This window comes from Pleurodeles waltl, chromosome 4_1 (assembly GCF_031143425.1).
Source record: "Pleurodeles waltl isolate 20211129_DDA chromosome 4_1, aPleWal1.hap1.20221129, whole genome shotgun sequence".
Taxonomy (NCBI): domain Eukaryota; kingdom Metazoa; phylum Chordata; class Amphibia; order Caudata; family Salamandridae; genus Pleurodeles; species Pleurodeles waltl.
Window position 1 is genome coordinate 788,778,892 of NC_090442.1, and position 144,179 is coordinate 788,923,070.

Sequence of the window (144,179 nt, forward strand, 5' to 3'; positions counted from 1 at the left end):
CTCCCTCACAATTTACTGGAAGGAGTTATCCAATGGGACTCCTCCAACTGAAAAATCACTCCCAGAGTCTGCACCATTGTCCTGTCCCTCAGATGCTGTCTCAGTATCTGCTGTCTACGTCTCTGATCCTATGTCAGAGCTGTCCTCTATAACCAGAGTGACGTCAGCAGCAGTCATCCATCAAGATGCCATCTCTGCTATTGGCTAAACTGTTGCTCTAAAACACTAGCCTACATAGACAGTCACAAAATTGCTGGTGTGTGTGTGTGATACGTGCAACAGTAGAGGCCACCTTACCTGCGCTTCTTCCCTCAATCAGCACGTTCTTTCAAGATATTCAAACACCTTGTCACATACTATTCGTCACAGTCTTTAGAACCTCCTGCGCCCAGTCCAACAATCATTACTGGTGCTCCGACTCCCATGTCCTCCTCCTCGGATTCCCTCATTACCACCCAGCAAACGTGCTCTTCATCTCTCCATAGCCACCCGCACATACATTTCATTTGTATTATAGCGCAGGTAGTGGCTGACTTTACTAACGTACTCAGCTATTTACTTAAAATACAGATTTGCTCTTTGCAGTAGTCATATAAACCTTCTGCGCTTCTTTATGACACTAAAACTGCCACTAGCCAAAAGTCTGATCTTTTTGTAGCAGAAACATAATCACAAGACTTACTTGATTTCTTTATTGCTGCCTAAAAGCTACAGTTGAAATGCGTCAGTTGAAGTATGTGCACTGCTTTGAAGACGCAAGCTGCAACTGCAAGACAACTGGTGGCAAATATATATATATACATAATAATATATATATATATATATATATATATATATATATATATATATATATATATATATATATATAAAATATATATATAGATAACTTTTATATGTGGGTCTGGTTTTCCTGAGGGCCGATTGCAGCCCCCAGGGAAACCACACTTATATCAAACCAAGGCCCTTTCAGGGTTAGAGTGATGCATAAATTATGCAAAAAAACAAAGCAGAAGTCTGGGAAGTTGCCAATTTTAGGTGGAGAGCTGCTCTAGTACGGAACACTCTGCAACACCAGCGACACTCTAGATTTGCTCACCTCAAATGTCTGCTTATCTAGCAAATTTTTTAAGCATAGGATCAGCACAGTGCTATCATCGCCGAGCTAGATAGTGACAAAGTCTTTTGCCATTTGTACAGCCAAAACTTTAAGCATAGGATTGACACAGTGTCATCCTCGCTGAGCTGTAAAATGACAAAAGCCATTTACCACTCCAGGCAGAGTATTACAGCTTTGGACTGGTCTAATACCGTCCAAGCCAACCTGGAATGAGTAAAGCAACCCCTGACACGTGTTTCGCTCTCATTAGAGCTCACCAGAGGAGTATAGCTTTGTCCAGACACAAGGGACCACCGAGTATAAATCAAACCAAGGCCCTTTCAGGGTTAGAGTGACGCATAAATTATGCAAAAAAACAAAGGAGAACTCTGGGAAGTTGGCAATTTTAGGTGGAGAGCTGCTCTAGTAAGGAACACTCTGCAACACCAGCGACACTCTAGATTTGCTCACCTCAAATGTCTGCTTATCTAGCAAAGTTTTTAAGCATAGGATCAGCACAGTGCTATCCTCGCTGAGCTAGATAGTGACAAAGTCTTTTGCCATTTGGCCCCCAGGGAAACCCTACAACTACTAAAAAAAATTGCCCTCACAGGGGGTCGCCCTGCCTATCGGCGACCCCCTGTCAATTTCTTTTTTTTTTTTTTTTAATTAGCCCCGGGGATGGTGCGATCGCGCCCCCCCCAGGGGGCCCCAACACCAAAATTAAAAAATATGGCCCCACAGGGGGTCGCCCTGCCTACGGGCGACCCCCAGTCAACTTCCTTATTTTCTTTTTAAAAAAATTAGCCCATGGGGGTGCCACGATCACGCGCGATTGTGCCCCCCAGGGGGCTTCAACATTGATTTTTAAAAATATGGCCCCCGGGGGGGCGCCCGTTTTCCTAGGGGGGCCGACCCCCCAAGTGAAATCCCTGGCTTCTAGTGGCATTTCCTAGCCCCCGATCGCAGCTGTGCTGCGATCGGGGGCCAGGAAACGAGTTCAGGAAGGCCTCGTATGAAAGGGGAGAGTCTCCGCTTTCATATGAGGCCTTCCCGAACGTGGGGAAGGCCGTTTGGTGCCGTTTTCCCCATTGGGGAAAACAACAATGTGACGTCACGCGCCTCACGGCGCGCTGGCTTCACAAAGGGGCGGGGTGGGGCACGAAAGCTATTCCGTGTCTCCCAGGGCTAAAAAAAAGAAAATCCTCCCCGGTATCGGCCACTGGTCGTGACCAGCACCAGGGCTGACGCCCGCACCAAAGGGGCTAAAAGACATCCATATTTTGATTGTTGATCCTTTTCTATATACAGTTGTCCCTCTAAACAACTTTCTGCATCAAGAGACCGGCCTCCCGCTACACAGACCAACTGTTACTAGGCTGAGCCCCTTGAACATATAGCTTTCTGCCTGAGTAAAGTTGAGCCTGAAGACTCTGTCCCCCACCACAGTTATCATGTGATGGCAGGCCAATTGTCTTTTAGATGTTATATCTGTATGATATAAATAAATAGGTAGCATGTGTATCCTGTGATAGGTTTGAGACACTTTAAAAAATGTTCAGTAACTCATGGTATCGGAAGGGAAATTAAGTGAGGGTGTTTCTACTATGCTATGTAGTTTTTTTGTCTCTGATTCTCACTTTATTTTACATGTACTTATTAGAGCAATAAATATAGTTCATACACATGCTACAGAAGATACAGGCCTATGGGGGCGTCATTCCGACCCCGGCGGTCAAGGACCGCCGGGGCCGGGGTCGGCGGGAGCACCGCCAACAGGCTGGCGGTGCTCCACAGGGTATTCTGACCGCGGCGGTTCAGCCGCGGCCAGAAAGGGAAAACCGGCGGTCTCCCGCCGGTTTTCCGCTGCCCTGTAGAATCCTCCATGGCGGCTCAGCTTGCTGCGCCGCCATGGGGATTCTGACCCCCATACCGCCATCCTGTTCCTGGCGGCTTCGGCCGCCAGGAACAGGATGGCGGTATTGGGTGTCGTGGGGCCCCTGGGGGCCCCTGCAGTGCCCATGCCAGTGCCCATGCCAATGGCATGGGCACTTCAGGGGCCCCCGTAAGAGGGCCCCACCCTGAATTTCAGTGTCTGCTCAGCAGACACTGAAATTCGCGACGGGTGCTACTGCACCCGTCGCACATCCTCCACTCCGCCGGCTCCATTCGGAGCCGGCATCCTCATGGAGGGGTGTTTCCCACTGGGCTGGCGGGCGGCCTGTTGGCGGTCGCCCGCCAGCCCAGTGGGAAACCCAGAATACCCGCGGCGGTCTTTTGACCACGCAGCGGTATTCTGGCGGTTCCCTCCAGGCGGGCGGCTACCGCCGCCCGCCGGGGTTAGAATGACCCCCAATATACTCAGTATATAGCTGTATCATATACTCAGTCTCAAACTAACAGACATAGAAGAACTGCATACAAAATGTTACAGAGACAAGCTCACACAAACAGATCAATGCACATAATATCTCACACAAACATCTAAAACTACTCCCACATATTCAGGCTCTCAGTTGTACACACACATACACACCCACATACATTCAGTCACAGACACACTAAACTTGCACACCTACATACACCTCTACTGACATTGTGTTGCAGGAACACACACACTTCGACCACACACACACAAACCCACACACTCAGTCACACATATACACAATACACAATTACACACTCTGCCACAGACACAGCCAGACACTCATGTACTCACATGTCCACAGGCATTCCACCATGCTCACTCCTGCACAAGACCTATATAAACTGGCCCTCAAACACTCAGTCAGACACATACACTCACACCCCCACACACTCACTGACTCACCCATATACACACATACAAAAACACACACACCTACACATTTACTCACATGTCCATAGACATCTAGTCACACTCACACACCACACACACACACAACTGGCTCCACACACCCAGTTTCTCATATACTCAGACACATACACACACATCCCCCACCCTCTCAGTCAGAAGCTTATACACACATACAGTGACACACTCCATCATACACACACTCCCAGATATACATGTAGCTAGTTGAACACAAACATTTAGTTGCAGTCACTCACAAAACTATACCCACACACCCTTACACACTTGGTCAGACACATATACACACACCCCCAAACACTCAGTCTCACATATATACACAAGCACAAACTCTGTGTAACAAACACACACACTCAGACACTCACAAACTCACATGTTCACAGACATTCACTCATACTTACACACACACACATGCAGAGGCAACTGGACCAAGACATACACACCCTCACATACTCAGTCAGACACATACACTGAAATCCCATAGACACTCAGTCATTCACCTCATATGCTCATATGCACAAACACACATTATGTCACACACACACACGGATATGCACATACTCACACATCCACAGACAAACACTTACATGCAAACACACACAGGCACAACTGGACCCACACACAACACTCTCATGCACTCAACACACTTACTCACACACATACACACATAATCAACCACACCCTATGACAGACACACATCCAGGCTTTAGCACACTAACACATAAAATACGTTTTTCTATCTTTGAACCAAAATAGGTGGTTCTAAAAAGGACCTTTTAGGGCAATTGTTTATTTTTTTGGTGTTGTTTTGTTTTAAAAACAAATCAATAAATGATCAAAAAATGATTTTTAACTTGGAAGATCTACATAGGAACATAAATAAAACAAAATTAACACATATGATAAGCTATATCTTTCATACAACCATCAACTGCTCTCTAATATTAATGTTTTTTTCCACACTGTGCAGTATGTAGCTATCTTCTATAACTGGGGAAAGGCAGTTGGTAGACTGACAGCAATGCTACTTGGTACAGGGTCTGCTGCACCCCAAGGTGGTTGTGTTGAAGAAGTGGAGGCCTCTGCTGCATCCCTCTCAAATTTGGTTCCTGCGAGCTGCCTGGGGTTTATGGGTCTTAGATGCTTCAGCATAATAGAGGTAGAGTGAGACTATTTCAGGCCAAACGACAGCAGTGTGGTGAGGTTGGTGACACACCCAAATGAGACATGAAGTGTGTGAAATTACTGAAAAAAAGGTGAACAGGTCTTTCAATCAATCAGAAGTGTTCTTTGAGTGTGTTTTAGAACTCACAACTAGTTCTCAGTGGCATCACAATGGATCCATGAATCCAAGAAACAGTGAGAAAACATGATTAAAACTGATAGTAAACATATGATAGTGTTGTTTTAAGTGTCTGACACTAAACCATTGGCCTCTCCACCCAGTAATATAGACTCTTATATAAGCAGCACAATTTTTCAAAAAACCATGCCATATTTGTGGAGCCATCATATCGCATGGAACTGGAAGTTTTGGACCACGGGGACTGCGTCGGGCAAGCATTTTAGAGCTATGTGACTGATCTGAAGAGCCAAAATAAAGCCCAAAAAAGTAAACACTTTGACTTTTGACTTTTTTTTTTACTGAATCTTGCAATGTAATTTTATTTCAATAATATAAAACTACTACTGTAATTTGCGCCTCCACCATGTGATTCTTATGACCTCACATATTGCACCACTCATGATGTGTTCATTGACCTCATTGACAACATCACTGATTACATGTCAAATGAAATGCACAGTGTTGTTATCAATTATGTAATTTCAGATGTTGCAATGATGTTACCCATGAGGTTATTGAGCATGTCATAGGTGATGTAATATCTGAGGTATTTTGCAGTGCATGGGTAGGGCACCCAACACCCAGCAACATGCACAACCCACCCCAACACACACTATGTCATGTAACAATATAAAAGGTATCATTTTAAGACAGATAGATCTACTGGCCTTGTCAAAGGCTCAAAATGCCAAGATAAATACGGAATGGAATATTCGTTTTATTAAGGGGTCAGCGCATCACATATACCCAGAAGACTTTATGGCTTTATCAAAAAGTCACCACTAAGAATAATCAAAAGTATATTTAAAAAGAAATTCACATTGCAATATTTAAAAATAGTCATTGTCTCAGGTTATTTTTACTAAAGTATTTTTTTGAAAAATCATTTAGTGCCTTTGAGTTATCTTTTAGCATCTTTTAGGCCACAAAGTGCATCCATAGAACCAGCCACAAGGGGTCCTTGCACTGAAGCTGAAGAGCATATAGCTCCAGCTTGAAGTCCTTTAAAAAATATGGTATCTCTTCTGGAGTCATGGATTCAATGACCCAGGACACTACCTGTGTCTTTCTTTTAATGCTGCTGTGGGGCTGCTGCTCTCCCTGTAGACCCTTACAGCATTTTAAAAAAATGATTGGTGTTGCTCCTGACTTTTCCAGGGGCACCACCAGGAAGAAAACAAAATAATTTAAAACTCACCTTGCCATAGCAGTGAGTAATAAAATGGGCTGCTCCTGATGCTCATTATTTTTTTTTTTTTTTTTTAGTTGTCACTTTTAGGTACCCCAGTGCTCACCAGGGGCAACCACACATTTTTTTACTATTTATAATTTAGGGGCTGAAGAGTAGTCCCAAGGCCCTCACAGCCCAAGCCGGCTCCCAAGCAACATCTATGCCAGCTGTCTGCAAGAACCAGTATTTTTTATTAAAAGTGAGTGCCCCTGTGCCCACCATGGGCACCCACATCAGGCTAAATAGTTGGAGGTCATGGGGGGAGCCCCAAGGCCCCATCAGGCCCTTCAGGCTCCCCACCAGAACTGATAAATGGTGCCTGTGAGAGACGCTTTAAAAAACATTAAAAGTGGGTGCCCCAGTAGGCACCCAGGGCACGCAGATGACCTGGATTCATTGGGGATTACAGGTTGGTGCCCAAGGCCTCTACCGGCTCACTAACGTTGCTGCAGCCTGGGCAGGAGCAGCATTTTTCTTTGCTCAAGACTAGGTGGAAGCAAAGTTGTGTTCCCCACCAGAGAGAATGAGGGCAGGGAATAAAGTTTCTATTCCCTGCCTGCACTCTCCCAGGTATGGAACACTAGTCTCCAGTACAATGGAGCTGTACTAGGCTGTAGGGATGGGATCCACCAAGCCAATCTATGGCTTGAGGAGAGGGTCCGCATATCCCCCCATCAAAATTAAAATCATGTCCCCAGGGGATGCGGTCCCCATAGGCTCTGTGAGGACAGGACAGGGGGCAGCTTGTCCCCTCTCCTAAATGTGATTAGTGACCTCATGGGCGGTGGTCCCCGGGGCCTAGTAAAGGCTCTGAGAGTGTGGTCACGGGCCCCTACCCCTCTTATTATATTTGTTGCCCCTGGGGATGAGGTCCTCAGGACCCAATTAAAGATCAGGGAGTGGGGTTATGCACATCTCTCCCCTTTTAATAAAATGTGGCCCACAGGGATGGAGTCCTCAGGGCCTGAAAATGCTTGAGGAGGGGATAGCCACACACCCGCTCCCAAATTAACATAAATTGACAACCTCCCTCGGACTCTGGCCCACCCTGGGTGGCTCTGTATGAAAAGAGGTGGGAGACCAATTTATTTTGACAAGAGCTACAGATCATCTGTTGACCATCAAAGCCGATAAAATACATTAAGTATTTGGTGCAGTATGATCCCTCTCAGATCCCAAACTCACCAGACCTAGGGGGGGCAGAGTATCCTTACCCAGCCCATTCCCCCCATGTATATATTTTTGTTATATTTAGGACAGGGCACTGAGTCCTCAAGTTCTAACATGGCTGCCATCACATCTTTGCTGATGTGGTTGCAGCCAATCAGATCTTTTCTGAAGATCTGTTGGCTCTGTGGGCCCTGTGTGATGTGAAATAAACATAAAGTTTGAGCTTTCATTTCTGTGAAACTACTGAGCGGGTTTAAATCATATCACAAAAGCCTGCTTTCTAGAAGAAAATCTAGCTTTCTGTCAAATTTGGTGTAATTGCTTTCAGCTATTTTCCCTGTAGCTGCCTCTAATTTTCCTATGGAAAACTTCATTGGAAAAAAGAATTTTGTAACAGCCCCATTTTCTTGGTCTCGGCATGATGGATCACCTCAAAACTTTTCAGGAAGGGGCTGAAGTGGGTGAAACATTTTTGGGAAACTTTTGTGAAGATTTGTCAAACAGCGCCAACATTATAAGCAAACCAAAACAAATGTTTCCTATGGCAATGTGGTCCTAACCGTAGTAAATACCACAATATGCGTGGTAATGATCCACGATGTAAAGCAATGTGTAATGAAGTGAAAAGGTAAATTTTTTTATCATGTCTGGTAAAAGCATGTGTGATAATGGCATGCATTTCAAAACCTGCCTGATTGTACAATATCCATTCACCTGGATGACTGTTCTGCCACTCTTAGGCCAAACCCAGGTGGTATAAATAAAGTTGCCTTCATTTGCTGAGTCCTAAAGAGCATATACTAAGACCAGAAGTTTAATGTGTATTCACAAGGGATAGTACACCACTGCTCATGGGATATCACGGTGACCTTATTAAAGTCAGTAGAAGAACACATCACTGATGGCACATCAGCTTATGCTCTGCTGCTCATGGTATATTACAATGACCTTAGTATAGCCAGTGGAAGAATACACCACTAACAGTCGGTTCACACTCAATGTGGTTTCAACTCCATACTTCATTCAACTCTAATATGGGAGGTTTCTACATGATTGCATGACTGTTTAATTTCACATATCTCCTAAGCACCTGCAGACTCACACTTGCCATGACATGGCGAGGACCATTTTCAGCCATACAAACAATACATAACAAGCATTGGCAGTGTCAATAAGTTGACTTATGAATGCACTATTAAGCCAACCTAAAAATCCATGTAGGTTAAAGACTGCCCTATTCGCAACTGTGCTGCTGCTAGAGAAAAACATCATAAATTGCCTAGGTATCAAGGGCACTTTAATAGCATTACAATGTCATGTGTATGCCCCTGGAAGTTCTACCTCAGGCAGCTGGATAAATAAATACAATAATCCCCGCTTTGCCAAAGGTAAGCACTTTTTTTGTGGAAGCAGACAACTTCTTCCCAAGCAGAACATTTACTCCTACCTCTCATCTTGTAGGTGGATCCAAAGCCCCTCTCATTGTTTGGCGAGAGCTGCGCTGTTGTTAGTGCGTCAGAGCCTTAATAAGAAAACTTACAAGGAGACGTGTTTAGGTCGACAAACCTTTCGACCGCGTTTGGAGACTTCCCAGTACGAAATATATTTTTAGCATCATCAATCAATAGATGAATAAACAATCAACAATGACAATCTCTAATCAATAAACAATCAATAAGAATCAATAATTGAACACACCATGACCTTTCAGTCATGAAAAACCACACCAGTTTAATTAAGTGTTAGGATATTTATTTCCCTATTTGTAACAATCTAATAGCATGTCGTTAATCTCAATAGCAATAAACACATCCCATCAACATTTTCCAACAACCTGTCGTCAACTAAGAAATAATCGATGCGTGAAGCATGGCTATATTTCTTATTAAAAAAGGAAAAGACTCTAGCCTCCCCTTCCTTCTTTCGCCAGATATCACACAAGCCATGATCTTTCATCATTCTCTTTAAAAAATGCTGTGATTTTGGCGTACCTAAGGATCTGCAGGAGTCGGTTCTGTCCAATCTCTTATCCAACATCACATTAAAAACTCCTGCCATAATGACCGAATCTGAAAATTCAATTAACTGAGAGAACACCTTCTTGAGAGGTTCGATATCATCACAATTCGGGCCATAGAATCCAACCAAAACCAGAACTGTCTCATCAACCTGTATTCTTGCTATGATCCAACGACCGGCTTGATCCGCCCTTATTTCAAGAATTTCTGGTCTAGCTTGGACCCCCTGTTTAACCAAAATAACTACTCCCCTTGTATGAAAATTATGGGTGCTGCAAAAACACATTTGTACCCATTTTTGGGTCTTAAATAACTCTTTACACTCATCTGCCGCCAAGTGAGTCTCTTGCAAAATTAGGATTTGAATCCTTTAAGTATTGTAACATTTTGTGGCGTCTCGATTAAGTCCTCAAACCATTAAGAATCCAAGAAAGAAATGTTATCGTAAGGCTCCCCTCCCCTGGCCTTTACCAATTCTAACCATCCCAAACGAACCCACCACCCCACCGCCTAGGTGAATGAGGAACTATTTCCCTGCTTAACCCAAAACACCAACCCCTTTGTATCCTTCTCTCCCTACTCCCTCCCATGGAGAACCCCCCCTCTATGTCAGCCACCATGGGCCTAATTTTTAGAGTGCCCTGCCTACCTGGGAGGCTCAAACTTACAAAAAATTGTTACAATTATTACACATGATCAGCCTGTTCCTTCTTTATAACATCTAACAATTTGTACGCCCTATCTATCTCCCTTATATTGTACATTTTGTTATTGTACATTATTCACAAGAATGCTGGAAATTTCAGCTACAGTTGGCGGACACTACAGACACAGAAGCCCCCTGCACTACGCCGTGCACTTGGAGTTCCCTAATCAATCCCAGGGACATGGGTTACAAGGCTATGCCCGATTGCTGCACACATGGATGTCACAGGGATTGTACGACGAAACAACGACTTCAAAAACAACTACTGCCTTAACAACGAGGTCGGAACACCGACCTCGTTGCTACTACTAATGATTTTACCACGAATGCCTTAACAGCGATATTTTGTTGTAAAGGCATTCCTGATAAAAGCATTAGTAATAGGCACCATTCACCCTACATCCCTCACCCCACCCCCTCCAACCCCACCCCAAAACCTAAAACCCCCTGACCCCCCTACCCAAAACAAAAAAACGCCCCAACCCCACCCCAAAACCTAAAACCCCCTGACCCCCACCCCCTCCCCAAAACCAAAAACGCGCCACCCCAAAACCTAAAACCCCCTAACACCCCACCCCCTCCCCAAAACCAAAAACACCCCACCCCCAACCCCACCCCAAAACCTAAAACCCCCCACCCCCTCCCCAACACCTAAACCCACCACTTACCTTCGCCAACTCCCTTCTTTGTACCTTAACCACGCATGTTCGTTGTTCAGAACATACGTAGTTAAGGCACAAAAAAAAGGAGTCGTGGTTAAAAAAAGCGTTGTTGCGCTTTCGTTAACCACAACTTTCGGAGAAAAAAAAGTCGGAAAAAAGGATGTTTCCCGTCACAGGAGCCTGACTAGGAGTAGTTGGCACTGTACACAGGTGGGGTGGGGTGCCACAGGGCCTGCCTTAAGAAGGGACCTTGCCTACTAAACTCGCCCTGGCCTAGGGGAACCCACAGCCCACCTCCCCCACCCAGACACCTCCAAGCAGGCTGAATCAGCAGAATGAGAGTGTACTCACCCCCTTGTGGCTGCTGTGGTGCCCTCAAGCGCCCATCCAACTCCGGGTACGCCACTGCCAGGATTCTGAACATCAGGGGGGTCATGGTGCGACGGGCACCCCTCCCACGTTGGGAGGCCATCCCCAGCTGGGCCTGCACCGTCTTCTTGCTCCAGCAGCGAATGTCCTCCCATCTTTTTCGGCAGTGGGTGCTCCGTCTGTGGTAGACCCCCAGGGTCCGGACTTCCTTGGTGATGGCACACCAAATGTCCTTCTTCTGGTGGGCGCTGACCTACAGGTATAGTACAGGGGAAAAGGAGAAGATGTTACCATCCGCACCATCACAGTCATTGGCCCGCATCCCTACCCTTGCCATGACGCACATGCACTCACCGTCGTTTCATGCATGCCTCATTCCCACCCCCCCATCTTTCATCCACCCCACTCCACACAGGCATTGCCCATACAGCATGTTCACAGTGTATTTACCTGTTTGTCTGGAGGACCGTAGAGTAGCGTGTACTAGGGGAGGACCTCATCCACTAGTTCCTCTAACTCCTCCGTTCTGAAGGCAGGGGCCCTTTCCCCAGACACACGAGCCATTGTCTGTTCCAGACTGAGGTCACAGCAGCACTTGCAGTGTAGGTCCTCTCCTGTCGAAGATCAGGTATCAAGAGATTGAACAGAGAGAAAATGGCAGTCACGTCCGCGGTGGTGCGTACCGTCACCGCCGGCGTACATCGTCATTGACTCGTGGGACCCATACGGTCCAATGTTAATCAATGCAGGATTGCGCTGCGGTCTTCGACCGCCTACTGCGACGGTGTACAATGCCAGCGCAGTTACCTCATATCCCCTTGTCCCACTTTACAGGTCAGGCAGCCGCCATATCAGGGGGCCATATGGCATTATTTTGGACTGCGTCACACATATCTAGGCCTTGCTTAAACACTAATACAGGCATATGTCGGATTGCTAACATTTTTCCCATTAAGCTGTGTTTATGGACACAGAGTTGGTTGACTCCCTGCTCGCTGTTCGACAATGGAGGAGCGGCACGTGATCATCACCTATAGACTTGATCGTACCACAATCCTGAAACTGGGTGCCTAGTTGGAGCCAGACCTGATGTCAGCTATCCGCCATCCCACAAGAATCCCCCCTCTAGTGCAGGTGCTCTCAGTACTCCATTTTCTGAGAAGTGGGCCTTTTCAAACAACAGTGTCCATAGCATCGGGGATGTCCCAGCCTATGTTCTTCAACGTGTTGTCCAGAGTGTTGTCTGCCCTGCTGAAACACATGCGCATCTACATCGTTTTTCCTCAGATGGAGGATTTGCCTACAGTGAAAGGTGATTTCTATGCCCTGGGACATATCCCCAACATCATAGGTGCCATTGATGGGACACATGTGGCCTTGGTCCCCCCGCAGGAGTGAACAGATGTACAGAAACTGGAAGAGTTACCATTCGATGAATGTGCAGATGATGTGTTTGGCAGACCAGTACATCTCCCATGTGAATGCCAAATTTCCTGGCTCAGTGCATGACGCTTATATTCTACGGAATAGCAGCATCCCTTATGTGATGGGTCAACTCCAGAGGCGCCATGTGTGGCTATTAGGTGAGGACATGGACCCAATACAGTGTGACTAGGTGTCTGGGGATGTCCCTATGAGTTAGTGTGTGTCCAACAGCTGTCCCTCGACATTTACAGGTGACTCTGGTTACCCCAACCTGTCATGGCTACTGACCCCAGTGAGGAATCCCAGGACAAGGGCAGAGGAACGGTACAATGAGGCCCATGGGCAAACTAGGAGGGTTATAGAGAGGACCTTCTGCCTCCTGAAGGCCAGGTTCCGGTGCCTCCATATGACAGGTGGCTCCCTATTCTACTCACCAAAGAAGGTGTGCCAGATCATCGTTGCCTGCTGTATGCTTCACAACTTGGCTTTGCGACAACAGGTGCCTTTTCTGCAGGAGGATGGTCCAGATGGAGGTGTTGTGGCAGCTGTGGAGCCTGTGGAGCCTGTGGACAGTGAAGACGAGGAAGCAGAGGAAGAATACATAGACAACAGGAACCTGCAATACTCCCAGTGAGACACAGGTACGAAGACAACACTGCCTGCTACATCTGCTTTCATTCTACTACCTCTCATCTGTCTGTCATTTTCACCCAGTGTATGGTCACTGAGTTGTCACTTTCCCTTACGATTTCACAGATGTGGGTCCCACTGTGTGACATCTGCTTTGTTTCCGCATAGACTAGAGCTGTGTGACATAGGTATGTTGACATTACATTTGATATAGCATTTTGCCACTGTTATTGCTAATACACATTTTCGAAAGCACAGACAGACTCCTGATTGTTTTGTGATTTAAGGGTGTTTATTTAAGTGCTCAATAGCGGAGGTGGTTGTAAAATGGTCAGAGTTGATGATAGTGGAATGTCCATGGCAGAGTCCAGTCTATTAGTCTCACAGGTGCATTGTCCAAAGGGGCATAGGAAGTGGAGCTAGGGCAGTTTAAGTATGGACAGGGTGACAAAGTGGGACAGAAGGATGACAATCAGGGTGGTTTCATTTCTTGGCGGGGGTCTTGGCATTGTCCTCTGTCTTTGTCCTGGATCTCAGGGACCGCTTGCGGGGTGGTTCTCCATCTGCAGGGGGTGGGGTGCTGGTGTGGTGGTCCTGTGGTGGTGCCTCCTGTCCACTAGCGCTGGCAGAGGTGGTGGGCAGTTCATCGTCCAGGCCCCTTGTTGTGCCACAGTGTCCCTCCTGGTGTTCATGAGTTCCTTCAGCACCCCTACAATGGTGCCCAGGGTGGAATTGATGGATTTGAGTTCCTCCCTGAAGCCCATATACTGTTCCTCCTGCAGCCACTGGGTCTCCTGAAACTTGGCCAGTACCGTTGCCATCATCTCCTGGGAATGGTGGTAGGCTCCCATGATGTTGGAGAGGGCCTCGTGGAGAGTGGGTTCCCTGGGCCTGTCCTCCCCTTGTCACACAGCAGCCCTCCCAGTTCCCCTGTGTTCCTGGGCCTCTGTTCCCTGAACTGTGTGCCCACTACTACTACCCCCAGGTCCCTGGTGTTGTTGGGGTGGTGGGTTAGCCTGGGTTCCCTGTAGTGGTGGACACACTGCTGATTGACGTGCCCTGGGGACAGAGGTATGGGCCCGCTGGGTGGGTGCTGTGCTGGTGTTTCCAGTGGGGGAAGCTCTGTAGTGGCCTGTGTCAGTGTGAGGGGAACCGACTGTCTCGAGGTCCCCGATGGGCCGGGCTGGTCATCTTGATCCAGTTGGACAGAGCTGCTGTCATCACTGTGGGCCTCTTCTGTGGGTGGAGTGGACATATCTGGACCCTCCTGTCCGGTGATGTTGGGTAGGGGTCCTGCAGGGGTGTAAAGGCATGATTATTGCATCTGTGTGTGCCATGGTGTGCAATGGGTGGGTGACCGTGTACCCCAGTGCTTGCATTCCTGTGTAGGACCTTGTGAGATAACTGTTTAGGGGGGTGTATGGGTATGTGCAGTCGCCATGCTTTGGTGATGGGTGTCCATGCTTTGGTGTTACATGCAGGGCTTGGGTTTGGGATGTGTGCTTTGTGATATTGGGACATACGTGAGGAGTTGGAGTGATGGGGTGAGGGCGAGGGTGGGGGTATGTGATTGCATGCAGGTGGGAGGGAGATGAAGTAGTTAAAGGTTTGACTTACAAGAGTCCATTCCTCCTGCTACTCCTGCGAGGCCCTCAGTATGCAGTATAGCCAAGACCTGCTGCTCCCATGTGGTGAGTTCTGGTGGAGGAGGCGGTTCAGAAGACTGGCGGCGCAGTCTTCTGAACCGCAAGGTGATGTCTTGAGACCACGGAACGCACCTTCCCCCGTAGGTCGTTCCACCTCTTCCTTATGTCATCCCGTGTTCTTGGGTGCTGTCCCACTGCGTTGACCCTGTCCACGATTCTTCGTCATAGCTCCATCTTCCTAGCTATGGTGGTGTGCTGCACCTGTGATCCGAATAGCTGTGGTTCTACCCGGATGATTTCCTCCACCATGACCCTGAGCTCCTCCTGAGAGAACATGGGGTGTCTTTGCTGTGCCATGGGGTGGTGTGGGTGATGTGTGGGGTGGTGTGTGTTGTGATGTGTGGGGTGATATTTAGAGGTGTGTTGTGTGAGGTGCTTGGATGTTGTGTGAGTGATGGTGTTGAGTGCCTGTGGATGCTAGTTTGTAGAGTCTCTCTCTGGCCTTCAGTCGCACTTGTTGACTTAAGGGTTTGTGGATGATATGGGTTTGTGTTTTATATTGTATTGTGTGTGTGGGAGTGGTGTGTGTATGTGTATCATGTGTGTATATTTGGAATTGGCCAATGTGGTAGTGTTTTGTAAATGTGAGTGTATTTTCAGCGCGGCGGTGTGTACCAGCAATGGAATACCGCGGTTGAAAGACCGCTGCGTGAATACGTGGGTTGTGATAGTGTCGGCGTATTCCTGTTGGCGTGACGGTGGAGGTTTTGTTATCGCCAGTTTATCACTGACCTTTGGTGTGGCGGACTTGTGTGGGTGTCTGGATTTTGGCAGATTCCGAGATGTGGGTCATAATGACCGTGGCGGAATTCCACAGCCGCGGCAGTGTGTTGGCTGTCTTCTGCACGGCGGCAAGCGGCTTTTACCGCCAATGTTGTAATGACCCCCTAAATCATGATTAGAATAGAAGTACTGAATATCCTCCTGGTTATAAAACCTTGTTAGTAACAAACTACAACTTATCCCATAGGTTAGTGGCAAGCTATAATAGGTAACCCCTTCTTTTACAGAAGTAGGAATCTGTGTACACACAAAGCAATCCTTCGCATCCATTGTCTCAACATACTCACTCAGCAAGCGATAGAAAACATTAGAGGAAAGTTCCCCCTTTGCATTAGTTCCCTCATGTAAGTATCTCTCATCCAGCTCGTACTAACTCTCCAAAGCAGTTAGTACGGTAGTAGTTTCAGGAACTGAAGCATTGTTAGTCCCACTCTTATCCATTAGTGTCATGCCCACAATCACAACCACAACTAAAATCACACAGGCAATACCTAAACCAACACCCAAGTATTTACAACGCCTACTCCCTCTATTCTCCTGCCTAGTATTGCCATGATCTGTAAAGAATCAGAAAGTGGAGGATGGTTATTTAAAACAACAACAACAGAGGATGGTTAACATTTTCTCCCGCAGCAAAGTCAAAACAAGCAAATCTTCCTTCAGCAATTATTTACAGCTTTCAGTCTCACTCCCAGGATCCCTTGTCAATTCAGGTTAGCAGCTTGTCAAAATTCGCTTTCAAAAGTCAATTCAGGTTCTCAAAGTCTCATCCGGTAAATTATCAGTCTCTTTTCTCTATCTCAATTCTAACTCAAATCTTTACACCAATTCAGTCTCGTCAGCCAGACTCAGGTGCCAAAATATTGACCTGGGACTTCTCGGTCAAAAGAAAACGCCAAAAACTGTTGCCATCAGATGTAGTCGCATACGCCCATTCAGGACCCGCGTACCTTCTATTTGCTACTCTCTTCCTTTTCAACTTGCAATCACCTTGCAGCTCTCCTTCACTTAGATCTTCTCTCCTTGTTGTGTCTACTTCTTCCTCTATGGCATCTGCGACAACCACTTCTCTCCTCTTTACTTGTAACTCTGGCCACTTGTCTACTTTCAGTATCTCTCTGGTCTTTGATCTCTCTGTTGGCAACCCTTCTTTCTCTCTTTGCTCTAAGGCGTTTTCACTTGATGGATCTGCAATCTGCTCAGGAGGAGTTTGGACACTTTGACTCTCTTCCACCTCAACTCCTTTGCCTTCTGGGTCTGTCAAGTGCTCTTGCTCATTGTCAGAATAGTCTGCTTCTGGGAGAGCCTCCTTCTGACTAGGCTCCTCTGCTACCTCAATTGAGATAGGCTCACCGTCACCCCTCTGGATCTCTTCTCCCTCGTCTCTTACTGGAGTGACGAAGCCGTCCTCAACGGGCTCTCCTTCTATCTCAGTTCCCCTTCGATCTCTCTCCGGCCCTGAGACTTCCTTGCCTGTTGTCGGTATTTTCAACAACTCAACTTCCTCATCAGTTGGACACGTCACCTTTTTCGTCCGACTGGCATGGATTAATTTGATGACCCAAATATTTCTCCTCTCTCTAACAATATTGCAGTTTCTTGGGGGACAACTTGTGCCCTATCTTCCCCAAGTGATTCAGGAAGACAATGGAATCGTACTTGCACTCGTCCCTTGTTCTGGATGCAATTAGCAAACCATCAATGTACTGCACTAGAGCCGATTGGAAAGGCAGCTCCAATGACTCCAAATTCTTCTTCAGTATCTGAGTGAATGTAGATGATGATTCTGAAAACCCTTGAGGAATTCGACACCAACTGTAGACTTTGTCCAGGAATTTAAAACAGAAGAGAAATTGGCTGTCCTCACGAAGAGGCACAGAAAAGAACGCCTGGGACAGATCAATTACTGTGAACCATTCTGCATCACGTGGAATCTGAAACATAATCACATCTGGATTTGGTACCACTGGACAACATTTCACCACTATGTCATTGATCTTTCTCAAATCTTGGACAATCCGAATTTTCCAACAAGGCTTTCTCAGTCCCATTATTGGTGAATTACATGGACTGCTCAGTACCTCCTTCAAGACTCCCTGTTTCACAAAATCTGCAATGATTTGCGCAACGTTTATAAGGACATCTTGCGCCATATGATACTGTGGTATCTAGGGGAATACAGCGTTAGGCTTCACACTGACTTTAACTAGCTCTACTCCTTTTATCAATCCTACTTCTTTCCCTGTCAAATCCCACACCTTTTCTTGAACTGTTCCCTGTAAGTCTGCTGGGAGATCAGCCACTGTGAACATCGGAAAGAAGTTTATCAGAGGATATTCCTCATCTGTGGTCTCAATTTCAGGTTCTGAAACCTGTTCCTCCCCTTCATCGTCACTGTTTGTCTGGACCTCAGTTTCCTCATTGGAACAGGTGATTGAACACCTCGTTTTGCACAATAAGTCTCCTCCCAGTAGGGATACGGGACTTGAATCGCAAACCACAAATCTGTGCAATCCTTGAAACGTGCCAAGCTCAACTTGAACCGGATCTGTGATCGGGTTAGTAAGGTGTTGGTTTGCTACTCCTACTACCTTAACTGTCTGTCCAGAAAGGGGCAGTTTTGGAACCTCTGCACTTCTGACTGTGGAGCGTGTAGCTCCTGTTTCAACCAAAAATGAAAGCTTGTGACCCATAACCTTCCCCTGCACATAGGGTCCTCTCTGATCTACCTCTATGGATGCTGCAAGCCTGCACTCCTCTCTGTCTGAACTCTCATCCGACCATTCATCGTTTATTCCATTCTCACCGCGCAATGGAAATTGCTGCACTGTGTTATTTTGACTCATTCGTTGACCTGCGACCTGTTGAGGAAGCATCACCTGTTGCTGTTCCATTGCGGCTAAAGGCACTAACATTTGCTGTCTAGGTGCCATGGGGACCTGCTGTTGCATTGGTTGTAACTGTATTGTCTGCATATGTAGCATCTGCACCTGCTGCGTAGATTGAAAACCTTGCATCTGATTCACATTATTCTGAAAATTTGGATTTGGACCTCTCAATCTCGGTCCTCTCACATTTTGAAATGAACTGACATCATTGCTTCGTTGAACAACACCTTCCTGCATCATCATTGGGCATTCCCGCTTCCAGTGGCCAACGACCCTGCAAGCATGACAAGGTAACAGTTTCTTCACTCCCTGTGCATCGTTTTAAACCACTACAGTGTTCAAGTCCGGACCGCGGTTCACAATACCTCCTCGACCTCAACCTCCCACCTGCACCTGAAACATCCCGTTTCCCTGTGGCTGCTGTACCATCGGCTGTAGAAAACCTCCCTGCATCCCTGTCTGTACTGCCTTAATTTGCATCACCATCGCTTTCTCCTTCAACTTTCTCTGCTTCAACTCTATCTCATCACTACAGTATTTTGCAGACTGCAACACCACATCAATCGGCTTCGCATGTCAGCAAATCAAATGATTCTTAATCACCTGTCAAATCTCAGGTCTCAACCCTTCCACGAATCTGAACACAAGGTGATTCATGTCCTTCACCTCAATAACCTCTGTGCCACTGTAATGTTTGAACGCTTTCAACAACCTCTCATAATAGGCATGTATCGACTCCTTGACTTCCTGAGCCGTTCGATCAATCCTCTGCCAATCAACGTTCTTAGGCAAAACTCTTGTTTTCAGAAACTCAATCACTTTATAATAATACTTCATCACATCATGGGACAGCGCACCTCTGTTTCTGTCCCTTGCTGGTTCCTCAGTCGGGCAATCTATACTTCTTTTTGCACTCAATCCACAAGTCACCTGGAACTATTATCTCCAAGAGAGTGTTCAGGTCTTCCCAAGGACACTTCACAAGCTTCACAAACCTGTCTGTCTGCTGATACCACTCTATTGGTTTCTCTCTCATCCTGGGGAAATCATTTGTGAATGACAGAATATCACCTCTAGTCCAAGGTACATGGACAAGAACTCATCCAGCAGTTTCTCTCATTGGTAACATCTTTACAGTGCTTGTATCCGGTAGTGTTTTAGCTGTCTGCTCTATGTGGTCGCTTTTCCTCTTGTCTCTTTTCTTTGCCCATCTGCCTTCCCACTTCTCTAATGCTCCCCAAACTTGTGCACTTTAGAGTATTTCTTTAAGGTGCGCTTTTATTCCAGTAGACCTCATGTGTTCAAAATCTTTTGGCTCAAAATCTAATCTGTAACTTCTCTTCAAATGTTTGGTATTCTCTAAGTCTATGCCGTACTTGTCTGTCAGGTTTGCCAACCTCTGGTGTACCTTACTCACTTCTCTAGTTATCTTTGGGCACAAGTACCTCAATTCTGCTTCTGTTTATGACTCTAGCCTGTTCACACCCATGCTCCCTTCAACGAGTTCACTTGTTTCCATACCCAACCTCACATGGTTAAAGTACTCTCCTCTTTCCGATCTCCCGGCTGCTACAGGAGCAGTCTGTTAAGTATTAAGCTTGTCTAACCAATCGGTCAGCTGCTATGTAGTCAAACCTTGCAACAAGATATTTCCAGTCTGTACTAAAGGTGTCTGTGGTACATTCGCATTCGAGATCTGCGGTGTCAGCAGCCTTAAACCGGACTGCCTCATGGTATCTGGAGGAGCCCCAATCGAACTGAAATCTAACAAGGATCTGGATCCTTCAAATGTCGGTTCCACTGAAATCATCCCTCTGGAGCTTTCTGCTAACCCTCCTCTTGTCGTATTTTGTGTCAATACCCCTTGATCACATCCACTAGGCTTCGCCTGCGCATACAATGGTACTGGTTGACCAACTGTAATAGGCAAAGATATGACATCTGGTGCCTGTCTGTTTCCCAAAACCTCATGGAAGACTAACTCCCATATTCTGGCTCATCACTGGTGACATGTCTGACTGCGGTCCTGTGACCGAAGTATACCTTGGGATCATTTGCGGCTGCACCTGGGGCAGTAAAAGTGGAGTTGGTTCAGTCTGAAGCAACTTTGGTCTCGAATATACTGACTCTGTCAGCACCATCAGATTGGTGGCGGTCTCTAGAATGGTTACGTCAGGGTAAATCCTCTGAACTTGTGGCAGTTGCAACTGAGGCTGCATCACCTGTGCGGTGGGCACACCAAAACTACTCTGCACCGGATCTTGTGTCGGGACAGGACTAACCTATGTCGGGTTCATTGTCGCCTTTTCTTGTATCGAACCTGTAGGACATGTACTGGTACTCAGGCCATTTTCGTCTGCCACATATGGTGGTGGACGATCATTCAGTAACTGAGTAAGGAGTTCATCATCGTCTGAGTCATCTATTCCTATTGAGGACTTTCTAGCTTCTGTGTCTCTGGAAGGACTTTTGTCAGTCTTACGGGTAGCTTTCCTCCCTTTGCCTTCACCCTCTTGGGCTATCGTTGGAAACAGCTTAACCCCGTCTAATGTCTCTCTTCTCCAAACTTTCTGTACACAATCTCATCTAGCCTCTGATAGTGTCTTTTCTGCTCTCCTCATTCTTTTCTCGAATTTCTTTTGCTGTTGCTGTCTTGCCATTAGCTCCCAAATTGCTAACTCCTCAAACTGTGCTAGCCTCTGAGGTGGCTTCAGATCATATAGCACCATCAGCAAATTCTCTAAGATCCTCAAATTGACCGTTTCATTTACAGGAAACGCCAAGCTCCCACTTTTCTCTGTCGCTTTGCACCATTGCTTTAGCCAAAGGCATGGCGCGACACCCTTTTCCTCCATCACAATATAAGCTGGTGTACCCTCTGGCGGTGTAACCTCCACTACACTCGCGTTAATGTATACATCTCCCCTCAAAGCGCTCTTTAAAGCCTTGAAAAATGTAATCTTTACATCTTTTATTTTGTTCTAAATCAAATTAGGAAGTGACTTTTATTCCCAGAATTCTCTTTGTCTACCTTCTCAACCAATTGCCTCTCACAGACGGCTGCCAATCCGTGCGCAACCCTTCTCATTAACCAACCTATCCCAGGGCGGCTCCAATGACGTCACACTCACACGTACTGAGCCTGACAAAGTCTTGCGGCTTGTCTTCCCACTCTCAATTCACACACAACTAATGCAATATATTGCGAGCACCACCCAATATAAAAACTCAAATTTGCCGGTTTACTACAGGAAGGGTAACACAATCGCTTCAGAACTTTACAGAGATTTCACTTAGCCTCGGCCGCTACTTTCTCCTTCACAGATCCCGCACTCGCAAGCAAAATTTAACCCGCAAATTCTACACTCCACTTGTCAATGGATTATTGCACTTTAGAACTCACCAAATCTCCATCGAAGTTTTCATTCACTCACTTTTGACTCAAACTCGACTCGTCGACTTCACTATCAACCTATTAAACCACACAATTTACAACATAAACCAAGTGTCTCATACACTTATCAATATACTCCGGAGTCTTAGACCACACAGGGTCCGTACATCATCAACAACCACGTGGACAATTTTTTTAGCACAAAGCACCACACTCACATGAAGTTCGCCGACTTCCCTACTCTCATACTCCTCCTAAAACAACATCATTTGGCCTAAAATCCTCACAAACCTCACAATTCACCTGCGATTTGCATAAGCTGTGCAAGCACAAAATCTACTTCATTCACACTATCACTAGATTGCCAAGAACATACTCAAACTCCCTTCAGCAAGCTCTGAGATTCCAGGAAAGTCATTTGGGACTTAGGGACACATCATCTCTCCAATTTGCATCATTAAAAAAGAAAACTCACAAAACCCAATTAATTCGGTACACCTTGCCTACCACCAAACCGCTTCACCTTGTACCATCTGTGCCAAGACCTCAAAGGGCCAAACTCATCAGTATCTACCAAAACTGTTGATCTTTCGTACTGGGGCCCCAAAGGGCCACACCATCCACACTGCTACCAAAAACTGTTTGCGCGTCAGAGCCTTAATAAGTAAACTTACAACGAGATGCATTTAGGTGGGCAAACCTTTGGACCGCGTTTGGAGACTTCCCAGTACGAAATACATTTTTAGCATCATCAATCAATAGATAAATAAACAATCAATAATGACAATCACTAATCAATAAACAATCAATAAGAATAAATAATTGAACACACTATGACCTTTCAGTCATGAATAACCACACCAGTTTAATTAAGTGTTAGGATATTTATTTCCCTATTTGTAACAATCTAATAGCAGTCTGTTAATTCAATAGCAATAAACGCATCAGAAAACACTATCAATTAACAATCAGAGCACAACTTAATCAATGCATGGAATTTAGTAATTCAGAATTTAAGCACATCATTAATATGAATCAATTTAGCAGAGTCTCATTAGTACATGAATCAACAAAGCAAGAACTGAGTCATTTGTCTATTTTGCATTAGATATTAGTGAACACCTTAACTAACCTCGAATTAGTATTAGCATGTTGGGCTTCATGCAAAACATTTTAGTGAACACGAATTTAGAAAACATCTATACTAAGGCCTCTATCAAAATAGCAGTTGGTACCTAGAAAGAAAAGGCAAACAAGACAATTACAATTTGCATCGGACAGTTACCAATCCAACAGATAAACAAACAGCATCAGTCTTCGTCCTCAGGACATCAGTTCATCAGCATCAGGCAAAGTTAGGACGGGGCAAAGTCTCAAGATAGCATAGCTAAGGAATGGATTACTTTCCTCAGATAGAAGAAAAGATAATATCAAGCAAAAGTGGGCAGAGGGTGGTTTGGGTGATAGGATGACTAGAAGGCTAAAGTATGGGCTTGGAGTGTCCGGAAGAATGGCAGAAATGGCAATGGCTGGAAGAAAGGAATGAATGCTGATTTCTTTTCTGGTCACGCGATTAAATCAAAACTGTCTAAATATTCCTTAATTCCTAACTGGATAAAGTTTCGTGCATCCGTGTCTCTGTCCAATAATCTTACAAACACCTTCCTCGAATTTTCCACAGTTCACAGTTCCCATGTCATGGATCGGTCCATTTTATTGACGCCTTCAGCGGCTGGAATGTCAGGTAGAAAATGTTACACTTTGCGCTCCAGTCAGTGTCTTCATTGTCTTCTCCTAGGAGAAAGAATTTACTACGGCTACACACACATAACTTCTGGAAAAGTACAGCTTCCTGGCCTTCAGTAAAAGCAGCACACTACACCTTAGAAAATACAGTTCAAATATGAGGCCAGGCAGCTAGGCCCAAGCCCTTGCTAAGTTAAAGCCTCTTGTTAATGAAGAAAAGTCTTAACATATACCCTTAATTATGATGTACTAATATAAATTCAAAACATATTGCATAATAATTCAGAATTAATAAGCCTTTACATTAGTCTACGTATACATTGGTAGCCACTCCCCGTGGGCACATTTCAAACATGTGCATTATTTTGTATGTTAACACATTTTCTATGCAGCTTTATCACACAATTTATTGCAAGCTTTTGTATTAATATTTCTTTAAAAACGTACACTCCAACACTGTCAAGCCAGACCATAAAAAATTCCACAAACGCCACAATGCGTCCATACTCTTTGCTAATTAACACACTAGTATTAACGCATAAGCATCCGATCCTTCGCTGTTCTTTGCATTTGCTGTGAATTAAGTGATGTTATCTGTCTCGTGCAAGGCGCGGTAAGAAGCAGGAAGATAGATGGGCGCAAAGTTCAACCTGCCACACTTGTCAGTTTCACTTTCAGACTACCCTTGAGAGGAGAACTATTCTTTTGTTTTATGCGCAGGAAGGAAGGGTCGCCTACACTGCGGTAATAGCAGAGCTACAGTCATCTGGATGTCGAAACTGTAGCTCTGGAAGGCCCTGCTGTTGAATTTTCTTACCTGCAGACACAAGGAAACATCGCACGTAGAGGTAACAGGAGAGATTTCCGCTTCTGACGGGTGGAGGGTGTTCAGCAATAGTGAGAGGTAAGGTTGTTTAAGCTCCGAGTGAACCGACCTCTTTCACCTCTTCTTGAACTAAATTCTTACATTTTCGTCCTTCTTTTAAACAGCTCCAAAGAAGTTCATATTTTGCAGACCTTGTTATATAAATGTATTCGGTAACTCTATTACCTACTGTTTATAGCCAATGCTTGCTCCATTTGGTAGCTTGTTATTGCAGCGTAACTCTGATGAGTTCTCTGTAAAGCGCCTTAATTATGGAACAAGAGAGTTAATAAAAGCAAGAAACAGCAGGTGAGCTGACCCCGAATGAATGTTTACGGTACTGCGTCTGCATTATCATATTGTCTTCAGTTCTGAAATCCACCTTTCCTAATGGCTGTGTGTACAGGATAGGGCGCAGGAGGAAGCTACCAAGGGCCACGTGTAAGTACCGTTTGCGACGAGAAAAAAAGCATTTTAGTATGTACAGACCCATTATTGCGATTCCCCATGGGACCCCTTCACCTTTGTGAATGCATGCAAATACAGTTTTTTAGAGCAGGCAGTGGTCACAGGGACCACTGCTTGCTCTGAAAAAATGAAAAGAAAACTTTTTATTTTAGTTTTTGAAATTCATTCCGTTTTCCTTTAAGGAAAATGGGCTGGATAAAAAAAAAAAAATACTGCTTTATTTAAAAGCAGTCACAGACATGGTGGCCACCATCAATGTGAGTGCCGCCATTCCCAATGGGGTCGCAAATTGCGACCTACCACAAGAATATTCATGAGGTAGGTCATTTGCGACCCCATTGCGAATCGCAAACAGTGTCATTGACACTGTTGTACACCAGGCTTTGCAACTCGCAAAGGGGGATAGATGGCCCCCTTCCTAATTGCGACACGAAAACCCTTTTTGTGACTCGGTAAATAGATTACCGAATCGCAAAAATGGGTCTGTACATACTAAAATGCTTTTTCCTTGTCGCAAAACAAAAGGTCGTACATCAGGGGCCACATGTACGAAGATCAGGTTTTGCGACTCGCAAATTGCAAGACTTAGCAACTCCCAGTTTGCGAGTCGCAAAACCTGATGTACAACAGAGGTAAGTACACTGATTGGGATTCCCAATAGGATCGTAAATGACATACCTCATAAATATTAATGAGGTAGGTCAAAAGTTTCGATCCCATTGGGAATGGGCGCACTCACAGGGATGGTGACCTGCTGAGGACAGCAGACCACCATGTTTGTGACTGGTTTTCAAATAAAGCAGTTTTCTTAAAATGCAGTTAAAGGAAAACGGGATGTACTTAAAAAAAAAAAAATAATAATATATATTTTCATTTTTTCAAAGCAGGCAGTGGTGCTCTGTAAAAATATATTCGCTACTATTCACAAAGGGAAAGGAGTAACTTAGGGACCCCTTCCCGTTTGCGAATGGGTTAACACCAATTTGAAATTGGTGTTAACTGTGATTGTTTTGCGACCGCATTCACGGTTGCAAAACAGTCATACATAACATTCAAATTCGGTATTTGGAAGGGACACCCTGAACATGCCCCTTCCTATTACATAAAACCTGGTAACAACTACTGAATCGCAACTTGGGCTTTGTACATCGCCCCCAAAAAAATTTGAGTCGCAAACCGGCCGATTCTATGAATCGGCCCATTTGTGACTAGTAAAATGCTTTGTGTATGTGGCCCCAAGACATTTAAGTGACTCGGTTTTATTAGTACATTAGTGGTTGAAGGTACTTTCCCTGCATGGATGAGTTACCTTCAACATACACCATCAACAAATGTGTTATAATTGGACAGGTCGGTAAAGGAGTAATATAAATCATATCAACTTCTTACAAAGTGATTAAAGCATATAACCACCTTTAAGGGGTTGGAGGAAAACCGGTACGTCCCAGAAGAAAAAAAACTAGGAAAGCAAGTAGCATGTTTTCAATAACTGGGGAGTTGAAGTTTCTGCACGGAAGGGTGAGTGAGTTTTCAACTCTGTGAGCTCAATGGGCTGTTTTTTATTGCCATTTCTCCTACACAGACCAATCTTAACCTACATCCTAACCAGGCCCGGGGACATTTAAATGAGTGGTCAATTGCTTCCTAGTGTCTGCCGGGATCTCCATTTTACTAATTTTGTATTGGGTGTGACTCACTGCACCAACAGTGAAGCATAGATTTCTTTACGGCTGAAATGCAGAGTCTTAAGCCTTCCTTCTCCTTCCTCAACCAAGCCAGCCTTGAACTTTGACAGTGTCTGTGCTCGTGTCTCTAATTACTGCCAATGCCAGTGTTGAAGTGTCTGTTAGTAATGACCAAGATGGGCCTCTACATGACGGCTCCAGTGTATGGGGTGTGTGACTGGTTCCCTTTTGTATTGACATTATTGGGATATATGTCTTTACCTGGAGACTGGTGAGAGACTTGGGCTTCTCCTAGTATTACCTCTGTGACTGGAGTTCCCACACTGGCCATCATTCAGAACCTTTGAGAATAAAGAAAGGGTTAGAGTTCCTTGAAGGTCTTTAGGCTCCATTAAGATAATTTTACTGTTCTTTCAGTGTATACCTTGAGTTCTGTGTGTGTTTATTTCAAGGTCTACCATCATCACTGCATCATCTTAGCAGGCAACCACTAGTAGCACATAAGCACTGGATAGACAAAGGTCTAAGATGCGCACTTCAGCTATTGGCTTTGCGAACCATGCCATTTTCCTACGTCCATACTTGCTTGCTTAGATTTAACATTTTTGGCAGTGTTTGTGGGGCACATAAGCCCTTGGGACCCCTCAAATTGCATGCTACGTGCTTCTCAGGAACACTATTAATAAGCCCCAAAAATGGAAAAGTTGATAACCTCCATTGACCGCCTTTGTAGAATATGTGGTTGGTGGGAGATGATTGTGGTTTTAGGGAAGCAAAGGAGTTCTTATGGGAGCTGTTTACCAGACTCTTTTTTTAGGGACTGTCTGGATGTGACTACACATAGTCCACAGTGGAGCAGCACACAGAAAGGCTTATCCTAAAGGCATTACTTCTCTCCTGGCTTGCACTGATGGTGCTGACAGCCTTACACAGATCGTCCCCTAGCCAGCCTAATGAGATCACAGATGCTGTCCAGAACCTCTAAGCCTGTGCTACCTTAGCACAAAACTGGAAATGTGCTGCAGAAGTAATGTTCTTAACTACTGTAGAATTGTGCAAACATCTGCTGAATCCTTTCAAGCCCATTACAAAGACTGAGGTGCAATGCTGAAAGATTGACTACTACAAAGATTAAGCGAGATTCTGTCTAGTAAGAACACTCCTCATCCTCACTGCATAGGCTTTTCTTCTTTTGGTTCTACTTTGATCCATGTATAGTGGTCTAGCATGCAGATAGTTAGCCAGACTGGGTCACTGATGCGGTCTGTTGTGACTGATGTGTGTACTTGGCCTTGCACCATTTTGTTCTTCCCTATTCCCAGGTCTCCGTACTTCACTAATGTCTATAACACATCCATGATCTCCGAGACACTGTCCTCCTACCTCGCAGGTAGCAAGTATTTGTCACTTGAATTGCTATTGCTTCTTTATGTTCTTTGTGGTATTTATACGATCATGAATATAATGGGTGACTTGCTACAAGGTACCCATTTTAAAGGGAGATTGCAGTAGTCCTTTGTTACAGGCAGTTATTGCCAATCACTGTTTACAAACTGTAACCATTTGCAGAGCCTGCCTCACCATATTGCCATTTCCATACTACATTGCATTGTCTTCATGTTTAAATTTTTCAGGAGTGGTCTGCTTCAGGTGTGTTTTGATCTTCACAAATATTAGAACTCTGTTCCAAGCTTTGGCAACATTAGTATTTCTCTAACCTCATCTAGATTTTTTAGCCGGCCCTGGTATTCATTACTGCATTGCTTTATCATTGAATATTGTTTTACATAGACTTCTAGCAAGCTAACATTTTGGATCCTAGCATTTATACACTATATTAGTGTAGATTAAAATATTTTTAAAGGGTTGTGTTATCACACAACTCTAGTTAGTCGTCGGCAACTGAGGAAACATTATTTAGTTACTGTTCCTAGATTCATCCTACATCACCGTCCCTGAGCTAGGTCTTGACTGCTCGTCCACATATAGAGAGAGATCCAAGAAGTCTTAGTGAGGTCAACATTCCGATGCATATCTGGTGTTTGGCACTGGCAGCTGGTGACATTTAAATATTATGGGGGCGCAATCCTTGGCTCAAATTCCAAAGAGCTTTTCCTTGAAGGGTTGTGTCACACTTTCTTGCACTATGTTTATTGTATCACTCTGATTCAGTCTGACTTGGTCTCATGAATTCATGCAGTCTCACTCATTCTTCTCTGGCCCACACTGTCTCACTCAGTGCCACTCATTGTCATTCATTCTGAATTACTGTCTTACTGTGGCTCAGTCTCACACACAGTCACACTCAGTTACCCTCACTGTCATTCTCCCTCACACGCTTACATTGATTCTCACACACACACTCATCCTTACTGTCACTCATTATCACTCAGTCCGACTCAGTCCTTCACTGACTCTCCCTCACTTCAGCCCACACACATTGTCACACAGACATGCTCACAGTGCTGGGATTTCACCATCCCTAAACAGTATCTCTGATTGCTGGCACAGGCACCTTCATGTACCTGTGTCAGCAATCAAACAATGTCCCTAGCTGCCTCAGTTTGTTGTTGGACCCGAAGCATGTCTGAATTATATTTTTATTATATAAAGAGTGAATGGACCACAAAACACAGAGGGTCTAGTGTAGCTGTGGAGCCCATAAAGGAGAAACTCCATTGGTCCAGGGACACCTATCCATCAAACCAAGCCATCCACTCAATCATCCATCCTTTCACTTATCCACCATTTTCATCCATCCATTCATCCATCAATTCAACCAGCCATCCATCCTTTCACTCATCCATCCACCCTCTCGCTCCCTCTATCCTTCCTTTCACTCCATCCATCCATCATCCTCCCTTTGGCTCATCTATTTATCCACCCTTTCACTCAGCCATCCATCCGTACACCCATCCATCCATCCATCCATCCACCCAGTTACCTTTTCACTTAACCATCCATCTTTTCACTCACTCATCCCTCTCTTCATCTATTCATCCATCCATCAATTCACTCTTTCACTCATCTATCCATTCTATCATTTCATCCAGACATCCATCGACCCTGCCTTTCATTCATCCACCCACTTTTTACTCATCCATCTTTACTTGCATCCTTTCACTCATCCATACTTTCACTCTATCCATCCATTCCGCGATCCATTTACCCTTCCACTCACCCATCCATCTTTTCACTCATTCTACCATCCTTCCATCCTTTATCCCATCATCCTATCCATCCATCCCTTTCACTCATACACTCCTTCTAGAACCCCACCCCACTTTAGCAGCGAAAGCGGGGGGGGTTGTCAACGATGCCTCTGATGCAGGCAGAAGCTTAACTGCACATTTACCTCTTAGCCCACTAGTGCAGCTGGTTACTTCTCTCCCTTGGGCCTATACGGTCATGATAAGGAGCACTCTATCTCTGACCTGCTCAGCTCTATAACAGTTTAGGTGAAACTAAAGTCATTTCGAACCATGTATTGCAGCCAGGAGAGCAACCCATTGCACCCTTCCTACATCCTACCCCTCTGTGATGACCAACATATTGTTGCCACCCACTCTCTCCTTGTCTCATTGCCCTACTCCACCCACAGCCATAGAAGTGGATTTCGTAACTCCTCCCAGGGCCACTGTTTTTGTGCCCCAAAAGCAACAGAATCAATTGCTTTATAATTGAACACTCCCTCTCCGATGATGTCACAGCTGTAGCTACTGCTTACAGGTTGAAGAAAACCTCACCCAGCTGCCACTTGCACAGTAGGGCATCTGCAAACTTCACTAGAGTTCACCCAAGAGATTCAGCACACTGTCTTGGAGCAGTGATTAATTTTCAGCTGTTCTGTGTTTATTTCCCTGTTCTTGCCTCTTCCCTCGAGGGTAGCAGTTCAACGCCCCTTTTACCCATTAACACTAGTCACCCTTGGTGTTTGGTGCACTGGCTGGCAAGGACCCTCAGTATTCTTCATGGACAGCTCAGTGACCCTTACATCTGTGTTCCCAGAGCCCGACCCTGACAAATGCCAAGGATGTTTTTACTGTCTGTACTTCTGACTGTATCTACTCCTTCTCTGTAGCAGTTATCCAAATAACACCCAGACATGAACATTGACATGTGAAATCTGTGAAAAATACCTATGGAAACATACACAAGCCCATGAACACAGCATTAAAGCTCTAACACTTGAAGTTCTGGCACTGAAAAGAAGACACTCAGACACAGGGCCAGCTTTAACGTGGTGTAACCATTGCCGATGTACTGGGCGCTGACCTTTGTGGGGGGTGGGAGGGGGTCACTGACCTGGGAGGTGGAGTGCTGTGTTTGCAATAACTAAAGATTTAAAAGCATCTGCTTCAGAGTTCTTCTTGCATCCAGCTTTCAGGAAGCAATTAAAAGTTATCAAGATAACTCTTGTGATTAATGTTCCTGCTAGAGAGAGAGATCTTTAGTCTAGTGGCAGTTTTGACTCGCCATAAAGTAGAAAAGAGGGTTAATATGCCTGTTGTAAAGAACAGATCTGTATTTTATGTGAAAGCTGAGTGGATTAGTAAAGCCAGACTTTACCAGTGCTTTAAACAAATGAAATGTATTTAAGAGAAGGGCTGTTGGACCTGGCCCTTTTTGCAGGGTCATCCCCAAACGTGTTGCCTCCTTCCTCCTATTTTTCCTGACCTGTTTTTGTTGGCTTTAGGATTCTGGGCACTTTACCACTGCTAACCAGTGCTAAAGTGCATATACTCTCTGTGTAAATTGTACTGTTGATTGGTTTATCCATGATTGGCCTATTTGATTTACTAGTAAGTCCCTAATAAAGTGAACTAGAAGTGCCAGGGCCTGTAAATCAAATGCTACTAGTGGGCCTGCATCACTGGTTGTGCAACCCACATAAGTAGCCTTGTAATCATGTCTCAGACCTGCCACTGCAGTGTCTGTGTGGGCCGTTTTAAACTGTAAATTCGACTTGGCAAGTGTACCCTCTTGCCAGGCATAACCTTTCACTTTTTCTACATTTAAGACACCCCTACGGTAGGCCATAGGTAGCCCCATGGGCAGGGTGCAGTGTATGGTTAAGGTAGGAAATATACTAATGTGTTTTATATGTCCTGACAGTGAAATACTGCCAAATTCAGTTTTTACCGTTGCAAGGCCTATCTCTCTCATAGGTTAACCTGGGGGCTGTCTTTAAACATGATTAAAGCATTGATTCCCTTTGGGAGCAGATAGACATGTGTAGTTTGGGACCTCTGAACTCACAATTTAAAAGTGCATCTTTTAGTAAACATGATTTTAAGATTGTGTGTTTGAAAATGCCACTTTTAGAAAGTGGGCATTTTCTTGCTTAAACCATTTTGTGACTCTGCCTGTTTGTGGATTCCCTGTCTGGGTTAGTTTGACAGTTGGGCTGTTTGCACCTCTCTCCAGACAGTGACACAAAGGGGGCTGGGGTGTAGCCTTCCTATTCTGATGAGCCATCTGTGGTAGGAGGGAGAGGAGGAGTGGTCACTCGCACCTGGAAGGGCTGTGCCTGCCCTCACACAATGCAATCTCCAACCCCCTGGTGTGTGTTTGAGGCCTTGCCTGGGGAAGGCAGGATTTCACAAACAAGTGATACTTTCCTTTGAAGTAAGCCTACTTTAAAGGCCAAAATGGGTATAAGAAGAGCACCCAAAACCACAGACTTTAGACACTTCATGGGGTAGGTACTGTGGGGGTCATTCTGACCCCGGCGGGGTCGGCGGGAGCACCGCCGACAGACCGGCGGTGCCCCGCAGAGCATTCTGACCGCGGCGGTTCGGCCGCGGTCAGATGCGGGAAACCGGCGGTCTCCCGCCGGTTTCCCGCTGCCCTGCAGAATCCTCCATGGCGGCGGAGCGCGCTCCGCCACCATGGGGATTCTGACACCCCCTACCGCCATCCTGTTCCTGGCGGGTCTCCCGCCAGGAACAGGATGGTGGTAGGGGGTGCCGCGGGGCCCCTGGGGGCCCCTGCAGTGCCCATGCCAATGGCATGGGCACTGCAGGGGCCCCCGTAAGAGGGCCCCACAAAGAATTTCAGTGTCTGCTATGCAGACACTGAAATACGCGACGGGTGCCACTGCACCCGTCGCACCCCTGCAACTCCGCCGGCTCCATTCGGAGCCGGCATCCTCGTTGCAGGGGCATTTCCGCTGGGCCGGCGGGCGCTCTTTTGATGAGCGCCCGCCGGGCCAGCGGAAATGTATGAATGGCCGCCGCGGTCTTTTGACCGCGGTGCGGTCATTTGTCGGCGGGACCTTGGCGGGTGGCCTCGGCCGCCCGCCAAGGTCTGAATCAGGCCCTGTATCTCACAGACACTTCTGAACACGAAACCTGCTGGTGAAGAATCCCTGAACCAGACCTGCCAAGAGGAACTGCCTGGCTGCCCAAAGGACTCACCTGGACTGCTTTTCTGAGAAGGACTGCTGCCTTGCTGTTTCCCTGCTGCCTTGCTGCTCTCTGGCAGTGCTGAGAAGTGCTCTCCAAGGGCTTGGATAGAGCTTGCCTCCTGTTCCTTGAAGTCTCAGGACCAAAAAGACTTCACTCCTGCAACTGGAGTCCTTGTGCGTCGAAAAGCATGCTAAAAACAACACACAGCCTGCATCACGGTGAGAAATTCACTGCACACTGAACCGGAACGACGCAGCCCGACTTCGCAATGAGAAGATCGACGCAGCACCAGCGTAGCGTAGCATCTGGAACTTTGATGCACGGCCCACTGGATTGACGCACAGCCGACCTGGAACGACGCAGCCCGGCTTCCAGAGAGAAATTGACGCAGCGCCTGCCTTGCAGGAGAAATTTCAACGCAACGCCCACTGGATCGACGCAGTGCTTGTGACTTCGCTCTGCAAGCCCAGGATTCCACACACCGTCCCCGGGACGCCAGAAAACCCCACAACCCGTAGAAGAACCAAGTCCGCGTGCCGGAAAATGACGCAAAGTCTTCCACGCATCGCCTACTCTGCGGACCCTTGCAGAGATTTTGAACGCAAACCAGGTACTTTGTGCTTGCAAGAGACATTTATTGTTTTTAAGGGACATTTATTGCTTTTTCAAAGACTTAAGAGACTTATATCACTTTTACAGTGATAGCTCAACATTTACTTATTGTATTTTAATCGTTTTGACCTGCATCTTATCAGATACATATTCTATATTTTTCTAAACACTGTGTGGTGTATTTATGTGGTGCTATACTGTGTTATTGCATGATCTATTTCACAAATACTTTACACATCAGCTTCTAAGTAAAGCCTGTCTGCTCAGTGCCAAGCTACCAGAGGGTGGGCACAGGATAATTTGGATTGTGTGTGACTTACCCTAACTAGAGTGAGGGTCCTTGCTTGGACAGGATGTAACCTGACTGCCAACCAAAGACCCCATTTCTAACAGGGGCTATGGAGAGATTAGGGGCACTTATGCCAGGTGGTAGTGAAGTAATCCAAGGAAGTGTCAAGGGGAGCAAAAAAGATTGTCACAACAGGTGCCACCAGTGCTAAATCTGGCCCTGCTCTATCACTGTGACATAATCCCTTAGACATGAAACTTAGACACTGGGCACTAACACTGAAACAATAACACTGGAATACTAACACTGTGGCTTTGACACTTTGATATGGACATTGGGGCAGGATACTATGGCAAGGACAATGGAAAGGACATTAACACTAGGAAATAGACATAGGTACATGGTCACATCTATGCAGTCACTGGGTCAGATACAGTAGGACACATATACTGATAAACCATTATGTGTGCATAGTCTCAGAAACATGGACCATAATTTATTAACACGAGAACAGGGACACAGACAATAGAACTCAGACACAAACCTTTGGATACAGATCAGGAAATATGGACAGTTCCATAGAGATGGATACTGGCACTGGGGCCCGTACAGGACAGAGAGAGGTCCCTCACAAGCACACACCACTCACACAACAGCCTTCAGAATGAATAGTCCACGCAAAAGGCAAATGTGCTTTCTTGATTCTGCACAAATTGTCTATATTAATTGAACCAATTCTGGGGATAGACTTTAAGTGCACACAAAAGGTAGCACTCTTACACAACAAGCCTGTAGCTAGAAGTATATTTTTAGGTGGGGGTATGACCCCCCAATAATGGACAACATTAAAGAAGGGCGCTTGGGGTCCATTCTCTCACTGAAATTGTAGGGAAACTGGTGCAGTATGCAAGATGATTTAGCATTTATTAGTGCTAATCATTTGAAGGAATAATTGAGTTTGATTTACAAAAAGAGGCATGTGTTAAAGCTCACCAATCATGCTTTTACACATCAACTTTAAATCCCATTGACTAGATGGATTTGAAGTTGGGGTATTGCAACGGTTGGATGGTTCAGTTACATTAGATCAAAAGCACCCGTAAAAACGTAGGCACGGCATTAGCATTCACCCATCATAGTTATAAGGAAGTTAAGATGCTGTACAAAAGGGGACTTCCTTCAGACAGTCACCAGCAAGGTACGTATCCATGGTAGAAGTTAGATGTTTGAGGGAGGCTTGGATGGGGCCAATTGCTGAGAGCACTAGTTCCAGCTCCAGTCGTGGGAGCCATAGTTGGCCAGGCAGCTGCCCTGTCCATAGGGTTTGCTAGTGAGTTATGAATTAACCATTTGCATATTGGATCATCAGCCCTTCCAAGTTTTCCAGGTCCATACCTGATGTGTTCCCCCAGTCCAGGTTTTGGCTTTGAACTGTGGGGCTGGTAGTCTTGCTTATTCCATTATAAAACAAAGCTACAAGTCCCAACATTTAAAGGGAAAAATCTGGGTTGAGCAGCACATTACACAAGGACTTGGGAAACCTGGCAGCTATGAATCATGCTCTGTGATGAGAAAACAATAAGGTGATGGATGGAATGCTTGAATTACTCTCAACCACTGGCAATTCAATCCCGATCCATTGTTTTTTAGCCCACCGTGCCACCTCAGTTTGTACCCAGCCATATGCAAATCAGTCTTGACCCCGCTGCTCATGAGAATGGTCCATCCTGAACTGCCAAGCCAGGTCCCCCCTGAACTGGAATACAAGCAACCTAGGACAGGTTTCACCCTATTTAGGGCTCTTCAACCAGGTATAGCTTGGTTCCAGCGGTACAGTGAACCTGGGGCCCATGTCTGGGCGTACGCTTAGAGCAGCTGATGTAAAACGAGCAAGATGATGGATGGAGTACTTGAATTAATCTCAGCTACTGGCAATCGCTTGGGCCGCATTCAAATCCATAATTTTTTTCCCACTATGCCACCTCAGTATGGACCCAGCCATATGAAAATCAGTCTTAATCCTGCTTCTCATGAGAGCAGTCCAGCCAGGCTGCCAGGCCAGGTGCTCCCTAAACCAGAACACAAGCAACCTAGGACCTGTCTGGGCTGCAGGCAGCCTCAAGGACTCCATTCCCAGTGGCTGAAATGTGGAAAAAGGGGAGGGGCCACACATCCCCCTCCCTGACTCGTTGTATGCTCCAAGGATCCCATCCCCTGAGGCCCATTTCTTATAAAGCCTCAATAGGCCATAGGGACCCCAGTCCTGGGGCCGCAAACACCAAAAAAGGAGAGGGAGGCCATCCAGCCCCCCTCTCTGAGCCTTAAACGGCACCAGGCACCCCATCCCTTGGGCCGGCTGAAATTCTCTGTCCCAGGGAGTCCATACCTGGGAAACATATGTTTGCTCCTGTCTGATGGGAGCGTTTTTAAATCTTCCGTCAAACTGGAGAAAACATGCCTTCCATATCTGCAGGACTGCAGGTAGGGAAGGCAAGTCTGCTCCTATACAAAGAGATGTAAACATGCTCCCGCCAGGTGGGAGCAGACTTGTGTTTCCCTGCCCGCAGGAGTGTGGACAGGAAGATAGACATTGCTCTCACCTCGAGGGACCAAGCAAAGACAGCTGCTTCCTCCGGGCAGGAGCAACGCTTGCTCCCATATATGAAGGGAGCCAGCTGATATCACAGGCTCCCTGGGGCTCAATCCATGGCCCCCAACTTGAAGTTTGTGGGTGCCTTCAGTGGACACCGGGGCACCCACTTGTGACCCTGAGGGATGGGGTCCCCACGGTCTATTAAGGCTCAAGGAGGCTGCGCGGACCCTTCCCCTATTTTATTGCTTTTTGCCCTGGAGGATGGGGCTCCTGGGGCCTCATAAGACTTTGGAAGGGGGGACTGCATGTCCCCCTTTCCTTAGAATTCATCCAGAGGAGATGGGGACTCCTTGGCTTATTAAGTCTTCGGGATGGGGTCTCCAAGGCCATAATATGCTTGGGAAGGGGTGCTGTGCAGCCCCCTCCCCTTAATTATTGTAATCAACCCATGGGGATGGGGACCCCAGGTGTTTTAAGGCTTCGGAGGGGGGCACCTGACCTGTCCCTTCTTATTAAAATATGTCCCTTGCGAATGGTGTACCCGGGGACTATTTGGGTTTGAGGAGGGGGGACACTAGCCCCCTCCCCAAATAGTAAGGCATTTGCCCCCAGGAATGGGGTCCCCATGACCTCTTAGGGCAAGGCCCCCCCCTCTTCTACAATTAAACTATGGTCCTGGGGGATGGGATCCCCACGGCCTCTTAAGGCTTGGGGTCAGGGGCAATGCACTCTCCTCCACTTTAATTAATATACGGCACAGGGGATGGTATCCCTGTGGCCAGGTATCCTCTCCCCTATCCTCTCCCCTACTGTGAAAATCCTTGGTCACGGGGATGGGGTCTCAGGGCCTCATAAGGCTCCAGGAGGGGGACATGACTTCATGATGTAATCATGTCTGCTATGCTCACTATTACAATAGTTATAACAGTAGCTCAGGATGATATTCATTGAACATAAGTAGCTCTTATTACAGAAAAGGTTGGAGACCCCTGGTTAAATAAACATATTTTATTAAGAAACTCTGGCAGGTGTCTGGGTCATTTTTCTTTTTTTTTGGGGGGGGGGGTGTGAGGGCAAACATTAATATTGGTTAGCCAAACCCTCAAATGCAACCCCATGACTACAGCCCTGTATGCGTGTGTGTTGTGTGACGTGGGTTACGTGATGACTTTAGCTCTCGTCCGGCAACTAAAGCTATCTGATATATATATGAAAATATTGAACTTACTGAATTGAAATATCTCAAGCTTGGAAGAGCTGTTGGTAGATGAAAATGGAGAAATATTGGGGTCTATTGATGTCAGATGTTTACAATAAATGTCGCTAGTCAGACCTGTATTTATAGTCATGTTTATGTGTTTCAAGAACTTGCACTTCCCTCAGAATATAGATCATGGAGACCTGCTCATCGTTCAGTGAAAGTTCTTGGGCCGTAGTGGAAGATGTACGTTTTGTCACAGAGATCTCCACCAACGAGACAGTGTCCTTTAAACATGACATGCAACTCTCGAACTCTAGATGAGCTCCCAACTTCTACAACATGACAAGTGTCTCAAATGTCTTATGAGCCAGCAATGAAGAGATTGTTCCAAACCATATGGTACCCTGCAATACAATGTCATGCATTTAAAAATGGTTTATTGTTAATAAAATCACCTGAATTTAGTTTGTTTGAGGAAATTGTGACAATGTTTTTCACTGCTTAAGAAAGAGTCAGAGATATTTAAATGGCATGCAAGTGTGAAAGAAGCCTCTGCAAACTTCTCAAAAGCTGACACTCAAATATGTGCTTGTCATTTTGCGCTCCAAATGATCCATAAATATTTCAGATTTATAGGATGTGGCAAAGGAACATTTTCTCTTCCATGCCCTGCAAGGGAGGTCACGTCACCTGAAGGCCCTGAACTCTTTTTATACAGGACCATACAGATATAGTAGAAAACCTCAATCATTTTACTATGTCTAGATATCTTAGATGCCACATTGTAGCAGATGGAGCTCAAAGTTACAAAAAGATAATACAAATAATATTACAGACGTACACACTGCCTTTCAATACAGTGCATAAACAAGCATTGGCAAAGCTGATTCGTCTGGTATGCATTTTGAGATTGATTCAGTGTATATTTGAGATGAAAAATACTGCCTCGTGCATGGCAATGCAAGAACACTATAGCCTGTGCAATGATGCACTAAACAGTCAACAGAACACTCCTCTGGTAGGAGCCAACACTCTTGGTGTGTATATTAAACAAAAATCTGATTACAGCATGTCTTGCAGACAGCTTTGCTGTTAAGCCAGGCCTGAAAAGATTTATTGCCCAACAGCGGGCTACCCCCTCCTGATGAGCTGGGAATAAATGTGCACTGTCTTGAATAGGGATACCCTCCCTTGCAGGCCTTCAATACTGAAAAACACACAATATTACTCTCCCACTGACCATTGCTAGAATGTCCATACAATTCAGAGCATTTGAGTTGATCTGAATCACCCACATTTTTGGCCAGTGAGTTTCTTGTCAAATAGTTTTGCCCCCACTTTATGAGAGAAGCAGGATGGATCAAGTACTCAGGCAGAACAACTCATTATGTTTATTGGGCCAGCCAACAATCTCCATGGGCATAGAGTGGTGTTAAAAAATCAAGTCTTAAGGAAAAGCCTTTTATTGTTACAAAGTGGGGTTCCATTAGCATTGACTGATAGATCACATAAATAAAAAATCATTAAATAATACATTTCATTAACATGGCACTGATTATGATGTCAGGTGGAGAGGAATACTGTAAGCAATTCCACTCTGTCTGTTTCTGATTGAGTTGGTTTTTCTAGCACTTGTTTTTTCTGATTGTTTGAAGGCCAGACCCCTTTTTTTTCAGACAGATTGGATGAAGCGTTGACTGCACCATCACCCAGGGCGCTTTCTCCATCTGGTAAAAGGAGGATATAATGCTCCACCTGCCAAAGCTAAACTTTCCTCTACTTTCTACACTCCCCTACTTTTCTTTCCACCAGACCCAGTGGCACCCCCATGCGCTCACCACTTGATCAGAGCATGGGTTAAATATATGTATTAAACCCCAAAGAATTGGAAGTTCTGTGTGGTTTTACAGCTTGAAAAACTGTCCTTACACAGTAATTCCCCAATCCCTGGGGTGTAGGTCATATTTGGAAGCATTTTATCAGAACCCTGTTATGAGAGCCAATGGGCAAGCAAGTGCTACTGGGACCAACAGTTGGGGTTGAGGTCATAGGGCCCGGCCTCCCGGCCTGCTATGGGTCCTGAGCAACTGGGCCAAATCTTCCTTCGGCACCTGACTGTCAGTAGTATTTTGGGTTGAGTATTCCAATCCTTCTCAGGGGGTGAGGGTGGGGGGGAGATACAGGTGTTGGGCAGTTACATTTCTGCTTTTATGAAAAAAGGACTATTTATATATGAACACAAAGTAGAATACGACATGCACAGACAATCCACACAATTCCCTGAGATCAGGGTTCTAGTGCATCTTAGGCAGTTCCCAGAGTCCCACTCCCTGCCAGTGCTAGCTGTAGCAGTTATTCCCCATTCACTATAGGGGACTTCAGTGTCATGCTCCATTAATAGTCCGAGTCTCAGGAGCTGCACTTCGACTATATGTTAAAGTAAAAAGTGTTCCAGTGGCGAAGTACTGTCTGGCAAGCATGTTCCCCGAAGGCCAACTTGCCCAAATCAGTCTTACCCACAGCAGCAGGCTATGAGCGACCAGAGCCCCTGAGTGTGCCCACTCTGTAGGCACTGGGGCTGCAGCAGCTGCCTCCATTTAGTTCTTTGCACGTGGACCAGGTGGGCTGTGCTCAGTGGTCCATGGGTTCCTCATACATGGTCTGCAGCTGTAGCAATCAGATGTGCCTTGTTGCTCCTCCAAGTTGAGCAAGTTGCTTGGCTCAACCTGCAATAAGTGGGGGATGCAATCGTCCTCCGTCATGGTGCCGACCCACTAGGGTCACCACAGTGGCCTCTCTCCTCTGATTATGATCCCAACCAGGTCACACTTCTTGCTTGGCCCCAGTGGCCCTCTTTGGTATTCAGGGACACTGTCCCTCCACTGCACAGGACTTCAAACCAAACAGCACATCAGATTTCTTAACAGTGTCTCCAACGACATACGGGGTTGCCAACTTACCACTGCACATGGGCTAAGCCCACTCAGCACGTCAGTTGCTTGGTGGCAGACTCTCCTGGCAGACAGGGGTGCTGGCCTATCATTGCACACAGATGATGACCAGATTGGTGCAGCAATGACCACGGCTAACTTCAGGGTGGCCATCCTCTGACATACAAAAAGTGCTGACTTTCTCCGCAATCGTACAATGACCCTATCGATGCAACAGCCATCTACTCACACCTCACTAAGAGGATCCATTCTCCAGGATTCCCCAGTAGACCTCGCTCCCTCCAAAGCTCTCCTGTTCCTTACAAGGCACACTGGTTTTGGCAAGCAGGTAGGTGCTGGTGCTCCAGCCGCCAGGGCACATGGTCTTGGATTCCCCTGATGATTTCCACTCACTCAGCAGAGAGACTAGCAGGCCTTGGCCCCCCAAAGCTGGTCACAGGCAGCGCTCGTGTAGAGCTTCTCCTCGCACAGCCTGACTGCTTCATTGTTGAGAATTTTTGGGGTCTCATGCTCCCTTCTTATAATCTATTTCCACACACCAAATGTGATTTAGAGTTTGAGGGCCTGATTTAGAGTTTGGCAGATGGGGTTACTCCATCACAAAGATGACAGACATCGTATCTGCCGTATTACGATCCCACTATATCCTATTAGATTCATAATAGAGCAGACAGGATATCTGTCATGTTTGTGATGGAGTGATGGATTAACCCAAAAGCCAAACTCTAAATAAGGCCCTAAGTCTTTGAGGTTTATGTTGGGGGGCACTCCTCTGCTCTGTTTTCCTCCTGAAAGCAGTCTGCTACAGCAGGAACAAATCCATGTCTGATAGCCCCACAACACAAGCCATGTGAGCAACCATAAGTTCACACCTGGATGTCAGCCACAGTGATATGTGTATCAAAAGATACGGCTTAGGGTCTCAACCCTACTCTTCTTGAATGTCCTAGAAGCCCCAGCTCCTTACTGAGATGTGCCTAGGCCCCTTTCTTGTGACCTCTCTCTGAATCAAAAAACACCTGTTTAAGTGTACTGGGGAACCTGGCTCTCCCTTCTCCATTGCGTCCCACCCAGCTTACATAAATGCAGCAATATACAGATTTGACTGGGGGATTCCTCTGCCACCTCTCCTCATGTTTCACCATGCAACCTAGCATCTCTAAAATGGAACCCAATGTCTGCCATGTATTGTCTCATTCACAGGCACACATACACCCAGCACATGCATACAACATACATGGACTGTACAACACTACATCCTTTATGTATTGTACCCTTCACAATCACAACTACACCCAGCACATGCACATAACATACATGCATTGTGCAGCACACCATCCTTCATGTATTGTTCCACTCACAGGCGCACATGGATATAACATATACACATAGACCTCTCCTCCTTCTGTTTGGAAAAATGCTGCTGACACTCCAAAGTTATTTGCAGCTCCACTTTATTTTAATGAAACTCCGCTGTAATGCATTTCTGAGGCTAAGGCAGCCTTGACTACACAAAGGAGCGTCATACTGTTATGTCACATTTAAAGTGCACACATCAGCATAGACATAAAAAACCTAATATAACATATCAGTAGTTTGTTGATTACATCTACCATACCACTACCTGCATGTGCATGAGTAGATTAATATTAAATCAAAACTCATAATAAAAATAACATTGTGAGTTCAGGCACCACAAGGGAGAAATACAATGGCATATGTAAAGATTTGACTGCTATGTGGCATGGCAGTGACTTAGGTTTACATCATAAATCATAGCTCCTATAGGCATTTACTCCCATAAGCAACCACTGTCTCAGCTTATCCATTACTATATATTATTGTCCCATGTAGAAAGCATTACTTATATACACTCACATAATACTTTCTGTGCTTTAAGTAAGAAATCAGGCCCAAGTGGAGCTATTATATTGTTGCCAACATATTGAAACTTACGACCTCCTCATATTATCATAAACAAAATATTATAAACAAATTCCAGGCCAGTATCTCATCTCAGGGAGTAACCACAGGTTTAAACAGTTCACTAAGCCCAAACTCAGATGCTCATGCATGTTATACATAACTCATCAAGTCCAAGACATGGATTGCATTGTACCATTTATAGCCACACCTAGAGGCTTTATGATGTAGTATTTTTGTGTTGTCTATTTCACAGTAGCCATAGAATTCATAACAAACTACAACTCCCATCATACCGCCTATCCCAGCAGGGAAATGAAACACCAAATTAGACTCTCCTTAATCCATAAGTAGATGCTTAGCTCATGATCTGGTCTCTTCTTGCTACTCTGTAGCCTAGAAACAGATTGAGGTGCGCATTATGACTTCAGTGGTCTTTTTAAGGTACGGTACTGCCGAAGCCACTGCAGCCAACATACCGCCAGTCCTGGGGGTATGCTGACTACCATATTTGGAGTTGTCCGTGGACTTCTGCCCATTTATGGGCAGAAGTTTGACTCCATCGGCCTGGTCAACTGAGTTGAAGAGGTGGTTGCATCACCAGCACTGCCACGCCAGCAAGACTCTGCCTGCCATATTACGAGCTGTAATACGGCTTGGCAGAGTCTTACTGGTGTGGTGGTGCTGGCGGTGCAAAACCACCAGGACCCATTGCCCCCCCGGATGACCTCTATGACGGAAAAGTTAAGTGATCGTCCGACGGGGGAGTCTGTGTGTGTGTTTGCGTGTGTGAGTGCATATGTGGTAGTTTGAATGCAGGGGGCGTCTGCGTGTGTCAGTGCGTGAGTGTGAGTATGCAGAGGGGGGTGTAGTTGAGTGCAAGTATGCGGAGGCTGGTGTAGTATGAGTGCGAGTATGCGGAGGGGGGTGTAGTATGAGTGCGAGTATGCAGAGGGGGAGAGGGGTGTATTATGAGTGCGATTAGGTGGAGGTGAAGGGGTGGAGTATGAGTGTGAGTATGCGAAGGGGGAGGTGGGTGTAATATGAGCACGAGTAAGCAGAGGGGGTGTAGTATGAGTGCGAGTATGCAGAGTGGGGTGTAGTATGAGTATGAGTGTGCGGAGGGGGTGGTGAATGTGTGCGTGTATGTGGAGGAGGCTATGAATGCATGCATGTATGCAATTGAATGTGAATGTCTGTGTGCGTGTGTGCGCGTGAATGGGGGTGTTCGTGTGCATGTGTGTGCATTTGCATGTGTGTGCCTGAGTGTGTGTAAGTGCGTGAATGCATGTTTCAGTGAGTGTCTCCGAGTGAATGGGGATGTATGTAGAAAGTGCGTGGGTGAGTGGGGTGCATGTTTGTAAGAGTGTGGTCATGCATGGGTGGATGTGTGCATGTGTGTGGACTTGTGGGGGTGTGTGCCGGCGACAGGAATGGGGAATTAAGAGCTATTTAAAATAAAACAAGTATTATTTTCCTGCGGAAGGAGCAGAGTTTTAATATGTACTAGTGGCCCATATGTGAGGTAGCTCTGAGTTAACCCACTCTGACTCCACCCTTCATGACTTCACCCTTTCTGTCTTTATGCCTTTCCTTCAATTTGTGGGTTCCCAAATTAACATTTCATGCATGTTGCAGCACTGAGTATGCTCTCATTCAAATGCTTAATTAGTATAAAAGTTAAAAAAAGGTTGCTATGTTAGGTTATCTGTATAAAGCCCGTGAGAGATGGGGTGACCTAAATAGGGAGCCGCTCTGTTCTTCCCAATAGAAGAGGGAGACTCTTCCTGTGACACCATCTCATACAGGATTTGTAATCTCAGCTCAACGCAATTTCCAGTTGCTTAGCTGAGAACTCAAATGCACCTGGTGCAGCAGTTACATGGCTGCTATCTTTTGTCACACTATAGATTTAAACATGCCCATATATTCATTTAAGTGCACTAATAATGCTTAACAGTTTATGTGTAAAGTGCTGTACTGAAAACCTATTTTGATGTGCATGCACTGTAGGTTAGCGAATAAAAGCCTGGTAGTAAAGCTCTTAAAGTATCATTATACATTTTTTTTTTTGAGATTTTCTGTTTCCTTATCATGTTAATTAACAGTTCGCATTGAAACGATATTAAGATTTTATTGTTAACCCTAAAGTGCCTCCTACGTATTGTGGCTCAATGCAGTTCTACGGAATACTGACGACTGTGATTTTAAAGTTAATTTCCTTTCTAAATGCATTGTAACATGAATCTCAAATATGGTTTATTAATGATAAGTTAATGAATTTGAGGGTAAATTATTTAAATTGGTTAATAAAATATGCTATTTATTTCTATTGCTTAGTTTAGCCATTGTAATTTCTTAGGACTATCACTTTGCAGAATTCTTGAGAAGATACCCTTTCACTTGCTAACATGTTTTTTTCAGGTTGCATTCACATGAAGTGTTAGTTTATGTTTCAGAAATGTTGTTCCCATCGCATAGTAGTGCCCTATTGTTTTATGTCTAGTGAGCATGAGAAGTTGTTCTTGGCTAAGGAGAATGGAGAAACTTAGGACATGCTATTTACAATTGTTGCGAAGTGCTATGAAAGTTTGTGGCTGTTGCAGATGTCCAACATGTGATGTCCCCTGATTGGATAATGGAATTGTATGATCCAAAATTGAGACCTTGTCAATGATGCAGAACAATTTATGGCTTTTAACTTACTGTTCCCATATGAACTTTCAGCAGTCTTTTCCAGACCCTGGAGCAAGCCTTTCTTTTTACCCTGTTTTAGTCCTTCAAGCATTGTCCCTACCCCATGGACACTTAGGTGGTCATTCTGACTTCAGTGGTCTTTTACACAGACTGCCAAAGCTGTGGGTGCCAGAAAACCGCCAGTGGTGATGGACTTCTGACCGCCATATTAAGAGTGCTGAAGCAGTTCCAAAGCTGTCACCACCATGCCACAAGGACTCCACCCACCGTATTATGAGCAGTAATACGGCGTGGCAGTGTCCTGATGGCAGGGTGCTGCCGGCTGTGAAAGTGCCTGTTCCCTTGAGGATGACCTCCTCGCCTAATAAGGTAAGTCGATCATCTGACAGGGCAGGGGAATGGGAGGGTGTTGTGCATGCATGTGTGAATGCATGTGTGTATGCATGTGTGTATGTGTGTGTGATTGTTGAAGTGAGTGCATGTTGGTATGTTTGTGTGAATGCGTGTCTGTAGGTGTGAGTGAATGCATGTATGTATGCGTGTTGTTGAATGCGTGTATGTATGCATGTTGGTGAATGAGTGTATGTATGCGTGTTGGTGAATGCATGTACGTATGCATGTTGGTGAATGCACATATGCGGGGTGGGGGTGCGTGTATGTGGGGATGGGGGTGCTGTGTTGAAAGGGGGGTTGGGGGCAGTCATCTGCCGGTGACTGGAAAATAATTTCCTGTTGCTGGCAGCATTTCCGGCAGGGTTTTCGTGGAGGGGCTACCGTCGCGGAAACCCTGCCGGACAGGTGACTCCTAATACCGCTGGTAGTCTTCAGTGGACAGCCGGCCCGGAGGTGCTGTCCTCCAGTCCGGCTTTCCTACCTCCCTGGCGGTACCAGCAGGGATGTGGCGGTTTGACAGAGGCCAAACGCCACACTCGGAATGTGCCGCTCTTCACTGCCGGCCCATCGGGGGTGAGACCGCCACCGTGGCCCTGGTGGTCTTAGGACTGCCAGGGTCGAAATTACCATCTTTGTCATTTTTCCCTTATGCTGATGACCAAAGACTCTGCTGAATCTCCTGCCCTTTGTCACTATTGCTAGTGACTTTTCTGCATGAATTATTTTCTTAGGCATATACTTGAATGCTATTAGTTTTTCCTTAAACCATCCTCTGTGCTGATTAGATTTAGGATTTTTCTGACCCCTTGAGAAGACTATAAACAGAGCTGCAAATGTTGACACTTTCCATATTTTACTTCCTTTTTACCAGTTCTAGTTAGTTTTCATTTGGCCCAGAAGTTAATCTTCCAAATTTTGTTTGTCCTATTTTTGCTTTTTAGTTTTTATCCTCACATTTAATTGCACAGCACATGTCAGCTAGTGACATTTCGGTAGGGATTTCCTAATGAATAACTAACCTGATGCATATAATCTGTTTCCATGTTGAATAGAGTTGCATGTATTCAGCAATCACCAAGTTGTATGGCTTTCGTTCTGTGTTGCCTGCATTAAGTGTTTAGTATGCTTAATGTTGATAAAGCTATGTTTCTTTCAACGTTTAGGTCACCGTTGTGAGAAAGTAGCCTCTTTCTAGCCTTGTTACCCCACTTTTGGCCTGTTTGTGAGTGTATGTCAGGGTGTTTTCACTGTCTCACTGGGATCCTGCCAGCCAGGGCCCAGTGCTCATAGTGAAAACCCTATGTTTTCAGTATGTTTGTTATGTGTCACTGGGACCCTGCTAGTCAGGACCCCAGTGTTCATAAGTTTGTGGCCTATATGTATGTGTTCCCTGTGTGATGCCTAACTGTCTCACTGAGGCTCTGCTAACCAGAACCTCAGTGGTTATGTTCTCTCTTTACAAAGTGTCACTAACAGGCTAGTGACCAATTTCACCAATTCACATTGGCATACTGGAACACCCTTATAATTCCCTAGTATATGGTACTGAGGTACCCAGGGTATTGGGGTTCCAGGAGATCCCCATGGGCTGCAGCATTTCTTTTGCCACCCATAGGGAGCTCTGACAATTCTTACACAGGCCTGCCATTGCAGCCTGAGTGAAATAACGTCCACGTTATTTCACAGCCATTTACCACTGCACTTAAGTAACTTATAAGTCACCTATATGTCTAACCTTAACCTGGTAAAGGTTGGGTGCTAAGTTACTTAGTGTGTGGGCACCCTGGCACTAGCCAAGGTGCCCCCACATTGTTCAGGGCAAATTCCCCAGACTTTGTGAGTGCGGGGACACCATTACACGCGTGCACTATACATTGGTCACTACCTATGTATAGCGTCACAATGGTAACTCCGAACATGGCCATGTAACATGTCTAAGATCATGGAATTGTACCTAGGTCTGTGCTAGAGACTCGGGGGATCATGGAATTGTCTCCCCAATGCCATGATCCCCCGAGTCTCTAGCACAGACCTAGGTACTGCCAAACTACCTTCTCCGGGGTTTCACTGCAGCTGCTGCCAACCCCTCAGACAGGTTTCTACCCTCCTGGGGTCCAGCCAGGCTTGGCCCAGGAAGGCAGAACAAAGGACTTCCTCAGAGAGAGGGTGTTACACTAGCCAAGGTGCCCCCACAATGATCAGGGCAAATTCCCCAGACTTTGTGAGTGCGGGGACACCATTACACGTGTGCACTATACATAGGTACCTACCTATGTATAGCGTCACAATGGTAACTCCGAATATGGCCATGTAACATGTCTAAGATCATGGAATTGTCACCCCAATGCCATTCTGGCATTGGGGAGACAATTCCATGATCCCCCGAGTCTCTAGCACAGACCCGGGTACTACCAAACTACCTTTCCCGGGGTTTCACTGGTGCTACTGCTGCCAACCCCTCAGACAGGTTTCTGCCCTCTTGGGGTCCAGCCAGGCTTGGCCCAGGAAGGCAGAACAAAGGACTTCCTCAGAGAGAGGGTGTTACACCCTCTACCTTTGGAAAAAGGTGTCAGGGCTGGGGAGGAGTAGCCTCCCCCAGCCTCTGGAAATGCTTTGATGGGCACAGATGGTGCCCATCTCTGCATAAGCCAGTCTACACCGGTTCAGGGATCCCCCATCCCTGCTCTGGTGCGAAACTGGACAAAGGAAAGGGGAGTGACCACTCCCCTGACCTGCACCTCCCCTGGGAGGTGCCCAGAGCTCCTCCAGTGTGCTCCAGACCTCTGCCATCTTGGAAACAGAGATGCTGCTGGCACACTGGAATGCTCTGAGTGGTCAGTGCCAGCAGGTGACGTCAGAGACTCCTTCTGATAGGCTCTTACCTGTGTTGCTAGCCTATCCTCCTTCCTAAGTAGCCAACCCTCCTTTTCTGGCTTTTTAGGGTCTCTGATTTGGGGACTTCTTTAGATAACGAATGCAAGAGCTCATCAGAGTTCCTCTGCATCTCTCTCTTCACCTTCTGCCAAGGAATCGACCGCTGACTGCTCTGGACGCCTGCAAAACTGCAACAAAGTAGCAAAGATGACTACTGCAACCTTGTATCGCTGATCCGGCCGCCTTCTCGACTATTTTCCTGGTGGTGCATGCTGTGGGGGTAGTCTGCCTCCTCTCTGCACTAGAAGCTCCAAAGAAATCTCCTGTGGGTCGACGGAATCTTCCCCCTGCAACCGCAGGCACCAAAAGACTGCATCACCGGTCCTCTGGGTCCCCTCTCAGCACGACGAGCGTGGCCCCTGGAACTTAGCAACTCTGTCCAAGTGACTCTCACAGTCCATTGACTCTTCAGTCCAAGTTTGGTGGAGGTAAGTCCTTGCCTCCCCACACTAGACTGCATTGCTGGGTACCGCGTGATTTGCAGCTGCTCCGGCTCCTGTGCACTCTTCCAGGATTTCCTTTGTGCACAGCCAAGCCTGGGTCCCCGACCATCTAACCTGCAGTGCACGACGTCCTGAGTTGACTTCCGGCGTCGTGGGACCTTCTTTTGTGACTTCGGTGAATCTGGTTCACTCTTCTTAGTAGTGCCTTTTCCAGCACTTCTGCGGGTGCTGTTTGCTTCTGAGTGGGCTCTTTGTCCTGCTGGACGCCCCCTCTGTCTCCTCACGCAATTGGCGACATCCTTGTCCCTCCTGGGCCACAGCAGCATCCAAAAACCCTAACCGCGACCCTTGCAGGTAGCAAGGCTTGCTTGCAGGCTTTCTGCACGGAAACACCTCTGTAAGCTTCTTCACGACGTGGGACATCCATCCTCCAAAGGGGAAGTTCCTAGTCCTCTTCGTTCTTGCAGAATCCACAGCTTCTACCATCCGGTGGCAGCATCTTTGCACCCACAGCTGGCATTTCCTGGATGCTTGTCCCAGGATGCTTGTTTCCGGTCCAGCGAGGACCTGGCTTGGCAGTTCGGTCTGGACTGTTCCCATGAGGAACAGGGTCAAGACTGATTTGCATATGGCTGGGTCCAAACTGGGGTGGCATGGTGAGCAAAAGAACGATGGATTAAACCCAGATCTATGACTGGGGGTGAGTGTTTGACAATGTTCAGCATTCCGTCCATCACTTGTTGTTTTTGCTTTGTCGCCCTAAGTGGGAAGGGTATGCCCAGACGTGGGTCCCGTGCTTCCCATGCCCCTGGACTCAAGCTAGCCTGGCTGATGAGAGGTGAAACCCCGAAACCGGTCCCAGGATGCTTGTTTCCGGGCCAGTGAGGACCTGGCTTGGCAGTTCGGTCTGGACTGTTCCCATGAGGAACAGGGTCAAGACTGATTTGCATATGGCTGGGTCCAAACTGGGGTGGCATGGTGAGCAAAAGAACGATGGATTAAACCCAGATCTATGACTGGGGGTGAGTGTTTGACAATGTTCAGCATTCCGTCCATCACTTGTTGTTTTTGCTTTGTTGCCCTAAGTGGGAAGGGTATACCCAGACGTGGGTCCCGTGCTTCCCATGCCACTGGATTCAAGCTAGCCTGGCTGATGAGGGGTGAAACCCCGAAACCGGTCCCAGGATGCTTGTTTCCGGTCCAGTGAGGACCTGGCTTGGCAGTTCGGTCTGTACTGTTCCCATGAGGAACAGGGTCAAGACTGATTTGCATATGGCTAGGTCCAAACTGGGGTGGCATGGTGAGCAAAAGAACGATAGATTAAACCCAGATCTATGACTGGGGGTGAGTGTTTGACAATGTTCAGCATTCCGTCCATCACTTGTTGTTTTTGCTTTGTCGCCCCAAGTGGGAATGGTATGCCCAGACATGGGTCCCATGCTTCCCATGCCACTGGATTCAAGCTAGCCTGGCTGATGAGGGTTGAAACCCCGAAACCGGTCCCAGGATGCTTGTTTCCGGTCCAGTGAGGACCTGGCTTGGCAGTTTGGTCTGGACTGTTCCCATGAGGAACAGGGTCAAGACTGATTTGCATATGGCTGGGTCCAAACTAGGGTGGCATGGTGAGCAAAAGAACGATGGATTAAACCCAGATCTATGACTGGGGGTGAGTGTCAATGTTCAGCATTCCGTCCATCCCTTGTTGTTTTTGCTTTGTCGCCCTAAGTGGGAAGGGTATGCCCAGACGTGGGTCCCGTGCTTCCCATGCCAGTGGATTCAAGCTAGCCTGGCTGATGAGGGGTGAAACCCCGAAACCGGTCCCAGGATACTTGTTTCCGGTCCAGTGAGGACCTGGCTTGGCAATTCGGTCTGAACTGTTCCCATGAGGAACAGGGTCAAGACTGATTTGCATATGGCTGGGTCCAAACTGGGGTGGCATGGTGAGCAAAAGAACAATGGATTAAACCCTGATCTATGACTGGTGGTGAGTGTTTGACAATGTTCAGCATTCCGTCCATCACTTGTTGTTTTTGCTGGCATTTCCTGGGCATCTGCCCACTCCCGACTTGAGTGTGACTCTTGGACTTGGTCCCCTTGTTCCACAGGTTCTCTTGTCAGGAAATCCATTGTTGTTGCATTGCTGGTGTTGGTCTTCCTTGCGGAATTCCCCTATCACGACTTCTGTGCTCTTTGGGGAACTTAGGTGCACTTTGCACCCACTTTTCAGGGTCTTGGGGTGGGCTATTTTTCTAACCCTCACTGTTGTCTTACAGTCCCAGCGACCCTCTACAAGCTCACATAGGTTTGGGGTCCATTCGTGGTTCGCATTCAACTTCTAGAGTATATGGTTTGTGTTGCCCCTATACCTATGTGCTCTCATTGCAATCTATTGTGACTGTACATTGCTTGCATTGCTTTCTATTGCTATTACTGCATAGTTTTGGTATTGTGTACATATATCTTGTGTATATTTTCTATCCTCATACTGAGGGTACTCACTGAGATACTTTTGGCATATTGTCATAAAAATAAAGTACCTTTATTTTTAGTATATGTGTGTATTGTGTTTTCTTATGATATTGTGCATATGACACAAGTGGTATAGTGGGAGCTTTGCATGTCTCCTAGTTCAGCCTAAGCTGCTCTGCTAAGCTACCCTTTTCTATCAGCCAAAGCTGCTAGACACCTCTTCTACACTAATAAGGGATATCTGGACCTGGTGCAGAGTGTAAGTACCCCTTGGTACCCACTACAAACCAGGCCAGCCTCCTACAACTGTATGGTGGTCTTGTATCTTTATAGTGTGTTTTTGAGAATTGTCCCCCACCCCGCCACTCACACATGCACACACCACACATATATGCAGACACATATGCACACATGTACACCCACATACGCAATACACCCCTGCATTCATAAACACACTCACACACCCCCTCCATACATACACAGTCACACCCCCATTCAAGCACACACCACACAACACCCACCCACCCCCTCCCCTGTCGGACGATCACCTTACCTGACTCAGTGAATGTCCGGGAGGGAACGGGTTCCATGGGGCCTGCTCCGCCGCCAGCGCCCCATCACCACAACACTGCCACGCCGAATACTGTCATGTAATTCGGTGGGTGGTGTTGTGATGACGTGGCGGTGACGGTGGAGCAACCTCCAGTATGGCTGCTGGAAGCTCACTGCCCAAATTATGGCAGAGAGGCGCCAGCAGTCATAATATGGTTGTCGGAAGACCACCACTACTGGCGGTCTTCGGTCTGGCAGGACTTTGGCGGTCTTCTCAGGGAACCGCTGAAGTCATAATGAGGGCCCTAGTTTCCCTTGTGTGATCACACTGGTCATACTGTAAATTGAGAGGTGTTTTGAAGTCCTGTGAATGCTAACTATCTCTTACTTCCAGATGTGCGAAAAGGTTGTTGACCTTGTTTACAACAGTTTTTTAGTGTAATATGCTCCAGCACACCTTTAAGTGTTTAACTGTTGTTTCTCAAATGTGATGGTATGACAGGACACCAGTGTGCAGCAGAGGGCTTTGTGTTTCAAGTTCATTCAGGAAGTAGCGTGAGGAGGATAGCTACATGCATTAAGAGCTAGCTATTAAGACATGCAATGAGCTGCAGGCCATGAGTTTAAATCTCAGCAATTACGTCTCAGCCTTCCTTACTGCTGAGGCTGATTATGTTTTTACCATAACAATTACACTTGTTGTTTACAACGCTTAGAAAAGGCAGAAGTATAGTATGAGAGGTTATAAAAGCAAGCTATTTGATAGGCTGCTGTTGCTCCCTAAACATTTTAAACATATCTTTTACAGTGATGAAGGGGCAAACTAACCATTACCTTTGGAATATCAACATGTTGCACAAAAAGACTATACCTGTGCTCCCCGCTAGTTTATGGCATCTTCCTTCTCTGCCATACTTATCCTTATTAGCATCAGAAATCATTACACATCAGTGCTGGAGCTAACACACCTTCTCCCCCTTCGATTTAAATAAACGTTTCCCCTCATAGTCACTTGGCACAAATCGTTTTTACAGTATGGGGCTTGCTCAGTGCATCACAGTGAGCCCAAGGCATCATAGAAACCTGGTTTGTTTCCAATCAAGTCTGAAAGTTATATGCACATGCCATTCCTTTGTGTATGTATGCCCTCCCAGCTTCTGTCTGTGCGGCGCTGGGAGAGAGTCTAGATGGTCAGCTGATAGCACACCTTAGACAGAACATAGGTTATTGGTCTGCTATCTTTAAGGGTCATGAGAAGGTAAGTAATAAGCTTGTAGGGAAATATTCAGTAGTATGCATATCACTTAGGGGATTCAATACTATAGCCCTCTAAAACCATGCTACTCAACTTTTGTCAGATGTGGATTTAGTTCTTCAACAATTTTAGTCATGGCCTGGCAATAATGTTTCATCTTTAAAAATGTCATCTACTAAGCTGACAATGCTTTTATGTCCAGCATTACTCAAAAGAGTATCTGACATCAGATCTCTTCATGCTACTATGATGCATTTTTCTCCCTAATGTGTACATTTCACAATCTCAAGACTTTCTAAGAATGCTTCTACTACAGTGCAGTACCCTTCCTCGCCTTTACGTCCTAAATTGTATTTGGTGCATTGTATTAAACAGTTGAAAAAACAGTAGGCTTGAGAACATACTCTACTGAAATGTTAATATCTTTCTGCAGACCAATGTGCCTCAGTTTCCTCTTCCATTTTAAGCAGGTTAGTTGAAAGAATAAGGAATAAGGAAGTGTTGATTTACGTTCTTTTGGGGTTCATTCTTCTAAGGGAGCAATGCATTTCAAAGCCTTTAGGGCTGGAGTTAGTTGGTGAACATTCTCAGGATTACTGAGTGAATTAGGGTCCTTACATGCATAATACTCATCTCTGGTCTTGTAATAAAATGCAGATATTCCTAAGTAGGTAATGAAGGAAAATTCTTATTTTATTAATGACACAGATGTGAACATTATCCCATTACTTACTTAGAATCTCACCCATGTGTGGTAGTCTCATATCTCTTATTCTTTTTATTGGTCATTGTGTCATCCACATCAAAAGCCTCTAGTGCAATCAATGGTTCAAGCCGCTGTAGTAATGGGATACAAGGATCACTCTATGGATCCTGAAGGATCAAGGAACTAGGTGAGACTCAAAGCTGTCCATTTTTTTTATGATTGCACTTATTATTTAGATTTTTCATTTCATTCAACGGACTATAAACTTTTCAGTGTCAATAAAAGAGGCTGGATAATGAGAAGAGCCTCTACCTATGAACTAAGTAGGGTCTTAATTATTATTTCCTTTTCCTGCAATGATAGGTGCATGAGCAGAATTGTAGCTTGCTTTGAAGTCTATGGCTACTGTGAACTAAGCGGCAAGGAAATCAGGCATATTTGCCTCTGTATCTTTAACAAAATTATGTTTTTCCTCCACTTCTAGTTAGCAAAATGTGCATTTCTCCCCCCGGAGCTATTATTGTGTGACCATTCCAGTTATAAAAGAAAGAGGAACATTGTAATATTGTAATTCTGGGTTTAGGACAATGTTCACATATGGTTAGTGATAAACCTTAAAAACAACCATACTCCATGTTGTGATCTATAGCATATATCCATAGCTTGGTTTAGGTCATGAGCGGGTAGCACGGAGGGCTACTATATGATAAAGATCAATGGAAACACACTGATGATTATCAATGAACCAACAGGTAGTAATCCCATAATTCAAGGTATACTATTCTTCCTCTATTTAGGCCCAGGGTATTTATTGAGTGTGGAAGTAATAACATCCTATTCTGAGTTTGCAACTTGGAAATGAGGCATACCTTGCAGAATCGGTATTTAATACACTGACCTCTCCATGCTTTTCCTTTATTCGAGGCCTTTTTCTCTTATACATTTCAGCAGGTTTGATCTGCCAGAATTGATCAGAGAAAATGTGAGTGCCTGACAATTATCACACACCGTGTAAATTCTGATCCCTGTGCAAGCTCCTTTGGGTTCAGGGTGAGAAAACAGAAGGAGAAATGGGTCAGACTCGAAGGGAAGTGGAGTCTACAAGAAAGGCCTAGTGGAACGGTTATAATTATCATGGCTATCTTTTTTAACTATTCCCCTTTGTAGACTACTTATGTTAATCTTAATCATTTAGATACAAGTGACAAATATAGAATGCCACTTTTCTTTGCAGTGTGGTAATCAAGTATGCTCAAATATATTCATAAAATTTAAGCAGCGTTGCATTCTGAAATAATTACTGGTGAGCTGTGAACAAGGTCTCATGAGATCTGATAAGCGTCATTTCTCTTATTATTATCGTTCAAACGTCACAGGTTCACAGAATGAAAGTAATTGAAAGGACATCAGGCACCTTTTTGCTAATTGTTCATTCTAAATGAATTAACAATAGTTGCATTACATTATGCGTGTTAGAATCAGGGTGTTGACAGCGAGAGAGGAACTTTGTATTAGGCCTGAGATAAGAATGGCCATGTAGCATTGCTTAACCATCTTTTATTGAGGGCAAACCAGAGAAGTTTTCTGCCTTCACTCACTGGGAACTTAACAGCCTTCCGTCATAGGAGATGAGAATAGTACAAATACTGAATAATAACTTCATTCAGAGAAGGTATAAGAGTGTCAGCCGTCTTTGAAACTAAAATTAGCCCTTTTTCTGGTGTTGAGTTTAGCTTATTATACCTAAGATACAGTAGGATTGATACAAAATCTGTGACCCTTGCCCGTCACTGCCAGGAAGAGGCAGGGCAGGGCCACCCCCCTGACATCCACTCAAAGACGTCTGGACCAGGCAGCTAACTTGTCCATGGCTGTCTGAAGGAGAATCTAAGTTCCTTTGCTCTGTGCGTGGGCAGCCTTTCCACAGAGCCTCAGGTCCCAACAAGCACATGGAAAACCATCAACCCAAGCCAGATACTCGCAGGTTTTCAGTGTATTTAGTGAATTTATTATACTATTTTATAGTTTATCATATAACTGCCTATTGAATCTCTCTCCCTGGAGGGCGGAAGGAGGTGGCACCCTTCTTCTTTTAAGGGCAGGAGCCTAAAACTCACTATCCGTCCTGCGCCCGTCAGCGCCCGAAAAGTGGTTGGGCCAGGCCATATACTTTGGGTTTTTGATCTTGGACTTGTTTCTGGGACTCACGAACAGTAGGGTCTGAGAAGCTTATAAACTGCGTTGTACTTTTTCTCCCTTTTTTCTCTTGTATTTATAGTGACAGAGGGTGGGTTCCAAAGGCCTAAACACCCCTATTAGCTGGGGGCTCACTAGAGGCCCCTGGTTCCAAGGAAAATGGGCCGACGACGTGGGGGGGGGGGGTTGGAAGGAAAACAGCATTCTAATAAAACCCTAGATGGATTTCTGCAAAAGGCTGTTGGGGAACTTGAAAAAGAAATAGAGTTAGTGCAGCGACGCTTAGCTGTCCCCCCTTCTTCAACTAATAGCCTAGCTCATGATAGCTCTGCCCCACAGCCCCCCCTGTGAACAGAATTACAGTCGGTACTGACTACCCCTTTCCCCTCTCCCTCTAAAATCCCCCAGGAGTTTCTGGATGAAACTCCAAACATAATCACCACCGTGCCGCGCCAATTCTGTTGGATCGGAGTCCCTCAAATGAAGGCCCCTTTACCTCAGTAGATCCTAATACCAAAGGAAAAAGGAAACGAAGGGAACCCCGTATTAAAAACAAACGATCCAGGACTTTGAGCCCCTCTAATTTGGCTCACCCTTCTAATAAGGATGCGACTTTAATCCCCTCACACAATACCAATGACCGTCAGGCAAATGAATATACCAGGGATCTCATAAGAGATGAGCTATCAAAACTATTCCTTCCTATTTTAACCCGCCTTCAAACAATTGAGGACAAACTGGAAAGTCTTATTAATACCCAGTTACCAATAACTGCTCCACCCGTAGAAATTCAATCCCACCCCCCCCCAATCATGACCTTATTATTGCCAACAGACCCACCGGCCAAATACCCAAGATTCCTCTTTCCTCTTTAAACCAAGATTGGCCCAGCTCCATCAAAGCAGCTAGTATCTTAATGAATAAGCCCCATATGGTCTCAGTTTCCCTTTCAAAAGGAACCGCCCCATGGAATAACCCAGTAACTAATCTGGGAGAAGGTAACCCCACTTGGGAGCACCCTCAATTAGAACCCCAGAAGAGGGGCAAGATCAGTGGTTCGTTAGATCCAAAAGTGCTTCATTTACCACCAGAATCATGCCCATTTGTTCTCATTATATCGAATGTACCTGAACTCAAACCTCACTCCACTGAATCTTTCACCCAACTTAAAAACAAGGTCATTCATTGGCTGCATGCGAATGCGGGGTTTGCTTTTCCCATGATACCCTCAATGTTGATGGTGAGAAGGGTAGGGTGGGTGGTTTCCCTAGCGAAGATCGGTTCAGGGGACTGCATTGTTATCAACTTCAACTCTCCTGACCTTGTCCAACGGCTTTCTTTAAATGCTAATAGACCTTATCCTATAATTGGTAAAGCTTCTCTTTGCAGGTTACAAGTGTTTTATCCTCCCTCTATGCCATCTTGGAGTAGACAATCGCCGCCGTTATATGGGGCTCCCCCCGCTATCCATACACAGTCTATCCCTGCACTCGGCCCTAGATGCCCTTCGTCATCTCTTTCTGAGACAGACTGACTAGGAAATGACCTTTCGGAAGTGGCTCTGTGTAATTGTGAAGCTGAGGACACTCACCTTATTGTCCTCACCATCTCTAACTCTGTTGTCCCTTTGACCTTGGCAGACTTTGTTAATCAGGGACCACCCACAAGCACCATGTGCCAAGCAAGCGAGGAATGTACCCCGAGCCTGTCAATCGTTCCTTGTATTCTGGGGTCCACCCGCATGGTCAATTTACCAAATATAAATATAGCTGGGGTAACATCCAGCGAGGTGAATAAGGCACAGGGTGAGAAAGCTACTGGTCCTAATATACCTGAGGGAAATTGTATGGTTCCTAGCAGTACCCCCCCCTGTATGGAAAGATCCCCAGAATGAAGTAGGGTCCACAAAAATAGAGGATCTCGATAAGGTACTCAGCTGGAATATAGCAGGGTTGGAAAGTAAACTACAAAGCCCAGGATGGGGCAACTTTATCGATGATCACCTGATTTGCCTTTTCCAAGAAACGTGGGCATTGGAACCCAAATATAGACGAGGCTTTAAAAGCTATTGGGTTCCAGCTCGCAAGTCATCTTCTGGGAGACCATCGGGAGGGCTGCTTGTATGGTTAAATAGTTCTCTTAAGTGCAAGATAGAAGAAATAGATATGGGTTGCCCTGATTTGCTAGTCTTATTAATAATGATTTCCGAAGAGAGACCTTTACTATTAATTAATATCTATAATAGGAATGCAAGTTTCCACCCTGATTCTGATGTCCTGTCCATTCTGGATAGTTTTCTTAAAAATAATTCCTCCTGTTTTGTCTTGATTGGAGGGGACTTTAATGTCACATTCAAACCCAACCCCTTAGTCCAAGGGATATGTAAAGAAGAGGATGCCTATTGGGGCATCCCTCAGCTAGTCTCCAACAAAAGACCAAGACTGAACAAATCTGCGCGCTTACTGGCTGATATCACACTAGGACATGGCCTCCGAGCCTGCAACGGTCGCTCGCGCTCGGATGCAAATTTGCAAGCTACCTTTAGGCGCGGAGGGCACAGTAGTCGTATTGATTATATACTTCTTGACATCCGACTGTGGAGCCACATGTTCGATATGAGGGTGCAAGAGCAGGTTGAGAGTGATCATGACCAGCTGATTTTATCAATTAGAGGACTCTTCCCTTCGTTTAAAGTGCCCTACTCTAAGACCCATGCCCCTCAGCTGGCCCTAACAAACAACAGACGCAACCTAAAATGGGAATCTGTTATTTCTTCCCCTAAACACCTGACATCTATATACAATCTGCTTGCCAACCAAATGGAGTGTATGATTTGGCTTAATGAGGACGGGGAGGGTGACAGACTCTTAGTAGCTCACACTGAATTGTCTCAATCTTTAAAGCATCTTTTTACAAAAAAGATTTCCAACAACCCAGATAAAAAGCATTGTGCTCCCTGGTACAACAATTTTTGCAGGGAAGCACAACTATCTCTCCTGAAAGCAATAAAAGAAGGCCATGCTGAGCTGTTAAGAATAGCCAGGAAGATTTATAAGAAGGAATGTTCTAAGGCACGCCGAAGCTGGGAAGAGGCCAGATGGGTTACCATTCTGGAGACTGCTAAATCCAACAATACATCTAGGTTTTGGAAACTAATAGCTGACGACTGCAGTGATTCCCCTGCCGCACCTGGCTCCTCAATTCTCTCAGCAACATGGGTAGAGCACTTTGGGCAACTATACGAAGGGCCGTCTGAGTCATCTCTGTGGGCCCCTGATGCCTCAATAACCCAAGAGACCACCCCGATTATATTCTCTCTAACCGAAACAAGAGCAGCAATAGATTCATTGAAATGGGGAAAGGCCCCTGGCCCAGATAAGATTCCAGGTGATCTATACAAGTCAAGACCGACATATGGGAACCATATCTCAACCTTATCTGCAATGCAATTGCAGCGGGGGCTCCCGCTCCACCTACTTGGAAAGGGGCTGAAATAGTACCCATTTTCAAAAAAGGAAATCCCAACACCCCGCCAATTATCGCCCGATTTCTCTTCTTGATAACTCCCAAAATATCTATGCTAAACATCTCCTGCTCCATCTTGATGAATGGATTATGGAGTCTGAAGCTCTCTCTGACCTACAAGCGGGATTTAGACCTGCAGTGAGTACAGTTGACCAAGCCCTAAGATTCCTGTCAATAAAATGGAAGAATGTTGACCTGGGGAGGGGTAATCTCTATGTGGTCTTTATAGATCTCAGAGCCGCATTTGATTTGATCCCCAGGAACTTACTGTGGTCAACATTATCAAACATGGGAGTGCCATCTGGTCTCCTGAAACTCATTGCCCAACTGCATGAAAATACTTTCGCTCAAATTAGATGTGGTCAGGGGGGTGAGTTGGCTGACCCCGTAGCTATTAAAAAAGGAGTTAGAACGGGATATTTTGGTGTTCTGCAAAGGACTATGCTACACTATGGTCTCTAGCTGAAGAGAGAGGAGAAAAGTTCTCTTAACACAGGAGTGGTCTGCATGAAAAGTCCACTCCGCGTGTAGGTGAGCATTGTTAATATTTGCCACAAGCTTTGCGACCAAGAATGACAGAGATTGACAAATGACTAGATGTGATTCCAAGGGCACAATTGATGCATTCATTTTGTGCCATATGTGTGTAATCACTGATCTCATGGTAGACACTAGTTTAAAATATGAATTCAAGTGTATCCAGTATAGAGATAAAGGAGATATGTGTTCTCTTCCTCATAGAAAGAATGGACAGAAATACTATTCTCTCATTCAACCACAAGGATAGCGAGCGGCAAAAAGGAAGCTTGAAAATGATGGTTTCAATTTTCTGTTGACTGAAAATAAAGTGCACTTGCAAAGATGTAATCCACCTTCTGTCTCTCTGTATTTCTCTTATACAGATTAGTGGCTATATCAAGACCTGTAGATGGAGGTCCGAGATCTTATCTATAACAAACTTGCGAATCTGAAAACACGAGATTTAGACCATTTTAAGATGCACCTAAGCGATGATCCCCACAAGCTTCCAAGAGGGACAACGGAAGGCCTTGACTGTTTCAAACTTGCAGACAAAATGGTCCATCATTACACTCCAAGCAAAGCACTGGAAGTTGCCATTGATGTCTTGAAGAAAATGAATCAAATGCAGCTAGCTGACGAACTTAGAAATGAATCTCAGACTGGTAAGTCTCTCCATTTCCTCTCAAGGTTATCCTACATGGAATCACAATGTGATGGGGAGAGGTCATGCTAGATCATCCAGTATGTATTGCCCCCTCCCTACATTAGGAGAACTCACATTATCTCTGAGTTGTGATTCTGTAGTGCTACTGCTCTTCTGCATTTGCCAGACAACTTTTAACTGATATACATTTTTAATCTCCATCGCACTGTCCAGGGGGGATATTATATATATTATTCACCAGTATTTATAGCTTGAGCCCTAACTCCTGTCCTTGCCATGCACTGCTAATTACTCCATATATTACCTCACTAATGGCATCTTCTATGACATCATTGATCATATCACCGCAACATTTGCAATGAAATTGTTGATAAGAAAACTGTGCATGGTGGGGTCGCTATTTATAGTTGCCTTACGGCATGAGTTATTCTTACCAGAGATAACTATAACTGGTGAATTTCATTGGTTTTGTATGTTTAAAATGGCATGTTTTAACTGCCATTTTCGAATACCTAGCATATCATAACATCACATTAACTTTTGTTTTTTTCAGTCATATTTTAGGGTTTTTGAATGTAAGATGATATTTTGTTACCATATGTCACACAGCCTTGCTGAGGGTTGGCTGCATGGTCTGGCCAGGCCCTGAATTCAACCTCCTGTGGGCAGCCACCCCCCTGCAGTCAGCTAACCCCCACAGGCACCCAACCTCCTGGGCGCAGCTTGGCTTTCTGCGGCACCAAAATATAAAAAGTGAGTCTATTGGCTTTATCAAGGGTGAACATATCAATATATAAAAAGCAGATCTATCGCCTTGCCCCAAAAATCTCCAGTACTTTTAATCAAATGGATATTTCAATAATTCACACAATGCAATATTTATTACTAATGATTACTAAACAATGTTTATTACAGTTATATAAAGAACATGCCTGTGTCTCTTTTTAGGTAGATTTAATTATTACATTTTCTGGGTGAAAAAAGTAAAAAGGCAAAGACACATTGTTGTTTTGTTTAAAAAAAAAACTAAAAAACTAAAAGAATGAATCTTTGTTTTAAACATTTCCAGCCCAAAAAATACGATCATAAGAACAACCACAAAAGGACCTTGCATGTTTTTTATACATCTACAGGCCACATAAAATGCAGCACTAGAACCACCCCTGGGAGGGCTCTGATTGGTTAGCCACAATATAAGAACAATGTTCAACATAGCTATTACAGGACACGGGTCTTAGTTCCCAGGCCTGAGTTTGAGAACATAAAATCTTTTAAAGGATCCCCTCTAGCCCTTTGGGGGAAGGGGGTCACAATGTGTTTGTCTATACTGTGATCCAGCTACATAAAAAAGTGCCAGTTGGCATTTTTAAATTTAATAATTTTGCCAGGACCAGGGCCTGGTGCTCCATTTTTGGAGATAGGGCGTAAGTGGGACCCCCTCCCCAACTCACTATTGGGCCCCAGGGATCCCATGCCCTAGGGCTCAGTCCAATTTAAAGAGGTAGACCCTTCCCCTTTAGCCAATCCCATGACCCCAGGGACCTCATCCCCTGGGGCTGATTAATAATTAAAAGGCAGGGGCACAGAGCGAAGGCATTGGGATCCCTTCCTCCAGGGCTGACATTTAATTATAGGGAAGGGGGCACATGGCACCCATCTGAGAGCCTCGAAATGCTGGGACTCCCATCCCTGAGGCTGGCTCCAGTATGGTGCTTCAGGGAGCTCCCCCACTCTCCCAGGACACGGTTTCCCTATCCACTGGAGCACAGGCAAGGAAGAGATGTCTGCTCCGACCTGGTAGTTGATTTAAAAATGCTTCAGATGGGTGGCAGTAGACATGTGTTTCCCTACCCACGCTCTTACGGGCAGGGGAATTCAGATTGCTCCTGCTTTCGGGAACATTAAAAAAACAGCTGCTCCTACCTGGTGCCTGGCAGGAGCAAAGCTGGTGCCAGATATACCCAGGCTGGTTGTATGCAGGAAGAGGCCGGGCTGCGGGGGGCTCTTGATGCTCCACTTACAGCACTAAAAGATATATTCTTTGGTGCCCGGAGGGGCATCATGACACCAACCTATGGCCCTGGAGAATGGAGTCCCTGGGGCCACTATTGGACTGGGGAGGGGGACCACTCTCCCTCTCCCCATATTAAAAAAAGAAAGGCCCCAGGAGGATGGGGTCACTGCTCTTTCAAGGAGCATCCCAAATGCCAAGTAAGGGCTTTTTCGTTTATGTGTTTGAGCTGGGTGATGCCTCAAGAATAAGGAACATTAAAAAAACAGCTGCTCCTACCTGGTGCCTGGCAGGAGCAAAGCTGGTGCCAAATATACCCAGGCTGGTTGTATGCAGAGAGCGGGCGGGCTGCGGGAGGCTCTTGATGCTCCACTTACAGCACTAAAAGATATATTCTTTGGTGCCCGGAGGGGCATCATGGCACCCACCCATAGCCCTAGAGAATGGAGTTCCTGTGGCCACTATTGGACTGGGGAGGGGGAGCACTCTCCCTCTCCCCATATAAAAAAAAAAGGCCCCAGGAGGATGGGGTCACTGCTCTTTCAAGGAGCATCCCAAAATGCCAAGCAAGGGCTTTTTCGTTTATATGTGTTTGAGCTGGGTGATGCCCCAAGAATAAGGAAGGACACCACCAAGCCTTTTTTAATGCTGTGGGGGGCTGAAAGGATTGTAGCAGCCCCCCAGCAACAATAAAAAAACTGTAAGTCTCCAGGGCCATCAGAACTGTTATACCAGGAGACCTTACCAAATTTGTAAAGCACTTTTCTGAAAAATTTAAAAAGAAAGACTCAGACATATTGGTTGTTGGTCTTGTCTCTGAGTCTTTCTTTTAACATTTTTCAGCCCACAAAATGCAATATTAAACACTATGTGATACAAAAGAATAATAGAGGTTTTAAATTATTAAACATTTTTTATAACAATCACTATTATTAAACATTGCAGTGTGTGAATGGTGGGAGAATTAGTAATAACTACTTTAGGAGACATGTTTTAAGTACTAGAGATAACTTTGGCGAATTTCAATAATTTTTATGGAGTTTAAAATGTCATGTTGTCACTGAAAATTTCACCTAACTATAACTATAAAGTCACTTTAAACTGTGTTGTTTTAGTAAAAAAACACATGTGTGACAATATATGTGTTGGAAAGTGGATTATTGGTAAAGGCAGGTAGGTACCTACACTTAGCAATAGGCCATAAACCCCCAGTAGGTCCATCAAGGTGTCAGTAAATTAATCCTTGCTCAACCTTTAGTAGCTTAGCCCACAAGCAGGTAGGCTTAAACTAGGAGACAGGTGTGGAAAACATTTAATATAAAAAAAACAGTAAATAAGTAAAACACAACACACAATAAAATTCCAACACCAATAGCGCTCCAACGCTTAAAAAAGGTCGCACTGGACAGGGATAAAGTCCAGAGTTCAGGCCACACACGATGTAACACTGTTACAATTACTTTCAGAAGTCTTTTTTGCTTCAGGAAAGTGGTCTACAACACCAGCCAGGGGTTCAGAGGCTCTGGTTTGCGAGTGCTGAGACTACAACTCCCACAATGCACCTCTTTAACTTATGGAGCCTTTTACAACAGTTGTTCCAATCTTCTCCAAACTTCTGAATCTTCTTCCAGGGCTCTTTTTGGATTCTTGAAGTGTCCACAAACTAGATCCAAGGTTCCAGAAGCTCTGGGTTGCTCTTTGGGAGTTGGAACTACAATTCCCAGAATGCGCCTGGTCAGAATCCCCAAATGGCCACTGGACGCATGTCAGCTGGGTTCCTCTTGCAGGACTTAATTCAGAGGACTCTGGGCAACTCCTTTGTACCTGCAGCTTATAGGGAGTCAACTCCTGGAGTTGCAGAAGCAAGGCAAGGTCCTTTTCTTGATGAAGCCCAAAGTTGCAGCTGGTGCAGTCCTTGTGAGTGCAGTATCCTAGTGCAGTCCAGGGATCCAGCAGGGTAGTCCTTCTTCTCCAGTATCTTCTTCAAGCAAGGATCTGAATTGTGGGGCAGCTCTGCCATATTTCTCCTTGCTCCTGGGGGTGGAAAGCAGGGGATGCTCCTGTCGAATGGGGTGCAGGCTAATACCCTCTGGGGAGACCACTTCCTGTGAAGTGTTGCAAAAATTAATCCCACAAAGCAATATTCTTTAAAAATCCAAAATGGAGGAAATCTCACCTTGAAGTTTACATCTGGCTGAGCCTACCAACTGCTGTGGTCCGGTTTTCCTATCACACCTCCTCCAGCCCCTCTCCTACTCTAATCAGTGGGGCTCCTAGCTGCCTGTGGGTGCAGGAAATAGGGTAGGTCCAGTTTCGGTCCCAAGTGACTTTCTCTCCTTTGAAGACCAGTTTGGCTACTCTTCCCCCATCCTTCCCTGCCTTCTGCTATAGCAGTTCTCCGCCCCCCCCCATATGCTTCCTTCATTAAGGCAGTCTGGCTCAGGCTGTCAGAGGCTAACCAATCAGGAAAGATGTCAAGCTGACACCAAAACTCAAACCTGCTTCTCCAGTTGCAAAGTCTGCAGCTCTGGCCGTAACACCACGTCCTCTTCCCTAAACAACACATGATCAAGTGATCACCTGGATAAAAAAAAAAAACATTAAGATAGCAAATAGTGTTTGCTTTGTCGCTATTTGAGAACTCAGAAAATATGTCCTCATTTTAGTTTTTTAGAGCACTAACTATAATTTATATGAGAATAAGACCCTCTCATTTTTATAATCTCTTAAGGAAATGCTTAGGTATTACAGTTTTGATTACATATAGAATGTTAGTTGTTCATTAGAATATTGCAGGGAGGCAGAGGTCAGGGGCACGGACTCGAATAATTGAGGGCAGGGAGAAAAGTGTAGAGTCAACGAGTTGACCATGTTGGGCAGGGTGGAACAACAACAGACCATGGAGGGTGGGGGCAATAAACAAACTCTGCAGGACAGGCAAGAGAGGCTGTGCAATATAACAGACCATTGAGAGCAGAAATAAGAGACAGCAGCAGTACAACCATACATGCCAACAGACCCGATTCAGGCAGGAGACTCCTGATGTTTTTAAGCTCAAAAGGGCTTTATTTTATCTATCTCCTCCCTATAATCTCCTCTGTTTCAATGTCACTCAATGGAGAAAAGTAATTCCCAGGGTGGTTTTTTCAAAATCGCCCTCTTACCAAGTTCAAAATGTTGGCAAGTGTGGTACATTGGATCATGGAGTGCAGGAGGAATGGAGTAGAAACATGGACTCGGATAACTGAGGGCAGAAGGGACATGGGTAAGGACACCACACTGACCTTACAGGGCAAACATCAGGGGTTGCAGCAGCAAAATACACCACACAGGGCAAACGGAATGGCATTGCGGCACAGCAGAACATGGAGAGCTAATTTTCTATGGTTTTGTGTGTGTAAATTCAAAACCTACGTATAACGTCCCTGTAACCTTTGGTTTTGTAGTGAATTTATATATATGCACACCTATATTTAGTACATAATAATATAGATGATATAATATGTAACATAAGAACTCACTTTGTGTATACCAAGAGTCAATTTCACACACAACTATATAAATATAAGTATATAGCAGGGTTGGGTTAATTTACTAGTCTACGTTCTAACATATTTGGGAACAATAACTCAGTAGTGGGATTAGGTAGAAGTCAGCATTTTTGTATTTTGAGATTTTTGTAGTCTACATTTAGGAGTCTATGTTTTTGCAAAATATATGCTTGACACCCATGTTTTCAAGTGCTACCACATTTTATACCTTTAATCAAACTTAAACATCAGATAATCTGTCCTTTTACTTCAAATAAATCTTGTTCTTTGGCTATACTTTCTGTGACATCCAATACATTTTCCCAAAAAAGAACCACTCTTGTAAACAGTTTCTATCACCTAAAAGTAAATCACACTATAAATGCACATACCTTTTCATCCGTGCTACTGTCTGTTTGATGAAGACATTTGCAGATAAACTTGGAAAGTAAATACCTTTGTGCCTGTTTATTCTGTGCATCCCTTTGAGAGTTACAGGTGTTCAAACAAGGAACTGATTGAAAATTAAGTCCACTCTTCCTGACTATGATCGATCACGTAGCACTATAACATTAGAATGCTGGGAGCTCCTTTGAAGACAGTGAAGTGGCTCTGGTCTAAAAAGGCTGGTATAACATTTTGCTCCAACATTCCAATGCTTGTATTTCTGTTTCTCCATTGTTTTTTTTCTAAAAACCTTTTCAATGTTTTACTTCTTTTGAAACACTCACTTTGAAAATCACATTAGCTCAGTGAACACTTCTTTGCAAAACAGAGACCTCAATGTCAATATTCATAATAATTTCTTTCTTTATTTGGTTGCATTTTGAAACCACAAAAGACAACAACAGAAACAAACACAATAAATATAAAAATAAAAAATACAGAACTAAAGACAATTATTAGTAAAAAGCTTATTCCAAAGTTCTCCAAATAATCAAAGCAGCTTTTAAAAAAGTACACACATTAACAATTACCCAATAACCTAACAACATTTGCAAGTATAAAAGTGCTGGTCTAACTTGTCTAAAACAAGCAATGGGTCTATAAAAAGAATACTGGGGGCATGATAAAATTTACAGCACAGCATAATGTGCAAAGTACCCTGGGGTGACTTATTATCACATGTACAGGGACCCAACAGTTTACAATCATAACATCTATGAGGTAAAGCTAAGGTCGGATGTAATAAAATTAACCTAAAGCAAGTCAACAATCCTCTATCCCTATTGTTTTTCACCATCATTAAATAAGGTTCAATCTCCCAAGTTGTAGTTATCGTAATGTGATGACAAACGGAGGGCTTGGCCAGCTCCACCTCCTCCCTGTATAAGGATAACAGCCCTCTGAAGGAGTCTTTGATCTACTGCAAGTCCCCTTTTACAATGCCCCCTGAATTAAGAAAGATACCCATCCTACTCAATTTCATAAAGGTATCTTTCACATATCTTAACCAAGGGATGTTTAGGGCATGGATCCATCTGCAATTAACCTCTCGTAATTAAATGGTTTCAAACCAATTTCTCTCTCAATGTCAGTACTGAAACAATGACATCCTAACCTTTCTCTCAAGAATGGTTATAGTAATTTGAGACACTTTTGGTGAAGAGCGTGGTGTTGTTTTATTTTCTTTATCTAGCTGTTCTTTCACGTAGGAAAGCATTGTGCTTCTTAGCAAGACATTCTTTTCACTTTGTGCTTTCCTCAAGGCTTTAGTGCAATAGGGTTGCCAGCACAAGTGGTACATTGCGTCTCCAATGTTCACAGAAACATACACATCCTTACGTGGGGACATTTTCTCAGAACATCAGCTGTTTATTATAAAAACACTTCTCTGTCCCATGCACGCTAGAGGGAGCTACCAGCCAGATGACCACAACCACATGGTTACTGACCATGCTACAGCTGCTTGCTGTGACTACTGTTTCCCTGGTCTACATGGGAATGGTGTCTCGCTAGACAACATGCTTCCTTGCTCAGGTATGGGGGATGATGTCTTCTCTGGGGGGAATCCTGAAGGGCGGATTAGGGCTTATCATGCTGTGCTGTAACTTTTCATGTCATCATTTTGCTTATATTATGTTTCATCATTTGAATTATTTCATGCAATTTTATCTAAGATGCAGCTGATTCAATAAATCTTACTGAACCATTTTGTCCCTCTGTTTGTCTTTACATGTGTAAGACTAATGTAACTGAGAGAAAAGGATGAGATCTGATTTATCACGATTTCCCTGAGAAGTCATCTTGTCATGCACCTGGTTGCCACAGATCATCCCTGCTCTTGGTCAGAGATGAGGTGCTGCTAGATGGCCAGAAACACATTAGGCTGACAGCTGTCATGTGGTGTGGGATTGGACTCAGTTTCCCACAATTCAGGTGATGCTGCCTCCCAAATCCAGCCGTCTCATTAGGATAATGAAAGACCACGCAACAATTCTAAGGATCATGAAACATCCCTACTCCCCTACTTCCAGTGCCTTTGTGAATGATACTGCAGCAAGAGAAACGGTCTCAAAGATCTCTCTTCATATAGTGTACCACATGTCCCCATCAACTGAGCAGATCCCATTGCAACCAGCACTCTACTGTAGGGTTTTATGACACAACCATGCATGCTGGAACCACGCATCCTTTAACTACGCAGTCAGAACTACAACTGCAGCTTTTCCAAGCATGCCTCTACCACACATGCTGTAGTAAAGGCATGTTTAGTAAAGGCATATGTGGAAACGGCATGCATGGTTGTGTCATACAACCCCCCTCTTAACCTAAAAAAGAACAAAAAGAACCCCATCCTTCCCACACACACTGAGGCCTAAGATTACCCCCAGTCCTAATAAGTAAACTACCCAGACACCCCACCCGCCCTGAGCCCTAAAACCTTCCCCCACCCCTAATAACTAAACTACCTCGACCCCCAACCACCCTAAGCACAGAAAAACTACCCCAACCCCCGCACCCTTGCCCCTAAAAACAAAACTACCCCGACACCCCTCACCCGCTCTGAGCTCTAAAATCTTCCCCACCCCAATAACTAAAATACCCCGAAAGCCCTTAAAAATACTACCCCAACCATCCCCACCCGTCCCTAAAAAATAAACTACCTCAACACCCCCCACCCATTCTGAGCCTTAATACCTTCCCCCACCACTAATAAGTAAACTACTTTGACCCCCGAAGCCTAACAAAACAAATCCCCAACCAACCCCACCTCGTCCCTAAAAACCAAACTACACCAATACCCTAACCCACCCTCAGCCCTTAATCCACCCCATCCCTAAAAACATCCCCCCAACCCTGCCCCAGCCCCACTTATCTCACAGCGTCCTCTCTGGATCCACTAGACTGCTCTCAGCCTTTTCCTCTGCCTTAACCATGCATAAGTGTAGTTTGGCACATGCGTCGTTAAGGCAGAGAAAAAGGCAGTCGCTGTTCAGGCAAGCATTGTTTCGCTTGTGTGGGAAACATCCGCGTTGTTGACGACGCGTTGTTTAGGACTTTTATCTTACTGGAGTGGTATATGCAAATGGAGCATTTTGAATGTTTACCATTATCTATTTCCTTAGGCAGAAATCATTTATTAGATGGTTGTTTTGTTCCGCTGTACACCTCATCAATCTCATCATAATTTCTTTATCTCTTTTTTCTTGAATAGTGAAGTCAAGAGGTCCAGAGAAAACGGATAGTTGGTGTAAAGTGGTAAATACTGTGCCTATTATTTATGTTTTTATGGATTACATGAAACTGGTAATAATTTAACGATACCAGTCCCTAATACACATGCACAGAAGTCAAACCATAACCAAGTTAGTAAAAAATTAAATATGTTTTCTGTATCAGTATTACCCACAACCCCCATTTTTCAGTACAGCAAAAACAACAATGGTTCCACTCAGAAACAGAGAAAAGTTCATTAAGGCTTACCATAAATATTGTAAAACATGACTGTAAAAGAACACATTTCAAAAGATGCATTCAATACAAACAATAATCCTCATAATTAACAACGCTATTTAATAAGTGAATAAAGTGCAAAATCACGAGTAGATTAACGCAATAAATACTATTAAAGGTAAAAGGGCCATAACTTTGTTAAATTGATCTGCCTGCAAACATTCTATGAAGATATTTTTAAATTAATGAGTGCCGGTCATGACAGCCCTTCCTTAATTTCCTTTTCTGCAAATCCTCATATATTTTATTTAACGTTGGCCCCAATATGGAAGAAGCATTGGCAAAGTCAATCGGTCATACAATGCCAATGTCTTTTGGTCGCCGCGCTGGCATTTGCAAAGCCAAAAGCGTGAACCAAGCAACCTTAAAAGTCTATTTATTTATACTTTCATGATAGATGCCAAGCTGCATGATGCAACATGGTGTGATGCAACACATCAGCCATCTGGAAAGTATTAAAAAGTATGGCACACTTTAAACATTTGCGTAGGCACAGCCAAAAGCGACAGCTAGTATGGAGTAGGAGATAGGCAACAGGAAAGAGGGGCACCAGGAGAAGGAAGAAAGTGGGGAGGATCGGAGAGAGATTCCAAGTAGGGGACTGTAATGGAGACAGTGAGCGTGATTTCAAGCTGCTGCAGTGATTGGTGTTGGTCACTCAGAGGGAAGGTGGGTGGCAGGTGTGATAATGGAGAGGAGATGTTGGGAAAGAGCCAATGGAAGAGCGGGGCATTCCCTTTCATTGAGTGCTACAAGAGAAAAGATGCACCAAAAGAAGAGGACAGCTCAGCCAGTCAAAAGCGAGCGTACGGACGAATGCTCCAGTGGAAGAACAATCACAGGAATAGGACGGAGATCCATCCGACAATGAACAGGGAACTGAGATACACAAAACAGTCATTTAATTATGAGCAAAGGGCTGACCAAAAGCCACCTCTACATGTCATTGCATGCACTGCTGTCTGTGACAGTGGTAGCAAAACTGAAAATGAAGGAAACCATGCGTGTTCGCCTGCTGCATGACACTCAGTATTGGAGCACCCTTACCAGAGAAACTGGACAGTATTTTGACATACAATACAGGAAAGTGTATGATATGGTCACAGTTTAAGCGTACTCGTCCTTGTAACTCAGAAAGGAAAAGTGCAGAGCACCGGTTCTATCTACGTCTAAGAGGGCAATACAGAGTGCCTACCTTACAGCTATCACCAAATGATCACCTGTGGGAAACTTCCTTAACCACCCGTTGTAAACAACGCGGACATTTCCAACGCAAGTATAACCACGCTTGCCGGAACAAAGCATGGCTTTTTCCGTGCCTTAACCACACATGTGCTAAACTACACCTATGCGTGGTTAAGGCACAGAAAAAGCCATTCGTTGTTCAGGAGAGGACATCTAGGACACAATGAGGTAAATGGGGCTAGGGCAGTGGTGAGGGGTGGCTTAAGGGATGGGATTTGGATTGGGGTGGGCACTTTTTTTAAGGAGAGGGGTTGGGGGGCTTTGGGTATTTTTGTTTTTGGCTTAGGGTGGGGGGATTGGGCTTTTCTTTTTTAGGGGCGGAAGTGAGAGAGGTTGGGTATTTTTTTTATTTAGGGCTTGCTGTGGGGTAGTTTATTTCTAAAGGGTTGGGGGAAGGTTTACGGAGGGGCAGGAGGAGAGAAGAGGAGGAAGGATCGGGACAGGACGCTGAGTAGTAAGTGGGGTTGGGGCAGGGTTGATGGGTATGTTTTAGCGGTCGGGTTGATTTATGGCTTAGGGTGGGTGGGGGTGTTGGGTAGTTTAGTTTTTAGGGGCAGGGGTAGGGAGGTCTGGGTAGGTTTTTTTTAGGGCTCAGGGCGGGTGGGAGTGTCAGGGTAGTTTAGTTTTATGGGGCAGAGGTAGGGGGTCTGTGTAGTTTTTCTTTAGGGTTCTGGGTGAGTGGGGGGGTCAGGGTACCTTAGGTTTTAGGGGTGGGGTGGGGGGTTGGGATAGATTATGTATTAGGAGTGGGGCTAGTTTTGGGCCTCAGGGCAGGTGGGTGGGTTGCATTAAAGAACCACACATGCTGTTTCGCATGCCATTTCCACACATGCCTTTACTAATCTTTTACAATTAAATTCATTGTAAAGGTAGCGTGGTAAAGGAATGTGTGGAAACAATGCAGTCGAGGTTCCGACCTCGTTGTTAAGGCATGTGTTGTTCCGGTATGGATGGTTCCATCATACAACCATCACCTGTCAGACACGCTTGATGTTGCACGTATGCATAATGTGCATCTAGGAACGCCCCTTATCTGCTCTGAGACACTCTGTTTCAGAGAAATACCATGCATCCTTTATAAAAGGAGGCCGTCTACAGATGCCTTAATGACCAACAACACTCAGTAGTGGTGTGGGGCATGCTCAGGACCACAGAGGGTTGTGTTTCACACCACTCTTAAAGAGAAATACTTTAAAAAAGATACGTTTTAAGACCTTCACTCTAGGAACCCCCACCAGGTGTATCAGCCTCATCCAATAAAGCATCAGCTCTCAGCCCCATTACAAAGAACATTGACCACAAATACTCAAAGGAGATGAAGCAAGTATCATTGTTCTCAGAGAAAGTATGTAATAGATAAGTCTAAATGCTATTCACTATTTAAAAAGGAAAGGCACAATGCAGTAAAAGATTGTTAAGAATAATAAAATTGTTATTGCTGAAAACACAGTAATGGGGTGTCAAGTAATGTAAATATGAAGATAGTGCTTTAGTGGCTTTAATAAGAAAGCATCATTACAAATAAGAAAGAGGCAGAAAAAGTAAATAGCTAGAAAAAAATCACATAACACTGCAACACGGCCGCATTTATACATCAGATCTTTTGTAGCTGATACAATGAATTTGATATTCAGGTATAGTTTCCATGCCCTCTCCAGTTGTGTAGAAGTGACATCACATAACCTCTTAACCCTGGCTACATCATTTAAAGTGTTATGTACAAACGTTGACCTCCAATGACCCTCTATTGAAGGCTTGATTGTTTATTTAGACATTAAAGATAAGTATGTTTTCACCGATAAAGGGAAATAAATCACCAGATATTCAATTTAGACACAGCTAAAGCGATCATGCATGCACGGACATACATACACTCATTAAGAAGCAATCCACAATATTTATAAGGCAAACAGTATTATAGGGATTGACAATTTAATCGCTAGATATGCCCCTGTATGATGCCTCTGCTCAGCTCTCTGTTTAATCCATTTACCACCTTTACTAAGTAAGAAAACTTTAGGTTAGCCATTGACATATTTATATTTATATTTATATTTATATTTCATGTGCCACAATTGCGTAGTGAAAATACTGAAATGTATTCCAGGACAATCTGTCTCCAGAAGTTGCTATGCAATTATTTCCACAAGCATAACAATTGTGTTGGATTCTCACAATGCACCAAAAAAATGATGGAAGGCCATGCTTGAGCAACTCCACAATTTTAGCCTCTCTGTGATATCACAGATGGGAATGAGAGAGCGTAGCTTAAATATTACATATATTAGATGTGAAATGCTTATATAAATACCTAACAATGCTGCATATAAAAAACAATCATAAAATATTATTTGCTTAAATGTATTCTCAACATGATTATAAGTGTGAAGTTACTATTGTGCACATAAACTAATGTCGACTGTAAGAAATAATTGCTTGCATTATGATTAATTGAATATGTTAACACCTATGAAGATTGCATTTGTATTAGAACCCATAGGCCTTAAGTTAGCGTGAGTTGAAGTTTTAGCCGTGTAGTTCTCAAATTAAAGCATATTTTTCTGTTTTCCAGTGTGCTGACTCGTAAAAGGCCATGACCCAGCATGTGTTCTTTTCCTTTGTTTTATTTTGCAAGATTTGCCCTGTTCCCATCCGCATGCTAGCTGCCTTAGTATAAGTTTTATACGTTTTGCAACAAATGTAGAAATATTCAAGGACATTTAACCATGGAAAAGAGAACTTTTGACCTGAAGAACATGCCAAGGAAATGACATCCTCCGGATGTGCCACCTACGAAGACGTCAATTATGAAGACCAATCAAAGCGTTATAAATTATCGTGGGGTGACAATTTGGATTACCTAATGTATAATTTGATAGGCTAAAGATAATGGGGTATAGCGAATATCCAATAGAATTTTGGGGGAATGTATTGTGAAAAAGGGATAAAAACTCATGACACAGAACAGTTGTTAGAATTAGGGAGGGAATGATATCGATTGTATCCAGAAACTCTGTCACTCTGTTTGGTGATTTGAGACTTAGACAAAACCATCTTCATCCATAGACAGCCCCTTTTCACTTCTCCTCCTTACTCTACTCTACTACTCCAATAAAGGTGTGGTTATTCATGGCTGAAAGGTCATGGTTGCGCCAACAGTTTAATAAATGTCTTTATGCAAAGTAAAGTATATTGTGGTGATATATGTTGATAACGTCATTGATATATTGCTTGACATATTGAACAGTTATCTCGTTCTATGGTGTCTCACCACTGGGTCAAAAGATTCATCGGCCTAAAACGAGTCCTGATGTGTATCAAATTGAAATAAAGGGACGCGTTAACAGGAACAACCATGTGAACTTCAGCCAAACTGTCAGGCCGCACTTACTTTTCATTGGAACACAAGCAACACAAGATGGATTTGGCATCATCAGTGGGATACGGGTTAAGACTCTAGGAGGAGCGTTGCCAGTACCCAAAATGGGCACACATATTGCAACAGTGCCCTTCTGTAAAAGCACACAGAGGCTAAAAGCTATGAAATGGAATCTTAGTAGATGAGATAATCAAAAAGTTTAGCTCGAACATTTCAATTTTCTGTTGCCTCTGCAGCCGCGGCTCCATCATTTCCATCATTACTTCAAAATCCTTCATTCTAAATTTATTGGGAATTCGAATCTGGTATTTTGATGCCCTCCATTACCAACATCGTAGGGATCTGTACAAAACTATGTAAACCACAATAATATTGTAACATCCCTATGCAATATGGAAATCGGAAATCAACTTTACTGCAAAAGATTCCAGTAATCTAGTCCCTTTTTCAGTGACAAATTCAACCATGTTTGAGGTGCTGAAATGACTCGTCGAAAAACTGGATGCAGTGATACAGCACATCTCAATTAAAATCCAGTGCTTATGGGCCTGATTTAGATACGGGCAGATGGGTTACTCTGTCACAACAGTGTCGGATATCCCGTCTTCTTAAATCTATGGGATTTAGATTTCAGCAGACGGGATTTCCGTCACCGTTGTGACGTAGTAACCCACCCGACAATATCTAAATCAGGCCCTATATTGGGGTTTCACCTCCATTTGGGATGTGGGCTGAATGAGTTTTTGAAACTGTCGTTTCCATTTGCAGACATGAGTGTGACACAACCATGAAAAACGATATCAAACCTCCATAGTTAATTACCTGATTGAAAATTGCTTCAATATGGTGCAGTAAATCTTAAGGGACTGTAATATACTTAAAAAATTTGATTCCCTTTGCTTTTTTCGATATATAGGACCTAAAGTCTTTATGGAATAACATTTCCTGCTGACTCAGTGATACTTTTTGACAAGATAAAATATTCTCAGAGGATAAAAAGAAATATCTCATCCCATTGGGTCACAAATATTAGAAACCTTAGTTTTCGGATTTCCCCCTTCATTGATTTCTTAAATACTTATATGCATAAATCATGTTGTATAGGTTGTTTTTACAAATTGTAAAAATCAATAAAGACTTCATGGTAGAGATTTTTTTTTACAGTGTCCAAGAGCTCTGTGTGTCACAACCATATCCAGCTGTTTAACAGTATCATATTGTGCTACAGGAAACGCTTTACATGCTTGTAATGCAGACTTGAGCTTCAGGCAACTTTTTTTTTATTAATGTTGCACAAAAATAAAAAATAAACACAATACTAACGAACACACCAGCTATATTTTAATTTGGTTATTTACTTGTGAAGTTTAATAAAGTGCTTTAGCGATACTTTGCAATTACTTTGGAGTGCAGGAAACAAGATCAGTAACAACTAGAACAGCATATGAAGTTGATCTAGATGAGGGTAATTAGATAAATGGAGGAGTACGATACATATTTGTTTTTCTGAACTTGCTAACTTTAATGACTGAGCTTAGATCAGTGGTTCCCGACCTTTTGACTTCTGTGGACCGCTGCTTTACCATTACTGGAAGGTGGGGACCACGCTGAATCATTATTCGAATCTGAGGACCACCCCCCACTCAGTCATTACTGAAAGCGGGGGATCTAATTGGTTAATATTGTTTAATTTTCTAAGCAGTCGTGGACCCCTCTTAGGAGGCTTTGCGGACCCCCAGGGGTCCCTGGACTACAGGTTGGAAACCACAGGCTTACGTTAAGCCATCTATAAAGTTCTGTTTTCAGAAGTATTTGTTTTTTAATTAGGAGGTTGGATTCTTCCCTGATAGAGGAATTAATTCCCCCTCCCAGAGTGTGCGTATACATTGGTTCTCATTCAGCATCCCAGCCCCTCAACCCACAGTTGAGGGGGTAAGATGCTAAATGAGGCTGAACAAATAATCCAGTAAAAACAGCTGCTGGGAAACTCTGTTATTGCATAGTTGCAAAGTAGTGTTGGGTTGTTTTACCACAGCACTATGAGCTTCACAGTTTGGAATGGGGAATAGCATAATGTTTTGGTTTAAGTGATCAATAAAAGTGAACACTTCCCCACTCTGGTCTGCTTCCTCACATAAATACCTCTTATACCTCTTGGTGATATTTAGAGGACTTTGCCGAAGGAAGTTACTGTGCCCATGCATAAGTTGCACCAATCTCTGAATGGGTTATGGGCAGTCTTTGCAGATGATGCGACATTTAGCATGGAATTCAGAAGGGGCACCTTCGAGTTTCTCCTGTTTCCAGTAGGGAATTAAGGAACTTAGAGCCAGATGTACAAACATTAGGAATACCAATTTTCTAGTTGTGATTCTCTCCAAATGGTAATTAGGAAATTGGTATTCCTAATGTATAAAACTCATTAAGTTTCATTTAGGGATTCCTTGTGGGTTGCAAATAGACCTACCTCAAGAATATTAACGAGGTAGGAAGCAGTTTGCAACACATTAGGATTTGCAGCCATCACAGTGATGGTGGGCTGCTGAGGTCAGCAGATCACCATGCCTGTGATTGCTGTTAACAAAGCAATCTTTTAAAAAAAAGACCATTTTGCATAAAGGAAAACAGGATGCGTTGTTTAGAAAGAAAAAATGAAACCTTGAGGTTTCATTTTATGAGAGTAGTTAGTGGCCCGTGGGACCACTGTCTGCTCTTAAACAATATTTTTATTCACATTCTCAAATGGGAAGGGGACTCATGGGGACCCTTTCTCCTTTGCGAATGGGTTACCACCAGTTTTAAACTGGTGGTGAAGTATTACTGTTTCGTGCCCGTAATTTGATTGCAAAACAATACATACCATACCTGGTTAGAAATGGGGTTTCTGGTTGGCTAGGGTATGCACCCAAGCCAGGCAGAACCCACCCACTCTAGTCAGGGCAAGGGAGTTAAACGTCCAAGATAACCCCTGCTCACCCCCTTGGTAGCTTGGCACGAGCAATCAGGACTAACACAGAGGCAATGTGTAAAGCGTTTGCACAGCACACACAAGATGTACACCACAAAGTAAACACAACACTGAGCTATGTAAAAATAAACTGTATTGCACAAAACCTAATTAAACCAACATTACACGTCAGTAATACCCTGCTACCTTAGCAGTTGTCAGAATGTTACACAAGTTACTAATATTCTGCAGGAATAAGCAGTTGTCACATTAGAACAAGTAAGTACTCAGGATTCCTCAACATAAGCAGTAGTCAGGAATCACAGTAAATAATGTACGCACTTGTCATAAAAATATCCTATATGTCATTAAAAGGAACATTATAAAATGTTATCACAAGTCAAAAAATACATATCAGCATGTCATGCCAATAAAAGGAACATCAGCACACATATGTAGCATCATAAAAGTAGGTAGGTAACATAAAGCACCCTCAAGGTCCATACTAAGCTCAGAGAGCAAATATATCCCCAAAAGGAGCTGGTTTTATGAAGCAAAGGCACTCCTAGTGCCTAGAAGATCCAAATGGGGCCCCCGGCGTTCCGTGCGCTCCCTAGGGGTCCACTTAGTTGATTTGGGAGAGAAGGGGGGTGACCTGCACCTCCTCTGACTTTATGACGGGCCTCTCCGGAGGCCCACGATTTCTGGGGGCCCCCTGGGCCTCCACTGGCTCTTCCCCAAAAGGGGGGGGGGGGCACAACAATGGCAGAAAATCAACAAGGGCTTCCACCCCGTCTGCCCTTTGAGGAACTGGTATCAGCCCCTGCGAGGGCCAAAAAGGAAAGAGTCCCAAGGGCGGGGGGGGGACCTTTGATAAGGCTTCCAATCCCCCTGCCTGTTTAGCAGCACAGCAAGGGGCCTGGAGGGGCGAGGAACCTCCGACGAGGTTTCCTTTTCCCGCTCTACTTCCAGATAGGCCCGCCCGGGCCACGGTGGTGTGCAGGCATCAAGGTAGGTGCCTGCGTGAGCCCCTGGGGTGCCTCTTTGAGTGAGCTTTGCTTCGGGGGCACGGTAGGAGCAAGCTCGCTCCTTAACTTGAACTAATGATGCCCCGGGGGTCCTGGGAGAAGGGCGACTCCGGCATGCTGCAGACAGGCAGTCTCCCGGGTCGCGGCGGTGATTTTTATCGGCACAGGAGCGCTTTCCAAAGCACGATGGCACTTTGGTCCAGCCCGGGCCACGGCGATGATTTTGGCGATCGAGGGGTGCTTTTCAAAGCGCTAGGACCACACCCTTAGCCCGGGTGGCGGAGGTAATTTTCAGCATGGAAATGCACCCAGAAGCGAAAGGGGGCACAGAAGAGCGCTCTCCAAGCGCTAGTAATATATAGAGGCAGCACTCCTCGTGCAGTGAAAAGCTACAGGGGTCTGGTGCCACAGCACCCTGCCACTGGAGACAGAAGGGAGGGTCGCACAGGGCTACCAGGCCCCAAGGACAGGCCAGCACAAGGGATGCAGATGGTGGCAGTTCCTCCTAGTGACCAGGCAGGTCACAGGTCAGCACAGCAGCAGCAATCCAAGGTGGTTCCTGGTGAGTCCATTCAGCAGTGTCCCGTGTCCAGTTTCAGGTAAGTTTTCTGGAGGACCAAGAATGTCTAAATTGTGGGAAAAATTCCCCTGTACTTATACTAAGTTTACAGTGTTTTTTTACAATGTGGAGGAGAGGGGGTTCCAACCAGTTAGAACTGGTTCTGGGAGTCCCCCTTCTCTCCTCCAGCACAGGCTCCAAACATCAGTGGGGGGTAAACGACCCTATTGTGGGAGGCCATGGCACAGCCTTTACAAATGCAGCTGTGCCCCGCCTCTCCCTTCTCTCCGCCCAGGAAGACTATGCAATATGTAGATGCACCTCTGTGACACCTCCACCCTCCCTGTGTACAGGCTGTCTGAAAAGTATGCACAAAGCCCCAACTGTCAGTCTGCTGAGACGTGGATTGGGGGCAAGCTGCAAAAACACCAGAGTCATAAGCACAGATAAATGTGCACTTTCTAGAAGTGGCATTTCTGTAATAGTAATGAAAAATACACCTACACCAGTAAGCAGCCTTTCTCATCACTATTAAAACCATACCAAACATGCCTACGCTACCCCTCCTAAATCAGACAATACTCCTTACACATAAGGCAGGGCATTTCTAATGCAATCCTATAAGAAGGCAGCACTTACAGCAGTGGGAAACCAAGTTAGACTCTTTTTCACTACCAGGACAGGCCACGCAATCTGGCACATGTCCTGCCTTCTACATACATGGCACCCTGCCCATAGGGCTAGCTAGGGTGTACCTTAGGGATGACTTACATGTAGTAAAAGGGGAGTTCTGGGCCTGGCAAGTAAATTTAGATGCCAGGTCCCTGTGGCAGAAAACTGCGCAAACAGGCCCTGCGCTAGCAGGCCTGAGACAGGTTTGAAAGGCTACTTCAGTGGGTGGCGCAAGCAGCGTTGCTTTAATTTACAGGTCCTGGGTATAGGGATACCACTTTACAAGGGACTTATAGGTAAATTAAATATGTCAATTAGGTATAAGCCAATCATACCAATTTTACAAGGGAGAGCACATGCACTTTAACACTGGTTAGCAGTGAAAAAGTGCTCAGAGTCATAACGTCAGCTAACAAAAGTCAGAAAAATAAGGAGGCAACAGGCAAAAAGTCTGGGGAATGACCCTGTAAAAGGGCCAGGTCCAACAATACCGATTCGGTAATTGGAAGGGATGGCCTAAACACACCCCTACCAAATCTCAAATGCAAAATGTGATTTGTTAACAAGTTACCAAATCACATTTTGCATTTTGTACATTTAAAAAAGCATTTTTCCATCACAACCAACCAGATTCACAGAATGCTTTGTACATCTGGCCCATGGCCTCAGGCTAACCTTTCTCTAATTTCTCTAATACCCTTAAGCTATAGCTGTCTGTTGCAGACCGCAGTTTATCCAGTACATTAACAAACTAAGAGTGTGCTTTGGGTCAGAACCTCATTCATGACTGGGTGGTGTTTTTGCCCATTTAAATTCCCTGATTCAATAGCTCTCCTCCCTATTATTGTAGTTGTCTAGCTCCTGAGGCTTTGCTTCTTTACTATGTTTTTTGATTGGATGAGTTACATCCTTCCACTGCTGATATCAGGTATGTGTTCCTTTAGCTCTTGACATTTAGAAGTCTATGGCGGAGACCATTCCACTTACCACTCATCGCAAAAAAGATAGCTCTTTCTCTCTTTCCCCACAACATAGACTTTTGTTCTCTCTCCCAAGCGTGTGAGAGCTCCCCACTGCTCAATTGCCCTCCTGTCTCATTCCTAGCCCCCTCTCACTATGTCTTCCCCATTTCTTCCCAGGCTTTTTCACCCATGATGGCTCTGCCCACCACCCCCTTGCCCCACTATTGGCTTTTGTCTATGCTTGCATTACTGTGGTGCAAGCAAGCACAGGCAAAGCAAAAGCTGTGAGGCAGCCATCAGATGGTGTTTACATTGCACTTGACACAACTTCATGGTCATCTTGGAATTCTATAATAAATAATGCAAAAAACAGAATCCCAAGACACCTACTACGTTATTTTTAGACACAATATGAGGACCATCTAGCATCAATACAAAAGTAGAATTCCAAGAAGGTCACCCAACGAGTTTGGCTCCGCCAGTGCTTGTCCAGCAGAAGCACTGGCACAGCTAATACCAGCCTTGGGAAAGTTAGACTAATTGGCTTCGCTCATGATTGTTAAAATATTGACTTGCACATCTGGTCATGCTAACTTTTCTTTTACAATTGGTTTCTACAGCAGCCTTTTTCCAAATAATTTAATAAATACATTGGGATGTACCTCACTGCAGTGTATTTTGTCGATTTTGTTTGCGTCCCCATTACCTTCATTTTATCATCAATACTGAAACGTGTCAAATATGTGCTCTGTTAGCCCATCCTCCACTTCTGTGAAGTGAAACCTTCACCTCTTCATTTCTTATCTCTGAATTCATGAATGGATGGAAATGTATTGTTCTCCCAATAAGACACCCATATTTTGCAAATTTGCCTCTGGACATTACTTTTTCAATGAATTAGATTTTTCTCAGGACCCTTGACCTTGTCAGCCAATTCCACTCCAAACCACGCTGTGTTTTCTTTTGAAAAGAGCCCTTATTTGATAGTTAAAAATAAGTGTTTAAGAGTCTCTAATAGTTTTTTTAATGACCATTACAATCATTGTGCTTGATGCAAAGCCCTCAAGTCCAGCCATATCCTTTCATGTACTACATATTTTTCAGACATTTGTATAAAGTGTCGGTGGTTACAATACATGTTCCCACAAATAAAGCATTAAAACAACGAATGAGCAACTGAGCTAAGGACATGATGTTGCCCGTTGCATCACATAAACAAATGAAACGGGACTCGAAAATTCAGAAAAGAAAATCATCGTACATACGAGAGCAGAAAAGAAAATGCAGAACAGCAACATGCAGGGACTTACTGTAACAAATCCTTGACTCGCGATATAACCACCAGAACATGCAGAAGTAAGGACTCGAGAACCTGTCTATGATATCTGAAAGCTGCAAAACCTCTTGAGCCTGTGTTGATTTGGCACCTGTTAACAACTTTAATGAAGGAGACCAGACCCCAAACATATTAGATGTAGCTCTCTCCAAACTAATATTTAAAAAAAACAATACATGAAAAGAAGCTCTGAATCAGTGGTCTTCATTTGTTTCTTTGTTAACTTGCCTTTCACACCGTGCTTCTGCCTATTACAGCAAGGAGCAATGGCCAGGCCATTTCACCCATTGGTTCTCCTTGCTGTGAGTGATGGTATTTTGCCTCTGCACAAGTGCACATACATCTACAAAGTAATGCAAAGTAAGGTGAGGGCACAGCAGCTGCTCACTACTACCAGGCGGCAATCTTTGAATAATGTAGTTGTACATGGTTATTGGTTTACTATTTGATATTGGTTAACATGTTGCTTTTAAAGATGTGGGCCATCTTGGGCTAGTACACCAAAGAACAATTATGCCAAAAGCATTAAAAAAGTGAGCACCCATCATTGAATGATTGAGACATTATTCATCACTGGTTTACTGTTTCAAAGTGGTAACTGTCGTAAAGACTCTCGTATCTCTACAAGACTGCTGGATTGGGGCGGCGGCACCTCTGCTTGTAGGCGACGGAGTCACTCCTACCCCAGGTGGCAGCTGTTGGCTCAGTCCTTCTGGCTCTCTAGCAGCACCTCACCAAAACCCAAATAGTAAAGGTGATTTCTGGCAGACTAGCCTCTTAGGGAAATCGTGGTGCAACAACTCTTACCCTTTTCTCTTGTTAGCAATAAGTCTCTTACACACACAGACAAGAAAGAAGATGCAGGATAGTTTTCATTACATTTATAGAGAAGACTGAAATCTACGATAAAATGCATGACCTGCAAAGATTAGGATAACAAAATCAGATTTGTGAAAATAAGCAATGTTAATATGAACAACCCCAACATACTGCAAAAAACATGAATGTGCAATTTCTTCCCTAAAGAATATTTTGTACGCTAAAGAGAGCAAGGAGTGACAAACCTAATCTGCCCATGCCATGTCCATGAGAAGCGCCCCAACACCTGTTACCTTAGGACAAAGTTGGCCTCCATTCTCCAAAACAGGCTTCGTAGAAAAGCAAAAGTTGAGGTCTGCTGCAAAGTGACGTGCAGTATAGATGGAATATCCTTGGTGGAAGCCCCTCTAATGGCCTTAGTCTTACAAGGTGTTTTTATAAGGCACACGTTATTGTTCGTGCAGACATCCTGACGTGTGTATCTACCTAAACGTTAGATTGTGTGTGCAAACCTGAATTGGGAATATCATAACAAAATGCCTGACATGTTCACATTCTGTTCTTTGTCAACATAAAGCAAAAGAACATGATGACAATCTAATACATACATTACTGTTACTCTTTAACGAAATGGCAACTGATTATAAAATAAATACATTTCTTCTAAAATGCAAGCAGTGCTAACATGAATAAGAACGAATAATAAAAACAGAGCATGTTTTCTAGGTAAAAGGGCACAGGCCTGCAAGCCAAAGCTAAGCTAAACTCCTGTACCCAGGCAAACTAAAATGGACCCACAACATAACCACTTTCCTTCTAAAGATATTGGCTATCTTGGAACGGAAAACTGATGATAATGTATTCCAAAACTATTGAAAGACAGGGTGGCATTTTTGAGCGGTTTAGCCATATTTTATTGAATCAAAATGGCAGAGATGTTGGTACTAAACACATCGGCCATCCTGGAACTGTAAATCGATGATAAAGAATGCCAAAACCATTTAAAGATGGCCAGCCATACTTGCACCAGCTTCGATCGGCAAAGTCATTAGTTCCGCCACGTGTTACCACATCAAAAACCAGACTTATTGGTTTTGGGGAAATTATTTTTTCCACGGTCAGTGTATTTCACATCTTAATCTAAAATAGGTACAGAGGGATCGTGTTTATCTGAGAAAGAAACGTGAGAGTGAGGGGAAAACTAGGATTCCAAAGAGTATTAAGTATGGGGAAAGTCATTCAGACCTGGACTATTTAATGGAGCAGTAGCATTTACCATACAGAATTGGTTGTTCTAGCCATCTTTGCCCTCATCCGAAAGTCTCAGACGTTTTATCCCCTGTAATTCTTATCACTGTAGTTTCTAGTTTGTATTTTTCAGTGTTTGTATGCCGAGAACCCACAGCCTTGTTATCATTAATATAGTTACAGTTTACTGTTTTCACTGTTTATTTTTTTAAGAGAATGGGTTGGTTCATCTTCAGCAGATCATTGGTTATTAGTTTTTATACATTCGGTACCACTGAATTTTGCTGATGACTGTGTTTTTGCAGTGTTTACAGAATACATAAAAAATTACATTTTATTGTCATCTCTAACATGAGGTGCGATACATGGTGGCTCACAGATAAAGTTATAGCCCATTCGCTGTCATGGGTAGAAGAAGAGCAAGGAAAATATCAACAGACCTTGGCTCTGCAGCTTTTCTGCTTTCAGAAGCAGGGAGAGAGGTTGAGTTGGATAGGAGAAAAATGCAGAACCTTGGAGTTTGTTATTTATATGTTCATAACTCTGAACAGTCCCTCTTTAGTCGAACCCTGAGCTGACCTATAAGTTTCACCTATATCTATGACACAGCTATCCAACTTGCATCACACTGGCAGGCCAAAAAAAGAAGAGTGGCAACCTCCTGGAACCTAATGTCACAATATATCGAAAAGAGAATAACTTCCTTCAAAAATCTAGGTAGGTATATTTAGTATTTTAAGGGCCCCACCTACTTACCTTGAAGATATAATAGTAGTCAATATAGTGGATGAAATATTTTGTATGTCTAGAGTTCGATCAGGGCTAAACCACTACTTGAGGTAATCTAAAAAACATAGGTTCCTCATCTCCTAGCCACTCTACTGCCAGCTGGTGACACTGGAGGAAGAATCTCTGTACTGTGACCGTGGTGTCAAACTATTCAGATTGTGCTAACTACTAATAGAAACCACTGTATACCTGCACATTACACCCGAGGGCCATAGTTTGTTTAATGTGAGTGTAAAAATGTAGTTGCTGTTTGAGGGAGTTGAAATCCCACTCAAGCGGCTACCACAATCCTTGTCAAGGTGTGGTCACAAGCAAACCCCGAATTAACCTGCCTCAACCCGCTTTCTTGGGCTTAGACGGGTAGCCTGAGAGACAAACAAAGTGGGTAAGGCAACTGTTAAGGATTATTGTATGACTCAAATGTCCCCGACCCAGCGCCCTATTTTCTGTTTGTCCATAATGCGTTTGAGCGAATGCTCTTAACCCGCTTTAGAATGGGGTCTCTTCATTGGATGCTGTCCTTGCCCCAAAGACAGTTTTCCTCTAGTGTTATTTGCACCTGTCCCCTGGGATGAGCACTCACCACAAACGCTGTTGCACTTTGTGTTTTTTTGTAAGTATTATGAGCCCTTTAAAAAATTGTACTTGATACCGCTGTTACAAAAACAAAACTTCACCAACTGTAGGGCCGCCTTGCTCTTCCTTCGCCAGTTAAACGATTATGATGTATTCTGCTCAGTGGGCCATTTCCTGACAAGAGCGGTGGCCTGGCTCAAAAAGATGCAGTTTAAATTTTTTATGATAACAAGATGTGATGATTTGTTTTTTGGGGGGGCTTTGGTCGTTTTTTACGGATAATGTTTTTATACTTTGTATTGTGTGTGACTCTTTTATGATCTATTTATTTGATAGAATAAGGACTATTAATTAATTCAATACATTTTAATAAATGAAACAAGACCAAAACAACATAACTCAAATTAGTAGAACCAAAGATATGCAGTTTTAAAAGCACAAAGTGGCAACTGTGGTTATCTGGTTGTGCCAGACTGTGGCAAAGTCACAAGTTCAAGCCAACCACGATGGAGCGCTGCCAGCTCTTGGCACCCAGTTAGGCGCACTGAACAAAAATAACTAAAATTCTGGTTGCAGGGAGTTGCAAAGTCCTTGCATTGAGTTGCGCTGGCCCTAGCCAACAAACTGTTGACGTAGGGCTCCCAATGTGAGGTCCTGCGCCAAGATGCATCATGCAGTGAAGTCAGTGACCATCAACAGGAGCTTGAGACGCAAGGTCCTGCGTCATCGTGGAGGAAGCTACTAGGGCTTGTGAAGAATTGTGTAGCAATGCATGGGCACTGAGGTCGGGGTGCGTTGCACGGGTCGATGCTGGTGAAGCTACTGAGGCTTGCAAGAACTTGCATCGAGATGCTTTGCACTGCACCAAGCTGGGCTGGTTTTAGGCATTGACATGCGTCATGCCTGATCAGGCTTGCAGAGCTGTCAAGAGGACAAGGGGTCCTGTGCCAAAGATGAGTGGTGCAGAGAAGCTTGTTGTGTTCCTGTGGCTTGAGAACAGGAGTGCATCTGACTTACCCTTGGAGATCCTGGAGTCCTGGGGTACACAGGCAGGTCATTTTCAGCAGGTCAGCGAACATCAGAAGAGTCCTGGTGCAGCAACAGCAGTCCTTGGGCAGCAAAGCAGGACAGACCTCACAGCTGAACAGCTCTTCTTCCTGGAAGAGTCCACATGTCCAGAAGCGACCTGAACAGTTGGTGTCTGAGATCCAATATTTATACCTGGTGCCTTCTTTGTTGTGGGAGAAGCTTCAAGAGGACTTCCTTTGAAGTACACATGTTTCCTGCCTCCCCTGTCCAGGCTCCAGACTAACTACTGGGGGTATGCAGCATTTGTGTGACACAGGACACAACCTATTCAGTTGCAAGTGGGGCTGTGCGGAGGCCCATCCAGACCCACCGACGCTCTCTGTTGTGTGCAGCTGTCTAGAAGGAATATGCAGAGATAAACTGTTACCTATACCTATTCATGTGACCCAGAGACAGGGTGCAGGCACAAAATGGCTAAGGCAGGAAAATGCCAAGTTTCTAAAAGTGGAATTTTCAAAATTGTGAGTTAAAATCTGACTTTACCATTACAGAGGGTTCTTCGTTACAATTTGCTAGACCTGGCATCCTTGGAATGGTCTCCCCTGAACTTTTGCCTTCTGACCTCCTGTTTCCTGACTTTATTATTCCTGGCTTTAGCACTCTGGGCCCTTTACCACTGCTAAGGTACAGGTGCTCACTGCTTAAAACATGGTACCACTGGCTTAATCACAATTGGCATATTTGATATATCTGTAAGTCCCTGGTAAAGTGCACTACCTGTGCCCCAGGCTTGTAAATTAAATTCTACTGGTGGGGCTGCAGCACTGATTGTGGAACCCACTTCAGTAGCCTTTAAACATGACTCATGCCTGCCATTGCAGAGTCTGTGGATGCGGTTTTAAACTGTCATGTCAACCTGGCAAGTTAAACCGCTTGCCAGGCCTAAACCTTTCTTTTTAATACATAAAACTCACCATTAAGGTAGGCCCTATACAGCCTCAAGGGCAGGGTGCAGTGTGTTTAACATGTTGGACATGTTGGACATGTACTTATAAGTTTTACACGTCCAGGTTGTTAAAAACTCTTGAATTCGTTTTTCACTACTGCAAGGCCTATCTCTCCCCTAGGTTAACATTTGGATTGCCTTAAACATGAAATGCTAGTTTGGAAATCAATGTGCTATTGTCTTATTCACAGAGGGCCTGAGAAAGTAACCCAGAGGACAGTACACAGAGAACATAATTTCTGCAAAGTCGCACAGAAGAGCAAAGATGGATACCTTCCTATGACCGTGCTGGGAAATTGCCTGGATGCTGCAGATGTCTGTCATATGATGTGCCTTGATTAGTCAATTAAAATCTTTTGATCCATATGGCGTTATCAATGAACAAATCATCATTCACCTTGGACTAGTTTATTGTTTTCAGTTAGCTGTAGTAGGAGAGACCCCTTGGACTTTGAGAAGTGCAAACCTCTTTGCTCTTGCCCCGCACTTTCCAAATGCTTGCTGAGAAGACTTAGATTTTCTTTGACACATGAGAAGACCCTTGACTTTGGTTCTGAGATGCTGATATCTTCCCTTTTTACTTACTTTTTGCCAGCCTTAGTTAGCTTAATTTTGCCCCAGATTCAATTCTTCCAATTTATTTTTGTCCTTTGTTTCCTTTTAGGGTTGAGCGCTCAAACGCTCTAGCCTTTTGTAATTTCTCTGTGGGCTTTTAACCACGCCCATCACTTTCATTGGTTTGTGGGCTTGCGTTTTAAAATTCACTTGATTTCTTTAGTGAAAGGCATGCATCCATCATGCCTTTTCCAGTGTTTAGCCCTCCTCGAGTGCACCGGCCAACTACTGAAAACATACGAGGTCCATTGTTTTCTGCATGGTTTCTGGACTAGTTTTTCTTTCCTACACAGTGCGATCTCGCTGGGTTTTACACTTAGTGACTAGAGCTCTGATTTTGAAAGATGATGTTAAATCTGCACTCTGTATCATGACCTTGCATGGATGCATATTTTCAAATAGCAAGAATTCAAAACTCCTAGAAACCTGCAACAGCCACACGTTTAAGGAGTACTCTTTGAGCGTTTTGTGAATGCCAATTAGGACCACGTGAAGAGCTTTCTGCATGAATAATGGAATATTGTGCACAATTGGGAATTGGAAAATGGCCTCGTGTTTGTGAAGAAAAACATTTTTCATTTTCTTTTTCTCCATGGTAAATGTTTTCCTCTACGCTTTTACTCCACCTCTGCAGAGAAGCCTCTGCCCATCCATCTATCAGTTTTAAAGGTGTCCTGTCCCGAGTGGCTCTCTGGAACTTGACATGAGTGAATTTACACATTTCCTGGGAAAATGTTCTTGAATGCCCTCAAACTTCAGACATTGTGGGTATTTACAAACTTTCCAGTAGTATCCCCACCTCGGAATTCCATTCTCAGGCCCTGGAATAGGATTCACTCATGCCTAAAAACCATTCTGTCAGAACATTACACATGTGTAGATGGATTTACGAGTGCAGTTCACCTTTTGTGAATTTCACACGTAAATCAAGCTCCTTGAATGTGTTATGTTGAACTTTCAAGTACAAATGGCTTTGTGACCCTGCCATCTTTGTTTAAGAGCATCTGCATGCTTGTTAGGATTGAGCGCGTAAGCGCTCTAGTCTGTTGTAATCTCTCTGTGGGCTTTCCACAATGCCTACTCTTGCTATTCATTCTTTTTGTGTCTTAAATGCTTAATTTTTATTGGTGCATTTTGTGAAATCTCCCTTCTTTGTGTGCTGAGTTCCCTCGCCAGGCATTTTAACTAAGTGAACATTTCTGTTGGCCATCACAATACATCACGCTTCCTTCGGTTACGGCGTGTGATAGCCCCTCGCCTGGCTTCTGTTTGCCTTTCATCCCAGCCGCGATCCTTTCTAGACATTCAAGCAGGGAGCCAATAACTCTTGTGCTCATGGCGGCCGTGGCACTTTGAATCGGTCTGCTTCTGTCAAACGTTTTACTTTTCATTTTCAATTTATGTGGCAAGAAAAGTCCAGTTAGGAATTTACAACAGTAATAGCTAAACACGAGCAAATATGAGACCCATTGCATTGGAAATGCTTGTTACCTTTTGTCCCCATATTTTGTAGCCCAGCACATGCCAATAAGTAACGTAATCTTTGAAGGATTCCTCATTGCAGAGCTAGCTAATTTAGATGATTCCTAAATTGCTAAAAGTTTGAATAGAGTTGGTAAGCGTTTATTTTCAGAGCACCAGATTTAGCTTTTATTGTTTTGCATTCCATTAAGTGAGTGTTTAGTTTGTCTAATGTTGCTCAAATTTAGGATTATGATCATGGTGGGATGCCCCACCACCAACCGTGCTGGCAGTCAACGGAAGACCGCCAGTGGCGGCGTTCGGCATCCCGCCAAATAATGACACCTGGAGGCCTCCAGGTGCCATGCTGACGGTTGGTGGCGGGGGTGAATGCTGCTCCACCCTTACCGCCACGTCAGTGCAGACACCGCCACGCCTAGGATGATGCATTCATAGGTGTGGTGGTGTATGGAGAGGCGTCGATGGCGGCAGAGCAGCATCCAGGGAGCCTGTTCTCTCCCGGAGCAGTGCAACAGAAGGGGTAAGTGCTGTCCGAGAGGGAAGGAGAGAGGTTTGTGTGTGTGTGAGTGTGCAAGTGCATGGGGGTGTGCGTGAGTGTATGTGTGGGGGGATGTGTCTGAGTGTATGTATGCATGTGTGCATGTAGGTGAATGGGTGCATGAGGATGTTGGGCGTTGGGGTTTGGGGGGACCTGTATGTAGGGGTGGGGGATGGTGAGGGTCGAGCTGGGGGGCCTACATGGGGTTTTGGGGGTGGAGGGTTGGGGGGTCGGTTTTCGGGATTCGTGGGTGAGGTGGATCTAGGGGATTGGGGCGTTGGGTGGGTGTAGTGGCAAGGGTGGGTGGCCTGGCGTGTCATATACAGGTGACAGGAATGAGTATTCCTGTCACCCGTATGCTTTCTGCCAGAGATTACCTGATTCCCTGGTGGGGTATCCCGCCAGGAAATCCCTGGTGGAAATGGAATCATAATCCCACCACCGGTCCGGTCTCCACCGCTGGGTCGAATGTGCCTACAGTAGGCCCGGCAGTCGATTCTGGCCTGGCGGTGGGTGGTAGTGAACTGGCTGCTCTGTGTTCAGAATATGGTGGTCCGGACTGCCATGCCGTTGGCGATAATGACTGCCACCCCCGGCGTGGCGGTCCAGACCGCCATGTTCATAATGACCACCTTAGAGTCTTCCAATGTTTGGTCACCTTATGGTGATACTGTATCTTTATAATTTGTTTTTGGGAAATGTTTACATTAACCTGAGTATTAATCTGAAATAAAACCCTTTATCTTTACTTCCGATTTGGGTTTTCATTGTGTGGCCAACGTTGGTAGTACTGTAAATTAGATGTTGACTGATTGTGATTTTAACTTTAACCGCTCCTACCTCCTGCTTAGGGTGAAAAGATTTGTTGACCTCATTTAGAGCATACCTGAAATGCTCCATCAGCTCATACACATACTTACCAATATTCTCAGGGTCCCAACCTCTCTGTAATGAAAAATGAGAAACTATCATTTGGGATATGTAGGATAAAAGATGCTCTCTATTTGGATCACATTACAAAATGTGGTCTGTCTGAGTCCAGCAAATAATGTTCCTGAACTGGATAAGTATGAGGTGCCGACAAATCATAGGCTGAAAAGAAAGCCGTAACAGAACTGAGCCCCTGTACACCAATTAATTTAGAGCCAATGATATTGTGAATAACAATTTAATGAAACTATTCTAAGTCATCTCGTCCACTAGCCTATCAATGGTAAAATGACAAACCTAAAAAGACTAAGGATATTCTTTTAGGCATAACAGCTCTACTCTTTCTGGGGTTTGATCACTTTGAACCTAATTATGAGGTTGCCCCATGAAAGCACTAAAGAGAAAGAAAAAGAAAATTATTCTTAATTATATTGCAGTTCAGCCAACGATTCAATTCCAGATCACAGCCCAACACCCCAGACCCAAGAGTGAAGCACAGAAGAGGACATATCAGTCAATATACATATCTAGTGCACTTTGTAAAGACAACAAAAACAAATGAAACAACTATTTTACATTGCAATCTAACTCCCATCTTTCCCTAAAATCATATAGTCTAGTCCACCTATCATAAGTGGAAGATACATAAATTCACTTCAAATTGTCTGGATAACACCATGAAATCGGAGACAACTTCATGTATTTCCAAATATGGAAGCTGTCCAACTGGATGCGCCTCAGTCTAGGGCCAAAGATCCACCTGATTGAGATGGCTGCCACCACTAGGCTTTTTGACCTCTGGGAGTGCTCTTTGACCTCTCTTTGGAACTTCTACTCAATGTTGTCATGAAAATCACCTTATTCATGCAATGCATCTTTAGCTCACTTTCTCTTTAGTCCACTTGCACCAACTGTCAACCCATGTGCAGATGGTGATATGCTGCATCAGTACGATTCTTTAAGGATGTACATTTGAATTTCCACACAAACGTTCTCTGAACACCAAAAGGCCAAGCTCTTTACAGTGTGATTGTTCTTTGGTTTTAAACACTCAAATCACATTACAAAGGCAAATATGTCTCTCTGCTGGATCCCAACCAATGATTGATTCGAATAAAATACCGACCTGCAGGTCTCTCTCTCTTTCTAGAGTGTTTACTGCAAAATGTGGTTTAACAGGCAGTCCCTCTGCACCCAAGACTTTATCCTTAATTTGTATCCAACCTCTGCTCTGAATGGAACAGACAACATGAGTGACAACAAGAGAATTGAAAACACATCTGTTCAGCTCTGTCTACAGGTTCAGTTATCTATGCTGTCCTGCAGCATAACAGTTCTATACTGCGGACCCTTCCTACTTTAGAATACTAATATTGTTTCACAGCTTGGTGGGCACTTACAAATTTTAGGAATAAATATTGAAAGAAATAACCCCAGTCCACAACATGCCTTCTGTTAAATAGCTAATGACAACACCATTCTGACAGCAGCGTTTTAAACAGTCCTCTATTCAATATTGTTCAATTTCATTTGTAAAGCAACCACTTTTTCAGCAAAAACTAGCATGCTTGTTTTTGATAAAATATAATGTAAACACCAAGCACTTTTCGTGCAGGGATATGAAAATCATCCTCATATATTCTGTGTCCATTTTCCAGCACATAACTATATATTGGCCAGAGAGTCGTGTTTGCATTTTTGTAGGTTAGATGATACTCAGGTGATACCTACCTTCAAATTTAGATTTCTCCGCTTCATCATTAGCATTTTTCATTTGAGTGATAACATTGTCTCCAATTCTGTACAAAATATTTCTATGGAATTCGTATGACGAAGCAAAAGTATTTAGTTAGGTTCTAAGTATGCTCCTGAATTTCCAGAAGTGCATTTCCTACTAGACAAGATCAAACACTTAAAAAGGCTGAAAGACAAAATGTAGAGCAGTATAATGTGCCTTAACAAATTACAGATGTGTGTAGAAATACTACATAGAAAGATCTAGGAAACCACACTAGTGGTGCAGAATGGCAATCAATTGTAGTGAACAGAAGAGCCATACTTGGAGCATTAGAGGAGCAATGGATAACTAACCTAGGTAGACTAAAATAATGCAAACATTCTAGAAGGTGCTAAATTAAAATGAGGACCATGGCCAAATGCAAAAGCATTTATTGCTTAGAGTTGACATTGCTTCTAGTAATGGTCATTCTTAAAAAACACAATTCCACCTGACCTATGGAGCCTGAACAAGGAAAATGCTGTCAGAATCTGACATCTGTCCAGATAAATCAATGTCTTTTTACTTGGCACACAGAGGGTTGGACGCAAATCAAGCTAGGCCTTTGAACAGATTTCTGAATGTAATACAATAATTCCTTCTTAAATATCCATAATTATATTCAATATAAAATATGTGGTTTGCTCTTTTTTTAGGATTTCAAAATAGCTATGCGATTAAGTTGCAGTCATTGCCACATGCTAATCAACATACTTAATTATGTAGCACCAATGAACATGTATCTGCTGAAAAGTACACAATATAGAGGGTATCTTAATCTGAAGAAACTTAACAAATCCCACAATATTCTTGAACAATCAACAATTTACTTAAATGCTCCTATGCCTCTTGCAATTTGATTGAACGCTTATGATTTTGTTCAAAAAGAACATGTCTCCTACCTTTTTTATCTGAATGCATGGGTTCTTTTAACAGAACAGCATCATTTGCCAGATCCAAAAGGACAAAACCTGTCTAGAAAGACTGAAGTCTGACATTCGTTTTTAAAAGTAGGTGCAGGTTGCTGCTGCCATCTAGGCAGAAGTAACACAGTGTTTCAATTACCGTCAAATGATGATCAATCTTCACGTGAGGCAGAACCACATATCATGAAGTTACATAGGATTTGTAAGTACAGCTAAATGACTCAAATGAGAATGCACATATACAAGTCAGTAGTTGGAGTTCAGTTCTCATCTGTGTAATGGACGTCAATTGAGGTATACGTTCATTGTTTACAATGAACAGTACTGAAGACGATTGATCAGCATTAGGTTCCATTTTTTAATGTAGAGAGAGGGTATGTAAACTGTGAGGGGATGAAGATTTCTTCAGAACCCTAAATATGTTTCCTGTACCATCAATCAGTTTATATCCAAGGCAGCAAATTCTGAAACAAATCGGTGGAAACAGAAAACAAAAATGATCTCAGGGAAGAATATATACAATTACAAGGACTATGCAACGAAGATCATGATGTCACCAAGACTGCTTTATGTCATTGCCCTAAAATTTCAGACTTCTGTTATTGAAGAAGGTAAAGTATTTTCAAGATGTTCTCTGAGTTGAAAGGATAAGCACACTTGATTGTTTCAAACACTTCAGAAGTCCAGTAAGAGAGGTGTGTGCTTCCTAAATGTTTATATCTACTATGGAACACTTCATTGCTTGTTGAATGACATGACTTTGGGAAAAATATGGCAGAAAGAAGCCAAAAACACCTAATGAATCCTTGGTTCAAAAAAATACATTTGGTGAATGCTATTGATGAATCCTTACATATGTTTTTTGGAATGAGATACTTAAAAGAGTACTAGTAACTAATGGTAGTAAGCAATGCAACAAGTACAAATTTGGGGATCCTCGGGATAAGATTATTATACTCCTGCAATAATCAGCTGATTTTCTCCAACTGAATGTAGAGGAGAGTTGATATATTTGATTTAGCTGTGCAAACAGTTTCATCAAGGACTCACTCATGTTACAAATGATTTTGAAGCTTAAAAAGAACAGAGTTAGTCCTTGAACAAATTAATTTGAATTCATAAATCTGAAGAGATCCTGGAATAGTTATAAGGACATATCTTTCAAACGTCATGCTTTCCTGCACACTAGGCATTTGTATAGATAAATCAAACAATAGCTTAAGGAACTGTGTTACCTATGGTAATTATGATGAGTTCAATTTTAAAGTAAGGGTCCTTAAAGCAAAAACCTGTAAGGTACTGCTACTATACACCCTTTTCAATGACTTATGTAGGCTGGCTGGAGTCGGCTAAATGTTTAAGGTGCACATCATAAAATATACTATCTGGACATTTTGCTAGAATGCCCTACATTGAGATGTTGCAAGACAACATTGTGATTGTGGGCCAGATTTGATATCCCTCCCAGGTGTTAGATAACAGATTGCCTAAGAATTACGTCATTCATAGACACAGATGCCAATCTGCTGTCAAGGGGAATGACAATTAAATTCCCTTGCATGACTGGTGTAGTCGACTTATCTTCAAACACGAAGACTGGATTCAACACATGCTCATGCTTGTCAGCTTTGAAAGAATGTAGAAATTCAATCTTACAGAGAGCACATTTTAAATTTTCAGTGAAATCAGGGGTAATTCCTAGGTAAAGACTGCCAATCAAATGCTTTGATTTTTAATCTATTGGATGTCTACTCAGTAAATCACTGTAAAACACATTAGCACTAGCAACGTATCTGCTTGTTTTCCTCCTTTCTTTTCACCATTCAGTGTAAGGTTATTTGCTATGCTGTTTGTGGGTTATTTTAATTATACTACTGGTTAATGTAACCATTAATCATTATGCTTACTTTGTACAAGGGGATCCAAACAATATTTAGTTGTTAGCTTCTTCAGGGCTTCCTGGTAGACCTTTATTTATTATATATGTTTTTCATATACAAATAAATGCAATAAAATGATAAAAAAATAGTTTTTAGAACTTTTTTTCTAGAATTACGCATTCTGAGACTTGGGTCTCAAGGATGGATCTTGCCAGAGACACAGCATGTGCCACATCACAAAGAACCCTTAACTTCAGAAACAATATTGTTGTCTCTTATGACTAGGTGGGTAAACAATTGCAGCCTACAAATAAAAGGCCTTTTGCTGGTTTGATTTTTTTTTTAAATAAAAGACTAGTGCATTACTTCAGGTATTTTAGTTGTGATGCACAATTCTCAACAGGATGATACAGGATCTGATATATGGTATAGGATGCATTTAACCCCTTAGCTGCTGGGCCTCCCCCCAACCTCGTGCTGAGCCCTTTTTTGGCTATTTGGGGTAGTTCGCGCTTAGGCTTCCATAACTTTTTGTCTACACAAGCTATCCACACCAAATTTGTGTCCTTTTTTTCCAACATCCTAGGGATTCTAAAAGCATCCAGAGTTTGTGGGTTCCCCTGGAAGAGACCAAGAAATTAGCCAAAATACAGCTAAAATTTTGTTTTTTTTCATAAAAATGGGTAAAAGGGCTGCAGAAGAAAGCATGTGTTTTTTCCCCTGAAAATGGCATCAACAAAGGGTTTGCGGTGCTGACATCACCATCTTCCCAGCTTTCAAGAAAAGGCAGACTTGAATCCAAAAACCACATTTTTCAACACAATTTTGGCATTTTACTGGGACATACCCCATTTGTACTATTTTTTGTGCTTTTAGCCTCCTTCCAGTTAGCAACAGAAATGGATATGAAACCAATGCTGGACCCCGAACAGCTAAACATTTCTGTAAAATAGACAACATTCTGAATTCAGCAAGGGGTTATTTGTGTAGATCCTACAAGGTTTTCCTACAGAAATTAACAGCTAAAATAAAAACAATATTGTAATGGAGGTAAAAAAAGAGCCATTTCTGTCCACGTTTTCTTCTATAAATCTTTTCAGCTGTGGCAGATTTTTGAAAGCAATATATTGTTATGTCTGCTGGAATCTTCTGGTTGCGAGGATATATAGGGCTTGTAGGGTCATCAAGAATCCTAGGTGCCCAGAGCCAATAAAGGGGCTGCACCTCGAAATGTGTTTTCATTGTATCCCGGTACACAGCAATTAATTTGGTGAAATATAAAGAGTGAAAACTATGTATCAAGGAAACTTTTGTATTTCCAAAACGGACACAAAATAAGGTGTTGAGAAGCAGTGGTTATTTGCACATCTATGAATTCTGGGGTGCCCATACTAGCATGTGAATTACAGGGCATTTCTCAAATAGACTTCTTTTTTATACAGTGCCTTACATTTGGAAGGAAAAAATATAGAGAAAGACAAGGAGCAATAACACTTGTTCTGCTATTCTGTGCTCGCCCAAGTCTCCCGATAAGAATGGTACCTCACTTGCGTGGGTAGGCCTAATGCCCGCAACAGGAAACGCAACATGGACACAGCTCATTTTTACATTGAAATCTCACGTGTTTTTTTTAAAGTGCCTAGCTGTGGATTTTGGCCTCTAGCTCAGCTGGTGCCTAGGGTAACCTACCAAACCTGTGCATGTTTGAAAACTAGACACCTAGGGGAATCCAGGATGGGGTGACTTGTAGGGCTCTCACCAGGTTCTGTTACCCAGAATCCTTTGAAATCACTTTTACCTCAGATTTCGGTGCTGCAAAGTTCTGAAATCTGAGAGGAGCCGCAAACTTCCTTCCACCCAGCATTCCCCCAAGTCTCCCAATAAAAATGGTTCCTCACTTGTGTGGGTAAGCCTAGTGTCTGTGACAGGAAATGCCCCAAAACACAATGTGGACACATCACATTTTTCCAATGAAAACCGATGTGTTTTTGCAAAGTGCCTAACTGTGCATTTTGGTCTCTAGCTCAGCCGGCACCTAGGCAAACCTAACAAACCTATAGATTTCTATAAACTAGACATCTAGGGCAATTCAAAATGGGGTGACTTGTGGGGCTCACATCAAGTTCTGTTACCCAGAATCCTTTGCAAACATCAGAATTTGGCAAAAATACACTTTTCCCTCAGATTTTGGTGCCACATAGTTCTGGAATTAGAGAGGCGTCACACATTTCCTTCCATCCAGCATTCTCCCAAGTCTCCTGATAAAAATGGTACCCTACTTTTGTGGGTAGGCCTAGTGCCCGCAACTGTAAATGCCCCAAAATGCTAAATGGACACATCAAATTTTTACATTGAAAACTGATGTGTTTTTTGGAAAGTACCTAGCAGTGGATTTTGGTCTCTAGCTCAGCCGGTACCTAGGAAAACCTACCACACCTGTGCATTTTTTAAAACTAGACACCTAGGGGAACCAAGGATGGGGTAAATTGTGGTGCTGTGAACAGGTTCCATTACCCAGAATCCTTTGCAAACCTCAATTTTTGGCAAAAAAACACTTTTCCCTCACATTTCGGTGATAGAAAGTTTTGTAATCTGAGAGAAGCCTCAAATTTCCTTCCACCCAGCATTCCCCTAAGTCTCCCAATAACAATGGTACCTCACTTGTGTGGGTAGGCCTAGTGCCAGCGACAGGAATAGATCACACAACGGTCAATGTTGGTCCTTACATGAGGGCAAGTGTTGACCCTGGGGTGATCCATTCCTGACGGAGACACAAGATACAGGCACTCAAGTGGGGTAGCGTTTTTATCAGGACAGGTGGGGAAACACTGGGTGGTAGGAATTTTGTGGATCCCAACATATTCCTGTAGTTTGTGTTACAGAAATGCAAGAAAAAATGAGTTTTTATTCAACATTACACTTTTGAATGGTATTCTGGGTAAGACAACTTTGGGGAATCAACACAAGTCACACCTCTGTGGACTCCCCCGGATGTCTAGTATCCAGGAACGTCTGGGTTTGGTAGGTTTCCTTATATGGCCGCCAAGCCCAGGACCAAAAACGCAAGTGCCTGCCTTACAAAACCAGTTTTTTTGTGATAGATACTTTTGATGTCCCCACAATACGATTTGGGTGGTGGAATTTGGGGCTGGACTAAATTGGAAAGCTCCCAAGAGAGCACTCTCTCTGTGCTTGCCGCCGCATGCACCTGCTCTCTGGGTTGGGCTAACCCGCTATTGTCCCGCTGCACAGACTGTGCTTACGAAGGTACAGCAGGACTGTCCTCATCACCCCCCTCATAATCAATGGAAGAGGAGTTATCGAAAGGGACTCCTTCAACAAAAAAATCACTCCTAGAGTCTGTGCCATTTTCCTATCCCTCAGATGCTGTCTCAGTATGTGCTGTCTCAGTCTCTGATCCTATGACAGAGCTGTTCTCTATAACCCGAGTGAGGGCTTGAGCAGCAGTCATCCAATGAGATGCTATCTCATCTACTGGCTAAACAGTTGCTCTAAAACACTAGCCTATGTAGACAGTCACAAAATTGCTGGTGTGTGTGTGTGTGTGTGATACGTGCAACAGTAGAGGTCACCTTACCTTCGCTTCTTCCTTCAATCAGCACGTTCTTTCAAGACACTCAAAAAAGTCTCACTATTACTTCACCTTGTCACATACCAATCATCAAAGTCTTTAGCCCCTCTAGCGCCCAGTCCAACAATCATTACTGGTGCTCCCACTCCCATTACCTCATCCTCGGATTCCCCCACTACCACCCAGCAAAAGTGCCCTTCATCACTCCATAGCCCCCGCACATACATTTGATTGGTATTGTAGAGCAGGTAATGGCTGACCTTTTTATTTATTTATAAGTTTATTGATATTCATCAGAATAGAGATGGCAAATAACAAAGCAGCCCATCGAACAGGAAAAGCGTAATTAACACATTACACAGTCCCAGATCAGTTGCCAATAGGCCTCGGCCACATTCCGAAATTTCTGCGATAAGCACAATAGGGTTCCGTTTCATGTCACTTCGACAAGCCCCCACGCGATACCTTGGCCCCATGCTCATTAAATGTGGTAAAGTCAAAGTCCAGGGACAAGCAAGCAGGAGCAGGCGTTCGTAGGACTAAACACATCCATAATCAACTGATAGAAAAGGAAAAAGATCACACTGGGAAAAGGGAAAGGAGGCAGGACAGCAATAGACCACACTGAGCAGCCATAACCCGAAAAACGGGGCGACAGTGATCAAAAACGCCAGAGATGCAGCCAGCCGATGCCTCCAAAAGTCTCACTGCAGAGATTCCAAAAAAGAATGCAGCGGACCCCATATATGCCTCGGCCGGGAACCCCCAGGGACCAGCTCCCAGAAAATCAGCAATTGTTCATGACAGAATGAAGCATCACGCAGCCAATCCGAGCTGCGGGGTGCCCAGCCCGACCCCAGCAGATCGCAACCCTGCGCTTCGCCAGCAACAACAGTAGGCCAACCAACCTCCTGTGAGCCGGCGGTACCAATTCGACACAACCCAGCAGCGCAAGTTTGGGGGAGAAGGGAAGCTCCAAAAATCATACGAATCACCTCCTCAATCATACGAATCACCTCCACCCAGTAAGAGTGAACACCCCCCACAACAAGGTGCAGAAGATCAGCATCCAGAGCTCGACACCTCTCACAATTCGCATCCACGTGCAAGCCCATGGCATGTAAGCCTCTCAGGGTATAATACAAGCAATGCAGAAACTTAAAGTGTATAAGCCGTAGTCTATAATTGGGTGATAGAGCTCTCATATGCGTGCAACACTTCCGCCATACCTCCTCCGATATAGGCTCACCCACATCAACATCCCAGCGAGCTCTCACAGCCAGTGCAGCTCCGCTCTGCTGATCCTGCAAACAGGTACATAATTTAGTAATGAGCTTTCGTGGCGACTGCGCCAGACACAGCACCTCTAGAGCCTGAAACACCAGCGGAGTCTCCGGAAGGCCAGGGAAGCGCACATGCAACATCGCACAAACGCGCAATACATGTAGGCTATGCAGCGCAGTGTCCAGCCCACTCTCTAGCGCAGCCTCCGGGGATATCAACCGCCCGTCCTCAAACTAGTCTCCCAGCTCGGAGAGGCCGGAATCACATCCCGAAACATTCTTTCGTCTGCAACATCTAGCACTGACATCGAGGGAGCAAAGAGCACGTCTGCGCCCGACCGGCGCAACAAAGTGGTCCAAGCCCTAATCGTGCAATGCACTGTATCCATACTGCACACCCTGTACAGAGGAAGATCCCCAAGGACTCTAGACAGGCCGTCAGGCCATACCACATCACTTTCGGAAGCAGGATGCAGTAAATACCGGATAGGGTGGAGCCAGTAATAAGCAAGATGGGACTGAGCAGAATAATAATGTAAATCCAAACCTGGGGCAGCGTTAGCTTCTCCCAGGATATCCTGTCCTGCCCACCAGCCCAAACCAGTCCTATCTTGGCAGACTGAAGGCGACGCAGGAAACTCACAGTTCGCCCAATAAGCGAAAGAGGCAGTGAACGCCATATCTCAACTTTATCCTCCAACCACGCAATAGCCTTGCCATAGTTGGCTCGCCAAAGCGTTTCCACTTCACAACTAAGCCAGATACCCAGATAGCGCACCGGGCCATCCGCCCATCCAAAAGGATACTGGGAGGAGAATGCCACCTTCTTCCCAGTGAGGGGCATCACCACTGACCTAGACCAGTTTATCGAGATACCAGAAAAGGAACCAAAGTGAACTATCTCGTCCAGGAGCACGTCTAGATTGTTCCACGGCTCACAAACATATAATGCAATATCGTCTGCGTACAAGGAAACCAAGATGGGCCGCTGTCGGAAAGGTAGGCCCCTCATGTTGTGATGTTGTCTCAAATATGCCGCAAGAGGCTCCATCGCAACTGCAAACAGCAGCGGGGAAAGAGGGCATCAATGACAAGTCCCTCGAGCCACCTGGAATGGGCCAGAAACACTGCCATTCAACCGTAGTCTTGCAGCAGGTACGGAGTACAACAGCTGGATCAGTTGCACGAAGCGCGCACTCATGCCCATTCTTGCAAGCAGAGCGAACATATACTCCCACACCAGCGAATCGAAGGCCTTAGTAGCGTCCAAGAACACCGCTGCTGCATCATCCTCGGCATCAATCATGCTAGTGGCCGCAAGGAACGTACGCAGATTGTGAGACGTAGACCTTCCAGGCACAAAACCTGACTGATCCGGTAAGATTAACTTCGGAAGCAACGGCTGTACCCACGCGGCGATCATCTTAGCCAGGATTTTATTGTCAATGTTAATCATAGAGAGCGGGCGGTACGAGTCACAGCAATGCGGATCCTTGCCTGGCTTGAGAATTGTAACTATCAAAGCCTCACGAAGAGAGGGAGGGAGAACACCAGTCTCCATAGCACCGCATAGACCTCCAAAAGGTGAGGAGCCAATATATCAGCGTACTCTTTATAAAACGCTGGAGTCAATCCATCCAGGCTAGGGGACTTATCTCCGGGCACACCGTGAATCGACGCATGCACCTCCTCAACACAAAACGGGGTATCAAAATAAGACCTGCGTGCCACGTCAAACCAAAGCAAGGAGATCTCAGAAAAGTAATCCTGAGCCGCTCTCACCTCCAGACCAATGGGCTTGGCATAGAGGTCCTCAAGAAATTAAGTAAAAACCTGCATAACGCCTTCCGTCCCCACCACCCGCTCACACTCAGCACTGTCTATCTCAGTAATGTAATTGTTAGCCCAGGGCCTGCGCAACATGTGAGCCAAAGTGCGCCCGGCCCTCTCACACTCACCGTATTGCCTCGCACTAGCACATTTCCCCAAGAAACAAATCTCTCGAAGCGAGGCCTCCTCATACCACGATAGAGCGACGCCAACATGGCACCAGACCAGTCCACCACCAGGCACGCCAAAATCTGCTCTTTCAAGTCTGCCAGGTCCCACCGCAGCACCTTTAACACGCCATGCTGTTTCGCGAAACACACACCTCAGATCACTACTTTAAAGGCCTCCCACAGAGTGCCCGCCGAACTCACGGACCCAAGGTTCTCCTCAAAATAATGAGTAATGGCCTCACGGACCTCCTCCTGGAATGTAGTGTTCCTCAGTGCCCCATGCAGTAAGCGCCACAGCCTCGTCAGCCCAGGCCCTCCAGGCACCGCCAGTACTAACTTAACCGGCGAGTGATTCGACAAGGTTCAGGCAAAGTGTTCCACCGACTGCGTCCAGAGCTCCACATCTCTTGAACCCAACCATCGATCTATGCGGGACCAACTGTTGTGGGCGTAGTTAACACACATAACCTCACTAGCAGCCGCGTGTCTAGCCCTCCATATATCCACCAATGCACCTTCGGCCATAACTGACGACAGAGCCCTAGCAGCAGAAACGTGCTGCATCCTGGCCAGGCTTTCGAGGTCCGCAGCTGAATCTAAAACCACGTTGAAATCCCCGCCCAGATCACTGCACAGGCTGCCAAGCGACTCAACCAAACGCCACACCTCACGAAAGTCAGGGTCGTCCGTGTTCGGGCCGTATACCAACACTAGTCTACATTAGGACATAGTAGCCATTAGGATCTGCAATAATTTTCTGAGTGCGCCACTGCAGTTCCTTATGGAGCAAAATCGCCACCACCCGAGCATAGCGCGAGAACGCCGCACAATGGCACTCGCCGATCCACCCAGCCTTTAGCCGGTGCAGCATATCTGCCACCAAATGAGTTTCCTGCAACATGCATATATCTATTTCCTGACGCTTAACGTACGCTGATATAAGCCGCACCTTACGCCCATCATTCAAGCCTCGTACATTCCAAGTGAGACAACTGATCAAGGTCACACCTCCCGGCGCCATTCCCACAGGCCTTACGAAACCGTAGCGCATCCACAGCACCCTGTCCTGCCATCCAGCATCATGGGAAGAGGAAATGAAAAGGGAGAAAGACAGAAGATGAAAATGGACCCAAAACAAGAACGTACACAACCCCTCACTCATGCAGACCCCCCAACTGGGTCAAAGCAGATAACCCACCCCCCAGTACAACATTAACCCTTTTATTAACAAACATCATGCATCCAGGACTCATCCAAGGGGCGAGGGCTAAGCCATCCGTCCTGCTATCCCAAACAGGACAGGGGGAGGAGGGCGAGGGTCAACAAGACAATAAGCAGTAGAGCGGCGCAAGGGGTGGGACCATGTAAAACTGGGACACCCACCACTCAGCAAGAAGAAATCGCAGTCAGTAGCACCCTTGCTCATTTAGTCATTGTCGCTTAAAGCTGCACTCTCAGTCCCAGGGCCGTCCGGAACCGCCTCCGTCACTCTCCTAGGCACCGTTTTGGCGAACCTAGCGGCAAGCTTTGGATCTGTGAAGAAAAGCAATTTACCCCGGTGCTGCACCCTCATCTTTGCATGGTAAATAAGTGAAAATGTGGCGTCAGTCTGGCTCATGGTGCGTTTAACTGGTAAAAACGCTATGCGTACAGCCTGCACACTAGGAGTGTGGTCTGGAAAAAAGTTAAATTCAGCATTCTTGTAGATCACAGTCTCTGCTCCCTGGCCAGCTGTAAAACAGCATCTCTATCCCGGTAGTTTAGCAAACAGGCAATGATGGGATGTGGGGGAGTTCCAGGAGGGGGTCTGGGCCCAAATGACCTATGAGCCCGCTCCACCACCATCATCCAGGAAAGTTCAGCAGGAAAAAGCTCCGCAAGCATACCCTCTACAAAGTCTTCCATTCTGCCCATATCTGTGGACCCCAGAAGGCCTAGTATGCGGATGTTATTGCGGCGCGACCTGGCCTCCAAATCTTCATTCTTATTGCGTTTGACCTCCAGCACGCGTTCCATATGGAGCAACTGCTCCGATTCTCCATTTCACTGGACTTCCAGCTCCGAGGTTCGCGTTTCCAGATGATTGAACCGAAAGTCGTGATCATCCACCCTGGCCTTAATTCGGTCCAGCTGCACAGTCAGGTGATCGAGCTTAGCATCGATACCTGCAAGGCTGCTTTTAAGGTCAAGAAACATGGCCCTGACCGAGGTGTCCGGTGTACCATCCTCAAGAGGCTCCTCTCTGAGCAGGGGGGCAGGAGCACCACCTCTCTTTTTCCCAGCTTCGAAGGTAAGTTTAGCCTGTTTCTGCTCTGTCTTACCCATGCTCAAACCACAGCAAAGCGGGAGTGAGACGTAAACTCCCATCCACCGATTCGATGGCAGCGAGCAGGAGATCAGCACAACAAATCCAAGTCTGGATGCCTTCAGGATAAGGAGGTTCAGCTCACTGAGTCTCCAGGTCCACTGCAATCCCGCAGGGCCCCCCATACGGGCAGCGCCCAGTCCTCACAGCAGCACACAGCCGCTGTCAGCGCAAGCAAGTCCAGAAATGCGGCAGCCTCCAAGACGTGGGAGTAGCCCGTCCGACACCGCATTCTGCGGCCACTATCTCTGCAGGGGGCCAACAATGCAGGGTGAGTAGATAGGAGTCCGCCCCAGCCACTCTTCAACGCAGCAGGCGGCCTTCTGGGCCCAAATCAGCTGGCAGCACCTCCCTCAGTGACCAGGGCCAGGCCCGCCACCACACAGCCAGGAGTTCTCCGGGCCCCCGGGCCCAGGGGGCAGCTCACCCGCCGCTCCCCACAGTCCACAGGGACCCCACGGGCGTCCAGCTGGCAATACACGCCCCTCACGCTGGGTCAGCACCGGTCTAGAGGGGCACCAGCTCCACCATCCTCCGGCCACAAGCACAAGCACTCTAGTCCCACATCACAGCAGGCCCGAGCTGCGGGAGCCCAGGGGCACCAGCACCACGGGAGAGGCCACGGTCCGATATGCCGGCCGATCGGTCTTGAGTGGGGAAGGAACGCACTCCCCCTATCTCCGCTTGCCTCGATGACAGCAGCTCCGCCCCACCCGACCTGCCGGCAAGCGGGAAGACCCGGGGCATCCAGCAGCAGCTGGCCGTGGAGAAGCACAGCAATCAACATCTCCGGGGGCCCTCCGATCCTCCAGGGGCCTCAGGGCGCATTATACAGCTACAGGCGCCGCTCCAAATAGGATAAATAGCCAAATTCAGCCCGGTGCACAGCAGAGCCTCACATTGTGGCGCCCGTCTTGCTGGCAGGCCTAGCCACACCCCCAATGGCTGACTTTACTAATCTACTCAGCTATTTACATAAAGTACAGATTTGATCTTTGCAGTAGGCATATAAACCTTCTACGCTACTTTATGGCATCAAAACTGCCACTAGACAAAAGTCAGATCCTTTTGTAGCAGAAACATAATCACAAGACTTATTTGACTTTTTTATTGCTGCCTAAAAGCTACAGTTGAAACGCGTCAGTTGAAGTATGTGCATTGCTGGTGGCGAATATATATATATATATATATATATATATATATATACACACCTATATACAGAGAGAGAGATCACTTTTATATGTGGGTGTATGGTTTTCCTGGGGTACGATCGCAGCCTCCAGGGAAACCACACACGCGTTGACAAAAGTGATCTCCATATCTATATCTATATCTATATATCTCTCTCTCTCTCTCTATACATATATATATATATATATATATATATATATATATATATATATATATATATGGATCTATATATAGAGATCTATATATATACACACAGATATATATATCTATATATATATATATATATAGATAGATAGATAGATAGATAGATAGATAGATAGATAGATAGATAGATAGATATATCTACATAGGTATGTCTATATATAGATCTATATATATATATATATATATATATATTTTTTTTTTATAGCTTTATGGTTTCCTTGGGGGCCATAGTGGCCCCCAGGGAAACCATACAACTATTAAAAAAATGTATGCCCCCACAGGGGGTCGTCCTGCTCAATTTCATTTTTTTTAAAATTGATGTAAAAAATATATTTTTTAAACCCATGCCCCGTGGGGGGGCCCAGCCCATTTTCCGAGGGGGGCAACCTCCCCAACTGAAATCCCTGGTGTCTAGTGGGGTTTCCTGGCCCTCAAGGGGGCTCCCCTTTCAAACAAGGCCTTCCTGAACGTCAGTTTACTGCTCCTGTGGGGAAACAGATAGTGACGTTAGCGCGCCTTGCAGCATGCTGACATCACAAAGTGGCGGATGAGGGACCAGGGGTAGACATGGAAGATCTTCCCTGTCTCCAACGTTCTGTTTAAATAAATAAAAAATCATTTTTCAACCCCCCTCCATGGTGTTGGCCGCTGGTCGTGACCCGCACCAGGGTGGTAGTGCGGGTGTCAGCCAGTGGCCAATGCCCACACTGAAGCGGTTAATGAAAATATTATCTTGGCATCAAATTATTGCTCCACACAGCCATGTCTCCTATGGTTCTTTGATCTAGTGTTAAAGCTGATTCAGCAGCTATAGCGTATGAAACTGTTTTCAGTAAACACCATTAGCATTCTAACTGATGATATTTTTTAACTGGAAGGAGAGATGATGCTACATTCTGACTAAAATTTCTTGGCAAAGTCATTGTTTCTTCATGTGACACAGAAGTGTAAACAAAAGCCACTTCTTAAGGCATGACCTGTGAGTTCCATGCTAAATTGACTGAGCCACCTCCAATGCTATTTTTAACCTGAGCAGGAACATGTCAAACAACTATCCTTGTGCATCCAGGTAGGCTTTGTATGCAGGTAACTCACCACATTATTAGCTCTTGGAACATTTTTCCACTAAAATTGCACAACTTGAGCTCCACCGTTTTAAATGACAAATTATTCAGTATTTTTCTAAGGAAAGGATGATTATTATTCAGGCTTCCTGTCATCCTAGCATACTGCTTTTTATATTTGACCACGGTCACACATTTTTTTATTTTTAGTGCAATAATTCGACTCATTTTATTTCTGGGAGCCATGTACTTCTTGCTGGGTGGGTTCTTCAGCCCCTCAGATTCTGATGGTGTCTAATGGATTCTCATGCAATTCCTTTAATTCTTTTTCCTGTATAACCTACTTTAATTCTACTCTTGTAAAAATATGGTCTTATTAAGAATAAGTTTTGTAACAGTAATTGATGCTTAAGTAATGGGAACTTGATGTCTTTGCTTACTTGCCTTTTAAAACAATTCTTTGTGACCACACACTTCTGTACTTTATTCAGAACCAATTTCCTTCTATCATGGTCAATACCTTCAACTGTACCAATTGCATTATTATTCTCTCTTAATTTACCTCTAGCTTAAAAAACAGTGCCATGTAATAATTATGGTCATTGTATAGCTCCAGTGATCTGTTTTTTTTGACACACATTTAGGCCCTCATTATGACCCTGGCAGTTGGTGGAGAAGTGGCGGTATTACCGCCAACAGGCTGGCAGAAATTTTTTTGAATTATGACCATGGCGGTTACCGCCATGGTCATCCGGTACTTCTCCATTCCTACCGCCAGGGCGGAGACGACCGCTGGGTTGGAGACTTCAGTCTCCAGCCCGGCGGCCGTCACAAGACCGCCGGCGGTATCACGACCCTGCTGACCGGCATGGATTTCGTGAGGTTGGGAACCGCCATGAAATCCATGGCGGAAAGCACTATCAGTGCCAGGGAATTCATTCCCTGGCACTGATAGGGGTCTAACCAACCCCTGAGTTCTCCCCCCACCACCCTGCCACCCCCCAAAGGTGGCAGGACCCCCTTCCCCACCCCTACCCCCAACATTGCAACACACCCCCACCCTACACGCATGCAGACACCACCAATACACATACCCACACACATACCAACATACATACCAACATACACACACAGAGTCATACACGCACACATACATACAGACATACACGCACACATACCCACAGACATACAAACAGACAGACACGCTCACATTTGCAAACACACAACACCCCCACATGCATACACGCACTCACACACCCCCTCTACATACTCACATGCACACCCCCATGCATGCACACAACACACAACACCACCCCACCCCCTTCCCCTAATGGACAATCAATTTACCTTGTCCATTGATCCTCCGGAAGGGGACGGGATCAATGGGGGCTGCTCCACCGCCAGCACCCTGTCACCAGAACACCGCCACACCGAATCGCGGAAAATGTGATTCGGTGGTTGGTGTTCTGATGACGGGGCGGTGGAGGTGGAGCAACCTCCACTTCCCTGCCGACCGCCAGTATGGCTGCTGGCGGCTCTCCATCCGAAAAAGGACAGAGGGCTGCCAGCAGTCATGATTCGCCGAGCGGAAAACCGACTGCACTGTTGGTCTTCAGCACAGCGGTTCCTCTGCAGTCTTTGAAAAGGACCGCTGAGGTCGTAATGACCACCTTAAACTCTAACTGGCCTGTTTATAGTGTTTATTTCTGTTAGTCCTTCTCATAAAACAGTTTTCTCTATTACATGTCAGGGATGAATATTATTTCCAGTTACATCTCAGAGTTTTTAGCTGAATGCAGGAATTTTTAGCTATACCTTTATCATTCAACCACAACAGGTGTGGCTTATTGTTGACTGACTTTGGCCAGGACAACTGAAACTATTTGTGATCATGTTTTCACTATTATACAATTTCATTCCATCTTTTAGTGCATTCAGCAAAGACCATCTGTGGATAGCGCGAAAGCTTTTCAAACTGAGTATGGCTAAAAGATAATAACATTAGAGGCAGGACATAAAGATAGCAATTAGATTACTTACCCAAGATAAATCAGACATGTTCTTTCAGGAATGTTTGTTGATCACTAAGTGAAATCATGCAACACTAAAACGTGATTGATGAATTCTTTATTGCTACTGATTAGAAACTATACAAATGGACGGGTGTTGGTATTTAAGTGGGATATTCATAGTTTGGTGAAAGTGTGAAAAGATACATTTTCAAAGTTATAACAATTATTTAACTGTTCCAAAGACCAGGAAACAGCCACATCAAGTAAAGCCTATCATAAGGAAACAAAGTTATGTACATTGCCTTACACCATGAAGGATTTGATACTTACAAGCCATTGTCCCATAACAGATGTGTATTAACTTACACCCACTTTATATGCAGCAAATATGGAGATCAGGCCTTAAGGAATACATTTTACATTCTGTGTGTATTCGCTGGTGTTTTCTCAGGGCTGGTGAGTATCCAAAGTTTTTCCTACAATCATCACACGTATATGGTCTATCCCCTGTATGTATTTGCTACTGTGAGAAAAAGTTTAATGACCGGCTAAAACACTTCCAACAAGAACTACAAGCATAAGACTTCTTTCCTGTGTGTGTTCGCTGGTGTGGGATGAGAGTAGAGAAATCACTAAAAGTCTTCCCACATTCAGAACACAAATAAGGTTTTTCTCCAGTATGTGCCCGTTGATGCTTGGTGAGGTTGGTAGACTGTTGAAAACTCCGACTGCTTTCAGTACACATATATGGCTTCTCACCAGTGTGTATTCATTGATGGGTAATAAGAGTTGCAGACTGACTTAAACTTTGTCCACAAATAGAACAGGTAAAAGGTTTCACAACTTTATGTATTTTTCTTTTGGGTGTGATCAAATTTGATGACCAGCTGAAACTCTTCCGACATTCATTACATTTATGTGGTTTCTCTTTCTTTTCTATGTATAATAACTGATGAGCAGCCAGAGCTGATGAGTCACTGAAACTCCTTGCACACTGACAACAACTATAGAACTTTCCTACAACATGTATTCATTGATGAGCAATCAGATTTGCTAGTTCACTAAAGCTTTTCTCACATTTATGACATGTGTAGGGCTTATCCCCACTATGTATTTTCTGATATGCTATCAAGTGGCTTAATTAGTTGAAACTCATTCCATATTCACAACATTTGTATAATTTATTTACCATGTGTATTCGTAGGTGAGTGACCAGGTATGATGAACCGCTGAAACATTTTCCACACTCATTACATGTATGAATTAATTTTTTCTATGTACAACTAGGTTTGCGGACCGATTAAAACTTTTTCCACACACATCACATGTATATGGTTGTTCCACCTGTGTTTATTCGCTGGTTGGTAATCAAATTTGATTATCGGCAAATGCTTTTGCCACAGTCACAACAGGTTTTTCTGCAGTATGTATTCTCTGGTGCTTTATTAAAGTGGAGGAGTCACTAAAACTCCTGTAACAGTGACTGCATTTATAGGGCTTCTCTCCTGTATATATTCTCATATGTCTTGTTAAACATGATGAAGACCCACTGAAGCTTTTACAACACTCTCTACATGTACATGCCTTTTCTCTAGAGTGTAATCATTGATGGCTTAACAGCCTGCTATCCAATTGAAAGTGCTCCCACATTGAGTATGTGTGTGTGTTCTGCTGTCCTGTATGTATCTGCTGATGATCAATTACAGAAATAGACTGGTTAAAGCTCTCTCTACATTCTCTACTTATAAGCAATTCTTCTTCCCTCTGTGTTTCTGGATGGGTCATTTGATTTGAGTTCTCACTCAATTTCGGAACACATTCATTATGTATGTCTGTCTTGTTGTCCACATGTTCTTCATTTTGTTCAATGATTTTACCTGCATTACCAACATCACTTTCCACTTTAGTGGGTTGACATAGGCATACTCCCAAAGGGCTTTCTTGCCTCTGACAGTTTTCAAAGGAGGTTTTTGGTGTTAAATTCTCAAAACTGTTCTCTTTGGATTCTCCTTCCACTTTTTCCTGTAGTACCAACCTTTTAACCTGGTCTTCATGATCTGTCTGACTTCCTTCAAGACTGGGTCTTGACTCTGTTAAATAAAATGAGACACTTTAATTAATAAATGACTGTTTTTATTAGATGTGTTTGACACTGCAATACAATATAATCAGATTTTTAATGTTGTATTGTTTTCAATACTGACTGCAGTAGTAAGGTAATCAGTAGCTCCACTTTGGAACTCACTTACTCTCCAGCCAGTATGCCCTATAAAATGCTGCAGTAAGTTATCATTCCTTGGTAAGAACATTCTGTATGTGTTGAATACGATACGTCTGCTCTAGTTGTTGTGTTGCAAGATATATGACACAGGCCTAGATAAGATTAGTGTTGTAAATAAACAGTCTGCCCCCAACAGTGGCAAGTACATTGTTTAAAAATCTTTACAGCATGAGAAATTCCGAACAGCAGTTGTTAAAACATCTGATATGGTTGCAGTAAGCCCAATGAAGTAGTCATAAGTCAAATAACTGGAACATGTATGTCCATAGTATGATTACATTTAAAGAAGGGACCAAAGAATTATTTGTGGCACAGGTGACATTCTGTAGATTCAAGATCCTAATAAAAAAGATGGCTAAAATTCCTTCCTAGCAACAGAATGATTTTAAATAGCTTCTCAATGGAAGATAAATAATTTGAAGGCAATGCAAATTATGTGTTATATCATAAAAATAAAATCTTTGTTACAACTATTTTTTAAGCAGATTGCGTTCTGCACACAGACCCAGGCTACGGACTATGCACCTCTGTACATCCTTTCACCATTTGCCAGGAAAGTGCCTAGATTGCTTCCACACTTTATTTCTTTCTACTTCCCATAAACCTCACATACAAATAAGTAACATTATCTTCTGCTCACTCAATAGCCCAACATATGCCTCTTATTCTCATGACATAAACAAGCTACTGTCCTGCACCAATAAACAATCATATCCTATACATTCTGCATACAGCAAATTCTCCTCCTCATAACATGGAAACTGCACAACTGCACAACCCAAAATCACTACATAAAAAGTAGTGGAAGTAAAGAAGGCAAGAAAATAGTGGAAGTAAAGAAGACAAGTCCTTGAGTCTTTGAAGTGCATAAAGTGAATTGCTAGTTCTCTGCACAGAGCCCTCCAAAACACAGCAAACATGCTTAACCACCCCATACCTCTTTTTTTCCATTGCAGTTACACCTCTAACAAGTGCCAATGTGACAGTCACTGGCCTTTTGCATGGTGGTGGACCTGCTTGACTTTTTAATAGGCTACCGGATGATTTGGTATCAAACTTCTCAGCACAATAAAAGCACACTGATGCCAGTGTGGGATTTATTGTAAAATGCACTCAGATAGCATCTTAGAGATGCCCCCTGATTACCAGTCCGACTCCTAGTGTTAGGCTGACCAGTTTCTGCCAGCCTGCCACAACCAGACGAGTTGCTGGCCACATGGGGAGAGTGCTTTTGTCACTCTGTGGCCTGGAACAAAGCCTGTACTGGGTGGAGGTGCTTCTCACCTCCCGCTGCAGGAACTGTAACACCTGGCGGTGAGCCTCAAAGGCTCACCCCTTTTGTTACAACGCCCCAGGGCATCCCAGCTAGTGGAGATGCCCGCCCCTCGGGCCACTGCCCCCACTTTTGGCGACAAGGCTGGAGGAGATAATGAGAAAAACAAGGAGCAGTCACCCACCAGTCAGGACAGCCCCTAAGTGCCCTGAGCTGAGGTGCCCCTGCCTTTAGAAATCCTCCATCTTGAGATTGGAGGATTCCCCCAATAGGATTAGGAATGTGCCCACCTCCCCTCAGGAAGGAGGCATAAAGAGGGTGTAGCCACCCTCCAGGACAGTAGTCATTGGCTACTTCCCCCAGACCTAAACACACCTCTAAATTTAGTATTTAGGGGCACCCCAGAACCCAGGAAATCAGATTCCTGCAACCTACAACAAGAAGAAGGACTGCTGACCTGAAAGCCCTGCAGAGACGACGGAGACGACAACTGCTTTGGCCCCAGCCCTACCGGCCTGCCTCCTGACTCAAAGAAAACTGCGACAGCGACGCATCCGACAGGGACCAGCGACCTCTGAAGGCTCAGAGGACTGCCCTGAACCAAAGGACCAAGAAACTCCCGTGAACAGCGACTCTGTTCAAATCCAGCAACAATTTTGCAACTGTCTTGCAACTTTTAAAGACCTCACTCTTCCCACCGAAAGCGTGAGACTTCACCCGATGCCCCTGGCTCGAGCTCCAGAGAACCAACACCACAGGGAGGACTCCCAGGCAACTGCGACCTCGTCAGTAGGTCGAGACGACCCCCTGGACCACCACAGGGACGCAAGCAGAGAGAATACAGAGGCTCCCCCTGACCGCGACTGCCTGTAACAAGGAACCCGACGCCTGGACCCAGCACTGCACCCGCATCCCCCAGGACCAGAAGGAACCTAACCTCAGTGCAGGAGTGAGCCTCAGGCGACCCTCTGCCTAGCCCAGATGGTGGCTGGCCCGAGAAGCCCCCCTGTGCCATTGCCTGCACCGCTAGAGTGACCTCTGGGTCCCTCCATTGATTCTAATACAATACCAGATGCCTGCTTTGCACACTGCACCGGGCCGCCCCTGTGCCGCTGAGGGTGTGTTTTGTATGACTACTTGTGTCCCCCCCAGTGCTCTACAAAACCCCCCTGGTCTGCCTTCCGAGGACACGGGTACTTACGTGCTGGCAGACCGGAACTGGAGCACCCCTGTTCTTCATAGGCGCATCTGTGTTTTCGGCTCCTCTTTGACCTCTGCACCTGACTGGCCCTGTGCTGCTGGTGTGGTAACTTTGGGGTTACCTTGAACCCCCAACGGTGGGCTGCCTATGCCCAGGAACTTAGACTTGTAAGTGTCTTACTTCCTTGACAAACTAACCATTGCTCACCTCCCCCAGGAACTGTTGATTTTTGCACTGTGTCCACTTTTAAAGTAGCTTATTGCCATTTTTACTAAAACTGTGTATGTTACTGCTTTAATTCAAAATTCCCAACTTACCTGTGTGGAGTACCTTGCATTTTATGCATTTACTTCAAATCTTGAACTTATGGTTCTAAAAATAAATTAAGAAAATATATTTTTCTATATAAAAAGTATTGGCCTGGAGTTGTCTTTGTGTGTTCATAATTTATTGCCTGTGTGTGTACAACAAATGCTTAACACTACCCTCTGATAAGCCTACTGCTCGACCACACTACCACAACATAGAGCTTTAGAATTATCAAATGTTGCCACTATCTTACCTTTAAGAGGAACCCTTGGACTCTGTGCACACTATCTCTTACTTTGAGATAGTATATACAGAGCCAACTTCTTACAGGAACACTTTACCTGGTGATGTGCAAATGATCAATATTTTTCATGAAACCCAGTTTTCACAGATTATTAATACACATACTTTTATCAGTAATGCTGCAAGTTGGTGGGAAGGTTTGTAGACATTTCTTGGAAATTTACTGTCTGTAAATGACAGGGTACTACCACATCTTGCTTTAGTAAAATATTTATTGAAAGTGAGTGTTTCAACATAAACTGGGAAATACTTCTGCCCTGAAGGCAATGCTAGTAGCACATAAGGTAAGTCATGGATCATGTGTATCCTATATGTCGGCTAGATTCTTATTATACCTGGAGCAAACCTTTAGTGCCAGATTTACAATGTTTTGGCGCAGGGCAGTGCTGCAAGCCATCTTTTGATATATCACTGTGAAAGTGATATAAAGAAAGTGATATAAAGGGGGTGATTCTAAGCTTGGCGGGCGGCGGTAGCCGCCCGCCAAGCGGGAACCGCCAGAAGACCGTACCGCGGTCAAAAGACCGCGGCGGTCATTCTGGGTTTCCCACTGGGCTGGCGGGCGACCGCCGAAAGTCCGCCCGCCAGCCCAGGGGGAAACACCCTTCCCACGAGGACGCCGGCTCAGAATGGAGCCGGCGGAGTGGGAAGGTGCGACGGGTGCAGTTGCACCCGTCGCGAATTTCAGTGTCTACAAAGCAGACACTGAAATTCTTTGTGGGGCCCTCTTACGGGGGCCCCGCGGCACGCTCCGCCGCCATGGAGGATTCTCAAGGGCAGGGGGAAGTCGGCGGTACACCGCCGACTTTCCGTTTCTGGCCGCGGCTGAACCGCCGCGGTCAGAATGCCCAGCGGTGCACCGCCAGCCTGTTGGGGGTGCTACTGCGGTCATTCGCCCTGGTGGTTTTTACCGCCAGGGTTAGAATGACCACCAAAGTGTCTTAAGTCTTTTGAAAAGCAAACAAAGGCGGTGATTCTAACCGCGGCGGGCGGCGGTTGCCGCCCGCCATGCGGTTACAGCCAAATGACCGCACCGCGGTCACAAGACCGCGGCGGCCATTCTGCCTTTCCCGCTGTGCTGGCGGGCGACCGCCAAAAGGCCGCCCGCCAGCAGAGCGGGAAAGACCCAGCAACGATGAAGCCGGCTCCGAATGGAGCCGGCGGAGTTGCTGGAGTGCGACGGGTGCAGTAGCACCCGTCGCAAATTTCAGTGTCTGCTAGGCAGACACTGAAATTCCTTTTGGGGCCCTCTTACGGGGGCCCCTGCAGTGCCCATGCCATTGGCATGGGCACTGCAGGGGCCCCCAGGGGCCCCGCGGCACCCCCTACCGCCATCCTGTTCCTGGCGGGAGACCCGCCAGGATCAGGATGGCGGTAGGGGGTGTCAGAATCCCCATGGCGGCGGAGCGTGCTCCGCCGCCATGGAGGATTCTCAAGGGCAGCGGAAAGTCGGCGGTACACCGCCGACTTTCCGTTTCTGGCCGCGGCTGAACCGCCGCGGTCAGAATGCCCAGCGGTGCACCGCCAGCCTGTTGGCGGTGCTACCGCGGTCATTCGCCCTGCTGGTTTTTACTGCCAGGGTTAGAATGACCCCCAAAGTCTCTTTCAAGCACAAAGTACCTGGTTCGCGTGCAAAATCTCTGCAAAGAATCGCAGAGGAGGAGATGCGTGGAAACAAAGGGGGTGTGTGTTGATTTCTCGAGCCGCACACGTCGATGCGTTGTTCAGTTTTCACGCAGGGACAGCTGTGCATCAATTTCCGGCGCTCGGTCGAGGATCCTCTTCGAGTTGCGGGGTTTTCGGATGCCCCGGGGACGATGCATGGATTTCCTGTGCTGACAGGATGAAGTTACAGGAGCTGCGTCGATTCGGCCAGTGTTGTGTCAAATTTTCTACTGCACGTCAGGCGCTGCGTCGATTCCTCTCTGGAAGTCAGACTGCATCATTCCGGCTCGGCTGTGTGTCGATCCGGTGGGCTGTGCATCGAATTTCCAGTTGCTACCCTGGCGCTGCGTCGATCTTCTCGATGTGAAGTCAGGCTGCATCGTTCTGCTTCAACGTGCGGTGAAATTTTCACCACAGTGCAGGCTGTGTATTCTTTCTGGCAGGCTGTGCGTCGAATTTCACCGCGGTGCAGGTTGTGCATTTTTTTCTGGCAGGCTGTGCGTCGAATTTCACCGCACAAGGAGTCCTTCTTGTAGAGATGAAGGGGGTCATTCTAACTCTGGCGGGCGGCGGAGGCCGCCCGCCAGAGTTCCCCCCTCCGAAATACCGCTCCGCGGTCGAAAGACCGCAGAGGGTATTCTAAGTTTTTCCCTGGGCTGGCGGGCGGTCGCCAAAAGACCGCCCGCCAGCCCAGGGAAAAACTCCCTTCCCACGAGGATGCCGGCTCGTAATCGAGACGGCGGAGTTGGAAGGTGCGACGGGTGCTGTTGCACCCGTCGCGTATTTCACTGTCTGCTAAGCAGACAGTGAAATACTCGTAGGGGCCCTCTTACGGGGGCCCCTGCAGTGCCCATGCCAGTGGCATGGGCACTGCAGGGGCCCCCAGGGGCCCGCGACCCCCCCTACCGACATCCGGTTCTCGGCGGGCAGACCGCCGGCAACTAGATGGCGGTAGGGGGGGTCGGAATCCCCTCGGCGGCGCAGCTAGCTGCGCCGCCTTGGAGGATTCAAAGGGGCGGCGGTACACTGGCGGGAGACCGCCAGTGTTGCTGGTCTGACCGCGGCTTTACCGCCGCGGTCAGAATGCCCTGCGGGGCACCGCCGGCCTGTCGGCGGTGCTCCCGCCGACCCTGGCCCCGGCGGTCTAAGACCGCCGGGGTCAGAATGACCCCCAAAGTCTTTTTGGTCCTGAGACTTCAGGGAACAGGAGGCAAGCTCTATCCAACCCCTTGGAGAGCACTTCTTCACCACAGCCAGAGAGCAGCAAGGCAGCAGGGCAACAGCAAGGCAGCAGTCCTTCACAAAAAGCAGACAGGTGAGTCATTTGGACATCCAGGCAGCTCTTCTTGGCAGGATGTAGGTTCTGGTTCCAGTTTGTTCTCCAGGAAGTGTCTGAGTTGGTAGGGGCAGAGGCCCTGTTTAAGTACCCAAATGTGCCTTTGAAGTGGGGGAGACTTCAAAGAGTGGCTTAAAAGTGCACCAGGTCCCCTTTCAGTTCAATACTGTTTGCCAGGGTCCCCGTAGGGGGTGTGGCAGTCCTTTGTGTGAGGGCAGGCTACTGTCCTTTGAAATGTACGTCTCAGGTCCTCCACCCTCCTAGCCCAGGAAGACCCATTTAAAATGCAGATGTTTGCAAGTGAGGTTGTGTATCCTGCGTCTGGGGTGTGTCTGAGTGAATGCACAAGGGAGCTGTCAACTAAACCCAGCCAGACGTGGATTGTAAGGGACAGAAAGATTTAAGTGCACTGGTGCACAAATGGCAGCTATGCGCCAGGGCATGGTGCCAGGGTGCATGGTGCAAGGGTGCAGAGATGATTTTTTTTGTGCAGGAAGGGGCACCTTCTAGCACAAAAACAATCCCAGGAGGAGTTTTCCTCTTTCTACGTGTGCTGCATAATGCAGCACACAGAAAGAGGAAAAAACGGGGAGAAATAAAGATATATCTCCTTGTTGCTTCACTTTTACGCCACCCCTGGAGTGGCGTAGGGTTTTGACGTATTGCATCAAAATCCATGGAAGTTGCAAAACGCCTCCCAGACTTAAACAAAAGGCAATGCAGCACTTGTGCTGCGTTGCCTTACTCCATATCTACAAGACAATGTAAAGCCAGGCAAAGTGGCTTTACGTGGCCTTGTAGATATAAGTCAGCAACCTGAGCCGTCAATGTGTCCAAAAAAGTGACACATCGGTGGCGCAGGCCGCTTGTAAATCTGGGCCTTAGTCTATTTAACCAAACAAAATTGTTTTTTTGTATAGCAGAAATGCTGAACTCACATATTTGAAGGTGTACTCATATGTGAGAATGAAGGAAAAGGCGACTCTGAAAAATAAAATATTTGCCGACCATCACACAATTTGAGACTCGTTTACGGTTCAAGTACATTATAGTTAGGTGGAGTAGATTATTCAAGTTACTCGACCTGAAGGTCTAGTAACAATTTCATGATTTTTTAGGCCTGTAAGGGCTACTTTCTCCTCGAGGACCAAGATTATTTGCAATATTCTTTTGAAATACAGCCTGGCTCCACATGTGTTTTTTTTCTAGGGGTGCTCCAAGCCCAATCTGGACACCCAGATGCGTCCATATGTGTGAAGGGCCATGGTGGGAGCTCCATGGACCATATGACCCCACTAACTCAGAGCACACCATCCTTCAGATATGCGGGTGCCATCATCCATGTTCTTTGCTCCTTCTCAATGGTACCAGCTCTGCTGTTACTCCCCTAGCGGGAGCAGTAATGTACTACTGTGTGTGCTGGCCAAAACTAGCCTTCAGTTCTTGGGAACTGGGGGCCCCCTAAGGAGGAACATTTTTTTATTCTCTTTCCTATCTATAACATCCCTGTTACCTTTGGTTTTTCAGTGAACATCTTTGTTTTTTTTAACGTAAAATAATTGTCATTACTATATGTTAATCCAACTACCACTACTCATGGCCAAAGGCCTACGGTGAGGCCCTTCAGCTAACTCCCTATAACCAACCAACCCCATGCCGTACACAGCCTTTGGCTGTGCCCAGCTAGGGGTGGCTGAAGGGCCTGGCCTCTGCCCAGTCCCTGTGGCCAGCCCCTCCTAGCCACCCAACACACGCTGCAAACAGCATTTGGCTGTGCTGGGGGGGGGACTGGCCATAGTGCCTGTATCTCTGGGTGTGAGAGTAGGTGTGAGAGGGTCTATGTGGGTGTGAGAGTGGGTGTAAGAGGAAGCACTTTCTACTGGTTGGGTCATTGGGTGAATGGCCACTGTGGGGAGTTGGGCTCGCGCAGCCCCTCTCCCCCAACAGATTTTGGCCCCAGGGACCCCATCTCCTGGGGCCCACTACAATTCACTGGGGGGCTGCACTGCTCTCCTCCCATGGACAATCTCAGCCCGGGGGCCCCACCCCCAGGGCCCAGATTTCAATAAATGGAGGAAGGGGGCCATGCAGCCCTGCTTCGCTGACCCGATATCGGCCACAGGGCCATATTAATTTTTGGGGGGGGGAGTAGTCAGAGCAAACAGCTATGTCCCGGGGGTGGGCACCCGGGGATATAGCAGGAGCTGACCCGGGGGGGGGTGGTGGTGGTACCCAGTGCCAATATTGACTCCTTGAGGAGAGCTGTGCACCCCCCCTCGAACATCTGAATTTGTCCCAGGGAGGTGGAGGTCCCCGGGGCTGGGGGTTCACAACAGGCTCATGGATGGGGAGCCAATGAAGTTTTTTGAGGTGGAGTGTGTTGAGGGGGCTGCATGGGAGGTTGAGTATGAGTCTTGCAGTGGTGTTCTTGATGGTCTAAAGTCTGTATAGGACTTGTTTGGAAATTCCAGCGTAGAGAGGGTTGCCGTAGTCCAGCCTGCTGATGATGAGTGCTTGTGTGACAGTCCATTTGTTGTTCTGAGGCAACTATCTGAAGATCTTTCATAGCATGCGTAGTATGTGAAAGCAGGAGCCATACACTGCGTTCACTTGAACCATCAAATTGAACTTGTTGTCTAGAAGGATCCCTAGATGTCTTGCTTCGTCCGTGGTTGTTGGTCCTAGGTCCAACGGCCACCAGGTGGAGTCCGATGGGGAGATCTTGTTGCCGATAACCAGCACATCTTTTTTGTCAGAGTTGAGCTGCAGGCTGTTGGTTTGCATCCAGTCTGCTACCACGATCATGCAGTTGGTGAAGTTGATCCTGGTGATGGTTGTTTTGTCCATCAGGAAGAGGATCAGTTAGATGTCTTTACTGTAGGAGATGATGGTGATGTCTTCTGATGGGATGACGTTGACCAGCATGTCATGTATATGTTGAAAAAGGTGAGGCTTAGGGACGATCCCTATGGGACTTCACTTATCAATGTCTTGGTAGGTGGCAGCCTGACCCCTTGGGTTCTTCTCAAGAAGGATTCTTTGGTTTGGTCAGTAAATTATTATGGAGGTCATTTTGACCTCGGCGGTCTTTTTTGAAGACCGCCGTGCGGAAGACCGCCATTGGTGGCGGTTTGCCACTCGGCGTATTATGACCGTTGGCAGCTCTCCGTCCTTTTACGGACGGAGAGCCGCCAACAGCCATACTGGCGGGAGGCGGGGAAGTGGAGGTTGCTCCACCGCCACGCCAACAGAACACCGCCCAGCGAATCACGTCCTGTGATTCTCTGTGGCGGTGTTCTGTTGGCGGTGTGGTGTCGACGGAGCTGCCCCCATGGCTCCCGTCCCCTCCCGGAGGATCGTCGTACCAGGTAAGTCGATTGTCCGTGAGGGGAGGGGGGTGGGGGGATGTTGGGTGTTGTGTGGGTGCATGGGGGTGTGTGTATGTAGAGGGGGTGTGTGAGTGCATGTATGCCTGTAGGGGTGTTGTGTGTATGGGAATGAGTGAGTGTATGTCTGTGGGTATGTCTGTATGGATGTGTGCATGTATGATTGAATGTGGGTGTGCGTGTATGACTGTGTGTGTGGATGTAGGCATGTATGTCAGCGTGTGTGCGTGTAAGTATGTAGGTGGTGCCTGCGTGTGTGTCGTGTGGGTATGGGTGAAGTGATATTGGGGGTCGGGTGGGGAGGAATTCCCTGGCACTGATAGTGCTTACCGCCATGGATTTCATGGCGGTTCAAACCGCTGGAAATTCACGGCGGTAAGCCGGATCCAAATACAGTATAGTGACCCAGGTCTCCAGCCCGGCAGTCGTCTCCGCCCTGGCGGGCAGAACAGAGAACCGGCGGATGACCATGGCGGTAACCGCCATGGCCATAATTCCACAGAGTAAGACCGCCAGCCTGTTGGCGGTCTTACCGCCGGTTCTCCGCCTTCCGCCAGGGTTGTAATGACCCCCAATATGTATTTACTAGGTACAACAGAGCATGACGTTTTTAATAAAAATGTCCCAGCCTAAAGCATAAATGAGAAATTGAATTACTATAACTGCTAAAAGTTAGGAGTAAAATTATATTCAATGTGGTAAGGGGTAGTTTGAGTTTTCCTGGCTGACAGGGCTCAGTGTATTTGCATCTTTTAATGCTAATAAAGGCAGATTGTGGGTTGTATCTTCACAATTCGAAGGGTCAGCAGAATTTGGCCAAGTGATCAGGGAACAGTGAGGCTAGCCCAGGACATAGCAACTACTCATAAAGCAGTAAGGCGTAGTCCAATTTTTCCTACAATATACCTGTGTGGCACAGGAGCAGAGTTCCTGGATGAACAAAGCAGGCAAAGACTCTGCTCTCCCAGGCAGAGTTAAACTGCAGTATCCAAGACTCAATCACCACAGGGTTGACATTGAGAGGGGTAGAATTAGGAGTCGTCTAGGACAGGAAATTTGAGCTATTGTCTAATTCTGTTTTAGTTCAAAGGCCTCGGCTAAAGGTGAGAGAGGCAGTGTGGAACTGACAAAGGAGGTCAAGAGTGAAATTTTCTTTTCCCTCTATGAGGTGAACATATTTATCAAAGACTTTACAGACCTTTGAAAATCACCTCTCTTTAGGGCTTTGGCCAATTACTGACAACTGTAACTCAGGCAACTGCATTATCTATGTTCTGACAAGTCAGGGAAAAGAGTCACTGGACAAAGACGTAGTGCATAAGTCTTCCGCTTATCCCAACTGTCTACCCACCAAAATGATGCATCTCTTTCCCTATTCATGTGCTCTAGCATATGTTTGGGAAACTAATTGATGTGCATTATGCTTAACACAAGTCTGTCATTAGGGCCAAGAAAGTGAATGCGCTCCTAGTCCAACACTTTATGGAGCTGAACCATGGTGTTGACGCTCTGAAATGGTGGAAAGAACTAACACAATCTGAGAGGTGGTGAGACTCCACCTACTGATGGAGCTGCTTGTGTAAGTTGGCAGTGCCAATGATGGTCTGAATGAAAACATGCGACTGACTAAAGACGGTTGAAAAATGTGTACTATACATGAGACATAAATCAAAATCATAAATCGAAAATTATGAGTCAGGAGTAATAAATTGCCGGTCCCACCTGTGTGCACAGCTGACAGAACAAAACCCAGTCCATTCTGCTGATAGCAAAGGGTGGAATGAATATTGGAAGGGTGACCAGGGCTAAAAGGGAGATGGACCAAAAGTGTATGCGTTTGTGGAGGATAGGTGGGGAGGGAAGAAGGCTTCCCAGAAAGAGGGGGGTATGCAGGGAAGGAGAGTGGTTGCAGTCCCATGGTGACTGTGAGAGAAGGGCAGAGTGGGAGAGGGTTGGTTGCACGTGACACTGGGTCTAAGGAACATTAAGGAGCGGTGCCATCCGCTCCCAGGGAAGAAACACATATGGCAGTGAAAAGCGATCTTGTAGTTGACATATGATCTGTTCATATGACACCACCTTGAACATCTCAGTCAGCCACTCTCGCAAGTGGCCAACCGTGGTCGATCTCCAGTATCGAAAAATGCAGAGCTTGGCTGTAGTTAATGCAGTTGTCAGTAATCTATGTGTGCGACTCGTGAGTCCAGCCTGTATTCTGTAACATGATCAGTGTTTGGGGGAATGTGCGGGGCAATTATGGGAAACGACTGAGGGTGGAGCTGATTTGGGATCACAGATGGAGCATGTCCAGCTAAACCAAAAGGATGTGTGTAGAGTCGCAATCACGGTTAGCTAGGCACCAACACTGAGACTGGTGGAGAAGGCCTGAGGCCGCCAATTTCTGTACAGTCCAGTATCAGTCCTGGATCATTTTAAAGCAACAAATATCATCATGGTTTTGCTTGTCCCCCTGTCAACTTCCTCTATCAACGTCGGCCAACCTTGATCTTTGCACTCCACTTGGAGTCTTCTCTGCCATTTAATACGTAGTAAATTCAGGAGTGTCTGCAAATGCAGAAAATAAGTTTGTGTAAGCCAGACATGACCCTCTTGTAGGATCCCCAGCGCTTGTGATGGGGGAGGCAAGGAGATTCCACGGCAGGGCCCCAAACGTGATGACAGCAATGGCATAGCTGCATGTAGCTTTATCTTTGGGGCTGGGTTGCTGAAATTCCTCTTGGAAGGCCTCAAACGTTTTCATCTCACCAGAGGAAAAGAAAATGTCCAGGATCGTGATACCAACAGTTTGCCACGTTCCCAAGAAGACAGTCTGCCATTCACCTGGATAGTAGAGTTGTTCCAGAGGGGGCCTTGGGGGTAGAGCCATGTGTAACACTGCAGGAGTTTGTGGGCTTGGTTCCAGGTCTTCACAATGTTTGAATGATGGAGTTGGAGGTCGATGTTGAGAGGGTACTTTATTGGCAATGGTGGTCCAGGCTGGGGTCGCAGTAGGCAGTTTTGGATTCCGATTTCACCCAGAATGGGGAGCTCAGTTCTCCTAGGCCTCATGGAGGACAGTTGGGCAAGTTGTAGGGCCATATAGTAGTGTTCTATACAGACCCTGCACCCCCGGTTGGCGATCAATTTGGAGGGTTTCTGGCGAGATTGCTGTGTGTCCCACACAAAGGATCATATGCCTTTTTCAAAGGAGCGAAGGACAGAGGCACAAACTAGGAAGAGTAACATGCCTAGAACATAGATGAAATGGGGAGAGACTACCATTTTCACCGATTACAAGTGTCTCCACTTTGATATATTAAGATGGTTCCACTTTGCACAGTCCATGGTGTTTTCAGCCATGAGTGGATAAAGGTTACAGAAGGCACCTCATTCCCAACCCTGAGTGCAAGGATGCCCAGATATTTTAGCCATCGGAATGGGTATAGCCGTTCCATTTGTGACACACAACATGGGTAAGGCCATGCTCTTATTCCAATTGATTTTGTAGTCTGAAGAATCTGTATTAAGTGACATGAGGGCCACAAGGGAGCTAACAAAATTGGTGAGTGTAAGCAAGATATCGTCCTCCTATAGAAAAAGTTTGGATGATCCCACTGGGGTGCAAATACCCATAATTTGGGGAGCTTCGAATGTCCGCCACCTGAAGCACCATTGCTAGAAGGAACAGTAACAGCAAGAGGGGGCAAACTGATGAGTGCGTCTGTGGATAGGGGATGGAGCCGATAAGAAGCTCCAACAGTTTAGATGTGCCGTAGGTTCACATTAAAGCCATCACATTTTTTCAATGGAGTCCTCTCCTAGTCCAAACCGTGCAAGGTGAAAAACATATAGCTATGTTGAATGTGGTCAAACATCTTTTTGGCATTCAGAGAAAGTGCCTGGGATGCCTCCTGTGAGTTCTTTGACAATCATAAAAGTTGGGCGAGAGACCGAAGGTGGTCAGGGGACAACCGTCCCATAACAAACCCTACCTGGGAATGGTGAATCAGGGTTGGGATAACTCAGGTGAAGGGGGCCGCTGAGATACTGGCAAGTATCTTGGCATCAGAATTGAAGAGAGAGATTTAATGGTAATTACTATACAGCAGAGAGCCCGGACCCGGTTTTGGAAGGACAGTGATCACAGCTTTATCAGACATGTGTGTTATAGATGCTATCTGCTTCCTGGAAAGACACGAGAAGCTAGTCCACGGTCTCTTCCTTAAGCCACTGGTCAAATTCTCTCAGAAAACCTCCTCTACTAGTCCTCACCTGGTGTCTTGTTGTATAGGAGTTGTGTGATGGCCTGCGTGATTTCCTACTTAGAAATATCTCCCTCCAGGAGCGCTCAGCCTTCAGCATTAAAGTGTGGTAGAGTCAGATTATCAACAAAGGTATTCACTCTGCCCTCGCTATCGTCAGACTCAAAGCTGTAGGGTTTTGCATAGTAGGTCTCCAAAGGCATTAGAAGTATTCAGTGGGGAGTTGGTCATACTCCCCGTTTCGTCTTTGATGGATGGGATGGCTAACCTGGCCTCTTGTTGTCTGAGCTGGGTAGTCAGGAGCCTCCCTGTTTTCTACTTTTGTTCATAGTGGGAGGCTTTCAATTTATGGAGCATGTATTCCACCTGGGAAGTATAGAGGGAGCAAAGCTCTATCATGACTTTTTTCCAGCATGCGTCTCTTCTCAGGGGATGGTCTTTTTGTGTACGTCTAGGTGTGGAGGAGAACGTCAAGTACAGGGACACCTGCCATTGTGCTCTGAGTTTCGTTCGTTAGAGCAGCATCCCTCATTAGCTGGCCCCAAGGACTGGCCATACTTGTGACAGTGCTGCCATTGGAAACATATTTCCCAGGGAACCCATAAATTGGGGTCAAGGTGAAGCAGAGGAAGGGTGTGGAGTCTCAAGGGGTGGGGCTTGAAAAGCAGTCTGACAGTCAATGTATACATTTTTCTTTAATCTGCTGTATAGAAATTGGCAACAAGGACATATGTGAAAGTAAATCTGTTTTAGATTATTTAATTGGTTACAAAGAGGCTGCATTTTAAAATATCCGACAGGGCCCAACACCTGCTGCAGAAATCATGGTGTGCCGAGCAATTATGAGGGGATTATAATAGCAGTACAATAACTGTAGTGGTTAACACAGTTTTAGAAGAGTTCTGTATTTTGGCTAGTCAGTTTTGATTCAAAGTAACATTGACAGGTAATGTACCTACTGCAAAGCGTATCAAGTTACATGTAGATCACAGATTGATTTTTTATTTAGATAGCTAAGTGGTCTACTACTTTGACACGAAAATAATTTAGTTACATCCAGCTGCAAGCAATCTAATATAGCACAGTGCTCAATGTGCCAGCATCAAGGAGCTGCATGCAAACCGCAAGTCATGGGATTTGATCCTTTGTTTTTTTCCAATTTGTTGTTATTCTACGATTGTAAAGAAGAATTCCTTTGCAAGGTAATAGTCTTATCAGTACAGAAAATCACAATCACTGTGTTGGGTTTTATATCCTGACTTTGTGCCTGATTTAGATCTTGATGGTATTTATGCCAATCTGCCGCAGCAGAAGTCCCAAGTTTGCTGTCAAGTAGACGGTGTTTTCTGACCGCCATATTCAGATGTATTGTGGCTGAGCTGCTGACCGCCACAACGGGATGCTCTTACGAGCAGACAGGCTGGTGGGTTACTGCCGACTATATTTATATGTTACAGTCCTGCAGGCAATGCACTGGTGGTGGATTGCTGACAGAGGGAGGTCATCACAGGGCCCAATTGACATTGCACAATGGCTGTGGCTAAGGAAGAGAGGTAAGTCACACACACACTGTACCTTAGTCATATATGTCTCCCTGTACTACACACTACCCAATGCACCAAAATGACATCTGTGTATGTGTGTGATATGTGCTTTGTACCAGTATGTCCCCATTTATGTCCAACACAATTGTGTCCCCGACATATGCATGTCGCAGTAATTTCAGGAGGGGAGAAGACGATTGGGAGGGGAGTGGAAGGGTGCTTCTTGCGGTGTCTCAGAGGTTGCCTTGCCTTCCTCCACAACCTCTGTAAAAAGCAGTTGGTGAGAGAATTTACCCGATGGCATCACGCCAGAGGTGAGATACAGAAAGGGAGGGGGGAACTGCAGGGCAGTACTGGGCTATCTGAAAAGGGCTTAACTTCAGGTGTATATGGACTGGTCGAATAACAAGATCAAGGGTAGAGGCACAGAAGCTGTAACTGACAAGCTGTGGCTCTGTAATGTAGGCCTGGAGGGGGGAGACAGAGTGCCAAGCAGACCAGGCCAAAGTTGTGGATAGAGGGGTCAAGCCAGCATCAGGCAGCTCGAGCGGGCCATGGAGGTGCAGGCCCAAACAGCCTCAGCTGGTGAAGGACAAAGCCAGGCTGAGGGAGTTGAAAGTGGATTAGGGCCCCTGCCAGATGTCCTCCTTTGCCACAAAGCTGAGCCAGGTGGAGGAGGGGTGGCAGAGCTCTCCGTTGTCTTCGAGCCTCGGAGCTCAGCTCCAGTTAGAGAGGTGATCCAAGCCTGGAGATTGGCTCATTATGTGCCCTGATGTCGGTAGAGCGTGTCCTCACTGATTAGTGTCAGCAGGGATGGCGGAATGATGTAACGCATACCATGCTTTGCCCTCTGTCGTGTGAACACTCAAGAAGTGGGGGCCCTTTTAGTCATGGAGTAGCAGATACGGGACCAGTGATGTAAAGTTTAATGGTGTTGAAATCTTGATGTTTTCTCCCTATAAGAACATTATGATGTCATTTTGCAGGCACAACACTATCACAATAAGTGATTTATCTGTGTAATATAGCTCAAATACATCTATTTTTCTTCATGATCATCAGTAGAGCATGCTATGTTTCTGGTGGTGTCTCCTGACATTATTTGCCGGTTTCCAAAATAGCACTGTTATCATCATTATCAGGATTTATGTTACATTACAAGCCTTCCAACCTTTCACCCCTTGGGTGCCGCAGACGAGCTGGTTACGTCCTCAGCCATGGCGCTTGTGTGCCAAAGGCGTAACCAGCTCGTCCTGCAATGAGCCCACGGGTGAAGCGCTAGCGATTCCCCTGTGGGTCTCCCACACCTCCTCGTCTGGGCAGTGATGGAAGGGGAATCGCCTCCCCTTCCACCCTGACCCCCCCCCCCCAGTGACATCTGATAACATCAGCGCACAAGCATGTGCTGACCTCATGAGAGGTGGCCCCCATTGCGCTGGAGAGAAATGAAAGCATTTCTCTTACGATCAGGGGGTGGGGGAGATCAGAGAGGCAGGAAAGGAAAGGCTTTTCCTTTCCTGTCATGTCTCTCTGAGCATTTCTGCAGCCTGATCGCATAGCGATCGGGCTTCAGAAATAACCACTAGACACCAGGGACTTTATTTTTTTGATGAAATGGATATGAGGGGAGCAGCTCCTTGGGCAAGGGTCGCTACCCATGGGGGAAATTATGTTTTAGGCCATTTTTGCCCCCCATGAGGGCAGACCAGCCTATATAGTAATTAGGCCCATCCACCCTCAAGGGGGGCAGAAACCTCTAGACACCATGAAAAGTGTACTTTTTATTTTTACTGGAGGGGAGTGGCCCCTTAGGCAAGGGTCTCTCCCCAGGGGGCCAAAATATTTTTAGGCCATTTCTGCCTCCCTTGGGGCAGATTGTCCTATTTTAATCAGGCCGATCTGCCCCCACGGGGAGCAGAAAACATAGACACCAGGGATAATTGTTTTTGTTTTTTTACAGGAGGGGACTGACCCCTTAGGCAAGAGTCGCCCACTTGGGGGCCAAATTTATTTGAGGCCATTTCTGCCCCTCCTGGGGCAGATTGGCCTGTTTTTATTAGGACACCAGGGATTTTTTTTTTATTTAAACACCAATTTCATGCAAGGTGAGCAACCCCTTAGGCAAGGGTTGTTCCCCAAGTGGGGCAAATTTATTTTAGGCCATTTCTCTTGGGGGTAGATCAGCCAATTTTTGTTCGGCCAATCTGCCCCTAAGGGGGGCAGAAACCACTAGACACCAGGGATTTTTCTGTATTTGTTTATTGACATGAGGGGAGGGACCCTTGGGCAAGGGTCACTCCCCAGGGGGCCAAAGTATTTTAGGCCATTTCTGTCCCCAGATCGGCCTATATTTAATTAGGCTGATTAGCACCCATGGGGGCAGAAACCACTAGGCACCAGGGATTTTTTTTTTTTGTACTTTTACAGATGGGGAGCTACCCCTTAGGCAAGGGTTGCTCCCAAGGCGGGCAATTTTATTTTAGGCCATTTCTGCCCACCTTGGGGGCAGATTGGCCTAGTACTATTAGGCCAATCTGCCCCCAAGGGGGGCAGAAACCACTAGACATCAGGGATTGGTGTGCGTGTTTCTTTTGTTTGGGGGGGAAGCCCCTTGGACAAGGGTCGCTCCCCATGGGGGCACATTACTATTGGCCATTTCTGTCCCCTTTGGGGGCAGATTGGCCTATTTTTGTAAGGCCCATCTGCCCCAAGGGGGGGCAGAAAGCCCATAGACACCAGGGAAGATTTTTGTTTTACAAAAGAGGGTGTGGTATGGCCATAACCGCACCCCAAATAAATAGGGGCAAAGTTGTTCTGCCCACCGGTGGACAGATGGAGCAATTACCCCCGATCCACTCCCCGGGGGGGGAGCAGAAAGCCTACTAGATGCCAGGGAATCGTCTCACTTGGAATGGTGAGGGCTGCACTTTTTGGACTTTGGGACACTGCCATGTGGAAAAATCTACGAGACCTAGACACATCTGAAAACTGAGCACCTGGGTGAGTCCAGGGTGGTGTGCTTCACATGCACCAGCACCATTTTCTTACCCACAATGCCCTGCAAACCTCTAACTTTGCTTGAAATCACACATTTTCCCCATATTTTTGTGATGAAACCTTCCGGAATCTGCAGAAATCCACAAAATTCCTATTACCCAGCATTGTTGCATCTATACAGATAAAAATTCTGCCCCACTAGTCAGCCTAAAAACTTTTTTTTTCACACAGCCCTTTTGGACCCGCTTTGGTTCCCCCTCAATTTTGACATATTTTGGACTCTTCACTGTCACAGGCACTTGGCCCACCTACACAAGTGAGGTATCATTTTTATTGGTAGACTGAGGGGAACATTGGGTGCTAGGAAATTTGTGCAGGTGCGGTGATCCCATACAGAAATGTTGGGAAAATGTGTTTTTTTAAGCTTAATTTGAGGTTTGCTGAGGATTCAGTGTAAGCAAACACTGGGGGATCCATGGAAGTCACACCTCCCTGGACTCCCTCGGGTGTCTAGTTTTCAGAAATGTCTGGGTTTGATAGGTTTCCCTACCTGAGCACAGGACCAAAAACGCAGGTGCCCCCCTTGCAAAAACAAGTAATTTGTAATTGATGATTTTGATGTGTCCAAGTAGTGTTTTGGAGAATTTCCACACAAGTGAGATACCATTTTTATCGGGAGATGTGGGGGAATGTTAGGTAGAAGGAAGTTTGAGGCTCCCCTCATATTCCAGAACTTAACAGCACTGAAATGTGAGGAAAAGGTTTTTTTTTTGCCAAATGTTCAGGTTTGCTATGGATTCTGGGTGACAGCACCTGGTGAGAGCACCATAAGTTGCCCCATCCTGTGTTCCCCTAGGTATCTAGTTTTAAGAAATGTCCAGGTGTACTAGTTTTTTTTAAGTGCGGATGAGCTAGAGGCCAAAATCCACAGCTAGGCACTTTGCAAAAAACAGCTCAGTTTTCTTCGGGAAAATGTGATGTGTCCATGTTGTGTTTTGGGGCAATTTCTGTTGCAAGCGCTAGGCCTACCCACACAAGTGAGGTACCATTTTTATCAGGAGACTTGGGGGAATGCTGTTTGGATGGACATTTGTGTCTCCTCTCAGATTCCAGAAATTTCCATCACCGAAATGTGAGGAAAAAGTGTTTTTTTTTTTGCCAAATTTTGAGGTTTGCAATGGATTCTGGGAAACAGAATCTGGTGAGAGCGCCACAGGTACGCCATCCTGGGTTCTCCTAGGTGTCTAGTTTAAAAAAATGCACAGGTTTGGTATGTTTTCTTAGGGGCCAGCTGAGCTAGAGACCAAAAACCACAGCTAGGCACTTTCCAAAAAACACGTCACTTGTCAATGTAAAAATTTGATGTGTCCATGCTGCGTTTTGGGGCGTCTCCTGTCGCGGGCACTAGGCCTACCAAAACAAGTGGGGTACCATTTTTATCAGGAGACTTGGGGAAATTCTGGGTGGAAGGAAGTTTGTGGTTCCTCTCAGATTCCAGAAATTTCTATCACCAAAATGTTAGGAAACAGTGTTTTTTTTTGCCAAATTTTGAGGTTCGCAAAGGATTCTGGGTAACAGAACCTGGCGAGAGCCCCACAAGTCACCCCATTCTGAATTCACCTAGGTGTCTAGTTTTCAAAAACGCACACGTTTGGGAGGTTTCCATAGGTGCCCGCTGAGCTAGAGGCTCAAATCCACAGCAAGGCACTTTCCAAAAAACATGTCAGATTTCAAAGTAAAAATCTGATGTGTCCATGCTGCATTTCCTGTAGCAGGTTCTAGGCCTACCCACACATGTGAGGTACAATTTTTATTGGGAGACTTGGGGAAACACTGAACAGAAGAACAAGATTCATTGCCCCTTGTCTTTCTCTACATTTTCTCCTTCCAAACGTAAGGCAGTGGGTAAAAAACAAGTCTATTTGAGAAATGCCCTGTAATTCACATGCTGGTATGGGGACCCCGGAATAACCACTGCTTACCACCACCTTATCTTGTGCTCATTTTGGAAATACAAAGGTTTCCTTGATAGCAATTTTTCACTCTTTATATTTCACCAAATGAGTTGCTGGATACACGGTATACAATGAAAACCCATTGCAAGGTGCACCTCATTTATTGACTCTGGGTACCTGGGGTTCTTGATGAATCCAAAAGCCCGAAATATCCCCGAACCCAGAAGAGTTCAGCAGGCACAACGTTGTATTGCTGTAAAAAATCTACCATAGCTGGAGAAAGTTATAGAAGTAAACGTGGACAGAAATGGCTCTTTTTTCACCTGAATTTCAATATTTTTTATTTTATCTGTTACATTCTGTAGGAAAACCTTGAAGGAGGTACACAAATGACCCCGTGCTGTGTTCAGAATGTTGTCTACTTTTCATAAATGTTTAGCTGTCCAGGATACAGCATTGGTGTCACACCCATTTCTGTCACTAACTGGAAGGAGGCTGAAAGCACAAAAAAATAGTAAAAATTGGGTATGTCCTAGTAAAATGTCAAAATTGTGTTGAACAATTTGGGTTTCTGGTTCAAGGCTGCCTGTTCTTGAAAGCTGGGAAGATTTTGATTTTAGCACCACAAACCCTTTGTTGATGCCATTTTCAGGGAAAAAAACACATGCTTTCTTCTGCAGCCCTTTTTTCCAATTTTTTAAAAGAAAATGAAACCTTACCTGTAATTTGGCTAATTTCTGGGTCTCCTCCAGGAGAAGCCACAAACTCTGGGTACCTCTAGAATCCCTAGAATGTTGGAAAAAAAGGACTCAAATTTGGCATGGGTAGCTTATGTGGACAAAACGTTATTGGCAATTTGATGATGTTGACATACGCACAGCGGGTCCACGTCATCAGAGCAGGAAATAATATGTGGTGTGTTTTACGTGGCTCCCACAAGGTTTACTTACCTAAAATCACTTGTAAGTAGTTGATTTATCAATGATATTTGGGAATTTTATTTCATAGTCATTGGTGAATAAAGTATTTTTTTAACCATTTACTTACCCTTATGCCAGATCCAACCAGTACGCCTGAGATGGACTAGTGGGTGGTGTGCAATAATGTTTTGGTGTTTATCTTTCCTTTTTACCATCTATGCATACTCTCTCCTCAGCGAACACCTTGCCGTCACATCTTTTTGGAAACTAGTCACTAAGGGACTAAGATGTGGTGTGTTTTGTGTGGATCACACAAGGTTTACTTACTTAGAAACACTTGTAAATGGTTCATTTATATTTGCGGATTGTCAGACTGGACTGGGGCTTCCACCCACAGCCAGCTGGAACTCCCAACCGGTGCCCGGTCATAGCTTCCCCACCCAGCCAGGCCCAGTCATAGCTTCTAGACCCAGCCAGGGCAGACCCAGCCAGAGGCACTAAAGACTCAGAACTGACAGTGAGAAGGAGTTTGTGTACCTTTTGGACTACTTGAAGTGTGTGTGTGTTTTTTTTTTCTTGTTCACCTCCATTCAAGGGAAAAAAACGGATATCGTACCATACTCTGAGCTCCATAACCCTTGGTAGAAGGAGTGAATTTGCCCCCTTGAACCTGAAACACTCAAAATGTCGAAAATATCACTAAAACTGGTGCTGAGAGGCTAGAAAGGGACCAGAGGCGCTGAAGGCTCAGAACTGACACTGGGAAGAAGTGTGTATACCTTTTTGACCATGTGGAGTGTTTTTTTTGTTCCCCTCCATCTAAGGCAAAAACCTGAAATCTTACCTGACATGGAGCTCCATAGTCCTGGGAAGGAGTGACCTTGCCCATTTGAACCAGAAAAACTGAAAATGATGAAAATATCACTAAACTGGTACTGGGAGCCTAGAAAGGGGCCAGAGGCACTGAAGACTCAGATCTGACATTAGGAATGAGTGTGTATACCTTTTGGACCATGTGGCGTGTTTTTTTGTTTACTTCCATCTAAAGGAAAAACCTGAGATCTTACCCGACTTAGAGCTCCATAGCCCTGGGTAGAAGGAGTGACTTTGCCCCCAGGAACCAGAAAAACCCCAAATTATGAAAATATCACTAATACTGGTGCTGGGAGGCTAGAAAGGGGCCAGAGGCACTGAAGGTTCAGCACTGACATTGGGAAGGAGTTTGTATACCTTTTGGACCATGTGGGGTGGTTTTATTTTGGTCACTTCGATCTAAGGGAAAAACCTGAAATCTTACCCGACTTGGAGCTCCATAGCCCTGAGTAGAAGGAGTGACTTTGTCCCCTTGAACCAGAAAAACTCAAAATGACGAAAATATCACTAAAACAGGTGTTGGGAGGCTGGAGAGGAACTGAAGACTCAGAACTGACATTGGGAAGGAGTTTGTATACCTTTTGGGCCATGTGGCGTGTTTGTTTTGTTCACTTCGATCCAAAGGGAAAAACCTGGAATGTTACCTGACGTGGAGCCCCATAGCCCTGGGTCGAAGGAGTGACTTTGCCCCCTTGAACCAGTAAAACTCAAACTGACAAAAATATCACTAAAACTGGTACTGGGAGCCTAGAAAGGGGCCATAGGCACTGAAGGCTCAGATCTGACATTAGGAATGAGTTTGTATACCTTTTGGACCGTGTGGCATTTTTTTTTGTTTACTTCCATCTAAAGGAAAAACCTGAAATCTTACCCGACTTAGAACTCCATAGCCCTGGATAGAAGGAGTGACTTTGACCCCAGGAACCAGAAAAACTCAAAATGATGAAAATATCACTAATACTGGTGCTGGGAGGCTAGAAAGGGGCCAGAGGCACTGAAGCTTCAGAACGGACATTGGGAAGGAGTTTTTATACCTTTTGGACCATGTGGGGTGTTTTTATTTTGGTCACTTCCATCTAAGGGAAAAACCTGAAATCTTACCCGACTTGGAGGTCCATAGCTCTGGGTAAAAGAAGTGACTTTGCCCCCTTGAACCAGAAAAACTCAAAATGATGAAAATATCACTAAAATGTGTGGGAGCCTAGAAAGGAGCCAGAGGCACTGAAGGCTCAGAACTGACATTGGGAGGAGTTTGTATACCTTTTGGACCATGTGGGGTGGTTTTCTTTTTGTTCACTTCCATCTAAGGGAAAAATCTGAAATCTTACCCGACTTGGAGCTCCATAGCCCTGAGTAGAAGGAGTGACTTTGTCCACTTGAACCAGAAAAACAAAAAATGACAAAAATATCATTAAAACAGGTGCTGGGAGGCTGGAGTGGAAATGAAGACTCAGAACTGACATTGGGAAGGAGTTTGTATACCTTTTGGACCATGTGGCGTGTTTGTTTTGTTCACTTCTATTCAAGGGAAAAACCTGGAATGTTACCTGACGTGGAGTCCCATAGCCCTGGTTAGGAGGAGTGACTTTGCCCCCTTGAACCAGAAAAACTCAAAATGATGAAAATATCACTAAAACAGGTGCTGGAAATGGCCAGAGGCCTTCATGCAGGGCTGGACACTACTGTGGACGCTCATCCGGTGGGACATCTGGTAGGCTAGTCCAGTGATCAGATGGCCCTGGATGACTCAGTGACCAGATGGCTTAGGATGACCCAGCGGCCAGAGTGACCCAGGCACCATGGCAGTCACCATGGCAGTCACCATGGCAAAGACAAGAGTGGCCGTGCAGTCAGAAAGGCTCCTTCCCAGGGCAGCTTGCCTCCAGGTGACTTGTGCGGACCAGGGATTCCCATCCTGACCATCTAGTCGCCCTGCTGACTTGCAAGGAATTGTGGCCCCCATCTCTGCACCCAGTGGCGCAGGGTGGGAGGGGGAGACCACCGTGCTGGGTGGCATGTGGTGGAGGCAGCCTCACACCGACCCGCAGCCCCCCTCTCCCCACAGGCCTGGCAGGAGAAGGATCACCACCCCCATAGGTGTGGTGGGGGGGGACACGGGCACCTACAGACAGAGATAAAAGCTTGGCTCAGGATGACTTTCAAAAGATCGCAGCTGAAGAAACCCTGAACTGGAATCAGTTCATTTACAAATGATTTAGCACGGGGTGCCCAATGAACATGCGTGCAGGAAGGGCAATGGAGGCGGCCCCCTGCTGTCTGCATCTGCTTACATTCACCTGATCTGAGGTCGTAGTCAGATGCCAAAGCCAGGGGACAGGGGGGGACATGGCAAGACACCCTTTTTCCTGGATTGAAGCCCGAGGCCAGCAGTTGGCCCACCCCACCCCCGGGGAACCAGCCACAGAGGTGTGCATCCAAGGCTGTGTGCATAGGCAGCCTTGGAACACCACAGACAATCACAAGCAACATGCAGCCAGGCACCCCAGGAAGTACCCAGGGTAGACCGGTCCCCTGCCCACACTCTGCCAAGGCGGGGTGGCAAGGCTAGGCGCACCGGCAGCATACCTCCATGACAGGACCAAGGGTGGGATCCTGCTGCAGGCAATCAGGGGGTCTGACCTTGGAGGCGGGGACAAAGGGAGTAGAGCTACCCTACGACAGCCCCAGCGTGCCCTGGGAAAGCCCCAACGTTATGGACAATCAAGCAACCTTCAGACAGGCGTAGCCCCGGTAAGAAACCGAGGGCCTCAAGGTGCGTTCGTAGTGTCAATGATCAGTGTTCTGCGTGTGCAGCAGAGGTGGGAGGAAGGCAGCACCACCCATTCACCAAGCACACAGCAAGATGGCCGGGCACCCCATCAGGCTTCCCCTCTGGGAGTCAATCTCCACGATTCAAAGAACAGCACCAGGCGCTCGGCCCAGGAGCCTCCCCACGGGAAGCGGGGCTCCCAGAGCTGCACAGGGGCCAGGCAAACCCAACACCGCTGGTCCCTCCCAGAGGACCAGGAAGGAACACCTGAGTCTTCAAAACCTTACCCCAGCCACACGGTACCAGGGCAAGCCAGGTACCTGGCAACAAGGGAGGGTCGCCCCACCTGCACACCAGCTATCCGCCACCAGATCTCGACCCCTGCATGTTGAGAGTCACCGGTTTAAGGCAGCAGCCCTGAGCTATGCCAGTGGGATGGGGGATAGCCCATTCCCACTGCCCTGGTCAGAGGCGCCAGAAGGGAAGAGCCCCGCTCCAGCACACCTGTACTGAGAGGAGACAGGGTTCCCTCACAGCCCCAGCTCCTCCTCGTCCAGGCTTCTCAGCTACCCCTGAAGGGCCACTCTTCAGTCACTCGAAGCCCGAGAATCAGGCACAGGAGAGCCCAGGCAGCAGGGCTTTCAGGGGGTGGTCCCAGCCCAGGGAGGCACTTGAATTCGGTTTCCCTCCCAGGGACATGCTGGGTGAGCGTGGGTTCCATCTCAGGAGGGACTTTCCGTCTTGCCACTCCCAGAAAGAGGGTCAAGTCCTCCCAGGCGGAAGAGCCCACCCCACGCCCTGTCCTCCCATAAGCACCCCAGTGGCCGCGGACTGCTCCATCAGCCAGGAAGCACAAGGGGAGGGCCAGGCCCTGTGCCTATGGGTGTTGCATTCTTGGAGGTGGTGAAGGGCTTCAGGCTGGCGCCATCGGTCTCTCTGGCCGATCCGCCGTTAATGGTCCTTCCAAAGGTTCACCTACGGAAATATTGTTACGATTTTTACTTCCTCTAGATAGTCAAGTTTGATCATCTTCTTGGTGCTCCACCAGGGCTGTTGCCGACACCGTCAGGGCCGATCCAAGGACCTCACTAAACCATCCAATCAGAAGAAGAGACGAGCAGTGTGTACAAAGGGCAAACTTATGACCCACACTTACTGGGAATTCCTTGTTCATGGCAAATAATTGCAATCTCCAATCCCTATCACGAACGGGGTTCAGCGGGTTACCTGCACCTGTCGGCAAAGGGTGGACACATGCTGATCCGTTCAGTGTAGCGCACGTGCAGCCCGGACATCTAAGGACATCACAGACCTGTTATTGCTCGATCATGTGTGGCTGAAAGCCACTTGTCTCTCTAAGAAGTTGGACGCCGACCGCTGGGGGTCACGTAACTAGTTAGCATGGAGGAGTCTCGCTCACTATCAGAATTATCCAGACAAATCGCTCCACCAACTTAGAACGGCTGTGCACCACCACCCACAGATTCAAGAAAGAGCTATCAATCTGTCAATCCTTTCTGTGCCCTGGTGGTGCCTTCCATCAATTCCTTTAAGTTTCAGCTTTGCAACCATACTCCCCCAGGAACCAGAGACTTTGGCTTCCCAGAAGCTGCTTGGCGGGTCAAGAGAATAACACGACTGGATCACTAGTCGGAATCCTTTATGGTTGGAACTACGATGGTATCTGATCGTCTTCGAACCTTCGACTTTCGTTCTTGATTTATGAAAACGTTCTTGGAAAATGCTTTCGCTTTGGTTTGTCTTGCGCCAGTGCAAGAATTTCACCTCTGGCGGCACAATACGAATGCCCCCAGGATTTTAATCATGGTCCCAGTTCCAAAAACCAACAAAATAAAACCGGAGTCCTATTCCATTATTCCAATCTGAAGTATTCAGGCAACGGGCCTGCTTTGAACACACTAATTTTTTCAAAGTAAGGGGCTGGGACAGGCGGTAACTCACCTCATAGCAGACCGCCAGCTTGAGCCCAAGATCCAACTACGAGCTTTCTAGCTGCAGCAACTTTAACATACCCTATTGGAGCTGGAATTACCACAGCTGCTTGCACCAGACTTGCCCTCCAATGGATCCTCGTTAAAGGATTTAGAGTGTAGTCATTACAATTACAGGGCCTTAAAAGAGTCCTGTATTGATATTTTTCGTCACTATCTCCCCGAGACGGGAGTGGATAATTTACAAGCCTGCTGCCTTCCTTGGATGTGGGAGCAGTTTCTCAGGCTCCGTCTCCGGAATTGAACCCTGAGTCCCCGTTACCCGTCACTATGGTAGGAACAGAAAGTACCATCAAAAGTTTATAGGGCAGACATCCAAATATATCATCGCTGTCACGGGGACGTGCAAATGGCCCAAAGTTAACTAGAGTCACCAAAGTGGCAAGGTACGCCCGGATTGGTCTTGGTCTGATAAATGAACGCATCATGGGAGGTCAGCGTTCATTGACATTTATTAGCTCTAGGATTATCACAGTTATCCAAGTAACAGGTGAAGCGATCAAAGGAACCATAATTGATTTAACGAGCCATTTGCAGTTTCACTGTACCGGCCGTATGTATTTATACGTGCATGGCTTATTCTTTGAGACAAGCATATGCTACTGGCAGGATCAACCAGGTAGCCGCACCTGCCCAACGGGGGGCTGAATGCCTGTCTTGGACCAACCTTCACACCCCACAGGCGCAAGCCTGCTGGAAAGAAGCCCCTGCCTGGGGCTTGCTAGGAAGGACAGGGCGGTCACACAGGCACCGGCAGGCATCAGCCATTTCCACTGGAGAGAGACAGCCAGGCCGAGGCACAGCCTGAGCAAGGCTTGTAAATTGGCATGTCTTGAACATTGGCATGAAGTGTTTGAAATTGGCAAATTTGAAGCCCTGACCAAGATTGGCTACCATCAGGCCTGTAACACGAGAATTTGAATCAGGAAATGATAACCTAGAATTGGCTGTTATGTTGAATTTTATATAATCCAAACTACAACGCATAATTGTAGCATCAAAGCAGTAACTTTATTGTGCTGTTTAAATATCCTCTCATGTATGAGGCGGTTGTAATTTTGTATGTATACTATTTTGTGATTTTGTTGGTTCTGTGTTATTTGTTTATTTTTGCGTATTTACTGTTATGTTATTTATGTTTTCATATATGTATGTTTCATTTAGGGTAGGGGGTTGTATTATATATTTTTTTGGTTGATTCTATGTTGATTATATTATGTGCGAACTGAATGTTTAATTAGCTATAATAAATATCTAAATTGAAATATATTGTATGTTGTATATTTGAATTTAAGATTTCCATTCCTATGTTTGCTATGTTAATGGAGAGTAAACTATGTTATACTCATAGTACAGCCTGAGCAAGAGACAGTGGTGGCTGCCAGCCTGGGCTGCAGAGGCACCCCAAGGAATGGTTATTCCGAGCTGCTGCGGAAATGTGCTGGGTGGAGGAGGATGATACCACACAGGTGCCTGGACTGCCAGGCAGCTTGCAGGACCTGGCACCACCCAACCCCTTCCACTCTGGTCAGACGCTGGAGGGGCACAAGCTGCCAGGTTGCTTGGCCTTCGCTCTGCGAACAGCAGTCCCTCAAGTCAGATGCTCCCTGGTGGGGTGAAAGCTCTTTGCATGAAACAAAAGCCAAAGCTGGCCAAGCAGTCCATCACCAAACAGACAAAATTTGCCCAATCAATCAGAGTACAATGCTGGATGAACCCTCTTTCCCAGTGGGTAGGGAGGGGGGCCACATTGAATGGGGATGTCAGTTTGTGCTCTGGGAAGCCAGGTTCGGAGGAGAGACTCATCAGGCAGGGCTGCAAGGTGGATGCACACCCGGGTCACAGGGCAGACCAGCCCGGGCCCTGGCAGCACCCGGTTGAGAACCACTTGACCACAAGGGTGTCTGGCATACCTTGTTTCTAGTAATCCGGAGTAAGGCTACCCCCTTTCTTGTACTCTGTGCGCACCGAGGGACGGAGGGGACCATCAGGGAGAACGCACCTGACCTCATGGAGCCCTGGCTGGGCTTGAGGAAGCGAATGAGCCCTCATTGGGACTTCCGGGGCAGCCTGGCCATCTGGAAATGCCACAGAAATGCATGGAGTATGACCAGATGACCCGAGTTATCACAGCGACCAGATAGCCAGGCCATGAGGCAGTAAGGCTCTGCAGGAGCCCTGGCCTTGGGGGGGGCCCGAAGACAAAGACCGGAACCCGGACTCCCACCACAGGGCAGCCCAGCCATCTCGACGTGTCATAGAAATGCATGAAGCATGACCAGATGGCCGGGTTCAGAGAACCGCCATCTTGCTGCACTGTGCATTCACATAAGGAACCTGTGTTTTCCCTTACAGGAGACTGAGGCTCTGTGGCCTGGGTTCCTAGAGCCCCTGCTGGCCCTCAGGCACAGGGCTCAGAGGTGGGCCTTGACGGACCTCCGACCTGCCCATCTGGACATGCCATATACACGCATGGAACGCAACCAGATGACCCGAGTTGTCAGAACGACCAGATAGCCAGGCCACAAGGGCGTAAATGCTCCCTAGGAGCCCTGGCCTTGGGGTCCAGAGGACAAAGACCTGAACTCTAACTGGAAGGGGAAATCTCCCCAGGCCTGGCGGACTCCCAGGCCCGGGCCCCTCGGAGTACGGAAAGCTGGAGGAAGAGAGCGCCCCTCCCCCAGGGGTCCCGGATGGGGCCCCTGAACCCAAACTGACAGGGGAAGCCTTGCTTGGCCCAGTGGACTCCTAGGCCTGGGCCCAATGGGGTACGGCAGGCTGGAGGAAGGGAATGCCTGCGCCAGGGCCCGCTAGGGGTAAGGCTGGGGCCCCTTACCCCAACTGGCAGGGGAAGCCTCCCCAGGCCCTGTGGACTCCCAGGCCTGGGCCCCTCAGGGTACGGCAGGCTGGAGGAAGGGAGTGCCCGTCCTAGGGCCCGGCAGGGGCCCTGTCAGAGCTCTCTGAACACAGCCATGCATGGGAGTCCTCCTCAGACCCTGTTCTGGGTGACCTGCCACCTGGTGGGCCGGAGGGCGAAGCCCAGGACAGGGGCTCCCCCCCACCCCTGGGGTCCACCATGGCCCCTGAACCCAAACTTACAGGGGAAGCCTTGCTTGGCCCCTTGTGGACTCCCAGGCCTGGGTCCCTTAGGGTCCGGCAGGCTGGAGGAAGGGAGCGCAGTATTAAAAATTAAATTACAAAAATATGAGCAGTCTATTGTGAATAGAAAAGCACCGAAATTTCAGAGAGATAAAACAAATTATGAATGTGGACAGATTTCTACATCTGCAAGAAAATGTAACCAGTTTAGGAAGAGTGAAAGAAAAAAAGTACCCGAGGTAATAGTGCAATTTGAAAATTAGAGCATACTGAGCTCCGAGGTAGATACAGATATAGAGGAGCCAGCCAGACCTGACCCCCCTGTTCCCTCAGTGGTGAAAGAATTTGATTTTTTATGCAGAGAACAGGGCTTCAGTTTGCGGTTCAGACAACTATTTGCAGAAAAACCAATCAGAGGAAGAGGCAGAGGAAGAGAAGGTGGAGATGCTCAGGAAAAAGGCACAGAAAAGGAAACAATTCCAAAAGGGAGGCCACAAATAAAGGCAACTATAAAGAATTACACAAATGCTATTATTAACCCCACAGATAAACGTTTGAGTGAAAAAGAGGAAAATATTTTGAAGTTGGGTTTATCATTCTGCCCAGTTGAAAGTATGATTTACACACAAACTAAAAGTGATTTTGTCCAATTCACGAGAGCAATTACATTGAAAACGTTTTTTGCAATGCAACCTAAGGTGAATAGGGGAGAAAAGATAAACTATTAGATGTTGAACAACAATATAAAGTTGCAAACCTCAACCTTCTAATAACTGTCCAGGAATTAGAGAATGAGACGTTAGGCATTGAAGAACAATTACCTGTAGAGGCTGTGAGCTCAGCTTTGAATATTGAGATAGATGGTGCAGCACCTATAAATTTTAAAGATAAATCTAAGTTTATTCCAAATATGCCAAAAGATGCAATAGATATTTTCAATGATGTAGTGGTCCAAGATTTAAAAAATCTACACGTGCAGTGTACTAACAACGGGGTTTGACAAATGAGTTACGTGATTACAAATCACTGATTGGGAAACTGCAAGAGCACCCTAATTCTATTGTTCAGAATGCAGATAAGGGAGGAAACTTGGTACTTTGGTCTAAAGATAAATACATGGAGGAGGCATATAAGCGACTCAAGAATGAGAGCTGTCATAGATGGTCTAACAAGGAAGAGATAAAAAAAATCCATCTTGAATACAATTTAGAACTGTCTATTTGGCATGAGCAAAGTTTGCTTACGAATTAGGAATATCAGTTTTTCAGTATTTGTTACCCACGTACTCCAGTTTTTTATTTGATACCTATGGTACACAAGGATAAAAGCTAATCCTCCAGGATGTCTCATTATTTCAGCTATAGGGAGCACTTTTGAGAATACTTCAAAGTATGTGGACCATTTTGTGGCTGACTACGTGAGATTGTTACCATCATATAGTCTGCCACCACACCCTACTGTCACGCCTCCAAGAAGCCGGAATCCAGGAAAAAGCCCTAGCCTGGACCTCATCCTTCCTCTCTGGCAGAACACAGACCGTCCGCCTCCCACCCTTCCGCTCAGAAGCCAACAACATCATCTGCGGCGTCCACCAGGGCTCCTCCCTGAGTCCAATGCTGTTCAACATTTACATGGCCCCCCTCACACAAGTGGCCCGCCGTTTCAACC

At 45.6% G+C, this 144,179-nt stretch overlaps 1 protein-coding gene across 2 annotated transcripts; it reads left to right on the top strand.

Annotated features, from left to right (window-relative positions):
* The first annotated feature begins 24,710 nt into the window (after positions 1–24,710).
* Positions 24,711–76,778, top strand: LOC138288179 (apoptosis-associated speck-like protein containing a CARD). 2 transcript variants are annotated; one of them, XM_069229503.1, is made up of 4 exons: positions 24,711–24,924; positions 61,090–61,371; positions 70,573–70,616; positions 74,689–76,778. In XM_069229503.1, the coding sequence occupies exons 2-4, from the start codon at positions 61,116–61,118 to the stop codon at positions 74,701–74,703; spliced, it is 315 nt and encodes a 104-aa protein (XP_069085604.1). In that variant the 5' UTR covers positions 24,711–24,924; positions 61,090–61,115; the 3' UTR covers positions 74,704–76,778. The 2 variants fall into 2 exon arrangements, with proteins under 2 accessions (XP_069085604.1, XP_069085605.1); XM_069229504.1 differs by having other exon boundaries at positions 24,711–24,868.
* Positions 76,779–144,179: the final 67,401 nt, after the last annotated feature.

Bases quoted from the DNA above. Each gene is read 5' to 3' on its own strand.
- LOC138288179 (XM_069229503.1), top strand. From the start codon at position 61,116: ATGGAGGTCCGAGATCTTATCTATAACAAACTTGCGAATCTGAAAACA. The intron at 61,372-70,572 runs GTAAGTCTCTCC...TTTCTTGAATAG, and splicing joins TAGAAATGAATCTCAGACTG to TGAAGTCAAGAGGTCCAGAG.